The following is a 136,678-nucleotide window of genomic DNA, read 5'->3' as shown; positions in this document are numbered from 1 at the left end:
CTTGGCTTGGGACCCAACAAAGCCAGATCCTCCTAGGAATACTTAGAGATGAAACCAGAAGGACAACAATAAATATGAGCAAAAATGAAACAGGTTTTCCAACATTTCTCTGGTGACCTATTCTCATTGCTGATGACTGTGAATACCACATTTGATCTCTGACACCTCAGTACCTGGAATGATATATGAGGAAGTGGAAAAGGCATTTAAGAATGAGGCTGGTTGGGAACAGCAGAAAATATGGTAAGGAAATCAGAGGTCAAAGGGTTAGGGATTACTGAGAAGCCACTGATGACTTTTTAAAAACATTTTTTAACCCTTACCTTCTGTCTTGGAGTCAATGCTAAGTATTGGTTCCAAGGTAGAGGAGTAGTAAGGGCTAGGCAATGGGGGTTAAGTGACTTACCCAGGGTCACACAGCTAGGACATGTCTGAGGCTTAACAGGACCTCCCATCTCCCAGCCTGGCTCTCTATCCACTGAGCCACCTAGCTGCCCCCATAAATACTTTCTTAAGAAGAGTTGGATGGCCAATGAGTTGCTTTATTTTATTTGACTGTAGTTATTCATGGATCCAGAGGTGGAAGGGACCTCAGAGACCAACTTGCCCCAAACTCTCATGGTATAGATGTAGAATCTGACACCTAATAAGGTTAAATGAATTTCTCTAAGAAGTCATGGTAGTATATGTCAAGATATAAACTGACATCTTCTGAATTCAGTCAGTGCTCTATCTGCTATTACAAGGGAGGGTATTAATGAGTCAGTTAACAAGCATTTATTAATTGCCTCCTACCCTCCAGGCACTGTGCTATGAGGTGGGGGTGTGATGACAAAAATGAAACAGTCCCTCCCCTTAAGGAACTTAAATTCAATCATTTTGGGGAAATAGCAGTAATTGTTTTTATAAGTCTCAATAAAACATTTAAAAAGAATCTATAAGGGGTAACTGGGTGCTTCAGTGGATTGAGAGCCAAGCCTAGAGACAAGAGGTCCTGGATTCAAATGTGACCTGAGCAAGTCCCTTAATCTCAATTGTCTAATCCTATTGATTCCAAGAGGAAGAAGACAAGGACTTAAAAATGAAGAAAGAATCAGTAGATGCCATTCATGGGAAGCACCATTTACAAAAGATGAAATTGTCTGTGTTAACAAACATAGGATGGCAAATGTGAACTTGGGATTCACTGCCGGATTAGTTTTACCTATGTACAATCAGGCTATCAACTGGCTAAAGGTAAAAGCAATATTAAATTAGACAGCTAGGGGCAGTTAGGTGATTCAGAGGATAAAGCACCAGTTCTGGAGACAGGAGGTCCTGGGTTCAAATCTAGCCTCAGACACTTCCTAGCTGTGTGACCCTGGGATTAACTTCAATTGCCTAGCCCTTGCCACTCTTCTTAGAATTGATTCTAAGGCAGAAGGTAAAGGTTTAAAAACAAAAAGGTTAGAGTATGAAGATACTGCCTAAAATTACAAATTAATTTCTAAGCAAAGCTGCCCACAATAAAAGACCCAAGATATCCAGAGACCAAACACCTCAGCCAACAAACACAACCATACTTCCAGACAGACATAACGGGCCAGTCCAATGTTAGGTGAATCTCAATTCATTTGGAAAACATTACAGAGTAGCATGGTTGAAGAGTATATTTAACAAGAACTCACAAAATAGAAGGCAGCAGATGGGGAAACAAAATTGCAGTAAATACGGTGCTCAATCCAACTAAATAAGATCATTCCAAGAACAATTATAGGTGAAACAAGGAGGAGGATGAAGCTCCTGTAACCTTTGGTCACACTCCTCTGAATGTCCTGTTAATCAGCTGATAAAAGGCCAGATGCATCCATTTCAAGAGAGTCTTTCATTATATGGCTCCAACTTATCTCTCCAAACTGATTTCATATTATATTCCTTTAGGATTCTACATTCCACCCAAATCAGCTCATTTATCTTTCCTTACGGAGCAATCTTCTGCCTCTATTCCCTTGTATAATCTGCTCCCCTTCCTCACTTTCTCGAAATCTCTAATTGTCCTCAAGGCTCAGTTCAATGGGGGTAGAAATGGGACAGTGAGGGGCAGGAGTGGAAGGGTGAGGGAGATTCAGCTGCATCAAAATGCTACACACATCCAGAACTAAACTCAGTATCTTTCCCTGTAAATCCTCTCCACCTTCCATCTTCCCTGTTACTGCAGAAGCTGGAAATCTAGATGCCACCCTCCCCTCCTCACTATCTCTCACTTTCCATATCTAATCTGTTGCCAAGGCCTATTGATCTTACCCTTACAATATCTCTTAAATATGCTGCCTTCTCTCCTCTGACACTACTACCACTTCGGTGCAGATCTTCATGACCTCACTTCAGATCTATGTCAATAGCTTGCTGGTGAGTCTGCCTGCATCAGGTTTCTCTTCACTCCAATCTATCCTCCAGTCACCAACAAGGATTTCTTAAATTGCACATTTGAACATGTGAAACCTCTTATCACTCAACAAATTCTAATGGCTCCCTACTACCTCTAGGATCAAACAAAATACTTTGGCATCAGAGCTCTTTATAACTGCCATATTCACCCCCTTCCAGTCCTCTTACACCTTATTTCTCACCATATATTCTTTTTTATTTTAATTTATTTTAAACTCTTCTCTTCCATCTTAGAATCAATACTCTGTATTGGTTCCAAGGCAGAAGGGCAGTAAGAGCTAGGCAATGGGGGTGAAGTGACTTGTCCAGTGTCACACACATGTCTGAAGTCAGATTTGAACCCAGGAAGATGAGTCTTCCTGACTCCAGGTCCAGCATTCTATCCGCTGTGCCACCTAGCTGCTCCAAAGATCTTCCATTTAGAGTTTAAACCATTAAGATTTCAAGATGGAGGTGCAGCTAGGTGGAACTAATACACAATACTGATTCTAAAACAGAAGGTAAGAGTTTAACTTATTGCTTCCATGGCAAAAAAAGCAGGAAGGGCCAGGCAATGGGGGGTTAAGTAACTTGCCCAGGTTTATATAGCTAGAAAGTGGCTGCAGTCATATTTGAACTCAGGACCACTAGAGTTCTAGGCTTAGCTCACAATCCTCTGAGCTTTCCCTTTTAAGAGTTTAATTTTTTAAAAAAATCAAGATGAATCTGGCCTCAGCCACTTCCTAGCTGTGTGACCCTGGGCAAGTCACTTGACCCCCATTGCCTAGCCCTTACCACTCTTCTGCCTTGGAGCCAATACACAGTATTGACTCCAAGACGGAAGGTAAGGGTTTAAAAAAAAAATCAAGATGGTTTAAAAACAATAATTCTTATCATTCTTTGCCCTTCTACAACAATCACTACAAAAAATAAAGAGCCACACTGGAATAAATCTATTTTTTATTTTTGCTTAACAGGTTACTGGGGGCAAAGCATTTATCATCATGTGGGCACTAGTGATAAGCCTCCTTGTACTAAGCTAGACTGGTCTTGATTCACACAGAAGAAGCAATGAAGGATGTGGGGAAAACACCTGTATAAGTGTGTATCCGTCCACACAGATGTATACACATACATATTGTCAGCTTCAGGTTTTTTGTGTGTATACACACACCCACAACCACAAAATAGACAAATGCAAGTTGAAAAGTATTTAAATATGAACGTTTACTTGTTCTCAACAATACTCACTATCAATGGACAGACATTTATAAAGCACCTATTGTGTGGCAGACCCTATCCTACTTAATGGGAATACAAGTAGGAAAGTGACAGTTCCAACCCTTAAGAACTTGGTGGACTCAAAAGTTTGTTGAATTAAATGTTTATGTTCATATGCTTGTGTCCACATTTAGGCAGGCAGATACATTTTACAGACAGTAGATTATATTGGAATTGATCAAAATGGCAAAAAGGTTGGCATGGGAGCAAATGAACAAGTTTTATGTAAAATGAGAATAACTCATGCCCTCCGGTTTCTATTTCTTGTGTTGAATTTCTCGATATTCCGGAAAAGTACATTTTGAAAAGAAAAGATTATCCTCCCCAGTAAACCAGGACTCTATTCCAGTATCCTGGGGATCAAGCAAGTAAAAATTCTGCTTTTGCTTTCGGTTTGTTTTTAATCTTGGTAGAACCAATATAAATTCACAGGACTTTACATTTTCTCTTTGGAATTTCTTCAGTAAAAACTCATGTTCTTTGAAGTGCAAGAACCCAATTGAGAGAATTGAATCAACATTTTAAAAAAGATAGGCAAATCTATTGGCTCTGAACAATACCAAGCTTCCATTTAGGGGGGAAAAGAGGTCTCCTGAAAAGAAATCTCTAAACAATGTAGAGAAACAAGTTTGGTTTTAGACTGGCCCTCTATTGTGAAAAGCTCCAGCTGCTCATGTGGGGCCAATAATTTACTTTGGACCACACCACATAAAAGTAATTGATTTGCCTAATGCAAACAGACCAGTACAAAGGCTTCAACTAAGTAGTCTGGTCTATTAACAGACCCATGGGGAAGAGGTCTTTTTATACCAGCACACTGTCAGCTAAGAGAAGGATTTCAACATTCAATTGTTCCTAATGTGAAACCTCATCCCCAAAGCACGTGGGATAGACTTTGGAAGCTTAACCTTTTGGAATACAAAGCATGACCTAAGAGAAAGCAATGGGAAGAGCACCAATAGGGACTCTGCTGACTTCAGATGAAGCATCTCAATTTTTATTGTTTATCATTTTATCTCCTGTGATATTTTGCATGAGATAACAAATCTATAGACTTCTTAGAACATCAACAGATCTTATTTAGGAGGAGGTAAATCTGTCATTTTAAGTCTTTTGGTCTTAGAAAAGATATGAAAATTAGAACTCTGTTATTATACTACAATAATATTAATAGGAGAGAGACAAAAGTAGCAATTTGGATTGGGAATAAGAATTATACCATCTTGGGGTTTTTTTTCCTTCACAGGAATTCATTTTTTTTTTCATTTTTGAGACATTAATTTTGCCATCTACTAGTCTTCACTTTGGAAGAACAGAAGGAACTCTTCAAAAAAGCCATTTTCCATCTTGAGTTTTATAGTGTTTTTCTCTAAGACATGAAAAAGGCACAAACACAGGCAAAATCTGGCTTAGACTAATTCACTGAGCAATGGTATTTACAGAATTTAATAAAGTTAGGAGCATTGGTATATAGTGTGTATGTCTCAGCTTTTGGCCAATGTGGAAACTTATTTACAAGCAGAACTGGAAAACTCCATTGCTTGGTAAGAACTTCTCTTATTTGCCAGTCAACAGCATTTATTAAGCACCTGCTATGTGCTAGGAGGAGAGCTAAGGGCTAGGGATACCAAGAAAAGCAAAAGATAGTTCCTGTTCTCAAGGAGCCCCCAATCTAGTTAGGGAAATATCATGCAAACAACCATGTACAAACAAGATACAGGCAGGATGAACTGAAAATAATTAGTAAAGGAAAATGGGCAGCCAAATGGAGCAGTGGATAGAGCACCAGACCTGGAATCTGGAAGACTTAAGTTCAAATCTGAACTCAAACACTTCCAAGCTGTGTGACCCTGGGCAAATTACTTACCCCCAATTGCCTAGTCCTTATCTATCTTCTATGTAGAAATAGAAACTTAATAGTGATTCTAAGACAGAGTGTCTGTGTGTGACGGTGTATGAGCGACAGACAGACAGACAGACAGACAGACAGATAGAGGGACAGACTTCCTTGCTTTTGGGGAATAACCTACTCCATCTCTCAATATTGATTATTTTCACAGGCTGATTTGCCTCCTTACTTCCCTGCCTTCCTTCAAGTCCCAGCTAATATCTCACCTACTACAAGATGCCTGCCTAGTTTTCCATGATGCTTTCCTTCTTTTTGGTGGTTCAGCCATTTTTCAGTTGTATTGAACTCTTTATAATACCATTTGAGGTTTTCTTGGTAGAGATATTGGAGATATTGGAGTGGTTTGCCATCTCCTTCTCCAGCTCATTCTATAGATAAGAAATTGTAGCAAATGGGGTTAAGCCTAGGGTCACACAGCCAACAAGTATCTGAGGCTAAATTTGAACTTGGGTCTTCCTGATTTCAGGCCTGGTTCTCTCTTCATTGGAGGACTTATCTGCCCTTTATTCTCTTGAAAGGGAGGTAATGAACTCAAGATGCAGAATGAGGCATATAAGGCATATGTATGAAATTGTTTTACTTAATAATGTTTATTCTTCACAAGAACTGTGTTTTTCTTTTTTTTTTCCATTGGGAAGATGTTTTAGGGGGGAAAGAAGAGATCTAGCAAGTGTTGTTCTCCAAAAAATAGATGGTTGGTTAGATGGAAACACAGACAAGTTCAGGATGGCTTTAAAGGCAACAAACTAAATTTGTTATATACTTAAGAAAACAAAAACAAACCCTTACCTTCTGTTTTAGAATCAATACTCTATATTGGTTCCAAGACAGAAGAGGCAATGGCAATGGGGGTTTAAGTAACTTGCTCAGAGTTATCAGGTAGGAAATGTCTGAGGTCAAATTTGAACCCAGGACCTCCATCTCTAGGTCTGCTCCCCCCCCCCCATCCACTGAGTCATTTAAACGTCCCCTATTATATCTTTTTTTTTTTTTAAAGCAAGCTGTACACGAGAGATTGATGGTTAATCCTTTTAAGAAAATGTTAATTTTGAGGGGTGCTTGAGAAGTTAAAAATAGTAAAAAGGTTATTGTCCTTTTTGGTGATTTTTAAGTACCATTTAACATTTTTTCAAAATTATCTTTATGCAAGAAGTTAGTCAAAGAATCTCTCATTCCTCTGAGGATAACATTTTGTATTTCTCTTATTATACCTTATAGTTCTACCTTTTATTATCATTATTTGTCTGCTCTATGTCTTCTACTCTACACTCCAAGAAGAGGTTTTGCTTGATCTGTTTGTGTCAGAAAGCACTTGCTGCTTTACATTTGTTTGAATATTGCACTTTTAGCTCTGGAGCTCTTCTCCCTAGAAAATGGCATTTAAGGTTACTTCACTTCTCTTTGTCTCAGTTTCCTCATATATTAAAAGAGAAGAAATGGCCTTGAAGAAACCTTCCAGCAAGGGCTGTGAATGTGTAATTTGGTTTAAAGAAAAAAATCAACAAAATTGAAATATAGCATTAAAACAGGCATTCCATAAGCATTTATTAAGCAGTTACTATATTCTGGACACTATGCTAAGCACTGGAGCATCTGGGTAGTATAGCAGATAGGAGCACTGTGGATGGAGTACCCAGTGGGATCAGACATTAGGCCAAATCTGGCCTTAAACATTTACTTGCATGGTGCCATGGGCAAGTCACTTAACCCATATTGCCTCAGTTTCTTAATTTGTAAAATGAGATGGAGAAGGAAATGGCAAACCACTCTAGGATTTTTGCCAAAATAAAATCCAAATAAGGTCACAAAGAATCAGACAAGACTGAAATGATTAAATAACAGCATCATGCTAAGTGTGAGGGCCCTCACGGAGCTCTTTCTGCAGCATTTTAAATGAGTCTGTAAGATTAGATAAGACTGTCTTTTTACTAACCTTGCAGTGCCTTTATGGAAGAATTAAATGAACAATTCAGGTTTCATGCTAAAAACAAAAAGCAGAATTTTTTTTCTACTTGAAGTAGAAGTCAAACTTTTAAAAAAATTAGATGTCACGGGACAATTAAGTAGATCCATGGATAAAGTGCCAGACCTAAAGACCAGAGGTCCTGGGCTCAAATTTGACCTCAGACACTTCCAATCTGTGTGACTCTGGGCAAATCACTTAACCTCAGTTGCCTGGCCCTTATTGCTTTTCTGCCTTGGAACCAATATTTAGTATCAATTTTAAGACAGAAAGTAAGAATTAAAATATACATATTAGATGCCAATTTCTAATTCTTTTCCATGGTGACATTACTAAAATTCTAATGGAAGTAAAAAAAAAACCCAACTAAACAAAAACCTTTGGTTCAGCATACAAATATTTATGTTATACTTCTCTTTTAAGTGTTTACATCAGTGACATCAGCCCATAGTATAGAAAATTAGGTCCATGATCCAATATTTGTTGAAGATCTTCTGTATTTGGTAGGTAGTATATTATGCCTACTTTAGGTATTAAAAAATGTAGTACAGAGCAGCAAACATGGAAAGGGAGGCAGGAGGTGGGAATGAGATCCAGGCGCCAGGGATCCTTTTGAATGTCTGACATTCTCAGGAGCTTCCTTCTAATGTTTACAATTATGCCTTCTTTTTGCTTATACTTCATGAAAAGTATTTACAATATTTGCAGAGCTCTAGGTTTTCTTCTGAACCCGTAGTAGAAGAGAATACTTCAACTTTGCCTCAGTTTCCTGATCTCTACCCCTACCCTACAATATAAACTTTTCAAGCCCTCCAAATCTTTTAAAAATTATCTTTATTTTATTCCAATGACAAATGTACACATAAGTTTTCCAGAATTATATGATTCATGTTGTCTCTCTCTCCTCTTCTCTTCCCACTCCTGGAGTTGATAAGCAAATCCACTGAAGACCTCCAAATTGTGATTTGTTACAAAATTGGAAGGGTGCTATAGAAACAATCTATAGATTCTACCATTTACTATGTATAAGATCATAGGCAAGTGACAGCCTTTAGGTATCTCAGATCCTACGGTAAAATACAAGTAATATTTGTATCTGTCTAGCTTCCAGCAAATGAGAATGTGAAAGCACTATATAAACAATTATAACAAAAATGAGACAAGAATGGTAGAGAAGAAAATGGTTTCATAGCTTTTGATAGGGTAAGAATTTTTAATCAGCCTCAGGATATTATGGAAGATAAAAATTATTTTTAAGACATTATAGAAGAAAAATAGATCAACAATTCTATGAAATGATTTTACACAAATAAAATCACTGTAGTTAAAGTCAGAAGAAAATGTACATATTAGATAAAAATTATTTGCATTAAGCCTCCAAGTCCGATATCCAAAGGGGCTAATACTAAGAATTAGTCTTAAGACAAAAGTAGTCAAAAGAGAATATCCATAATATCCAAAAGGTACATGTAAATTAATATAACTGAGGCATCACAGCCATCAAATTTTCAAAGACTGGAAAAGGAAGAACTAGAAATGTTGGAGGGATTATGATTTAGTCCAACTGCTCTGTTAAGCAATTTAGTACACAAGAGAAATTGTTAAATTGTTCATTATCCTTTTCTCTAAACTCTCTCTTCTTCCTAACTTCCCTATTGCTGTAGAAGGAAACATGATCCTTTTGAAACTTAGGTGTCATCCTTGTCTCCTCTCCTCATATCTACCTTCATAACATTTCTCCTCTGACCTTGCTATCACTCTGGTGTAGGTCCTCACACCTGGAGTTTTGAAGTAGGTCTGTGAACTGGTCTCCTTGCCTCAGGTTTTGACCCACTCCATTCCATGCTCTCAAGTCTCATCATCTCACTCCCACAATAAGTTCAGTGACTCCCTATACATGTAGGATCAAATCCCAAATCCTCCGTTTAGCTTCATTTCTGTCCATTGACTCTGATCCATTGTCACTGGCCTCCTTGCTCTTCTTCATATAAGGCTCCTGATTGGGTATTTTCACTGGCTGTCCCCCCCAGGCTTGGTACTCTCTTCTTTCACATCTCTCCCTCCTGGCTTTCTTAGTCTCACCAGAGCCCACCTTCTGCCAGAAACCTGTTTCAGTACTCCTTAATTTTGGTTGCCTTCTCTCTGAGATGATCTCCAATTTATCATGCCTATGTCTTGTCTGCTCGTAGTTATTTGCACGTTGTTTCCCTCATTAGACTGTTAGCTTCTTGAGAGCAAGGACTCTCCCCCTACCCACTTCTTTTCCCAGCACTCCGCACACTGTTTGGCACACAGTAGACACTTAATAGATGCTTACTTGGCTCTCTTGCAATGATCCCATTCCTGGGATTGTATGGCAAGGCCACTACTGACAGCAAGAAGAGATACAAATGTGCAAAAACATAGACAGTAGAATTGGGATAACATAAAAGGGAAAATGCAGTATGTGCCCATTGAGGAGGGAATAGCTGAACACATGATAGATGGCATCCATGTAGAGAATCCAGAGCATGGGAAAAAGATGAAGTGAGAGAGAGTGAAGAAAGCATATCCAAAGGAACGTGTGGACAATGACCAAAACTATAGAAGACAACACCAACAGGCAACAGAAACCAGATCAAATTCCACCATGTAGAAGCCAGTCCAGCACACTTAAAGCACACACTCCTTTGGTGAAGTGTAAAGTGACAATGCAATCACATTAGCAGATCGCTTAGCTTAACTGGAAGGAATGGGGTGTGTGTGTGTGTGTGTGTGTGTGTGTGTGTGTGTGTGTGTGTGTGTGTGTGTACAACTGTGTTCAGGTGTGTGTGTTTGGGATATGGGAAGAAACCTAGGGCAAAAAATGGTTGGTATCAGAAAGCTAGTGGTCCGACTAACAACCTTGTAGATGAAAACAACACCTAAAGAAATAAGAACTCTGATCAATGCCTTGACTAATCTAGAAGGCTGATGCCTCCCCCTACTTAGTGGAGAGATAATCACCATCTGGCTGTTGACAGAGACTAAGAAATACATTTTCAGACTAATCCATGCAATTTTTTTCTTGAATGTATTTGTTACAAAAGAAATGTGACAGCAATGAAAAAAGGAAAAGAGTAGCCACAAAAATTTTTTAAATACACAGGAAAGGGAATTTCGAAATGGGACACAGATAAGCTGATCAATGTTGTTACTACCACATTAAATTTAATATACAACAAAAAACCCCAATCCAGGTTCTTTGGAATAGAGTCATAATTTCATATACAATCCTCTTTGTTTCAGGGCTTCTTGATATAAGGAAATGTTTAGGCTTGTTAATGATTCTCTAGTTATCTGGAAGGCAACACTATAACATATTAAAAAAAATTTTAAGTGACCTATAGTAACAACCATTAAAAGTTTTGATCACCACTGAAATAAATCTAATGTAAAAGAGGTAGTTATATAAACAGAGAATGAAAGAAAAACAGAATTATATAGGAACAATATAGAAAATTATATTAGTAATATAAAAAAACCCACCACCCTACAAGGTAGCGGGATGCAGATTAAATACAATGAGCAATCTTTCATTCTAAATAGTCATTTAATGTCAAGGAATAGGAAGACAAAAACCAAATAATTTCTGCCCTCAGAAAACAGATGATAAAGTATTTTTCTCTTTTCAATACAGTGATAGGAGACTATGGATGAGGACAGACTTCCATCTATGCTGTCAGAGGCAGTGACTGAATGGGATGGCTTTTATGAATGGGTTTTTTATAGGGAAGGGAAGGGATGGAAGAGGCTTGTGTTAGAAAATGACTAGAGCATAAAAAACAAAAAAGTATTTTTAAGTTCCTTAAGATAAATTTACTGCAAAAGAAAAAAAAATCAACTTCATAGAACCTTTTTGTAAAGACTTAATGATGGGTTCTTCTCTCTGTATTATATGCTCCTCAGCATCAACCTTGATTGCACAGGTTATGAATCCCAACACTCTCCTGAAACATACTGAATCACAGTATCTTAAGGATGAGAATAACAAATCTGGGAAAGTGAGAACAGCATCCCTGATAATTACAATTACAGTTTTCCTTGAACCTGCATTTCTTGGCCGGAGGATCAGAATATATAAGATGCATAGGTTCTTCTGTCTTTGTTCTGGCTGTTGTCAGTGAGCTACTACTTATGGAGAGGGGGAAGCTTTACAGCAGGAGCAACCAAAGAAATGACCCCTAGATTCCAAGAGGACAAACCCTAGAACTAGCTGCCTCACTTCCAGGAGGCAGCAGGTTCCTAAGGTAGCTACCACCACAACTTCTACTGACAATCAAAAGAAACTGAGACCTGGTCCCTTATTATCCTGGAAGCCTGGATCAAGCCCTTGGCAGATATCTCTACAGAACAGGATAACTCCTTAAAATAATGCAAGGCTACCTAAAGGACAGCTTTCACCTTTAAAGCAGTTGAAGGACTTGGTAATAAGTAAATGGGGTGGTATTAGTGTAATGCCTAGCATGTTGCTGCCCACATTGTAGGGGCTCGAATATTCACTGTATATGATGTACCTTCCCCTGAGTGCTCATTTTTCTCTCTATCACTCTCCAATTCTGCTCATCTTGATCTTTTGATGTTTTCTAGAGAGGATTAGCTCCCTTTGGAGTGAATATCAGGTGCCAACTTCAGGCTATATAGGTGTCTGTGAGAACTCAGGAACCAGTGCCAGGTGCCTCCAGCACCTGATAAAGGGCACCATAAGTTTGACTCATACTACTGATTGTCTAGACACCCAAATGGAAGAGGGCCAGACATTTGTAGAACTCTCTTGACAGTTTGGGTCTTGACTCCATCGATTCAGGCTTCAAGAAGTCTCCATCAAGAGACATCAACAAGAAAGTCAATACACCTCCCCTAACTCCCCACATTCCCCAGAAGTTTTCTCTAAGTTTTTTTCCCCCCTCCTACCTCATTCCCTTACCCCTTTACTCATTTTGGACCCAGCAAAGAGGCGAGGGGAGAGAACAACCAACATCCACACATCAATGCATCTCTAAATAAAGTCTATTTGTGGTGTTGTTAGCAAGTACTCGTTTAATACCAAGGAATTAATGTATCGTAGCCTTGACTTGGGTAATAAACATACAACTTTATGCCCTCCATGACCAAAAAGGGCATGGAAACCCTTTCAATCCTTCCTACTCTGTCTCAAATAAGAAGGGAAATGGTTTGTATTTGTACTTTCCCTTCACAAATTTAAAAGGCTCCCCTCTTCTTGAAGAACACAATTAGTTCAGACTTAGGACAGCAGAAACTTGCTTATTGCTCTGTGGCACAAAGCACATTGACTACAAAAAGGGAAAGAAAAAAAAAAGATGGCTCTGTAAAGTTCTCCTCTGAAAACTTTTCCCCATGAACACACTTAGTTCTGGTACTGGTGTTTCTAACAACCTAAAAATTCTTTCAGATAAATATATTTCTCACAGCCCTGCCCTTTGCTATATGAAAGTGTGTGCGTGGAGAAATGCACATGAAAAAGGTAAATAAAGAAATGCAATCACCCCCAAACAACTTGAAGACAAAATAGAATAGAATCCTATCTCCTGATAAAAGTTTTCCTCTGCTCTCCTTAGTTTTGTTTCTGCATTCTACTTTTGGCAAACAAAGCTCTCTGAGGCCAGTTTTTGGAGAGGGGGGGAAAACCCAAGACAAATTCGGGCTAAGTCAAACAATACTGGGAAAGTTGGAAAACCAGTGAGCTGAAAAACTGTAGTTTATTTTATTGTCTTTTGTTAAGCTGTCCCACAATAGCCACTTTTTTTTTTCCTTTTTAATCCTTCCCACACTGGCTCAAAAGCAGATCCGAAACATTTGAGTACGATTCAATTACCAGCGGGGGAAGGGGGGGGGGGGAGGAGAAGGAAAGCTACTGATCATTTCGTTCTGGAGCTAAGTTTAACAGGCGATAAGGCTTGTGCCCCACCTTGCAAGTAAATGGAAATCCACAAGAAGTGCCCATACCAAGTTTAGGGAACAAGACAGGGGTCCGAGACACGTACTAAAAACTGGGAAGGAGAGAGGGCATTTAAGGAATTCACCTGGGAGGTGAGCATCTAAACCCGAATGGCTAAATCAAAGGGGGGCAAATAATGAGACTAAAGCAACAGCATCAAGGATAGGTTGGTAAATTCCGGGATGAGGAGAGCTTATTAGTAAGAGCCACTTTCTCCTTGTTCTTGGCTCCCCCACCCAGCCTGCGTCCCCAGCTAGTTGCCACGAACCCCCGAAATCCCGAAGGACAAACAAGTTTCCTGGTTTGGAGTGGAAAATGCCACCTCAGTCCCCTTCTTCACACACTGATTCACTTCAGTTCAGCAAACATAAACTTTCCCCGATTTCGGGGGCTGGGGAGCTTGGAGGAAAGGAGTTGTCAGTCACATTCGGAACTTCGGAAAAGAAGGGAAGAAAACGAGTAGAGAAGGGAGAGCTGAAATAAGGAAGATCGAGGTGAGACAGGGAAGAGGAAAATGAAAAGGGGTTGGAGAGGGAGCAGAACAGATAGATCTTGGATCCGATTATTGGTCCATCTATTGGTGTAAAATCATTTCCCCCAACGCGACCTCCTAAATACAGTTTCTGGTAAGAGAGCCTGGGAAAGAAGTGACATGGGCCAACAACAAACACCCTCCCCCGCACCCCTCGAACCCACAGAAACAAACCACCTCCAACTCCAACCCCCCGTTAGAGGATCTACGATGCTCTCACTCACCTAGTTGTTGCCGGAGGGGCTGTGAGAAGCCCCGCTGTTGGGGGGCAGCAGGTGCCAAGCGAGGAGCGAGCCAGGAAACCTGGAGCACACTGCGCAGAGCTGTGAAGTCCTGCCGGGCGCTTGCTGAGCTCTCCCTCCTGCCTCTCGCGGACTGTCCCAGCAGCAGACACAGAGCAAGCCAACACTCACCCATGCGCATTGCATGACACTGAGAAGCGGGGCGGGCTGGCCGAGGGCTTAGCCACCACCTCCCACCTGCTGGGTTTGGGAGCGGGGAATTTAAAGGAACAGTCCCCGGAGCGCAGTACCAAGCCTCCTCCCTCCCCTGTCTGGGTTCGGTGTTTGGGGGCTTCCTGGGTCACATCTGGCTGTTCAGTGCTTTGGCCGGGCACTGGATAGTTAAAGGAAAACTGTTCTGGCCCAAGATTTGCACACGTTCCGATTGCAAACTTGGTGATTGAGAATGTAAAGCCAATAGGATGCACATGACTCTGAAACTAGTACATACGTCCAGGTGGAGAGGAACCTAGAGACGTTTTCTTTTTTCATCCAACCCACAGCCTTGAGAATGGGGAGAGGGGATGAGGAATGAAAAATGAGGAGGGAGAGGAGGAACCCAGTGGGCAGGGTGCAGAATATGGGGTCAGGAAAACAGACTCAGATCCCACCTCCAACACATACCAGCTGTATGTGTGATCACTGGGGACTATGAGGAAGTCACCTCTCTGAGACTCAGTTTATTCGCCTGTGAAAATGCAAATAATAACAGCTGTCATATAAGCAGGCTCTTTTGAGAGTCTCCAGAGATCCTATGCGTGAAATGCTATGTAAATGTTAGGTGGTGGTGTGTTTACACAATACTGGTTAACGAATAAAAATCCCTCATTGCTTAAGATCTTTCATTTTAAACCTGCCATAATGAAAAGAACCTCCCAAGAAGTTGTATAAGCAATTCATGGACTCAGATCAGCTAGAGTGAGGATGAGACTTCTTTCATATGCTGGGAGAGTAACAAGAAAGTTGGATGACTAATGGGGTGGGAGAGCATCATGTTAAATTGTCATTTCTTATTAAATTAAATTAAACGTCATGTTATAATGAACAATTGTCTAAACCAGAATTTTGTCTGTGAGTAGGTTTTTCTTATCCACATTTTACAAATGGTCAAAGGGGAGCTAGTTGGTTCTCATGAGTGGTCCCAGTCATTGACTGAGCCCTGGCCTAATTTTACTTACATTATTTATCAACTCTCCCAAGGGAAGGTGCAAATGCTTGATTAGAGGGAAGAAAAGGACAGCCTTTTGTCTTATATTTAATAACACATAGCTCTCACCTAACTCTGCAACTTTAATTAATGTTTACAAAATACTTTAATCTACCCAATAAACTAGGCACATTTATAGCTTGTCAAAGAGGCCCAGCAGTTTGGTAGTCATTTGACCTAAATCTCAGGGAAAAGTGTTCTGCCTGAGAGCCAAGATAAATCAGTCAGCCAAGAAACATCTATTAAGGGGGCAGCTAGATGGCTGAGTGGATAGAGAATCAGTCAGGAAGACAGGAAAGTCCTAGTTCAAATCTGACCTCAGACACTTCTTAGCTGTGTGACCCTGGACAAGTTACCCCAGCTGCCTAGCCCTTACTGCTCTTTTATCTTAGAAATGTTTCTAAGACAGAAGGTAATGGGTTTTTTAAAAAGCATTTATTAAGCACTTGCTGAGCTCTAGATTCTGCAAAGAACTAGAGATATGAAGAAAGGCAAAAAAAAAAGAGTGCCTATCATGAAGGAGCTTAAATTCTAATGGGAGATATGATAGGCCAAAAAATTGACTTACATGCTATGTACAAAATAAATGGAAGGTGGATCTCAGAGGGAAGGTATTAGCAGCAGGGAGGATGGGCAAGTGAACAAGAAAAGCCTGAAAAAGGTAAGACTTGAGATGATGTCTGTGAGTTTTGGAACCTAGATTTCTCAACTATTTTTTTCCTCCTCCTTTACTTATGTCCCATATTATGTTTTTCCAAGAAATTTGACAGAGCAGTGGGTTAATATATTTAATATTTATTAAAAATATTCAGTATAGCAGGCAATATATGCAACCTATACTAAAGAATAACTCCTAAAAGAGTTCATAATCTGAAGCAACAACACATGATTGTAATGATAAAAGATGCTTTGAGAAAGGCTCTCAAAATTTATTATTATTATTTCAGCTAGGAAGGACCTGCTTTCCCTCCCTCTATAACATTCCCTCTGAACGTTGGGTAGACAGTGAACCCCTTGTTGCAAACTCTGGGAGGACATGGTGGATAGACATGGATAAGTAAGTCTCTTTTGAATTTCTGAAACTAATTCTACTCAAATCAATGAGCTCCTAACCCGGTTGGAGTAGTGGGATATTGCTTCTGGTACTTTCCCTTTTTTCTCCTTTTTGGTCCTTTTCTTTTGAAGATGGATGAAGAATGAGGATGAAGTATAAGAAAACGGACTAAAAAGGGATAAGAAGAGAAATGGATATCCAGAGAAACAGTAAGAAGGTGAAAGCTTAATTTAGGTGCAATTTCTTCTTGAAAACACTATATGTAGCTTGGGAAAGAGAAAAACAAAGAAACATCTTGGATATAATCAGATAAAATATCATATAATTACTGACTTTAAATGTTTCACATTTGCACACTGATTGCTTCTTTCAATTTTTTTCAGTACAACTTGTGGGCATCCTGTCCTGAAACGTATTATTTATAAATGTCCACCTAATATAAAATGCTGCTTAGAAATTCTATTCATGAATTTATACATTTTTATTTGAGGCAAGGTAGTCTTCAACTAATACATCAATAAGTCTTTATTAAATACTCTTCTGTGTTCTAGGTGCTGGACTACAACTACAGAGAATGAAATGAGATCTTGTATTCATAGAATTATTCTTGGAGAATAGTTAGAAATAAATGCTAGTGGCCACTAGAGGGCGTATGAAAATAAACAGTGAAGTAAGAGTGCTAGCCAGTTAATTGGATGTTTCTACCACTTTGCTTGACTCCAATCTTGACTGATAAAATGTTCAGATTGGAGAGGGCCTCAGAAATCATTTGGGGAGGGGCAGCTGGGGAGCTCAGTGTATTGATAGCCAGGCCTAGAGACCAAAGGTCCTAGGTTCAAATCTGGCCTCAGACACTTACTTCCTAGCTGTGTGACCCTGGGCAAGTCACTTAGCCCCCATTGTCTAGCCCTTACAGCTCTTCTGCCTTGGAACCAATACACAGTATTGATTCCTAGATGGAAGGTAAAGTTTTTAAAAAAAGAAATCACTTAGGACAAACTGCTTGTTTTCATGGCCAATCAAAGAAATGAAAACCTTAGACCCCTCCAAATCATAACAAGGTGGTTCAGATTCTCAGGGGAAGCTGGACAATACTCATTTTTCTTAAATGAGATGCTTCTTAGTTACTTTATAGAATATTTTTAATCTTGAAAAATATTTATGGAAAAATATTAATGATTGATGAAATATATAACTTCTTGGGTTTTAAAGAGGAAACAATTCTCCTCTTGAAATTATGAATATTTATCTAGATACAGTAATTGACTTCTTTGTTAGAAGAATGCCAATGGACTCTTAGGAAAGCAAATACTAAGACTCCTGGGTTCAAGGATGTATCAAGTGATGAAGAATGAGTTATGAGAAATAATAGTTTGGTGCTTTATTATTCATGGTAATAAGTGTATTCATCAGATTTCTATGTATATATAGGAACTAAATTAGCAAATGATTAGCAATCAAAATAGGCAATAGTGACAATAAAGCCCATAGTTCACCGGAGTGCCTATGCTTATTAGGCTTTGGGTTTTGAAAAATACTCAAATGGGTCCAAATTTTCCCTTCTCTCTGGATTTAGGAATCCAGGCTTCAATCTAGGGAATTAATTTTTATGTCATTTGCCAGATTAAAAAATATGCTTTGAATGAAAAAGTATATTGAAAGAGATTTAAGAGACTTTGGGGGCTTTGTCCTAACTTACTTAAGAGAAAAATGGTTCACCTGGGAGCATAATAACCAAAGAAAATTTATAATTTCTATTTTATCATTTTTCCCAATTCTTAAAAGATATACTTTGAAAATCAGCAGTCCCCAGTTAATCAGTGATTAAGTGATAGGTTTTGATGTCAGTGTGGGTTATGAAACTAGAATCTTTTGGCGTGATTTCTAGCCCCCTTAAATTTAGGGAATTTCTATGAGAGGAGAGATAGAAGCCAATCTAGCCAGTTCTGGTAAATGGTAGATTTGGAGAAATGTCAGGTAAAAAGTTTCCTGTTGTCTCAAACTATTTCTGACTCTTCCTCTTCCATCTTAATCCCCTAAGCAGGATATTATAAAAATATAACTCCTGCATAAGAAGGTTGGGTATCATTGTTGTAAGTGATGAGCATTGGGTTTCAAAATTAAAAGCCTTTTGGGCAGCTAAATGGCTCAGTGGATAGAGAGCCGAGCCTTCAAATCTGGCCTCACACAAAAGTCCTAGCCGTGTGACCCTGGGCAAGTCAATTAACTCCAATTGCTTAACCCTTATCATCTTCTGCCTTAGAACCAATACATAGTATCAATTCTAACATGGAAGGTAAGGGTTTACAAAAATTAAAAGAATTTAGTGACTATTTCTTTTTTGTTTTTTTTTTTAATAAAAACCCTTACCTCCGGTCTTGGAGTCAATACTGTGCATTGGCTCCAAGACAGAAGAGTGGTAAGGTCTAGGCAATGGGGGTCAAGTGAGCTGCCCAGGGTCACACAGCTGAGAAGTGTCTGAGGTCAGATTTGAACCTAGGACCTCCTGTCTCTAGGCTTGGCTCTCAATCCACTGAGCCACCCAGCTGCGCCCTTTAGTGACTATTTCTTAGCAAGTGGAGATCAAATATTCCAAATCTGTGACCAGAGGTAATATAATATCTTACTTCTACTCTGGTAACTCAGTTTGATGGGGGGGGGGGGGATCCCTGTCAAACTTATCTCCTCTGATTTATTGAACTGCAAAATTGATTCTTTCATAATAAGATGTCAGCACTAAAGGAAGGTTTGTACATCCAGCTATAAATTTTTATTCTCCACTCTTAGGTTACCCCATTTTGGGTTCATTGTCTCTCATCTAAAGCTCTCTTGCTTCCTATCTTAGGCCTTTTTACAGAACTACTTTTTTCCTCCTCTAGTTCACCTTTAATTATATAGCCTATGTCTGTATCTATAATCATAATATAGAAGCATTGACTTTGAGAAGTAGAAAGGACCCTAGATATCCTTTAATTCCCTCTATTTATTTTATACACATCCCAGGACCACTTCCATTTGAGTGCTATTTGAAAGTAACCACAGGTTTTTCTTTCTTTCTTTCTTTCTTTCTTTCTTTCTTTCTTTCTTTCTTTCTTTCTTTCTTTCTTTCTCTCTTTCTCTCTTTCTCTCTTTCTCTCTTTCTCTCTTTCTCTCTTTCTCTCTTTCTCTCTTTCTCTCTTTCTCTCTTTCTCCCTTTCTCCCTTTCTCCCTTTCTCCCTTTCTCCCTTTCTCCCTTTCTCCCTTTCTCCCTTTCTTTCTCTTCTTTCTCTTCTTTCTCTTCTTTCTTCTCCTCTTTCTCTTCCTCCTCCTCCTCCTCCTCTTCCTTCCTTCTCCTCCTCCTCCTCCTCTTCCTCCTCCTCCTCCTTCTTCCTTACCTTCCATCTTAGAATCAATACTGTGTATTGGTTCCAAGGCAGAAGAGTGGTAAGGGAAAGACAGTGGGGGTTAAGTGACTTGCCCAGGGTCACACAGCTAGGAAGTGTCTGAGGCTAGATTTGAACCCAGGACCTCACATAGCTCTGGGCCTGGCTCTCAATCTATTGAGTCACCCAGCTGCCTCCTAATATTTTCTCTAACCATAATAAGTACTAAAGTACTATTTACATAGCACTTTAAAGTTTGCAAAGTATTTTTACAAATATTCATTTTATCTTCACAACAAGCAGATTCTATTATTTTTCCCAGTGTGGAGATGAGAAAACAACAGATTAAGGTTAAATGAGTTGCCCAGAGTCACACAGGTAGTAACTATCAGATCAAGAAGAGGACACATTAATTAAAAATAGAAGATATTTAATTAAACAGAATATAGCAAAAAACAACAACAACAAATGAGGAATACCTTATTTCCTCCCCATATACACACAGGATCACCATCCCAAATATTCCCTTTCCACTGGTGGAAGAGGGAACGTGTGTGTTGGGAATGAGTGGCCAATGAACTTATGCAGGAGAGGAATGCATATAGTCAGGGTACTCATCTTTTTAGATTTCCATCTTCGTTGTAAGCTCTCTCCAGTGTTGCCTCTCCTGCCCTCCTGCAGAGACAATGAAGTCATCAGTTTGTCTGGAAATGCTATCAGTCTGTGGGTTCCTGTTCTACAAGCTATTCTTGTATACTTCTGAGCTAGTCAACTGACTACAAGGCTACTTTGTGGAGTTTTCCCATCCTTTCATTGACTGGTGTCTCTGTTGGGTTGCTCTTTTGGGGGATTCTCTCTCTACTACCATCTTTGGATGAATCAGATCAGGTATGAAGGCCTGTAAGCTCTTTTAGCTATAGCTTCAGGGACTATTTCAGTTGATCAGAGCTCTCTGTTTCTTTCCTTAAAATGATAGTCATGTCTCAGTCATTACTTGAGTCTGTGCAAATCAAGGATAATAAAGCTAACATTTATGTTGTCCCTACTATGTGCCAGGCACTTTGTAAGCATTTTACAAATAATATTTCATTAATCCTTGGAGATATGTGCTATTATTATCCCTGTTTTACAAATGAGGAAACAGGCAAACAGCAGTTAAGTGACTTGTCCAGGACCATGGAACTAGCATCCAAGGCTAGATTTGAAACCAAGTTTTTCTAATTATAGCCCCTGCTCTATCCACTGTGCCATTTAACTGTGTGATATACCTAGCGATTCAAATCACTTAGCAAGAATGGAGGGAGCAGGGGGCATCATGAGACTTTCTGTTTCATATATATTCCTGCCAGTACCTAAATTTCTGCTTTCTCCCCATAATGATTAAGAAACAGAACTTCGGATAAATGAGATGCTTTATTTGAGGTAACACAATTAGTCCAGAGTGGACCAGACCTCCCTATTCTCAGTCCACTGCTATTTCCTCTAGGTCTACGTGATGTAGTAGAGAAGTAGAACTTCATAGATGAGTCTCTATGAGAAGACAACAAAAGTATTCCCTCTGAAATGATTAAAAAGGATAACAGTGCAGATTTAATAAATGGGGGAAGGGATGCGATCCTGATGAGAGTTAAAATAAGTATAGAAGAAATACTAGAAACATGAAAATCTCCTTATTCTCTTAAGTCTGGAATTGCCCTACCAACTATTCATCTGTGCATATTGAGCTGAAGAGATGTAAAACAGGAGATAATACAACATTCAAGCTTCATTTCCAAACTAAGTGTTGGGAGCAATATAAAGAGCCATTATGATTTCAGATGAAAATCATACAGCCATCTTTCTTAAATGCTTCATAAAACCTACTTGATACAATGCAAGCATTGTTAGACATTTGTTAAAATATTCAGTTCTTTCATAAATCAATTGAGCATAAACCATAATGATGCCATGAGGGAATCTGACATATATTCACAGCCATCTGTGATACTGGGAAAGATTAAGCCCTAAATGAAGACTAACTCTAAGAGGTGTCACTGTTGCAGGATTCGCTGTCTATCGATAGAATCATTCTTGCGTATTTCCATTGGCTTTTACTTCCAAGCACTTAGTCCTACCTGAACTGAAGTGAAATGCTCTGGAGCTAAAGAAATACTTCACTAACTGACTCACCCGAGGCAACGCAAGCCAGAAACAGACTTGGCAACTGAACACAGGGTTTTTCTCATTCCTAGATTGATGCTTTACTCACCAGAACAGGCTGCCTTTGTAAAAAGTGTGCTACAGTTGGTAAATATATATGTAGCAGGGGTTGAAATGGTCCACAGGGTCCATCTCAAGGAGCATGTGCTTAGGACTCCCTAGGAAACTTGTGGGGGCTCCAGGGATGTGGTGACTCAGAGCTTTAGCCTTTTGGGAATGACAGACTTCCTGGTTGCTTCTGGCCATGGCGGGGGGGGGGGGGGATCCTGAAAGGACTTATTGGCAGTGTGATGAAAAAACCCTGAGAAAAAGGAAAAGAACCTATATGTTCTAAAATATTCACAGCAGTTCTCTTTGTGGTGACAAAGACCTAGAAATTGAGGAGACGCCCATCTACTGGGGTATGGTTAAACAAGATGTGGCATATGATTTTGATGGAATACTACTATACCATAAGAAATAATGAGCAAAAATAATTTGGAGAAACATGGAAAGACATGGTGAAACTCTGGAAAGTGAAATAAGCAGAACTAAGATAACATGAAATATAGGAACAGAAATATTGTTTGAAGAATGACTTGTATTTGCCCCCTTCCAGATAAAGAGCTGATAAATGGAAATAAGTAAGCCATAATTATATATATATGTATATATATATACACACATATATATATATATATATATATGTGGGTCAAACAATGCCTTCCCTAGTGTAGGCAGGGGAAAAAAGGCCAGAGGGAGTTACCTAAAATTTTTAATGTAACAAACAGACAATTTAAAATAAAAAAAAAGTATTCTGAATAGTCCCGTGATCCTTCATTGCCACATGGTGATGCCAGGGGGTGGGATACTGCATCATTTAAAAGAAGAGACAGGTTCTGACCAATTTTCACTTTCTTTGACTCTCCAGATGGGATCATATAATATAGAGACTTAGAGTGGAGAATGTGGGGTTGGACTGGCCCTTCCCATCGCTGTATAATGGCAGAATAGGGAAATCCTACTAGAAGTGTTTGTACCTGTGCCTCTGGCTACCCCACGCTTCCTTTTCTGAGTAGTTGAACAAGAATAAACCTTAAATTGCATGCATACAGGCTTGGAGGTGACCTTATGGATTCAAGAGATTCAGACATCTTGGGTCCAATGAGTGAAATTAATTCCTGGCAAGAGGAGTTTCTTCATAGGAGGTGATCATTATTAAAAAGAGAAGCCCAAGCCATTGCTTTGGATTGCCAGGAGACATGAACTTTAAGGGGCATAATGTAAAGCAGAAGTGATGTATAAAATAGCTAATCATCAGTCCTATTGAGTACTTTCTATTGTAATGATGGGTTAGCATCAGCCTCCTAGGAGATTGTAGTAAGAGTTACACATGGTTACTAAATCCTGTTAAAGTCATTCTGTGATTGTAAGAGTGCTAAGACTAACACCATCCTTAAAAACAAAAAAACAAAAAACCTCTCTCTAGTCTCTCTCATCTCCTCAAGCTAACACACTGTATCTTCCCTTTCTTAGCTAAGCTCTTAAAAGCTGTCTACACATGCTTCAACTGAAACTATTTTCTCCAGTTACCAATATTCTTCTGATTGTCAATTATGTTGGTCATTTTCCTTATCTTCCTTAACCTGTCTAATGCTTTTGATTCTGTTGACCACCCTCTCTTCCTAGATACTCTCGCCTCTTTGGCTTTTTGTAACACTACTCTCTCCATTCTCCTCCTATTTGTCTGACTGGTTCTTCTCAATCTCCTTTGCTGACTTATCCTTATTGTGTACTTAATTATGAGTATGCCCACAAGATTCTGTCCTGGACCCTTTTCAATTCTCCATTCTATCTCTTGGTAATTCCATTAGCTTCAATAGGTTTAAATCTTATTTCTATGTGGATGACTCCCCCAAGACCTACACATCCCACCAATTCTCTCCCCTGAGCTTCAGCCTCATTCTTAATTGCCTATTAGACTTCTCAAAATGGATATCTTGGAGATAGCTTAAATTCACTATGTCTGAAACAGGACTCATTATCTTTCTGCCCTAACTTTCCCTTCTTCCAAACTTCCCCATTTTTATCAAAGGCATTGCCCTCCTCCTAGTCACCATGGCCAGATTAATTGGCATTATCCTTAATTCTTCTTTATGCCTTACTTGACAAAGCCAGTCATCAAATATTGCTGTTTCTGTATGTATACATCTTTCACATCCCACCCCTCCTCTCCACACAACACAGCTACTACCTTAATTTAATATCTCATCATCTCGTGCTTAGATTATTGCAACTGCCTCGTAGTTGGTCCTTCTGCCTTAAATCTTTTCCCCACTCTAGGGCAACCTCCATACTGCTGCCAACATCATCATTTTCCTTAAGTGCACTTACATGACTTTCCTAGGCAATCAATTCTAGTGACTTCCTATTGCCTCTAGAATAAAATATAAACTCATCTGTCAAGCTTTTAAAGCCCTTTACAACCTGGCTCCAACCTATCTCAGCTCATTGTATATTATTCTCATTCTGTAAGCTGTGTTCCAAACAAACTAGCCTTTTCTGTTTTTCAAACTGATGTTCCAGCTCTCATCGTAGTGCTTTCATTCTGGCCATCCTACGTGTTAGGAATGCACTTAGGATCCTTTTCTTCATTTAAGATACAGTTCCAGCACCATCTCCTGTATGAAGCTTTTCCTGATCCACCCCCATCTGCTACAGCCCTCCCTTCCGAACTGCCTTCTATTTACTCTATATTTATGAGATATGTATATACATATAAGCACAAATATATGCATTTGCCTCTACCATTAGAATATAAGCTTCTTGTGGAAGGGACTGTTTTATTCTTTAAAAAAATATATTTACAGTCATCAAGATCTGCCCCCCACTACCAATTGAGAACCCAAGAAAAACAAAACCTATTACAAATCTTTATAGTCAGTTAGCACAGATTTCTACATTGTTTATATAAAAAATTATCTCATTCTGTATTCTGAACTCTTCACTTCTCTCAAAAGATGGGTAGCAGGCTTCTTCATTAGTCCTCTGGAATCCTTTCTGATCAGCCATCACACTTATATACTGTAATTTGTACATTGGTTCCCCAAATTTCTCAAAATCCTCAAAATCCAATTCTTTGCTGCTATAAATATTTTTGTGCATCCTTAGAGTTTGGTTTGTTTAGGATGAACCCTTCCCTTAATCTATTCTCCCTCTAATCCCTTCTCTCCCTTCTCTCATTTTTCTTTTCTTTTTATTTTTTAAACCCTTACTTTTTTGTCTTAGAATCAATACTGTGTATTGGTTCCAAGGCAGAAGAGTGGTAAGGGCTAGACAATGGGGGATTAAGTGACTTTCCCAGGGTCACACAGCTAGGAAATATCTGAGGCTACATTTGAACCCAGGACCTTCCATCTTCAGGCCCAGCTTTCAATCCATTGAGTCACCTTCCTCTCCCTCATCTCTCTTTTATTTACCTGTTAACTGAAATATATTTCTGTGTTCATCTTCTTTTCACAAGTTCAGATGAGTGTGCAGTTCAATTATTGGATGGTCCCTTCACCCCCTCCTCGTTTGCATAGATAAACAAACTAATGCATCCTATTCAGATGAGAGAAATTTCCCAACAGTCCTTCTCCTCTTCTCCCCAGCATATTCTTCTTGCCCTATTTTCTTTCCTTTCCTTAAGATCATAAAAATACAACAACCACTCCCAGCCTTGTCTAAATGGACTCCCTCTGTGAACCCTGATGAAGATAGTGTTCATGTGTATCATTTCCCCATGAGCAATTTATGGCTTTTTAGTCCTTTATCATTCTTAATTTTTGTTAATTTTTTTATGTTGCTCTTCACTCTTGTTTCTGAACTTCAGAGTTTCTCCACAGCCCTGGTTTTCCATCATAAATGTCTAGAGAGCCTTTATTTCATTCAAATTTTATTTTTTTACCTTGAAGTATCATACTTGATTTTGTTAGTTAAATTACCCATGTCATTTGCCTTCTGAAACATCTTAGAGAGATGGCTGCTAAATCAAATGTGATCCTGACTGTGGATCTTTGGTATTTTACTTATTTTCACTTCTAGTATTTTTATTTTTTAACCCCAAGTCTCTGGATTTGGGCTAAGATGTTCCTGAGAGCTTTTATTTGAGGGGTTTCTTTCAGGAGATGATTGGCAGATGCTTCCTATTTCCAATTTACCTTTTGGTTCTAAGAGATCTAGTCAGTTCATGTATACACACACACACACACACACACACACACACACACACACACACACATACTGAACTCTTTTGTGGCTTTGGTCCAATGATTTTAAATTTTTTTCTCCTCAGTTTATTTTCCAGGATAGTTGTTTTTTCTATAAGACACCTTATGTTTTCCATATTTCAGCCTTTTTTTTTTGTCTTCTGAAGTCATTAGCTTCTATCAGGCACATTCTAATTTTCAGGCAGTTCCTTGCAACATTTTATATCTTTATGCCAAGCTATTAATTCTTTTTCCAATTTCCCCTTCTATAGTTCTTATTTCTTTTCCTAGTTTTTTTTTCATTAATAAAAGCATTTTAGAACTCTTTCCCCAAATTACTTCATCTATTCCAGGAATTCTGTTAGAGTTTATGCTCAAACTGTAGTTTCCTCTGAGATTTTTCTTCTAGATATTCTGTAATCAATCTCTTCTTCCGTCTGTATCTTAGTTGTCTGTCTGCCATAGTAGTTCATTGGGGGGGATTCTTTTTGGTTCTTTCCAATTCTTCCAGTCTACTTCCTGACTTTGGACTTGGGGGCTGGCCTCCACCACACATTGGGAGGGAGGTCTGGGAAAGTCCTGTTGCTTTCTTGAGGTATTGTTTGTTCTGTTACTCCAAAATGGAAGGGATAGGCTGAGAACCTGCAAGCTTTCTATGCTCCCAAAGTGGTCTGATCCAGGGCAAAATCTGATGCTCTTCTCCTGGTCTGAGCTCTGCAAGCTCCTTATCTGGGTCTTTTGAAAAGTAGACTGTTGCTGGACTTTGCACCTATTAGTGAGCTAGAAAGCTCTGTTGGTTCAGGGTAGCAGAATCATAGACTTGTGTTTGCTTTGGGATTCCCAACTTTGTTAATCCTCTGCAAGCTGGGCTAAGTGCTAGAAGTGAGACCCTGCTCTGAATTTGGGGTCTGAGCCAAATTGCTGCTGTTAGTGGCTTCTCAACTTCTCCCTTTTTCCATATACAGTCCAATACCTCCTTAAAAGTCTCTGCCTCAAATGCCACTCTTCTTCATAGTCTTTCTTAGTTTGCTCTGGAACTGTGACCCAAAACTGGGGAGTAGGTGACAAAGCTGCCAGTTCACACTTGTTCTGATCACAGTGCCCTGTAAGGGTTCTACAGGTGGCCCAGGTGGCCTGGTCTGAATCTGAGACCTACTGTTGGCCTAGTCTGTAGCCTCTTCTTGGGTGCTCCAGTGGTCCACATGGGTATTTGTGGCTGACCCTGGCCTCAGTGTCTGCAGACCTCCTTAACAAAGTACCCAATAGGACTTTTTCTGAAAATTTCAATCAGAATTTAGTCTGGTGCATTTTCCAAATTGGTTTGAAGGAGTTTGTGGATGAGAGCTCACCATACGACTTCCCACCACTCTGCCATCTTGGCTCTGCCTCCAGATTGTTTCAGTTTTCACACTTGTATCTCCAGCCCTTAGCTAAGTGCCTAGCACAAGCTAGGCACCTAATAAATGTTCATTGATTGAATGATTTATAAATATATAAATTTAAGTGTTCTTTAAATGATAAATTAATAACATTTTGATAGAGAGATTAGAAGCCATCAAATTCATCCTCTTCATTTTAAAGATAAGGAAGCTGAGGCCCTGAGAGTTTAAGTGGATTGTCCAAAGTCACACAGTGACAGAGTTCATGTTTCTCCCCAGATCCTTTAATCCTAAATCCAGTGTTCTTTCTACCATAGTATGCTGAATTTTCCTTGTATATTTAAAATATTCATTTTTAAACAAATTGTATTGAAAAGTACATTTGTACAAAGAAGATGCTCTTAAAGAATTTTTTATATATTCATCTGAAAATATTTTGCAGATATCAATTCATTAATCTTGTGTTATCTTCTACCCCAATTTTATTTGGTGGCTCCAAAGCCCAAGGAAAACCAGGTAAGGAAGGTTAAATCCCCTGGTCCTACCTGGTCAAAAGCTTTCGTCATTAAGTGACCTATGGATAAAAAGATATTTCAAATTCAGCAAATACTTTGTTGCTAACATAGGACTTCCATGAAAAAAAACAACAACTCCCTTTTAATAATTGCTTTTTATTTCTTTCTTTCTTTTTGGCCTAGACTTAGGATTTCATGCCCATATAGAAACTTTACTAATAATGATTCAGAACAACTGAGGAAGTAATGCTGGAATTTAGAGTCAAAGGGCTTGAGTTTAAATCCCACCGAAGTCATTTTCAACTTGTGATTTAACTTCTCTGGGCCTCAGTAAGATAATTGGCAGAAATATATTTGAAGACAGCTTGGATATAAAGTCCTAAAAAGATGGATATTTTCTCTGGGTAGGTAAATCAAGATGAACTTGATTCTCTATTCTTACCCAGCAAAGAGAGTGTTGTATGGTGGCATTAGCTTGTGATCTTTAAATAAATGAAAAAGTATCTTGTAACTGAAACAGGAGCACCAGCATGTGCCAGTATGACATTTCAGCACTAGCTTGGGGCTGACCAGTCCTTCTGAGTTCTGATCACTATCCTGGGATGGCATTGTTTGCTATCTCACTGACTTACCATTTGAGCTTGCCTCCTTGAATCAGCTTGTCCTCAGGCTAAGAAGCCTGATTGGCTGCAATTTCAAGATGACTAAGAGATGGCCCAGTTCTCTAAAAAAGTCAAACTGGGGGGCAAGTGTATAGCCAGGGAATGGAGATGGGATGGGATGGCACAGGGTCCCATGAATATGCTGTCAGCCATGCCTACATTGAGGATAGAATAGGGGAGAATATAGCAAAAGAGTACCTTACATGGTCAGGTATGGTGAAAGAGGATTGTGGGGAATCTATTTCTCCCATGGGAGGTTTATTTGTTTTGAAATTTTAAAAGGTGAAGGATGTCCTTTTAGAAAACCTCTAGTGATCAGATTTGTACCTTATTAGATTTGGTTCAAGATTCTAGCAAGACAAGATCACAGAGGCAACAATACAATGGAAAGAAGGGTTTGTCTCTATTTGGAGTTAGAGGAACTGGATTCAAATCCTGGTTCTGCCACTTAATACTTTTTTGACCTTGGAAAAGTCACTTAATTTCTCTATGTCTCAGTTTCCTCACCTTTTAAATGGGGAAGTTTTGAATGAAAGGCTTTGGGTTTCCTTCCTGTTCTAGATCTGAGTTTATTTTGCGCTAATTCTCCTCTATCCTACTTTGGTTTTATGTGCTGATTTGATAAACATAGGCAGTTAGAGTGGTGCAGTAGATAGAATGCTAGACCAGGAGTCAGGAAAGTCTGGGTTCAAATCCAGCCTCAGATACTTACTAGTTGTGTGACCCTGGGAAAATGGAATGATTCTATTTGCCTCAGTTTCTTCATCTGTAAAATGAGCTGGAGGAGGAAATGGCAAACCGGAGTCTTTGCCATGAAAATTCCACAAGGAATTGTTCATGACTGAAATGATTGAAGAACAACAAAAAGTAGTCTATTTCATTTTTTTCTAATAAGTTAGTGAACACATTTTATTTTGAAATTGTTGTAAATGTCTTTTTATGTTATCCAAGTAACCCTTGGGCCAGAGCTTAGTTTATTCCCTTCAGAGATCTTCCTTCCCTAAATAAAACATGGAGAATGCCCCCTTATTTAAAGACAGAGGGGCTGCCAGGTCCCTGATAGCTGAAGCCAGCAGTCTCAGTCTTTTGGCTACAAGGTCTGCCCTTTTTCTGATGCAGAGCACTCTACTGTATTGGTCTGGCTGGGAATGTCCCAGCTAAGCTATCTACACCACTCTGGATGTTATCAGAAAGGAGCTGGCTTCTTGTCACCTCAGGTTTACACCGAGGCCACTCATACCCCAAGTACAGAGAGTCCCAGGGAGCAGGTTTGTGGTGTGTCTTTCAAAGATGGGCAGAGCCTTATCCTTTAGATCTCAGGAGTTCTCAGCCTCTGGGGGGGTCCTAGACCCCCTTTGACAGTCTGGTGAAGCCTATGGCCCCTTCTCAGAATAATGCTTTTAAATGCCTAAAATAAAAAAACATAGGATTACGAAGGAAATGATTTCTACTGGAATACAGTTTTCACAATATTAACAAACCAGTTCCTGAATCCCACATTGAAAACTCCTGCTCTAGAATCTCTCCAGTCTGGTACTGAGGTGTGGCTGCTAACAATGGAGCAAGGAGGAGGCATTCAAGTACCCTACCAAGGCCTAATAATTGTGTAACCCGGTTACTATCTGCTGGGAACACTGAGTCCTCACTTTTACAGATGTATCAGAAACACAAATGAGCACTAACTGCCGAGGAGAACGGAGCTTTATGGCATTCAAGTTGTATGCATTTATAAAAACAAGTTGTATCTTTGTTGTTGAGCCATGCCAGTTGTGTCCTACTCTCTATAACCCCATTTGGGGTTTTCTTGGCAGAGATATTGGAGTGGTTTTTCATTTCCTCCTCTGGCTCGTTTTACAGATGAGCAAACTGAGGCAAACAGGGTTAAGTGACTCACCCAGTGTCTCAGGCCACATTTGAACTCAGGGAGATGAGTCTTCCTAACTCTAGGTATACCACTCGGTCCCCTGTACCACCTGCCTGCCCCAAATCAATGTTTAGAATTTCTGTTTTATTCCTCACTGTAGACAGGTATCTCTTCCACATCATAGGGTTAGGTACACAGGGATCCAGATATAGAAAATGGACATAAAATTTTGGATCCTTCCTTCACACCAGAGAAGAAGTCTACATTTTTTCTTTTATGGGGTGTTTAGAGCACTTTATTGTAAAATCTGGGTTAAGTATTAGGAGTATTGGTTACAGGCTGATGTAGATCAGTGTTAAAATATCTACATTTCTACCTTTTGGGTGTCATCTGAGTGCTGTTTTGTATCCTTTTCGCAAACTTTAACTTCTTCATTATTTTAACTTTTTTAGAAAGGTGCATTCTGATGGTACTAAGAGATATAGATGTTGATATTATACAATACTACACATATATCTTGTGCATTTCTGAGTTTCTAAACTTTCTGTTTTCTGCAAAACTTAAAAAATTCCCATTTTAATCATAAAGTTATGAACTTTTTAATTAAATGAACTAAGTGAATAATTAAAAACCCACGTGATTTCAAAACCATGATGGGGAAAGTTGTGAGGTGGAAGGGATGACTGTGCCATGGGTGGCTGCCTCCCTTGCTTACCCCTAGTCCTGACTGACTGACTCCATGGTTGGTTAAAGCAACCTTTGTCCTAACTCAGCTTGGTTGTCTTTTCAAAGCTACTTTGGAAGAATGTAAAGCTGTCTCCTCAGCAGACCACATTTTAGCTCTCCAGGGGCTATGGGGCCACCTTAACTTGTCCTCAGCTTACTCTTCTAGGGCATGTTATGCAAATCAAACACCTGTACAAGAAACCAAGAACCCCTAGAAACAACCATGGGTTGCCACACAAAAGGGGTCTATGCCCAACAGATTGCAAAGAGTTCTAAATCTTAGAGTAGCAACTCACTTAAGCAACTGCCTTAGAGTTAGTATGATGCAGATTCTACTGTAAAAGAGAATGGTAGGAATCAGGAGAGACCCAAGTTTCACGTCTATCTTTGGCAGTAGTTCAGCAAGGTGGGCAGCTAGGTAATGGTTGGCATAGTGTGTAGAGTGCTGGGTCTGAAGTCAGAAAGATTCACCTTCATGAGTTCAAATCTAACCCCAGGCACTTACTAGCAGTGTGACCCTGGGCTAGTCATGTAAGCCTGTTTGCCTCAGCTTCCTCGTCTGTAAAATGAGCTGGAGAAGGAGATGGGAAATCACTCCAGTATCTTTGCCAAAAGGTTTAACAAAGAGTTAGATATGCATGACTGAAAAATGTCTGTATAACAATTGAGAGTAAGCTTTGTAATTCTGGATGAATCACTTTGTCAGTTTTAGTGTCTTGATCTGAAAAGTAGGGATTATACAACTTTTATCAATATTTCAGAATGATATTGGGAGGAAATAACTTTGCAAACCCAGGAATACTATAGGAAAGTGACGTAATTATGAGTTATTAATTATAATTATATTTGTGCTCAATATTCATGAATTGTGAACATGGTTAAGCATCTTTGAGTGGGTGGGAGAGAGTAGAGGGGTCAGCTTCTTTGAGCTTTAGATAGAAATCTGAAATTATTCTAGGGACAGAGACTAAATAGGGGCAACTCCTAAAATTATGTCCCCCTTCCCGCTCTCTTTCCCCCTTTTCTTCCCCCTCTCTACCCTCTCCCTCCCCCTCTCTCTTTCTCTCTTATTTAGCACAACATAACATAACAAAACAATATAACATAATTAATGTAATATAAATACAGCTTCTCCCTTGAAATCTCAGGCGTTGAATATTTTTATTTGGTGTTAATGGTTCTGAGGAAGAAATGATTTAGATAACAAATGGAGCTTGGGGAGATCATTTCAATAGTCCAGAGGCATTGTTGGCCTTGTAGGAGAAGTTTGGCTATCTCTTGGGATCATAAATTTGGAGAGAGAGAGAGAGAGGACCCTAAAGGTTATCTAATTCAACCCAGAAGGAATAAGTGACTTGCACCAGGTTATAAATAAGAGGCAGAACTAGAATTTGAACCCAGGTCTGTAATATTTATAGGGAAAATGTGTTGGGGATTAAAGAACAGGGGATACTGAAGGTTTTGTAACAGGGAATGGAGGAGTTGGAGGGAGAGAGGGAATATGGCTGCTGATGAGGTAAAAGGAGATACCCCCTGCTGAGAGGCTATCTTTGAAAAATGGGGTTCCCAAGAAATGGGTCACTTCTGATAGCCTGAGGGGATATCTTCTCTATGGGTTGATGTTGAAGATACCCCAGAGCAGGTAAGCACGGACCCTCCTGAGGAACAAGCCTTCCTTCCCCCAGACCAAGGTCGCCTGGCAGGGGTCCAATAAGGATCATTTATAGTTGAATTGCTGTCCTTGGGTTCAGCTCCCTTTATGTTCCCTGAAATGATAGTCCTCTTATCTGACTGCAGTTATTTAAATAAAGATGAATTTAAATAACAAGTTTGGATTTAGAGGTATCAAGGAAGAGGAAATCAGGATTTCCCTAGATTGGGTTTGAGTCTCTCTCAGCTTTTGACCTGAGGACAGGCCTCTCAGGCTGGTGGAGGGTTTCTTTTATTCCTGTCTATGCTAATCTTTGCTAGTTTTCTTAAGTTCAAAGTCTTAGCAGTAGACAGCAAGAGGAAGAAAAGTTTCTGACCTTCAGGATTGGGTGGGTCTGTCCCTTTGGGCTGACGCCCCTAAAGACTGGCCTTATAGTTCAAACTGCTCCCCTTAAATCCTTTTGTTTGATGACACGATCACAGGAATACAGGTAGAGCACACAGTTGGGAAAATCAGGAATAGAGGCACTTCTATCCAGAGACAGGAAGAGAGCACTCCTTCCTGTCCAAGGGCCAGGAAGCAAGAGTCACCAGACCAACTGCCACTCCCAGTTGCCCCTACCCCTACAAACTGTCATTCTGGCATTCTTGTCAGTATCTACTCTGTAACATTCCAACTGCTGTTTGTTCCATTTGATTGGCAGAAAGTCTAAAACTTGCTTCAGTTTTCCTTTCCAAAATTGTCCCCTTTTTCTGTTGTGACCTTCCCAAGGTCACTTATTTTTATTATATTTACCAAGCTACTAAATCTAATTTCTAACTACTCCCCCCAAAATAATAAACTTCCCTCAATTACTCTATCACTATTCTATGCTAAATATATCTACTCTAAGGAATTCTATGCAGGAAAGTTTGGGTAAGTTTTAGGGTTTTACAATAAATTCAGTAAAATAAATGTTTGAACAAAACCATTACAAAGAAATTTGAATCTTAGTGCTAATATTACTTACTCTTACTAAGTTAAACTAAAACGAAGTTTTCCAATTTTATATATCTATTATTATTTGCAAACTATTTTATCTATATATTTCCATTAAACACAATTTCAGCATCAGCTTTATAATAAGCAATTAAAAGTTTACTATCTTCAAATGCAGCTTAAGTCTTTTCCTAAGTATAACCAACTGTCTGTGCTATGCTTAACTTAACTTACTCCTAATCTATTCCCTATTTATTATAACTATTCTCTAAATCCCTAGTCTAATCTATACCTAATCTTATGTACAACATATATACATGCTATGCTAAATATTTATAGACTCTATCACTGTTATTAACCTAATTATGGTATATACATTATTTATAGAGATTATTTACATATAATACAATAATATACATAGTTCCCTAATCTTGATGTCAGTCAAATAGAAATTATCTATTGATCTTTCTATTTGCCTAAAACTTTATGGAACTAACTATATACATTTTTACATTTTGCATAAATACAATTTCAGACACTTGTTTATTTAAACAAAGTCTCCCAATATGTCAGTTTATAATTTTGTGTTTTGTGTCTCATAGGGTTGTGTTGAATTAATACTTATCAAGTTTCTTCAGATTTCCACTTCTCATGTTGATTGATGGATCTCTTCTTTCTTCTAAGTTATGTAGTGTTGCATGCTATTTCCCTAATATGTGAAATTAATTTTATTTTATTCTTTTACCACACTCAGTCTTACATATAAGTTCTGTTTTCCATCTGTCCTCTTCTTGTATAAACAAATTTACAAAGTTTAAAATCTTAGCTGTCCATTTCAGCTTTTTTCCCTTTGTTTCTTCTCTCTAGTAGCTATTAAACAAATTTACAAAGTTCAAAGTCTTAGCTGTCCATTTCAGCTTTTTATCTTTGTTTCTTTTCTCTAGCAGTTTTTCTTGATGTTTTTCCTCTGGGATGCTTTAAAATCTTTTCCTCTGGGCTGGTTCAAACTCTTTTCCTCAGGGATGTTTTTCCTCTGGGCTGCTTTTCCTCTGGGCTGGGAAGTTGTCTTCTTGCTGTGGGATGCTTGACTGCTTGGATCTTGTTGTCTTGAACATTATGTGTCACTATTGTTTCTTTGTGGTATATTTTTTGATGCTAATCAGTTTTCATTTTAATTTCTCAGTACTATCTTTTGTCTAATTATCTTCTTCTATGTCTGTTACAGTGATGTTGAATTTTTATGGTTTTACATGGGAACAGTGGAACCATGAGTCTTTCCCTGCAATTTTTATAACTGTTGGGGTAGTAAGCAATACTTAATGTGGTCCAGTCCATTTTATGTCTGTAGACAATTTTCTATTGAAATTTTTTAAGTATACTTTGTCTCCTGGTTTGATGTTGTGCAAATTGTAATCCAGGGGTACTTTTTATTGTATCAAGCCCATTTCATGCAACTCTGCTATTCTTATTTGTAAAGCTTGTATATATTTTGTTAATTGACAATCTCCACCTATCATTGCGATGTAAGCTGGTTTATAAGTCCTTCCTTGCCAAATTGCATGTCCATATAGCGTCTCAAATGGAGAGATGTGCAAATCTCCACTGGGTCTTGTTCTAAGATGGAATAGAACTAATGGCAGAATGTCTATCCATTTTTGGTGTGTTTCTGCACAAAATTTTCCTATCAATGTTTTGATGTCTTTATTTAATCTCTCCACTTGCCCTGAATTTTGGGGATGATATGGTGTGTGGTATGTTGCTTGTATTCCTAGATTTTTATAAATTTCATTTAATATTGATTGAGTAAAGTGACTTCCATGGTCTGAGTCCAATTTTGAGGGAATCTCAAATCTAGGTATGATTTCTTTTAATAGGATTTTGACCACAAATGCTGCGTTGTTCTTTTTGGAAGGAAAAACTTCTGGCCATCTAGTCAGTCTGTCTATGATGACAAGGCAATACTTAAACCCTTTGTCTTTTGACATATTGATAAAATCTATCTGTATACATTCAAATGGAGTATATGCTAAGGGACGACCTCCTAACCCTTTGGTTTTATAAACTCCCTGATTGAATGGCATACAAATTTTACATTTTTGACAAACTCTTATGGATATGAGAATGTTTCTGGGGCAGTCCAAAATCGTCTCACTAAATCGATCATGGCTTGGGTTCCATAGTGTTCTTGTGCATGTATTGCATTGCACATGTGATAGAATAACATTCTAGGCAGGATGGGCTTGTCTAGTTGCGAAAACCATATACCTCTTATTTGTTTCACCCCTAAGCTCTTTATCCATGATTGAATTTCCTGTTCATTGTAGACATTAGTTAGATTGTCCTGCTCAACTATTGAGAAATTCAAGACATGTAGAGGTCCTTTTCTAGCTCAAAATTTTGCTGTAATGTCAGCTCTATGGTTTCTTAAGGACACATGATCTTTAGCCCCTGTGTGTGATCTACAGTGGATTATTGCCACTTCCTTGGGCAGTTCTACTGCCTCAAGAAGTTGCATTATTATTTTGGCATATGTGATCTCTTTGCCTGCACTTGTCAAAAATCCTCTATCTTTCCAAATTTCTGCTGTGGCATAAATTACTGAGAATGCGTACTGGGAATCTGTATAAATATTGACCCGTTTATCTTTCCTAATTTGCAAAGTATTTAATAAAGCAACTAGCTCTTCCCCTTGAGTGCTCATGTGCTTTGGTAGGGACTCATACCATAATGTCTCTGTTTGTGTTACTACTGCTGCTCTGGTGTACCTTTCTCCATTAACTATCATGCTCGAACCATCTGTATACATTTCAATGTCGGGTTGTTCTTGAGGAGTGTCTTAAATGATTTCTTGTTTTTTCTACTAATGATATTGTTTACTGGCAATTATGTATGGGTTCCCCTTCAAACAGCAGATCTGGAATCAAGGTTGCCAGATTCAATGGTTGGCAACGTTTTAAAGTGATGTTTTCATTGCTTAGTAATACAATTTCATATTGAGAAAGGCTTTGCTCTGTGCAAGCTTTTAAATGGCATTTCTTAAGTATGGATTCTAGTTGGTGTGAAGAGTAGACATTAAGTTTTGATCCTAATACCAAATCAGATGACTTTTGAATCATTTTGAAGTGGCTGTGGCTTCAATTGCTCTCAAACAGGGAATCATTTCTTTCTCAATTATATCCAGCTGTGTACTATAATATGCCATTGGCCTAAAATTGGGTCCTAAAGTTTGGAATAATACTCCAGAAGTTATGCCTCTTGCTTCATATACAAAGAGATGGAATTCTTTGTTGTAGTTTGGAATACCTAAAGCCGGAGCTGTTATGATTGCTTCTTTGATCTGTGCCAAGGCTTGGAGATGCTCTTTTGTTAGTTTCAAAGGTTCTGTGACTGTGTTTTTGGTTAAGTCTGTAAGGCATTTTATTATTTGCCTATAGCCTGGGATCCATTGTATACAGAAACCTGTCACTCCTAAAAAGGCTCTCAGTTGCTTCTTAGTCTGGCACACTGAGCTTCTGTATGTCCTCTACTTTTTCTTGGAAATCTTTCTTGTCCCCTTTTCCAAGATAAATCCTAGGTATTCCACTTTAGGCATGATCCATTGTAGTTTTGATTTGGAAACTTTGTGGCCTTTCTTATATAGATATAGGAGGAGTTTTTTACTGTCCTGGTAACAAACTTTATCAGATGGGGATGCAAGAAGAATGTCATCCACATAGTGCATGATTTTGCTTTCTTTGAATTGGATGTTCTTTAAATTTTGTTGCAAGATTTGGCAAAATACTGTTGGGCTATCACAGAATCCCACTGGTAATCTTCCCCATGTCATCTAAGTCCCATTCCAAGTGAAAGCAAAGACATGTTGGTTTTCCTTTGCAATTAGAATGCTAAAATAAGCACTACACAGATCAACAACAGTATAATATTTAGATTTACTTGGGATTTCTGAAATTATTTTAGATGGGCTTGGAATGACTGCATGGGGCTTTTTTACAAAGTTATTTACTGCCCTTAATTCTTGGAACAGTCTCCACCGAACTTTTCCTTTAGTCATATTTTGCTTTCTTTATGGGTATTATTGGTGTATTATATTCTGAAATTGTTGGGATTAAAATTTTCTGATCTAACAAGCTTTGGATAATCAAGATGATTCCATCTATGGCTTCTTTACTTAGTTTGTATTGTGGAATCTTTGGTGGTATCCCTTCTTTAACTTCTACTTTTACTGGTGTTGCTGAATTTAGAATCCCTACATCTGTAGAATACATAGCCCAAAGTCCTTCTGGTATATCACTTAGTATTTCAAATATTGTACCTTCATTCTGAAATTGTTCCTCATCTACTTGCCCCATGAACAGCAATGAATAATGTTTTAAAGAACCTTTGGGTAGATGTAGAAAGGTTTTCCCTGATTTATCATATTGAATGGTTGCTCCAATTTTACACACAAAAAATCTCTCCTTTTTATTTATTCCTCTGTAGTACCCTGTCTATCTTTCTGTGCCTTTTTTTGTATATCAAGAAATATTCTTCTCTCCAATGTGCTTATTGTTCTCAGTTTTATCTCATCTTTGCCCTGCCCCCATCAAAATCCACTTTCAAGAAAAGGATCTGAAACTCATTTACACTAAGGTGGAAATAATCAATGACTTCAAGTATTACTCCAATAAATTCCAAGAGATATTTACATTTTAACAGAAGAAAAAACTCCTGTTGGATTTCATATGAAGGAATGAAGCCAAAACGAAGAATATTTCAAAACATTGATAAACAGGGAAAAAGAGGGCCTGGCAAGAGGGAACTCTTGAAATCCTACCACACAGACAACCACCTCTTCATCAGGCCAGCCCTGGGCCAATGATCTCTAGCTATAGGACCCAAAAAACTGTTTTCTTGATTTTGCTGATTCTAGCCTGATCTCCACTATAGAATTCCTAGTTAGGCAGAGGGAAAGTGAAAGGGCTAGACATCCTATTCTCTTCTACTAGACTTTTATTTTTTGTTTCTTATCAAGCTGGCATGGATGTATATGATATGCCACACTTTTTTTCCTTATAAAAAACTGGCATATATGAAAGGCTGGGAAAGACTTTTGTTTTTTCTTTGTAGCCTATTATCCAGGACAGTAAATAGTAAATGCTTTTTGACTGCTTAATAATCTTGCTATTCAGCTTTAAGATGAGCTTTTTCTTCTAAAAATGTTTCTTATATTGATTTTTTTTAGTTAACAAGCATTTTGATCCTTCTCATTCCCTCATTTAAAAAAAAAAGAAAGGAAAAACAAAACTCTTATAACACAAATGCATAGTATAAGGAAAACAAATTGGCCATTTCCAAACATGTATGCCTCATTGTACATCTTGAGTCCATTATGTCTCTCTCAGGAGGTAGTAGCCTACTTCATCGCTAGTCCTCTGGCATCATAATTGATCACTGTACTGCTCAAGTTCTGAAGTCTTTCTAAGTTTTGTCTTTTACAATTTACTGTATATGTTCATCTTCTGGTTTTGCTCACTTTACCCTGAATCAGTTCTTACAAATCTTTCTAGGTTCCACTGAAACCATCTTCCATCATTTCTTATGGTACAATAGGATTTTCTGTATCTATCATAATTTTTTCAGCCTTTCCTCAATTGATAAGCACTCTTCTACTTTCCAGTTCTTTGTCACTATAAAAAGAGACACCATAACTATTTTTGTACATATGGAACCCTTTCCCTCTTTCTTTGATCTATTTGGAGGTATAAGACTAATAACAGTATGGCTTGTGAAGGGATCCTTTTCCATCAGTCTCTCACTGGCAGCAGAGGGCAGCCCTAATGTTCCAAACCCAATCTTGCTTATGGATCATATCTGTTTTCTTTTGAAAGCCCACATTTTCTAATAGATCTCTATCCCCTCCCACTTCCAGAGAGCCATTCCTTATAATAAAGAGTAAAAAAGATAAGAGTAAAACCAAACAACCTAGAAATTGTTTTAGAGAACAATTTATTCACAGGGTCATAAGATCATAGAATTAGACTTGTAAGCGACCTTTGAGGTTATGGAGTCAGCTCCCCCCTCATTTTTCAGATGAAGAAACTGAGGCCCAAGGAGATTAAGTGTCTTGCCTAGGATCATACAGCCAATAAACATCTCAGGCAGAATCATCTTGCCTGAATAGATATTTGGAGAATTTGGTAAGAACAAAAATGTAAATAAATTTGGAGTGCTTATTCAGAAGGATACATTAACCCTATTTTAAAAACTTTATTCTATAGCTAAATCTATATAAGAAGGAGTCAGGAGGGGAAGGGAATAAATGTTTACATGACATCATGTGCCAGTCATTGTGATAATTGCTTTGTACATTTTATTTTGTTTGCTCCTCACAACAGCCTTGGGCAGTAGATGTTGTTGTTATCCCCTTTTACAGATGAGGAAACTTAGGCCAACAGAGGTTGAGTGACTTGCCCAGGTGGGGTCATAGAGTTGGTAAATGTCTAAGGCCAGGTTTGGACTTTCCTCTTCCTTATTCCAGACTCAGGGATCTATCCATTGCACCACCTTGCTGCCTCTTAAGAGTCTTGGCTTTGGTTTTAAACGCTGTCAGGAAGTTAGTTGCCCATCCATTTTACTGTCTTTATGATCCAAAGATCTCACATATCTCTTTAATGAAAGAATAATTCTTGTTGTTTGGCATACAATGAAAAAGGAAAGAATTATTGTTTTATAAAGAACTTTGAGATGATTAAAAATAAGGGCTAAATTACAGGTTAAGCTTTAACTCTGGAAATTCCCAAGGAGTTAGCTGTGGTCCCACACCTCATTTTTTTGTGTGATTTGAAAATTTTTATTTACTTAATTAATTTAGAATACTTTTCCATGATTGCATGATTCATGTTCTTTCCTTCCCCTCCTCCTACCCCTGTCCCATAGCCAATGAGCAATTCCATTGGGTTTTACATGTGTAAAGATCAAGGTCTATATCCAGGTTATTGATAATTGCACTAGGGTGATAATTTAGAGTCTACATTCCCAGTCATACCCCCATCGACCCATGTGATCAAGCAATTGTTTTTCTTCTGTGTTTCTACTCCCACAGTTCTTTCTCTGGATGTGGATAGCGTTTTTTCTCATAAGTCCCTCAGAATTGTCCTAGATTACTGCATTGCTGCTAATAGAGAAGTCCATTACATTTGATTGTGCCACAGTGTATCAGTCTCTGTGTACAATGTTCTCCTGGATCTGCTTCTTTCGCTCTGCATCAATTCCCGGAGGTCATTCCAGTTCACATGGAATTCCTCCAGCTTATTATTCCTTTGAGCACAATAGTATTCCATCACCAATAGATACCACAATTTGTTCAGCCATTCCCCATCGCGGGGAATCCCCTCCTTTTCCAATTTTTTGCCACCACAAAGAGCGTAGCTATGAATATTCTTGTACAGGTCTTTTTCCCTATTATCTTTTTGGGATATAAACCTGGCAGTTGGTCCCACACTTCAGCTGAGATCAGGGGTATCAAGATGTTCTACCCACGTGTTCCATATTAATTTCTGTTGAGAGAGAAGCAGATAATGCAGTGACTCTCATATCTGCTTGTCTATATCCTTCACAGATACACAAGGACATAATACAATGCTTTTTCTGTCATTTCTACAGAAATGGATTGCCAATTAGGGCAAATGAATGGCTCAACAAATTAGACAGATAGCATAAGTGCTGAATTGTCATCCCATCAGTGGTCACCACTCTATTTCCACTTTTAGCTTCTCTGTTCTTCCATCAGTCTCAAGCTTGGCAAAATCTAAAAGTCAGATTTGAAAAGACCTAAAAGAACCAAAATACAAATTCCCTTGAGGATTTATTTATAGGAAAATATTGACAAGAATTGCATGGGATGATAAGATATGACAGTGTTGTGATCTGAGCAGTGTCAGAGGAGCACAGAGTTGTAATTAGGATGGGTACCCGGAGCCTTGTCCAAGAACATTGATAGCATACACACCTCTTTAATATCTAAAACAACTGAAATTGGCATCTAGTTAGCAAGAACATTTAGTTAAAACTGGAAGCCACTAGATGTTTTTTTTTTCCTTTTTCCCCTTCAACAGAGTTCCATGATGCTTCTCTTCTTATACATTGGACAGCAACCTTCCCTAGCAGCAGCCTTAAAGGGTTCTGTAGTCATTGAATCTTCCTTCCCTCCTAGAAATGTTTTCCTCTCTTTGTGTCCCAGGGTCTCTTTACCTTCATCTAAAAATATGTGTTATATGTGTTGATTTGTGGGTAAAATTGCTTATTGCTTTTCCTAGGCACTAAAATTATAGTTATGGCTTGGGAGTAAATAACAAGATCCTGGATCCATCATGATGTAGCAGTGGTGGGTGGGGTAGGGATCAGGATTACTTAGTAATTCCTATTTGTACCTTACTGACTGATTTGTGGTCCCAAAGCATTTCCTAGTATAAATGCTCTTTTCCTACTCTGGGAAATAGTATCAAAGGATTTGTAATTGTCTTTATTCTTTGTTAAGCTCCAAGCCCTCAGCCAGAGATGGCACTTCTGGCAAAACACCTCATTGCTAGATCTCCTTCATAAACTTCAGAGGCCCTCTTTCTGTGATTAAGTTTGTGAAATACCAAAACGATTAAAAAAGTATTGAAGCCCAAGGAACAATTCTCCATCTAATAAATGGTCAAGGAATAGAAACAGGTAGTTTAATTTTCTTTCATTTTTTAAACCCTTACCTTCTGACTTAGAATTAATACGCATATTAATTCCAAGACAGAAGAGTACTAAGGGCCAGGGGAATGGAAGTTAAGTGATTTGCCCAGGGTCACACAGCTAGGAAGTATCTGAGGCCAGATTTGAACCCAGGATCTCTCATCTCTAGGCCTGGCTCTCAGTCCACTGAGCTATGTAGCTGCCCCCTTTCTTTTATTTTTTAAAAATAAATTTAATCAAATTTATTTAGACAAACCATTAATTTTTCCCAATGTAGAATAAAATGATGTTCTTTCATTTATTAGCATACATGTTCCTAGAATCTATTAACAAGTAAGTGGTAACAAACTACATTTTGCCACCTATATATAATCCATTTGGAGTGAAGTTACTATCACTATTTTATGGATAACCCCCCTGCCCTGGAAAAAAAGGAAGCAGAGAGCAAAATTGTTGGTACAGGTGTATAGAACCATTACTCTCAATTCTCAAGAGCTCTTTATACAGAAAGGCCACCAAATTTGGTCACTGTTGGAGCCCATCTCTACTTTCCTGTTGGTAATAAAGGTCTTTCGGTAGTTACCAGCTATCAGAAATTATTACTTTACTAAGTCTAAGTACTTAGGAGAGAATGGAAGGGAGAGTCTGACAAAAGATGAAGGCTCCAATCAAAGTCGCTGTCCAAGTAGTCAAAAGGGGGAAAGTGGCTTACTAGAATGAAATTCCTGAGCCTTATGACATTTCGCTCAAAGGTATTCCTATCAAGTTGTCTTTAAGAGATGAAAATAAAAAAATATGAATTTGGGAGAAAATGTTACATTTCTTAAGTTAACCGGAATCAAAGATAATAGATTAGTAAAGAATAGTTTCAACAAAGTGACTGTGTGGTGCATGGAAGAAATGAGTTTTGGAACATGTCATTTGTTAAATAAGAAAAACAACTAAGTGCCAAAAAGATAGGATACCTTGAGGTTTGCTGTAGAAGAAAAAATAGGACAATGGATACTAAAAAGCTTGTTTTTCACATGCTTTCACTCAGTAGTCAGGGGAAAGGGAGCAGATTTTTAAAAAAAAAAAACCTTTACCTTCCATATTAGAATCCATACCAAGTACTGATTCCAAGGCAGAAGAGCAGTAAGGGTTAGACCAGTATTGGGAGTGGAGAAATGGGAGGAAAGTGGAGGAAAGAATTCTCTCTCAGATACTGCCATGGAGACAATGGAGTTGAACCCTAACCACCTCATTATCTGAACTGCCATTTTCTCCATGTAGCTCCATTGTCAAACTCTTCTTCATTATCCTGTTTCCTTCCATAATCCTCATTATGTTTCCTTCTTCCTGGCTCTTGTCTTGCTCCTCAGCATCTTTCTTTTAGTCTTTCCTTCTTTTGCTTTGAAGCTTCTTTTTAACCTTTCTGTTCATGGCTGTGTATTTCTAGTGCTGCACTTCTGAAACTTTTTAGCGATCGAATGCCTTTCAACTCTTAAAAATTACTGAGGATCCAGAAGGGTTCTGTTTATGTGGGTTATATCTATGAATATTTACCATATTGTGACTGATCAATTGTAGCATATTTATTAATTCATTAATTTTTTTATTAAAACTAGCCATATTTTCAAAACAAAATAAGATAATTAGAACAATGGCATTATTTTACATATTTTTGCAAATCTCTTTAATGTCTGGCTTAATAGACTATAGCTAGATTCTCATGTGCTTCTACATCTACTCTGTTGTAATATGTTGTTTTTCTTGCAGTATATGAAGAAAATCTGGTCTCCCATATCTATAGTTAGATAAGAGAGGAGTATGTTAATCAGCAAATAATGTCTCAGTATCACTGGAAAATAGTTTTGACCTTCTCATGTGTCTTGAAAGGGTCTTTCCAGGGAACAAACTTAGAATGTATCTGGTCTAGGGCAATTTTCAAAGCATAACTGAATGGCTGAAACTCCATCTCTCCCATGTCTGTTAGTTCAATAATTGCATTTGTGGTCTTCCATTTCTCTTTCACATAAAAAGTTGTTAACCTAGGACAGTGATGGTAAATATATGGCATGCATGCCAAAGATGGCATACAGGCAGAGGGACTCAGGTGAAGCTCCTCCTTCCTTTTCTCCACCATGCCTGATGAAATTTTTTTGCATCACCTACCTTTCCTGCTTTCTCCCTCCCTGTGTGGGGTAAGGGGTGGAGTGGGGTGGGTCTGGCACTCAGTGGGGGTGGGGCATGGCACATGGTCTCTAAAAGCTTCACCATCATTGACCTAACATGGTGTATACCTATAGCACTAGCCCCTACTGGTCATCTGAGAGCTGGTGCTTGAGGCTATTTTGGAGATGTTGATGCTATTGGGAAGTGACTCCTTGATGATCCTGGTATAGACAGTGTTGGGTAGTTTCACATCCTCTGGCTTTTTTGTAGGAGTATCTCTCACTCATTAATGCCCCTCCTAAGTTCTGGGACAGAGGAGGTGTCCCAAGACAATTAATTGCACCTCAGAGGTTTACCTGACTTATTTCTCTACTAAGTTGCTCAGATGTCTACCCTCCCTGCTTTTGCATGTTGTTGACAACAATCCTAAAGAATTCTCCCTCCTGGTAAAGTAATAATGAGATGATAATGATGTCAGATAGATATAGATAGATTAAAGGATTTCCCATCTCTACATTCATTTCCTTTCACTTTTGCTGGCTTTTATTTAATGTCAATTCTAAAACTTTAGCTATGTTTATAGCATGTAACTAAAGACACAACACTAGTAATATATGATGACTGAGAGAAACATTTAAGGCTATGTAATTGGAATTGCTTTATTGCTTGATCATTTGTACAATGATAAAAGATTTGCATTTTGGGAGGGTTAAGAGGTTTCAGAACATCATTTCTGAGCAACCTCATCCCTTTGATCAGTTAGTCAGTCAATAAGTACTTATTAAACTATATGCTAAGCGCAGTGTTAAATGCTAAAGAAGGAAAGGAAACAAGCACTAGCTGAGCACTTACTATGTTCTAGGCACTGTGCTAAGTAATTCACAGATGTTATCTAGGAATATTTAAAAAAAAAAAGCAAAAGGCAGCCCTTATACTTAAAAGACTTATAGTCTAACTGGGGAGAAAATATGAAAACAACTTGTACAAACAAGATGCATACAGGATAAATTGGAGATAATCAGTAGAGGGAAGAGATCAGCAATTAAGAGGATCAGGATTGGGGTAGTTAGGTAGCACAGTGGCTAGAATGTCAGGCCTAGAATCTCAAAGTCCTGGGTTCAAATTTGGTCTCAGATACTTCCCAGCTTTGTGACCCTGGACAAGTCACTTAACCCCAATTGCCTAACCCTTACTGTTCTTTTGCCTTGAAACTGATACTCATTATCAATTCTAAGGCAGAAAGTAAGGGTTAAAAAAAAAAAGATGATCAGGACAGCTTCTTGTAGAAGGTGAGATTCTAGCTGAGACTTGAAGAAAGCCAGAGAAGCCAAGAGGCAGAGATGAAGAGGGAGAGAACTCCAGGCATAAGGGACAGCTATTTCCCTTAAAAAAAAAAATCCCTGTTTTCAGATGAACTCTTGTGCTTTCTAACAGTAAAAACATCTTCAGTCAATCTTCTCTGTACCTAACATCCAGTTTCATACTGATTCTGGGTAATGTGCCTACTCTAAGTAAATTTTGGAGGGAAGAAAATATTTTGCTCTCAAGATAAAAGTGCACTTAGAAAGTCAAAACAAAGGACCAACTTTCCGCGTGCAGGTCAATCCCATATTTTCAATTGCCCACAATACATCTCAATTGGATGACCTAGTGTTATTCAACATGTCTAAAAATCAAACCAGCAACTCTGCCCTCTCCTCCATCCTTCCCAACTGGCTCCTTTCCTCACCTTCCTTCTCCAACGTCAGTGACCCACCCCATCATTGTTAAATAAAAAGAGCCCACTTGTACAATAGATAAATGGCTCATAGTCAGTGGCAGAAGCCAGGGCCAGGCCCCTCTCTGACACTTGCTAGCTGGATGATCTTAGCAAGTTCCTTTCAATCATCTCTAAAACTAAGGAGGTGGAGATGATCTCCGAGATCCCTCTCCCTTCCAGATTTATGAGCTGTGGCAGGGATTGAGGATATTACAGAAAGATGGAATTACAACAGTAGCTGCTTTAGAGAAGCTCATAGTCTATCAGTTGTAACAAGATGTATATAGATAAGTATAGACTAAATACAGTGTAATTTTTTGCGAGGAGGAGGGCACTGTTAAATCCTTTCTAGTCATGAGCTCAAACAGGGTAGGAGGCAATAACTCACACGTAATAATCCTTGAATGCATCACATTTCACTTTTAAAATGAATCCTTTCCTATGTTTTCTTGTATATTTATTTGTGTTACGCATTTACCAATTTCATTTTAATCTGGTTCAGGCTACATTGAAGAGTGCCCTGGCTAACGTGAGGCTCTCCTGCCATGTTTGAGACCTCCACTCTGGGGTACCTAACATAGTGCCTTGCTTAGTGAGTTGAGAATGTCTTCTGGGTTTCACTCCTGCCTCTGTATTTCCAGTGCTACCACCCTGGTAAAGACTTTCTGCACCTTAAATCTGGATTATTTCCATTAACTTCTGCCTAGTATTCCTGTATGTACCCTCTTCCTGATTCAATTCAACTTGTGTACTATCATAAGTGCTTATATGCATATCATAAAAAAAGTTGAGAATCATTATGTTTTATCCAGTCCCATCTTCCTCAGCCTTCTTTTTTCCTATAGAAAGTCTTTTCTGGTTTTTTATAAAATTAGGGAATCCCTTGGTTCTGAGGTTTGTTCTCTAACTCAGCCTTTCCAAATTGGAAAACTGCTTCTTAGAAGTAGAAGTGATTGGCAGAAAATCCCAAGGGAACTTCAGTTTAATTAGAACCCCTGGCTGGGACAGGGTATTTAAATCATTGAACCACTTCTCTAAATTATTTTGAGTTAATCTTTAAAAGGTTTCCTCAAGGCCATAATAAGATTTTTCCTAACAAGAACCCTTTCTAAGCAACTCCATTAGGGATTTTATCACAAAATTCCCAACTACTTTCTATTTTGTCAGTGTATTAAGGAGGGCCTGACACCCATCGACAGACTCTTTATTATGATAAAATTATCAAGCAAAAGATAGCTTTTATTCTAGGCTAAATTTTATGAATAATTGCCTCAATGGTCTATTCCTATTTGCTAGTATAGACACAGTATATAAATGTGTTAATACTAACTAATTTTTCTTTAGAGGTAGAAAGTTTTTTCCTTTCTTCAAAATATGTATTTATGTATTTGTACATACTTTATACGTTTTCTAGGCCTATTTAAGTATTCTTTTTATAAGCGCTTATAGAAAGAAATGAACATGAATTAAAATATAACAATTTTTGAAAATTAAAAAAACAACTTGTATACTATTGATAGATAGTAATAATAATAGCTAACATTATATTAGATACTAAGTGCTTTATAATTATGATCTCATTTTATCCTTACAACAACCCTGAAAGGTAGGCACTATTATTATCCACATGTTACAGATAGGAAACTGAGGCAGAGTTAAGGGACTTGCCTAGAGTCGCATATCTAGGAAGTATCTGGGGTTGAATTTGAACTCAGGTTTTCCTGACTCTTGGTCAGTGCTCTACCCCACTGTGTTACCTAGCTTCCCCTATAATAGCTAGCATTCTAGTGCTTTACAATTATCTCATTTGATCCTTATAACAATGCAATGAGGTAGGTGCTATTAGTATCCATGTTTTACAGATAAGGAAACTGAGGTATAGGAAGGTTAAAGTGATGTTGCCAGGGTAAGTGCTCAAGGGTTCCTTTTAAACCCTGCTTTCATTTTTTGGTAACTTGCCTGTGCAAGTACTTCCACTGGCTTTCTGCTGCTTACCAAGTCAATCCAAATCCCTTTGCCTGCATTTTGATCTGACCTATTCAATCATTTACTACTACTTCTGGTCTCGGCTCTGGTGAATCCAATGTAGTACTTCCTTTGGGAGTTAGACCTCTTCTTCCTTCCCCACTTACCAAGTTGGCACTTGCAAGCTGCAGATTTGGGTTCCCTAGATAAAGCTTACTTCCCCAAATTCAAAAGGTCCCCTGTGACTCTGAACTTTTAAAATTATAAGTCACAAACCCCCACCAGTGTGCTTACTTTGAATTGTCAGCCATGTGAGATTTAAATCAATATCCAACAACTCCAAGTATTATAGTTTATAAAGTTTATTAATAATGACTTGAAGTAGAAAGAAAATAAACTAAAAGTAGTACAAACCTAATCGTTTAATAAAAAGTAAACCCACATGTGTAGATTCTCCTCTCTGTCATAAAGCCAGCTTCTGCAGCTGCAGCCTGGTGAAAAAAAGAGCAAGAGGCGGGGCTACACAAAACTTATATCCTCCCTACATTAGCACATAACATCACAGGGAACATGGGAAGCTAGGATTTAGAGTTCTGGGGAGCAAATTCTAATTACACAATCCCCCCTGTGATTCCATTGGAAAACTAGCATGTAGAAATATCCCAGATTTACATGCCTAGTTTCCCCAATGAATCACTACACATAACCAACTTATATCTCTAAAAATCTTTAACTAGAGGTACATACAAGATTGCAGTTTCTTTCTTTTTTTAAGTTATTTGTTGTTTATTTAACATTTGGGTTAGTATGACACTTGAGGAATTGGTTGGATTGTTGTACTCCCCTCACTCCTAATTAAGAGTAATCTAGGCAATATTGTCAGTAAAGGTTGCCTAATTGGGTTGTTTGTTCCTTGAGGGAAAGGAGATTTAGAAACGGCTCTCCTAGCCAGGACCTTAGAGCCCTGTTGCTAAGTTAAAACAGCTGTGTTCTATCTAAATTAAGGTGAGAGGGGGGAAAAATCCAAATTTACTTACCTCTACAGTTGATCAAAATAAGTTATTAAAAGCTGACTTCAGGAAGTAATAAAGAAAGGAAAGAGATTTCACAGAAATTTGGGGGTTCTCATCACACCCTTTGTGGATTAGCCAGACTATAAGGATTTTAGGGTTGTGACCTAAACTAAATTAATTTTGGTTGCCAGAGGATATCCCAAATAAAATACCCAAGTCAGCTGGAAATTTATGGTGATTTTAATTAATATAGAGGAAAGAACTTAAGGAGAAGGGAGAGGAAAAGGTATAGGATTTCTCCTGCCTGGTCTGTGCCAGAGGGAAGATTAGTGGCTTTTTAAGAGGATAGTGTTGGAAGGTAAAGGAGAAAGGAATCAGCCTAAAACTCCAAGAGGGCTCAGCTAAGATGCCTGAACTTGAACTAGCTACTCAGCTTCTCCCAGTATAGTATCAAGGGAAACTCACCGCCAAACTGGATAATAGCTGCCACCATGCCAAGATGACAGAACACTTAGCACACTGCCAGCCAGAGCCACCTCTCCAGGGAAAGAGTCCCCAGAGAGGAAGTGATGCCAAATATATAGACGGTTTTACATCACTTTCCTGTGTCTCATTTGTACAATGGTAGCTTAAGTTTGACTTAAATGACTTAAGACAGCCCAGGGGTCTGTCAGCTGTTTCTGATTTGTCATTTTGCTAGCACATGTCTATCAAAGGCCATCCTTCTCAACACTTAATCCTTAAGTATGGGTGTAAACATTCCTGATTTTGTTAGACTAAGTATCTTCATTGTTACAATCAGGAGATAGCTAAATCCAATCTTCACAGTACCTATATAGATCCTTTTTATATAATTGAAATGTACAACTATTGATATGCATATATATATGTATATACATATATACATGTATATTAGACAGAACTGGGTCCTTAGGAAAAGTGATGCATGGGGCTATACTGTAGAACCCTAATGGGTAAGGGGGACCCAAAGGTAATCAATGCATCAGCAGAGTATTACTACTACATGGTGGTGTGAATCCAGGAACCAAAAACTGACTTTGGGATCTAAGGGAACTGGAAACTGGCAGCACCTACAAGGCAGACAGTAACACACCTGTGGGGAGCTGGCTTAGCTTGACCACAAGCACTTTGTGACTTTGGTACAAGACAAGTCATACCCAGCATCACTGTGCAAATAACAGGGTTTAACAAGTAGGAGTCACTGTACTATTCCCCATCTAACTTTAGGAGGAGACCAGAGTGTGTTCATAGGTTTTATATTTCTGCTTTTTATAGATGTTGTATCACTCATCAGAGGAAGGATTCGACTCATTTGAAATGTGCATCATACATAATCCCTTAACCACTATCATGTTCTCTAGATAGTAAAGTGGAAGCGTATTAGAAGGCTTTAAAACTGCAGTTCCTTCTGGATCCCCCAAAGAGTGTCTGCACTCTGCTTTAAACGGGCTTCTTCCTCCAGAGTCAGGGTAAGCTTCACCACATCTGAAATGCCATTCTGCCCCACAATACATGGAACACTAAGGAAGACATCTTCATTAATGCCATATAGGCCCTTAATCATGGTGGAAATCAGATGCACTCTCCTAAGATTCTTCATGATGCTTTCTGCCAGGTCTGCCACTGGCTAATGGACTAGGAAGTGTAGCTCTTCAACTTGATCACCTCATAAGCACATTCAACTACTTGTTTATGAACATCTTTCCAATGCTCTGAATCACCATCAGTTCTTAGAACAGGATGAAGACTCTTCAGAGAGACACCAGCAACATTCACACCACTCCATACAGGAATACTTGAGTCTCCATGTTCCCCAAGGATCCATCCATGACAACTTGAAGAGTGGATACTGAGTTTCTCACCCATCAGGTAACTGAAATGGGCAGAATCCAGATTGCAACCTCTTACAATAACACGGTTTTTAGGAAAGGCCACTTAGCTTCCAGGCCACATATGTTAAAATATCTACTGGATTGGAGACAACAAGCAACTTGCAATAGGGCTGTATTTAACAATATTGGGAATGATGAACTTAAAGATATTCACATTATACTGGACTAAATTAAGATGACTTTCTCCTTCCTGCTGACATGCCCCAGCAGTAATCACAACCAGCTTTGAGTTTGCAGTCACAGCATAGTCTTTGCTAGAGACAATCTTTGGTGTTTTGAGGAAAAGGCTGCCATGTTGGAGATCCATCATTTCTTTCTTTAGTTTGTCTTCTATAACATGAACTAAAGCAAGTTTATCAGCCAAATCCTTAATTAAGATGCTGATGGCACATGCCATGCCACCTGCATCAACAGTTATCGTGTTATGGGGAGTCTGGTCTTCCTTAAGGACATTCACAATCAGCTGATCCTTGATGGTTCCCATCTTCTTGGGGGAGAGAATCTAAGATTGCTGGTCAAGCTATGAAGAAGTCAGAGATGTATGTGAGACAGCTGCTCCCAGACTCATGCAATATTGTACTTTCTAAAGGGAAATTATAATAATATGGGGATAAGAGGGAAATAAAAGAGAAAGAGAACAAAACCAATGTTAGGTGCATTGACAAAAAGCCAATGTGGGGGGGGTGTCTCCTTTGGCATACGAGTGTACATTCAAAATAAATGCGTTCAACCCTCCATAGTTTGATCCACTACATCCCAAAGTTCATTTTGGATCTTTTGGTGCAGTGTGTGTGGTTTCTGCAGGCATCTCCATGGTGCCTGCTCCAAATAGTTCACTTTCTTGATTTGGGAGGTAGAAAGTTTCTTATCCTAAAATTACTCTCAAACAAGAAGAATGTTTATGACAATAATACATCTAGGAGAGACAATTAGACCAAAGCATGGGGTATTTGCCAAGATGCTTATAAAGCAGCTGAGCCTGATTCAACTTGGCCATCTGTTATTTTAGACTAGATTCAACAGTTGGAAAAAAATGAAGTTTATTTGACCATGGAACAGAAAGGGTATTCAAGAAGGAAATTGCAGTCTTTCACATGGGTAGACATGTACCACTTATCTCTATATAGAAATATATCCAGCCACCAGAAAATGATCTGGTAACTCATGTGGCTTTGGGACAGCATTGGTAGAAGAGTTACTATATAGCATTCCTCCTAATACCTGGGGCACACTGTCTCAGAAATACAAACTGAAACAGCATGGAAAGTGAACTCAAACTTACAGTATACTGGAAGTAAGTCATACATGTAGGAAATATATAGGAGGTAAAGACAAGATATGTTATAGTAGTCCAGAGAAAGTGGTCAATTCGAATGAAGGAGATAAAGCTCCACAGAGGTGACAGTACTTGAAATGCACATTGGAAAATGCATCCTATCTAGATAGGGAGAGAGACAGAAAAGAGCAGGTCGTGTTTGGGCATTAAGAACATTTTGGCTGGAATAATGAAGGCTATTAGAGGATTCTGAGACATAAAAGTCATTCTTGCTTGGCATGGCACTACTTGCTTATAATCTCTCCTACTGAGGAGGTTGAAGCTGATGGCTTGAGCTCAGGAGTTTGGAACCATATATCATTTTCTTAACATCTTATAATCCAGATAGGACTAGATCCAGGTTATCTCTACTAAGTCTAGTACCAAAATGGTCAACCTTCAGAATTATGATGGGGAAAACCACCAAACTACCTAAGAATGGATGTATTTTCTAGATCTGAAAAAGAGCAGCTCCAAGCTTCTGGGCTGATCAACAGTGAGATTGAGCTAGTGAATGACGGGCCCCTGTGCTTCCAGCCTAAGTAAGAAAAGAAGATTTGACTGGAGACACACAGAGATAGAGAGGGAGAGACAGATAAACAGAAAAACAGAATGGGAAAAAAACCAGACATAGACACAGACGTAGAGACACAGAGAGAAATAAGAGTTTGGAGTACATGACTGGGAATTTCAGAGTGAAGTTAGAATTAGAAATAGATTTGGGAGTATTTAGCATAGTTAAAGTCATTAGAGGGGATTCAGTCACTGAAGGAAATGGCAGAAAGAAGAGCAGAGGGTCAATAATTAAACCTTTTAGAACATTCTTTAGGAAATGTTTACATTTTGGACTGAGAGAGAAGAGAAATGGAGGGGGAAGAGGAACAGTGGTCAGAGAAAGACTATTAAGAGAGGTAAGAAGAGACACTATATAAATATTTCAATATCAATATTTCATAGGATCATAGATTTAGAACTGGTGAGAACCTTAAAAGTCATTAAATCCAACTCCCTTTACTTTTTGGATAAGAAACTGAGAACCCAATTGTCCCAGTGACTTGACCAGAGTTATGTTTTTGTTCAATTGTGTCCAACTCTTCATGAGCCCTTTTGAGACTGTCTTGGTAAAGATACTGGAGTAGTTTGCCATTTCCTTGTCTAACTCATTTCTACCTATATGGAAACTGAGAAAATAGGGTTAAGTGACTTGTCTAGGGTCACAAAGCTAGGAAGTATCTGAGGCCGTATTTGAACTCAGGTCTTCCTGACTCCAGGCCTGGCATTCTATCCACTGTGTTACCTAACTGTCCATAGTTATACAGATTCTAAGAGGCAGAGGAAGAATTTTAGTCTGGGTCCTGACTCCAGAGTTAATCAGTGTGCTTCCCATCACAGCAAACATAGAAGAAGTCAAGAGAGAAGAGTTTTGAGGGAGGTATGGGTGGGGTGGGAGTGGGGGTTGTATAGATTGTGCCAAATACTGCTGTCAAGGCAAAAAAAGGTCACCAGATTAAAAGGTCACTGGTGACCTTTGAGAGATCAGTCTCAGTAGGAGAGAGGAAGTCGAAGCCACATAACAGGGTGTTAAGAAAAGAGCAAGTGACAAGGAAGGGGAAACATAGAGTACATCCTTAGAAAAGGCTGGCATTGAAAGGTAGGGAAAAAACAGAGCAGTTGCTAGAGTAGGCAGGAAAGGGTTTTTTCAGGAGGGGAGAGACTTGTGCATAGTCAAAGGGAGGAAAGACGTAGATTAAAGAGGCTAATGGCAATGCTCAGCTCTGAATCAATATGGCAAGTCTGCCACCTAACAGGAAATCAAGATGCTAGGAATGTCTGACTAGCTGTACAGGAACTCCTGGAATATTTCCCATTCAGGGTTGGGGATGATAAGCTTAGAGTACCCTGAGGACAAAAAGGTGAACTCATTCTAGAAGAAGATCGCTGATCTGGTGCTAGAATGTACCTCAGAGACAATCTAATCTAACCCCTTCATTTTATAGATGAGAAAACTGGGTCTAGGGAATTTAATTTTTCCAAGTTCAAACACTGATGGGATTTGAACTCAGATCTTCTAACACTATCCAACCAACAGTTACATGTTTATTTTCAGAATATATGAATCACAAGATACTGAAGGGAGGGGAAAATGGTGAAAGCAATCCGGAACACCCACAACCAACATTTTGTGGTCACTTCTGGGAAAATCCTTATTGCAGAGATTACTGTGTAAAAGTTTAACCCCAGGAAATCAAAGGGCTGAAACTAAAACAGAGACCATCTTTCCTTCCTCCCTTCCTCCCATTTTTTTCTTAGCTTTTGAAATTTCTTTAAAAAATTTTTATTGATGTCTTTTGTTTTTAGAACATTTATTTCTAAATACATCTGTGTCTTCTCCTCAGTGAACCATCTCTTAGATTTAAAAAGAAAGAGGGAAAAAAAGCAAGTTACCAAAACTAAAAGTGCATATTGACATTAGCTTACATATAGGTAACATTCCTCTTCCACATTTCTTCACCTCTGCAATGAGGGACCTTTCTGTCTTCTGTGTGATGTGTCTGCTATATGCAAGTACTTTTCTAAGTTCTGGGGCAAAGTAAAAAAAGATAATTGTGACAAGATCTGTGCCCTCATGGAGCTTGAGGGCACCATTTAAGCCATTTCTAGTACGAAGGGATATACTATTTTAAAACAGCCAGAAAATGACTCTCTGCTTCCTTAGGTGGGAAATAAACGCAGAAAGAGACAATACATTGGATGCTGCTATTGGTCTAAGGTCTGTGTGATCAACCTGCCTTGAGATCAGCTATTTTGCAGTGCTGCTGAGTAGGAAGAAATATAGTCAAAGTTATCCCTTTTAAGCTTGAGAAACTGAGGAAATTAAAGTCAGTCTCAAAGTACCCTGTAGCAGTGTTGGTCAATGGGTGGCAGGGTATTTGCCAGAATTAGAGAGAATTTTGGCAATGAAAGCAAAGCAAAACCAACCAAAAAACAAGTATCAGACCACTCTAACCAAAAAATTGCTAAGAGGAGAGATCTCCATTCTTAGAGCAGCAATGGCTATTCCAGGATTGTCAGTCCCACTGAATTCTGGGTAATAGACCCATTTGGGAAAGTACTGAAAGAACATGTATAATTTTTCAGAGTGGGGACACTCCAAAAGTCCTTTATTCCATGAATACTTACAGTTATGTGCAAGAAAGTGGCCATTAATAATTCAGTCCAGACCTTGTGCTAAAGCAAAAGCTCTTCTTGTTTATTCTGTATAAAGATGGAGTGATAAAATATGAAATGGATCTCTCCTGGGTTTTTCCAGCTCATAGGATCTCTATTTAGAATTAGGGACAGTTTTTGATGTCTGTATTCCTTGATACTATGAAGGTATAAAGACAAATTTTAGTGATAATGAATTTCCCCCCACTTCTGATCCATGCTTTAATCTTTATAAAAACTCCATGAAAGGGGATCAGAGATTGTCAGCAAGCTCCAGAGGCCTTTAGGGACACTGGATCAGCAAACATAGTCCAAATCAGTGCAATGCTCTGTATGTCTTGTGGTCAGTTACAAACTCTAATACTGAATACACAACAGTAAGAAGAAAAGGAGGACCCATCTGGCATCTAAATTTATATTCTTGGATTTCTTAGGATCATAGGAGTTCAATCTGCATAGTTCTCTCTACAGGTGCCCAAACTAGACAGATTTCTTAAGATCATAGGAGTTTAACTGGCACAGTTTCCCCCAAGGGACCCCAAAATGTCACCTTGTAAAAATCAGATTCTCTGGAAGATGAATGAGAAGATGTGGTACAGTTGCACTGGGAACCAGAGGAGGAGAAACCACTTGGAGGAACATTTGGAAAGAAAAGGAATGTATAGGACAATTGCTGGTAGGGAGAAAAGAGGGAAATCAATGTCAACAAATTAGAAAGCATTTAAGTACCTACTGCAAAGTTTATTTTTATGTTGATCAAAGTTTTTTGATGTCTTTTGTATTGTGTACCACTATGGCCATCTTGCCATCCACTTAGATGCTGCTGAAACTTCTAAGATGGACCTCTACAGACCACACCACTCTATTTTGTAACTTTCTCTATGGGTCTGTGCTATCTTGACTGATGAGAGATCACTATATCTAGACAGCAGCAGCTCTAGCCAATGCTTCCATTCCCAACTTCTGGCCATCTGCTCTGCCACTGAAGTAACCCCTCTGTCCCAATTCTCATTCCATTTTACCACTTGCTCTGGAAACAGGAATAAACTCAACACTCCTCATTGTTTCTGGAAAAGGCCTATCAGCTGATTACCATTTTGTTCTGCTCACCATACCTGCAACTTCTTACATCAAAACCCCACTTCCCTGACCATTATTTCTCTCTATGTGTGACCTCCATCTGGGGTGTCCGGGGTGTCAAGGAAAGACTAATATCTCCAGTATGAGGGCTTGCTGAGCCCTTTTCCAGGGTTGCTTTCCTCTTTTGGTGTCTACCAACCATCCAGTTTTCCCCTGTGGATCCAAGAAGCTGTAACATGGTCAGTGGTTACACTCTGGTAAACTGTCTCAGTAAGCAGGCTAAACCAGTTGAAGGCAATCTACAGCCTTCATATCCATTGGTGAATCAGTGGGGTGTCTACTCCAGGAATGTGAAGACTTCCTAGGGGAAGCTAGGGGCACATGACAACAGTTTGTTTTGGTGGCCATGAAGGCAGCTGAAACAGGTGCTATAGAGTACCCAGAGCTTGGTTAGACACTGAAGAAGCCAAAGTCATCTACTGCATCTCTAGCCATTACCAGCTATCTTGACTTTCCCCTTGCTGATTGGACTTTGAAGACTCTGGAAGAAGGACTAAGGCTACTGTGCTGCACTTAAATCTGATTTATGTGAGAGACAAAAAGACATCCCCTGTGAGGTTATTTTGATCCTCTTCAAGTATGAAGGACAACCAATCAACCTATCTTCATCCAATAGAATGGAGGTTCCTTGAGGGCAGAGACTGTCTTAATTTGCTTTTTGTATCCTCAGCCTTGAGCACAGTGCTTGACATATCAATATTTTTCATTCATTCATTTCCCGATGTTTACCATTCCCCCATTGACTCCTCCCTTCTGAAGAGAACAATAGTTCAGCAAACAAATTGATTGACAACCAATGCAACGTTCTGTATTTTTAGTGTCCAACCTTCTACAGAAAGAAGTGTGTTTTGTTATCTAGTGTTTTGGGTTTTGGGTTTATTTGTTTTTGGTAGGGAGATGATGGTGGAGTTTGGACATTGCAATCAATCTGTTTTCATTTTGCTTGTAGTCATTTGCAGCATGTCATCTTCCCCACTGTGGCCCACTCTCATCTCTGGACCATAAGCCCCTTTAGGGCAGAGACCGATCTCACTTTGGTATCTGTATCCCCAATGCCTAACACAGTGACTGGTAAATAGAAGGCATTTAATAAAAGCTAGCTGGTTGTCTAATATTGCGAACCTCCATTGGAGCCCAAGAGGTTAGAATACTCCCCTACTCTCTCTCCTAAAAGGCTTCTCTGCTCTGGATTCAGACATATAGTTCACACCAGGCTCAGGCCTGGGCAGTCATGGATTCTAAGGAGAACTTTTCCATCTCTAACTGGAGATCCCTTGTCCAAGGGTCCAAGATTTATTTAGAGCACAGAGCAGGAACACTACTAGCAAATGACTAGTACTCTTTGGCTGCTCTGGTTTTTTTTTTTAATTTAATTAGTTAACTTAGAATATGTTCCCATGGTTACAAGATTCACGTTCTTTCCCTCCCCTCCTCTCAACCCCCCTCCCATAGCTGATGTGCAATTCCACTGGGTTTTACATGTGTCATTGATCAAGACCTATTTCCATATTATTGATATTTGCACTAGGGTGATCATTTAGAGTCTACATCCCCAGTCATATCCCCATCAACCCATGTGATCAAGCAGTTGTTTTTCTTTTTAGTTTTTTTAAACCCTTACCTTCCATCTTGGAATCAGTACTGTGTATAGGCTCCAAGGCAGAAGAGTGGTAAGGGCTAGGCAATGGGGATTAAGTGACTTGCCCAGGGTCACACAGCTGGGAAGTGTCTGAGGCCAGATTTGAACCCAGGACCTCCTGTCTCTAGGCCTGGCTTTCAATCCACTGAGCTACCCAGCTGCCCCCAAGCAATTGTTTTTCTTCTGTGTTTCTATTCCCACAGTTTTTCCTCTGAATGTGGATCTGCTCAGTCTTTTAAATGAAACTCCCTGGTTTGGTGTTAGGTATATGCAGACAGCCTCCACTTGTATTTGGTACTTTCATGACCATGTACAAAGGTTTTTAGGGATCCTTCAGTCTCTCAATTCCAAAAACCTTTCTCCTCTCCCTTACAAATTAGTGGGGATTTGGGAAGGGACCGAGACAAGGAATCTACTACAGTCCAACTCTTACTACATAAATACATGTCTGAATAATTTTTTTCATTAAAACTCCCTTTACATTTATTTCATGTTTCTTTGAAATCACAGAAATTAGGTGGGGAGACAAGTTCAGCCATAGAACACAGTCTCCCCAAATTCTTAGCTAGGGAATAGGAGGAGGATAAGACTTATACATCATTTACAAAGGAATTTAGTAAAGGGGCTTAAGCCCCCGGCCAGGCAGGAATCAAGGACAGCAATCCCATGAGTCCATGGCATCAAAAATACATCTTACCTGGTTTTGAACTCTTTGGCATTTATTCTTGCTTGATATTAGCGAAATGAATACTTGAATCCACAAGTGAGAGTGGGGTGAAAGCTGGACACAAGGTCGGAATACAAGTACTAGAAAGGGCTCTTGGCAAGCAGTGTGACCTAGTGGACAGTAAACCAGTCATAAAGCCAGGAAGCCCTAAGTCAATTCCCCCACCCCTGACAGTGTGACCCTAGGCAGGTCACTTAATCTTTCACTGACAACATAAGCCTCTACTATCAAAAATTACAGAGTACATGCTGTACAGCATTGGTAGAAGTTAATTTTCTCACTGAATATTCTCTCTCCCAATGAAATCACAGCTCTGGTTAAACAAAATTCAGCCCTGTCCTTTGTATGTATGAGTTCTGGGGACTCACCTCATATTCAAAATATTCACAATAGCTTAATTTTCTCAAATGCTGATAATTAAAAAAAAAAAAACCTTTCTCATCTGTCTTGGTAACAACTCTAAGACAGAAGGGTAAGGGCAAGGCAAACAGGGTTAAAGTGACTTGCCCAGGGTCAAACAGGTAGGAAGTGTCTGAGGTCAGATTTGAACCCAGGTCTTCCCGAGGAAGTGAGGTTCAGCTCGGGCTGCAGCCACTACCAAGAAGCTTCTTGCAATGAAACAGTGTTCCTAGATCCCCAACATTCTGTTTAACCCCCAAACAGAAGATCAACTTGACTGGGATATGATGTTAAAACTGGCATGAATGGAGAATGTAACAAATGTGAGAGAGTCCTCTCTTTTTTAGGCTGAGGAAATTGTAGCTCAGGGCACTGTATAAGTGAACTTCCCCTCCACTGTTCTAGCCATTGCTTTTCTGGTCCATGCATTGCATGGATGTGTTTATCAGTAAAATGATTTCGAATACATATGTATCTCTTCCACCTTTGTACAGCCTCTTTCCTGATTCCATGTCAGCATACTAGCTGGTGGTTCTCATTTGATGAAGCGTTACGGGTAAATTCACCGAAGGATGATGGAGCCCTCATGGATCAAGCATTATTTGGGTGGCAAAGATGACACAGACTCTGTGCCACATTGCTTTGAGAGCCCTCTACAAAGCACAGCATGAGGAACAATTAATTATGGTCTTGACTAGGCTTTCATGGAATTTAGAGTCCTTCCAAGGAATGCTGACTAGTACTTTTCATTGATCCCAAACCAATTTGGCCCAGTGGGTTCTTCTTCCTAATATGTTTTTGGAACAGCATGTATTTCTTCCTTTTTTTAAAAATATATTTCTTTTCCCGAACTGCATACAGAAACAAATTTTCACATTACCTTTCTGAAACTGTGATTCAGATTCTTCTCTCTCTCCCTCTCTCTGTGTCTCTGTCTGTCTATCTGTCTGTCTGTCTGTCTGTCTGTCTGTCTACCTCTGTCTTTCTTACTGTCTGTCCTTCCTCGAGGCAATAAGCAATGTGACATGTTATACGTGTGCTATCACAGGACGTCTTTCAATGAACTGTTTACCTTCAGCTGTGGGCCTGCCACTCCAGAAAGCGGCTCTGTGCTGCTTTTAAATGGAGAACAGAGCCCCAGGTTTCCAGGAGCTCAAATGAAAGCGCTCACTTAACCCAGGTACATTCCTTCTTTGCCCCTCTAATGAGAAGAAAGGAGGACCCAAGGAAAGCATTACTAAACTCTCTTCAAATGATCTCTGAATAAGAGGCTTGAGTCCTCTTCAGGTTAGAGAATCAAAGGTTCCCTGGAGGCAGACAGCCAAAATGCCAGCCTGGAGTTTTGCACTCAGACTCTCTTTTTTGGTTTCCTGTCCTTAGCTGTATAATTGCAATTGCAATTGCAATCTCACCATTCAATTCAGGCAAAGTCTCAGCTTTCTGGCTGTCTTCTTGGCCACTGAGTTTTCTGGGTCATTGTTGTAGGGGAGAAAAAGCAGCATTTAGGTCTAAGGTGTTGTTCTGAGGCAAAGCTTAGTCTGTTCCTTGTCCCACTTTTCTCAAGAAAACCTCTATCCATCAGAATGTTTCGTTTTGAAGCAAAGCTGTCAGTTCTTTAGCTAATTTCCCATTTAGACCCTCCCATGAGATCCTTTCAGTGACTAGAACACAATCCTAAGTATACAAATGGCTCTTTGAGAGCCCCTTTCATTGCTTCTCTTGAACTTTGGGGCTTAACAAGCTGGGGAACCACCTTCCACTGGTAAGCTGTTCATTCCTCTATTTCTCCTTTTTTAGGAGCGGGGAGAGGGACAGGCCTCATGATTTCATTGGCAAAGGGAGCTGCCTATGAGGAAACTGCCCATCAATGTACAGCAGCACTTTTCCTGTAACTTAAGGTTTTAGAGTGTTGCCTGGGTCCCTGAGAGATTATGTGCTTTGCCAAGGGTCACACAGCCAGGGGATGGCAGAGGCAGAGGCAGAACTTCATCATAGGAGCTCTTTCCTCACTAGGAGCTCCCTCGAGCCAGACTCACCATGGCACTGCCTTGTCACCCTTTGTTTTGGTAGTAGCAATAAAGACTAGCTGATTCCTTCTGTGGAGAGAAGGCCACCAGCCTGCGATTTGGAATAAAAAATGTTAAAACTGGAAGAAACTTTCGCAATCATAGGGTCTAACCTCCTTATTTTACAGATAAAGAAACTGAGCCCCAAAGTGACTTGTCCAAACTGACAGTGGGTCGATAGCAGAGCTGAAACTAGAACTCAGTCTCCTAACTCGCAATCTTCTCTGTCAGTTCTGCCTTCACTCACCAGGCAGATGAAAATGAGCACCCCGTACACATTTCCCTTGGTTTGTAGTTGTTTAACAGTGTTCGGCTCTAAATGTCCCCATGAACTGTTGCCAGAGATACTGGAGCAGTTTGTCATTTCCTTCTCCAATGCTTCCCTAGTTTACAAATGAGGAACTGAGGCAAATAGGGATTAAGCGACTTACCCAGAGTCCAATAACTTGTAATTGTCGGAATCTGGATTTGAACTCAAATCTTCCTGATTCCAAGCCCATGCCCTCTCCACTGTACCACCTTGTGTCCACTTCCCTTTGTTAGGCTGCTGACAACAACCCCGTTGTTCAGTGTTCCCTGCCTCAAAACTCTAAGAGGGTAAGATGCCTGCCTCACAACCCACATAGATCAAAAGATATATTCTAGATCAGACAAGAAGTTTCCAAGCTGTTTAGAGACCCCTTAACTGTGTTAAGGCTCTTTGGAGACTCATCCTCTGAGTCCCAGTCTCAATGAAGTCCTTTGTTACTGGAGGGACCTTCCCAGCTTGGTGACTTCCACTGGAATCTCTATAACACTTGGCATGAACTATCTTCTGATGTAATGTTCTTGGTCGTGTATGTGTCTTTTTTCTCTAATTATGTTATAAATTCCCTGAGGAGAGAGACTCATTGCTAGCATTTACACAACACTTTAAGATTGCAAGGAGCTTTGCATACACTATCTCATTTGATCCTTGCAACAACACTGTGAAGTGAGTGTTAATATTTGCCCCATTTTTACAGAGATTAAGTAACTTTCTCAGCAGCATCACACAGCTAGGAATAGAACTGGAACTCAAGGCTTCCTGACTACAAATCCAGCACTTTATCTACTGTACTGTCTGGCTGCTATAGGCTTTCCCGTGTCCCCACCAGCAGAATTCCTTGCACTATCTGACAGGGCAATGAATATCTGTTGGTAAATCAAGATTTATTCTATCTAAACACCAAGCACAACATGTATCTTATGTTTTCAACATTTATTGTTAGTTAGCCATTTCAGTCATGCATGACTCTTTGTAACTCATTGGGAATTTTCTTACTCAAGACACTGCAGAGATTTGCCATTGCCTTCTCCAGTTCATTTGACAGCTGAGGAAAATGAGGCACTTGAGATTAAGTGACTTGCCCAGGGTACACAGCTAGAGAGTGTCTGAAACCAGATTTGAATCCAGGACCTCTAGTCTCTAGTCCTGGCTCTCAATGCTACCCCCTCTATATTTGTTTTGATCCATGTTAGTTTGGATTCTATGACCTAGTCTTGGAATCTTCATCTGACTCCCTCCCTGCATACTGTATTAGCCAAAATATAATATACCCCAAATATAGATTTTGAAGGGCGACTCTAAAAGAGGAAACAAAAATTTTATTTTCTCCTTTTAAATGACATCTTTCTCTTAACTGGTGAATAGTGCAGGAACTTATATTGGAAGGTTTTGTGATGTCATTCCTCCTGGACTAACAACTATGTAGGTCCAAAGCACATTTCAGCAATTCTCTTCTTCACATTTTCAGTCAAGTGACCCTTGAATGTGTCCAGTTCAAGTATTTCTCTCTGACCTCCTCTCTGACGCAGTAACACACCTGGACACCTACCACATTCAACCAGTCTAACACAAGTTCTTCATTCATCCATGCCTTTTCCTGCAAAAGATACTCCAAAAGATCCCTCCTGGTGGTAACTTTTCCTTAGGCAATGTTTTACACCCTAAAATTATGTAAGGGGTCCATTTCTGCCTATTAGCTGTGACTGCCAGTATCACAGTCATTCTAGTTTTCTCATTTCCAGTAGTTTTAATTAACACTGATTTGGCGCCTTTAGTATTAACGGTGACATTTAATGGAATATCTAAACAAACTGGCATTTGGTTGGCATTTCCCATCTGTCCCAGGTGATAGCCAGGCTTTTTATATATGCTGAGGAGCACAATACACACCTTGTGTTTTCAAAGCTGGAAGTGCTCAAATATAGTGCGAATGTGACTTTAAAAGGTACATATTGGGGGGGGGATCACACTATACTCAGGCTAATACAGTAAGGTTCTCAATGTTTTTCTTTCTTTTTTAAAAAATTCCTTAACTTCTTAGTATCCATTCTAAGAAGAACAGTTAGGCAATTAGGGTAAAGTGACTTTCCCAGGGTCACACAGCTAGGAAGTATCTGAGGCCAAATTGGAACTCAGGAAAGTGAGTCTTTCTGACTCCAGGCTTGATACTTTATCCACTTAGCTGCCCTATAGGGTGATTTGATGGAGGAGGGAATGAATTTCCAAAGAAGAGAGGTTTCTGAGTGACGTCAGCAGAAGGAGAGCCTAGAATTGTGAGAGAATATCAGAAATCTTAATGTTTCTCTTCCTGGTTCAGTAGAGGTAAAGAGGGCCTGGGATGAGGTGGTGCTTAAGAGGTTTCCCAAGTACAGAAAGGCTGGCTAGGGATGTGGGTATCTCTCAGGGAGAGCCATGTGTCTAGAGATGTCAGAAGACTTGAAAGGATAATTTAGGATAATTTAGGGTTATGACCTTATCTAAGTTTGATTTTTATTTCCCACAATATGACAAGGAAATCACTTTAAAAGACTGATATATATTAATTTAAGGTCGCCAGGAAATTCAGCTATGTAATTCCTAAATGAAAACTCAAGTCAGCAGTCAACCTTTTATAAACAGGAGAAAGAAAGGTATGAGAGAGAGAGAGAGAGAGAGAGAGAGAGAGAGAGAGAGAGAGAGAGAGAGAGAGAGAGAGAGAGAGAGAAGGGGAGAGAAGGGAATAGGGCTTAAATACCCCCTGTTTTGGCTGGGCCAAAAGGCCAAAGCCCTTAGATAGCTGAAGCAAAGAAAAGAGATCAGTCCCTATCACTCACGTTACCAAAATGGAGAAACAGTCTCAGGGGCTTCCACCTCCAGCTTCCTTCCAAGCAAGCTTCTCAGAGCACCACCTCTCCAACCAACTACCTCTAGTCCTCAGACCCCGCTATCTTTAAGGAAACCATCCAAGTTCCCTCCCCTCAGTTCTCACATCTACCAATCACTGTCCATGTCTTCCCTGTGCCAATGGTGGATCTAGCTTAACCCAGGACCTCCCAGAGGTCTGTGGCTTTGCACATGTCTGTTGAAGGTCATATTCTCAAATAATTAAATCTTGATCCTTTGCTGCAGCCCTTCCTAAATCCTTTTACTCTGAGTAGGGTGGAGATTGTATTTTCCAAGACCTGGTTTTGTCATTCCAAGTATCTCTATTGTATTAATTCTAAAATCAATCATGACTCAAAAGAACTTCCTGTTCTATGCTTAAGCATAGGTCAAAGCCCTTTCCACTGTTTAGCAAAAGGTTTCTGTCCTAAAGTAGTCTTAGGTAGGGAGGAGAAGGACCCTCCCTACCTAATGTTGGAAATGGGGAAATTTCCAACATTCATAAGTCTAAGAAAATTTAAGGTTTACACAGGGGATATACCAAATAAAATACCCAAGTCAGTTTGGAAATATGTGGTGGTTTAATCAACATATAGGGAAGAAATCAAGGAGAGGAGAGAGGGAAAGGTATCAAGGAAAATTCACCGCTAAACTCAGACAATAGCAGCCGCCATGCCAAGATGCCAATACACTCAGCAAACTGCTGCCAGTCACCTCTCCGCCATCCAAGAGACTGGAGAGAAGAAGTGATGCAAAATATATAGAGGGTTTTACATCACTTTCTTGCGTCTCACCTGTACTAATGGTAGCTTAAGCTTGATTTAGGACAGCCCAGGGGTCTGTCAGCTGTTTCTGATTTGTCATTTGCTAGCACACGTCTTTCATAGGCCATCCTCCTAGATACTTAATCCTTAAGTATGGGTATAGACATTCCTGATTTTGTTAAGACTAAGTAGGGTGGAGTAATTTAAAGTTCACAGACTGAAGAAATGTGAGAATTCTAAGACAAATGGAATTTTGTTAAGATGAGAGTTTTTCCTTAGAGTTTTCATTTGTCTTTCTTGAAGCCCGTTTAGAGCCCTGCTTCTAGCTTTATCATTTTTTTTTAGAAAAAGAAACTCTGCCTAGTATCATTAATTTTATAAGAACACAAGATTTGGGATCAGAGGACCTGGGGTTCAAATCTCAACTTTTCTATTTATTATTGGTGTAATTGTTGGCTAGTCACCTAATTTCTCTGAGCTTCTGTATGATCATTTGTAAAACAAAGAGGTTGGATTTAGATTATCTCTAGAATTCCTTCCAGTGTTAAATTGGATGATCTCTAATGCAGGTACATCTAAACTTTGGAGAAATGCAACTTGACACAGTAAGTCCAAATTAAGAAAGTGAGAAATAGGTGGCAGCTGGGTGGCTCAGTGGATTGGGAATCAGGCCTCAGACACTTCCCAGCTGTGTGACCCTGGGCAAGTCACTTGATCCCCATTGTCTAGCCCTTACCACTCTTCTGCCTTGGAGCCAATACACAGTATTGATTCTAAGACAGAAGGTGAGGGAAGAAAGGAAGAAAGAAAGAAAGAAAGAAAGAAAGAAAGAAAGAAAGAAAGAAAGAAAGAAAGAAAGAAAGAAAGAAAGAAAGAAAGAAAGAAAGAAAGAAAGAAAGAAAGAAAGAAAGAAAGAAAGAAAGAAAGAAAGAAAGAAAGAAAGAAAGAAAGAAAGAAAGAAAGAAAGAAAGAAAGAAAGTGAGAAATACCCAAATAGTGAACACCCAAGTTCACTTATCTGCTATAAAAATCTTAGAGTAGAATGCCAAAAGAAACATCAACATAGTCTAGCTTTGAAATCAAAGTATCATTTTAAAAGCAAACAAATAAACATAATATGCTTAGGTCCACTACCCTCTCATTAAAAGCAATTTTAGGACAAGATAAAACAACCACAAGGTTGGTAGAAGCATTATTAAAGACGAAACTATACATAGACATACATACATACATACATACATACATACATTATATATATAGTAAAGTAGGAGGAGAGATAGTACTTTGAGCAGAGAACAGTCTCTGACAGAGACTAGCTAAAGAGAAAGTGGGGGAGGAGCAAGAAGAAAAAACTGAAAATTCCAGGAGAGAATCAGAAGCTGAGAGGTCCAGCTGGGAGTCTGAGGAAGGAGGTAGATCTCCTAGGCTGGGAAGAAGCTGGCTCTCTGGAGGTCAACTGTCTCTTTCTGAAATGTTTCTTACATTCCTCAGAGTACAATTTACTTTTTGGAAGTAACTCTAAGATTCTGAAGGGGACTGACAGTTGATATCCCTGGGGAAACAGAGGCATTAGAGTTTATCTTGCCTCTCAAATATGAGGAATTTAGGAAGATATAAAATGTTACAGAGCGAAATAAACAGAACCAAGAGAAAATACACATAATGATTATAATAATAACAACAAAAAGGTAAAAAGTAAATTGTACTCTGAGGAATGTAAGAAACAAACAATGAGAGCTCTAGAGAACAGATAATGAAGCATATTTTTATAATGAATAATAATGAAGATAATAAAGAGTATCTCCTCTCTCACAGAGGAAGGAAAATTACTCAACATAGAATATTTTATTCATGATCAAAATAGCCCATTAGATTCTTTTGTTACTTTGTTTTTCCTTTATCAAAAGGGAGGCTTCAATCTGGAGGGAATGGGAGTGGAAAATGAATGATGTAGAATTAAAAATCACTACTAACCTTTAAAAAAAATTATCAGCCAGCCATTCTGGAAAGCAATTTGAAACTATGCCGAAAGGGCTATAACACTGTACGTACCCTTGGATCTAGCAATACCACTACTAGGTCTGTATTTCACAGAGATAAAAAAGGGGGAGTAGGACCTATTTGTACAAAAACATGCATAGTACTGCTTTTTGTGGTGGAAAAGAATGGGAAACTAAAGGGAGCAGAATCAGGAGAACATTCTTCACAGCAATAGCAATAACATAGGATCATCAACTGTGAATGACCTAAGTATTCTCAGCAATACAATGATCCAAAACAATTCCAAAGGATTTATGAAAAATGTCACTTCCTCCAGAGAAAGAATTGATGGAATCTAAAGGCAGATCAAAGTTGACCTTCGTGTGTGTGTGTGTTCCACAACATGACAAATATGGATAAAAATTTTGTATGATTGCACATGCATGACCAATAGCAAATTGCTTACCATCTCAAGGAGATGGGGGAGGAAGAGAGAAAGGGAGAGAATATAGAACCTAAGATCTTAGAAAGCAAATGTCAAAAATCATTTTTAGGGGCAGCTAGGTGATTCAGTGGACTGAGAGCCAGACTCAGAGATGGGAAGTCTTGGGTTCAAATATGACCTCAGACACTTCCTACTGTGTGACCCTGGGCAAGTCACTTAACCCCCTTTGCCTAGCCCTTACCACTCTTCTGCCTTAGAACCAATATACAGTATTGATTCTAAGATGGAAGGTAAGAGATTAAAATTTTTAAAAATCATTTTTACACTTATGTGGGGAAAAAAATAAACCATTACTAAATGAAAATAAATAGATAATCAGCAACAAGCCTCTAGAGCTGGTATATATAGCTGGCTTCTCTCTGGTAGGCTATAAAAAGAACATCAATACATATTAGTTGTGTCAAACCATTTTCCCTGCTCTGCATGTGCCTATCTAAACAGAGATTTTGCTATATGGTTTCCCAATTGGGAATGGCTCTGATTGATGTAAAGATTTTGAGAGAACCTTCTAAAGATATTTTACATGGTAGTAATCAAGGAATCTAGAACTATGGCCTGCCATTCTCAAGGAAACCTATACCCTGCTGAACTGGATTGAGGATTTATGGCTTTAGGACCAAGCATGTGCTTCAGCGGGGTCAACATGTGTCCTTCTACCATATGCTTATGATAGCACCGGAGCAACTCCGTGGGCTTTATTCCATGCCTGTCAATGTGGTGTCAAACATTGGGCAGTGGCCAAACATGCCCTTTGAGTCGGGCTTTGGAATCTCTGAAGATGGGGAAACTGTTGAAGCTCAAAGCCAGTATAATATGTCACTCATTTGAGATGCCAGTTGATGGAGATCCATTACCTAACCACAGCCTTAACTCAGAAGATGCAGAGATGAACAAGCAACTGTAAAATGAGTTTCTGATCAAATCTTGACAATCTGAAGAAAGATAAGTTTTTAAGTCACCTAACCCAGTTTGTCTCAGTTTGCTCTTCTATAAAATGAGCTGGAGAAGGAAATGGCAAACCATTCCAGTATCTTTGTTGAGAAAACCCCAAATGGGGTCCCAGAGAAATGGCTGAACTGAGAATGGCTAAATAATAACAATCCAAGACTAATGGGGTCTCAGACTATTGGGGGGACTCCTTTCTGTCAAGGAAAGAGGGGATAACTCCAAAGGCCATTTCTTCCCTTGTTGTGCTCTAGCTATGATGCCTAAAAGAGGTCAACTAGAGAGACCCTTAGAGACTTGAGACAGCACCAGTCAGCTTGGGCTCTCTATAGGCTCAGAATTAGGGCTGAATGTCAGTCAGTGGCCCTAAGAACAAAGAATAGTACATTACTGTAGAAATGCCTATCATCTTCCATATACAGGATGAACAACAGCAATTCCTCCAATGTTCTGTCCAACTTAGATTTTCTTATTTTTCATTATCTATGTATGTGTGCATTTTGCCTCAATAAAATGTAAGCACATTGAGGGCCTTGATTTGGTCACTGCATTCCCAACTCCTTTTTTAATGTCTCCCCTTTTTAAAAAACCCTTACCTTCTGTCTTAGTATCATTTCTAAGAAAGAAGAATGGAAAATGCTAGGCAATTGGGATTAAGTGATTTGTCCAGGGTTGCACAGCTAGGAAGTGTCTGAGGCTAGATTTGAACGCAGTCCTCCCATCTCTTGACCTCATGCTCTATCCACTGTGCTACCTCGCTGCCCCTCTTTGTATATTCTTTAAAATTTTTTTCTCAAAGTTCATAAAAGTTCAATAAATTTGTTAATTTAACTTTAATTCCTGAGAAATTCTGAAATGCATTTTAAAGGGTCAGTTTCCTTAGAAAAGGAGGAAGTTATAATGAAAGGGAAACATAAAAAAACTTATGACACAGGTTTTATAGATTAATAGATCTGGGGGATTCCATGGTCATTGTATATTTACATTTTAACAAGAAATTTTAAGAAGCTTGTATATTCTTAAAAGACCCTCCCTTGACCCTATGCCTTTAAACTCCTCTCTTTATCACAGCTAGGCTCTTTAAAAAAAAGCCGGTCTACTCCTGATGCTTTATTTAACACTCTCTCCTCCCACTCACTTAAAAGAATCTTTATTATGAATTTGACAAATATCAACAAACTAAGATGTGCCTTGGTGCTGGAGTGAATGAGGCACTGGACCTGGATTAGGGAAGACTGCACTCATATTCAGCCTCAGACACTTACCTAGCTGTGTACCCTGAGTCACTTAACCTGTCTGCTTCAGTTTCCTTAACTGTGAAATGGGGATGATAATTGTTGTGAGGATCAAATGAGAAATTATTAGCAGACGGCTCTATATAAATGCTTAGTCCTTTCATTTCCCCTCCTACATGAACATTTATTTCCTTCTCCAAAAATGTTCTGTATGTTCTCCCTGCTCTGAGCTTTATAAGCTCTGATCTCTTTTCCTTCCTGGATGGTTGCTCCTTCCCAGCCTCCTTTGCTGAATCATCACCATTGGCCCCTAACTGAGGGTGCCCCCAACACTGTCCTGGATCCTCTTCCGTCCTCTAGTCCTCCTCTTGTGGTGATCTCGTTAGACTCCATGGGTTCCCTGAGCATTCGATACTAATGAGCTCCAAATCTATACCTCCTTCTGTATCAGCAACTGCCTATTAGGAATGTTTAGCCAGACATTCTGTAGGCAAACTGGATTTGTCCAAAACTGATTCATTATTCCTCCCCTCAATGTACTCCTCTTCCTCATTTCCTTGTTTCTGTCCAGGTGACTTCTAGTCCTTTAAGTTTATATAACCTGGGAGTCATCCTCACCTCTTCACACTCCATTGTCCTTCAAATCAAACCCATTGCCAAATCTTGTAGATTCTGCTTCCACAACATCTCTTCTCCATTTGCATAGCTCCCCCCCAATAAAGGCTCTTGTTACCTCCCCCCTAGACTATTGATTACACCCCAGAGAGTCTTCCTTTCTTAAATCTCCTCTGTAGGTAACCTTCTACACGACCACCAAATTGATATTTCTTTTTTTGTTTTTAAACCCTTACCTCCTATCTCAGAATCAATATTGTGTATTGATTCCAAGGAAGAAGAGCAGTAAGGGCTAGGCAATGGGGGTTAAATGACTTGTTCAGGGTCACATAGCTAGGAAGTATCTGAGACCAGATTTGAACCCAGGACCTCACATCTCTAGGCCTGGCTCTCAGTCCACTGAACCACCCAGCTGCTCCCCAACTTGCTATTTCATGAACACGGGTCTTCCCATATCATTTCCCTGCTCAAAAAGTGCACTGGTTCTCTTTCCCCCTCTAAGATAAAATTCCAAATCCCCTGATATTTAACATTTGCAATCTGACTCTGGCCCACCTTTCTAGACTAGCTACACATCGCTCCCCCTAATTTAGCTCTTTCTAACCAAACCGAGTCCCTTGCTCTTGCTCACACAAGATGCTCCATCTCCTACCTCCATCTCTTTGCACAATTATCTCCCATGGCAGGAATGCACTGCTTTTCCCCCTCAGCCTCAGAATTTCTGACTTCCTTTAAGACTCATCCTATGTACCACCTCCTTCATGAAGCCATTCTTGGTTTCCCTCCCACCTTGCAGCAGCTATTGCCTCAAGTACGCCAAATCTCCTTGGATAAAGTGTAGATATTTTCTTTTTGCTTACACATGTAATAACACTCACTAGCCATGTGATCCCAGGCAAGTCACTTAACCCTGTTTGCCTCAGTTTCCTCCACTCTAAAATGAGCTGGAGAAGGAAATGTTACACCACTCTAGTACCTTAGCCAAGAAGATCCCAAATGGGGCCACAAAATGCCAACCACAACTGAAACCACTGAACTATACTCAGTTTTTTCCCTGAAAGAGGATGCGCTCCTCAAGGGCAGAAGCTATTTCCTTTTGTTGCTATATCTCCCCCACCTCCAGACTCAGAATAAATAGGAGTGGGAGGCAGTGTGGTTTTATCAGGTCCAAAAGACTGGCTTTCTGGGACTCGTTGGAGGCAGAACTCGATGAAGATCCTTCTGTGTATAAGCATGACATCAAACTTTTTGAAGAGACACAAGAGCTTCTTCGCTCTTTTGTGACTCCCTCCACATGGAAGCCAACTTCGGACTTCGACAGGTGATGTTCTGGATCTTATCAGGAAGCAAGCTGAGTACAATGCTGTGGTCAGGACTGAAAAGCGACTGAGACTGGTTTATACCCCATTGGATAGTCCTAAGGTTAAGTGACTTGCACAAGACACATATGTACTTGAGGTTAAATATTCAACACCTCCAGTACTTAATTTTTAAATTTCAAATCACTAATTACTTAACAGAGGTGTGACTTTGTAGAGATGAGAAGTGGGTATCGACAGAAACTTGAAACTAGAGTTCCAGGGGCAGCTAGATAGTGCATTAGATAGAGCTCTAGACCTGGAGTCTGGAGGACCTGGGTTTGAATCTGACCTCAGACACTTCCTGGCCATGTGACCCTGGGTAAGTCACTTAACCTCAATTGCCTAGTCCTTGTAGTTCTATCTTATTAAGACAGAAAATAAAGGGTTTTGCTTTTTTTTTTTTAAGGTGTTTCATTGTTGAAGTATCATTGCCAAAAAGTTGCTTGGATACATAAAGTATCCCTAGAAATTTTCATGTGAGTCAATATTAAATGAAGATTTGATTTATAAAAATTATATTTAAATATTAAACACACCTGTATTTAGAAATACTTCTTTTTGTGGTATTAAGAAATGGTAAGAATGAACTGTGGTTCCTTTTAAGAGATTGAACAAGCACCTGAACTGTAAAAATAAGTCTAATCTTTGATTTCATCAATTTAGGGAATTCATAGTGAGGAAACACCCTCTTCTAAGGAATGGCAGCACCTGTTCTGGGATTCATAATCTTAGTTATCTTGAGCACTAATGGTTAAGTGACTTTCCTAGGGCCACAAGGCCAACATGAGATAGAGGCAAAGTCAAGACTGATGACTTAAACCCAGGGCTTTCTGAACCAGGGACAACTCTCCAACCTCTGGGCCATTTGAATGAGTGCTTAGCACAATGCCTGGCACATAGTAGGCACTTAATAAAAGCTTGTTAATAAATGCTTATTGCCTTACAGAGTGGTAATTATCCAGTTATTGATTCACGGAAGGAAAGAGAATGAATTAATAAAAACATCTGTCCATTATCCAACTTAATTCTATAATGACAATTTATGTAGAACAAATCAATAGAATATAGTGTTTAATAAGAGAGCTCTTGCCACAGAGGATCAAATTATAATTTAATTTCTGGGAGATGCAAAACTCCAAACACTCAAGGCTTCACTCATCCTTTATATCCTTTCTACCTTCTTTCCTTTTTCCTTCATTAAAAATCTATTTCACCCTGGGCTGGGATTCTTTTCTTCTACTCTTATTTATTTTACAGGAATTTCCATGGTCAAAAAGAAAGCCAAGAAGTGTCCACTGAACAAAAAGCTCTGTTACTATGAAATAAGGAGCTAAATGTTCCTGTGTGGCTGATGGAATTGGGTTAATTTATAGTGAGAGCTCATATTTGCATCTTCTATCTCTTGATGGCCACATGCCACTAATCCATAGGTGGATGGGTCATCTGTGGCTAATTTTAAATTCTATTCTGACTTAACCTAGAGTACTTCTTTTTTTCTTTTTTTAAACCCTTACCTTCTGCCTTAGAATTGATGCTAAGCATGGATTCTAAGGCAGAAGAGCAGTAAGGGTTAGGAAATGAGGGTTAAATGATTTGCCCAGGATCACACAGCTAGGAAGTGTCTGAGGCCAGATTTGGACCCATCCCTGGGCCTGGCTCTCGATCCCTTGAGCCACCCAGCTGTCTTTCCTCCTCCCTCCCAAGCCCTATCCCCTCAGCCTACTTCTGGGCTATATTCCTTTGTTATCAGTCCATGTGTACTCAGGAAACATATCAGGAAACATAAATTTGCTTTATTAGCAGCTCCCCCCCCCCCCTTCAAATCCCCTAATTGATAAGAAGTCTGATATTTTTAAAGAATCATACTATAGGGGCAACTGGGTGGCCCAGTGGATTGAGAGCCAGGCCTAGAGACGGGAGGTCCTAGGTTCAAATCTGGCCTCAGACACTTCCCAGCTGTGTGACCCTGGGCAAGTCACTTGAGCCCCATTGCCTAGCCCTTACCACTCGTCTGCCTTGGAGCCAATACACAGTATTGACTCCAGATGGAAGGTAAGGGTTTAAAAAAAAAAAAAGAATCATACTATATTTCAAAGTCGAACATCATGCTAGCTGCTTCTATATCATATGATAATAATAGTTAACAATTATATACGACTATAATGTTTATAAGGCATTTTATACAGGCTACCTCATTTGACCCTCACAATAATTCTGGGAGGTAGTTATTATTATCTCCATTTTACCAATGAGGAAACTGAGGCAGAGGGGAGTTAAGTGACTTGCCCAGGGTCACACAGTTAAGAAATCTGAGACCAGTCTTCCTGACTTAAACTGTAACATTCTCTCCCAGACTTGGCCACCTCTCAATCTCCCTCCCTCCATCCATGGCACTATCCTGTTTAATTGAGAAATGCCTGCAGCGATGGGGTCAATGTCCTTAGTGTAAGATTATAGGATTTATGGCTGGTGGGTCCTTTAGCAATCATCTGGTCTGACCCCCTTATTTTACAGTTGAGGAAAAGTTTGGGTTTCAGTTGGCTCTCGGGACACCTGGGTTGTTCCTGGAGTCATAGATAGCTCTCTCGATTACATGGAGGGACTTAGCCAGATGGATCTGGACGCCAAGTGGCATCGTAGGCAATGTTCACTCAAATGGCCCTTAGCCAGGAAAGGGAATATCTGGAATGTGTCACCAGAGGAAGATGTGAAATCGTTTGCCTTGGGGGGCTCTAAAATTAGAATTGATTCTTACCTTGCTAACCTGCTTTTCTAAGTGTATTCTTGCCTGAAGAAAGGGGAATGGAGTAAATTGCTCTTCAACAATCTGGGATTTCATGACCAGAAAATGAATTCTGCTTTTAAGAAGGGACGGATGCCACCTAGACAAGAGCAAGCCTATTATAATAAAGGGTGGTTTTTTTTTTGCTTTTGTTTTTATCAACCTAATCAAGAAATGGAACTAAAACATTCTGGTGAGAAAATCAAAGGGCAAGCAAAGTGGCATTTCGTGGTGCTTTCAAAACAAAACAAACGAACAAAGCAACTCTTACCTTCTGCTTTAGTATCACTTCTAGGACAGAAAAGTGGCAAGGACTGGACAGTTGGGGTGAAGCAACTTGCCCAGGGTCACAGTGAGGCCAGTCCTGGTGCTCTATCCACTGTGCTACCTCGCTGTCTCTAAAGATGCTTTGAGATGGGGATGAGAGGGAAATAGGGCAAGAGAACAATTTACCCCAATATTTACTACCTCTTTACCCCTCCTTACCCTCGTATTTTTATTTACTATTTTAGCCTTTGAGTAGGAGGGAGAAAATAAGAGGGATGAGAAGAACTTTCTGGATGAATTTACAACTCCTTGAAGTGGGAGTACTTAAGTCTAATAATTATAGCTTAGTTTACAAAGCACTTTCCCCACTATCACCCTGTGAAGCAGGTAAGGCAAGAATTATTATCCTCATTTTGCATATGAAAGATTAAGCAATTTGCTCAAGGTCACACAGTAGCAGAAGCTGAACTGTAACCCAAGTATTCTAATTCCAAAGTCCAAGGTTCCTTCCTGGCATCATAGACCTTTGGAGGTAGAAGGGACCTGGGAGATAATCTAGACATCGGATTATACCCCAAGAGCAGAAATGGACCCTGGACCTCAAAGCCCATCTAGTCCAACCCGTCTATCTTTCCCAAAAGCAAACCAAGACCCAAGGAAATCAAGTGACTTACTCAAGGTCATACAGCTAATGTGCACCAGAGGTAGAATTTGAAGTCAGATCTTCTGACAGGAGAGTCAATTTTCTTCTGATTTGCCACACTGAGGATATACTCCCTTTATTTTAGTGATAAAGAAATTGAGGCCCAAGGAAGTTAAGTAATTTATCCACAGTTGCCTTGGTAGTAAGCATCAATTTGAACCCAGGACCTCTGACTCTTGAGCTAGTGTTGTTCCTTCTGCACCACACCCTGGAAATCCCTTTATTTTATGGATGAAGAAACTGAGACCCAGTGAAATTATAATTTATCTAAGGGTGTTCAGCAGTTTTAGTTCTGTCTGACTCTTGGGAGTTTTCTTGGTAAAGATACAGGAGCAATGTGCCATTTTCTTATCCAGGAAACTAAAGCAAACAAGGTTAAGTGGGTTGCTCAGAATCACAGAGCTAGTAAGTGTCTGAGTCTGGATTTGAACTCAGGTCTTCCTGACTCCAGGCTCACCAGTAAGTAATGGAACAGAGATTCAACTCAGGTCTTTTAATTCCAAAGCTAGGATTGTCTGGTTTTTACATGTTCCACTATTCCACACTGGAAAAGAACTTAATTTCTTTCTTTTAAAAAATAATTTAAACCCTTACTTTCCATCTTAGAATCAATACTGTGCATTGGTTCCAAGGCAGAAGAACAGTAAGGGCAAGGAAATTGGGGTTAAGTGACTTGTCCAGGCTCACACGGCTAGGAAATATCTGAGGCCAGATTTGAACCCAGGACCTCCCATCTCTGAACCTGGCTCTCTCTACTTCACTACCTTGCTGCCCCCTTAATTTTTCCTCCTTGACATGAAACCTTTCTAACTAGAGAGCCCACTGAATCCTGAATTCTAAGCTTTTCTTTCAAGTTCTTTTCCCAGAAACCCACTTATCTGCTTCACTAGAAAGAGTTTTTCTATCACAAACACAGCCTAGAAGTAAACAGGTGCAGATGAGTGATAACAAATTGTTAGGCAAGGTGAGGTCATTCTTTAGATTCCATTATCACCCAAGCCATGAGTTTCCAGCCGCACCTCCTACTTCTTCCTCTTCTAGGAGAGATACACGCTTAAGAAGTGACGTGAAAGGACATCATCCAGGAAGCCTTATGATTGGGAAGGGAGGAGGCTGGCCATTTGGCAGGAGAAAAGGATAACAGATGGACAGCCTGTGTGCTGCTCTGGAAAGCCCAGATTGTTCAAATTCCCTGAGGAATGCCTCCAGCATATTAGGTGTAGCCTTTCTAGAGAATTTACAGAAGGAGACAGAAAAGAAACACGCAAGAGGATAAGGTATGGACAAGCCATTCCATCTGTGCTCATGTGCTTCTACTGGGGATATCAGAGATCTGAAGAAATTTGCATGGAGGGAAATGTTCATTCTAAATTGATTCTAATATTCTAATAATAATTCTAATAAGTCAGAAGTATGATTACTATTTAATTGTTTCTTGAACCTGAGTTCAAGTTGCACCTCTGACAGCCAGTAGGACTCTCAGTCATCACTTAACCTCAATGGGAAGCTCTAAATCTATAAGCTACAGAGAAGGTAGCAACCTGCCAAAAGAGTTTCCTCACTTGGGAGTTCTCTCCACCAGTGAAATCACAGGCACAGTCTCAATCCCCGTCTCTATCTTTGTTCAATTGTTTAATGAAGGCAGACCTTCAGAGAAAAAGATGGCACCAGTAGAACTTGGGCTATGGATTTTTTTCCCCTCTGCTAGAGCTGATGGCCTCGTCATCATATTTACCATGACCAAGGACACTGATTTATTTATTTGACTTTTTTTAAGCCCCTAGCTTCTGTCTTAGAAAAAAATACTAAGTTTTGATCCTAAGGCAGAAGAGAGGTAAAGGTAGGCAATCGGGGTTAAGTGATTAGCCCAGGGTTATCCAACTAGGAAGTGTCCAAAACCAGATTTATATAGAAAAATGAGGGGATGCCCTTTGATTGGGGAATGGCTGAACAAATTGTAGTATCTGTTGGTGATGGAGTACTATTGTGCTATAAGGAATGATGAAATGGAGGAATTCCACGTGAACTGGAACGACCTCCAGGGATTGATGTAGAGTGAAAGGAACAGAACCAGGAGAACATTGTTGTACACAGAGACTGACACACTGTGGTACAATCAAATGTAATGGACTTCTCTACTAGCAGCAATGCAATGACCCAGGACAATTCTGAGGGACTTATGAGAAAGAACACTATCCACATCCAGGGGAAGAACTGTGGGAGCAGAAAGAAGAAAAACAACTGTTTGATCACATGGGTTGATGGGGATATGGCTAAGGATGTAGACTCTAAATGATCGCCCTAGTGCAAACATCAACAACATGGAAGTTGATCAAGACACATGTAAAACCCAGTGGAATTGCTCATTGGCTATGAGGGGGAGGGGGGAGGGAAAGAACAGGAATCATGTAACCATGGGAAAATCTTCTAAATTAATTAATTAAATAAAATTTTTTATTTGAACCCAGGTTCCTCCAGACTCCAGGTCTGACTCTCTATTCACCTAGCTGCCCCTCTGATTTATTTCTAAAATGGCTAGAATATCCACCTACTGAAAGAAAGGTAATTGACTTGATATGCAGAATGAAATGCCCATCTTTGCATATGGTCAATATGGGGATTGGTTTAACTTGACTACATGTATTTGTTATAAGTTTTGTTTTTCAGGGAGTTGGGAGTGATTTGGAGAGGAGAAAAAATGCTTGAATGTTAAAAAAATTTTAATTCAAAAATAAATAAAACATTAATGGAATTAATATACAATCATATTATAAATATGTTATAATTTTATATAAATAATATATAACATAATATGTAACAAATAATTTTTTTTTAAAAGCTAAGTCTCAGTGGATAGAAACTCAGGCTTGGAGACATGAGGTCCTGGGTTCAAATTTGACTACAGACACTTCCTAGCTGGGTGACCCTGGGCAAGTGACTTAATCCTAATTGCCTAGCCTTTACCACTCTTCAGCCTTGGAAGTCTTTCTTAGTGTTGATTCTAAATGAGAACAGTAAAAATTAACTAATTAAATAAAAATTTCCAATAACTAAATAAACAAGCAAACAAATAAATAGAGAACATAAGAATTAAAAAAAATCAATTAATAGAATATTAAACTATTCTCTATTCAAGACCAACTGGCTTGTATTAGGATTAAAAGAATTCTCCTCATTAGCACCGTGCTCTACCGAAATGAGCTAACTAAACCTGTAACAGAGAGATCTTTTTAGGACACGCCTGGGAGTTCACCTATTAGAAAAAGCTCCATCATGGCCTCACTTCTCTCCGGTGACTTTAAGTGCCCTCACCCTTGTTGTGACTTTTGCTAGTTAACTCGGAAGATCGGGGGTGGGGGGTGGGGGTAGGGGGGTGGGAGATGAAGCTCCAGTATTCTCTGGAGTTAAAAAGGCGATTGGCGATCCAGAGTATTTGGAGCTGCTAGCTGGAGTCTTTGAAATGTGAACAACCAGTGCCCTCTGCTGGAATATTTTTTCATTACCTCCTTTGATAATTCCTTCGGTGAGGAAGCAAGAAAGGAACCGGAAATGCAGCAATCATTAGGCGATTCTCATTTAGCATCCCCGGGGATTAGGGACTTGTGGGCCATATGTTAGTGCCTAGACGTCAGTTTTGAATCAGTTTCTTAGCCTGAGAGGTGATAGGGAGTAACGGACAGAGTGGCCAACTTTGGATTCAGGGAGTTCTAGAGTGAAGTCCTGCTACTGACACAGCTAGATGGCTCTGCATAGAGAACGAGGCTTGGGATCAAATTTAAATTTGCTTTCACTTACTAGCTGTGTGACCCTGGGTCACTCAACCTCTGCCTTACTCCACTGGAGAAGGAAATGGCAAACCGCTCCAGTATCTTTGCCAAGAAAACCCCATGGACTTGGAAAAAACACAGAACTATTAAAATAGTCAGAAAAACCAAGTCTTTAATCAGGACAGAGATCCTGTCCACTATTCGGCCGCCACCAGTATCTCTGAGATTATCCTCCGAAGAGTGACAGAACTTGGGTGTCTTTTATACCCTCGGAGAACTTGGTACAGCAATCACACGTAGACAGATGGCAAGCAGGCTGCAAAGAGGCTGCAGCCAGCAGCTGGGGTATCAGGGAGCGTCAGCTATAACAAATACAAAGGAAAGGGTCAAACTAAGAACCGGGCTTCTTTTTTTTAAGAATTTAAAATTTTTTTTTAAATTTTATTTAATTAGATGATTTAGAATATTTTTCCATAGTTACAAGACTCATGTTCTTTTTATCCCCTCCCCCCACCCTCTTCCCATAGCCAATGGGCAATTCCACTGGGTTTTACATGTGTCATTGATCAAGACCCATTTCCATATTATTGATATTTGCACTTGGGGGATCATTTAGAGTCCAATTTCCCAGTCATAGTCCTATCAACCCATGCGATCAAACAGTTGTTTTTCTTCTGTGTTTCTTTTCCCACAGAAGAACCGACTTCTAGAGAGAGGACTTTAATACAATGGGAGAAGCTTCTAAAAAACAAAGGCACTCAACATTTGACTATTTCCATTAACACCATCCAAACTAGGGTCCCCAAACATTCTAAGGTCTACAGTTCACCCCTGGTACTAGGGTTTCTCAAAGGGCAGGGGTAAACTTGAGATGTCCAGATTTTGGGTTGACAGCAGCATTGGGGTGATATGGTCCACAGGGTCATGAAGAGTCAGGCACAACTGAGCAATTACAATACTGAGACAGTCGTGGAGCAACTCACTTAACCACTCATGACAATAATTATGATGATAAATGAGTTACATCATGGAGCAACAAAAGCAAAAAAAAAAAAAAACCCAACACCATATCCATCTTCCCCCAAATCTCCAGTCTTTCATCACACAATGCCTCTTCAGCATTGTGTGTCCCATAGGCATCTCAAACTGAACATGTCCCAAACAAAACTTATTCATTTCTCCCAAACCTACACTTCTTTGGACTTCCCCTATTTCTGTCAAAGGCAGCACTGTCCTTCCAGTTTCCAAAGTTCCCAATCTCAGATTTATGCTTGACTTCCCTCTCCCCTTCCCCCCACATATTCAACCAGTTGCCATTTCTTGTCTTTCCTTCCTCCCCAACTTCCCTCCCATTAGACTCTATAACTATTCATATGGCCACCATGTTAGTTCAGGCTCTCATCACCTCTTACCTGGACTACTGCTATAGAGTTCTATCCTGTCTCCATGATGTACCAAGTGTTCTCTCCTCACTACAGTCCCTCCTCCATAGAGCTGCCAGAGCAATTTTTCATGTGCTATCTAACCATATTGTTCCCCTCCTCAGTAACCTCAAGGGGCCCCTTATTGCTGCTAGAATAAAAGATAAACTCATCTGTTTGGCTTTCTAAGCCCATCAACAATCTGCTTTCAAACTTCTTTCCCAGTCTCATTAGATAGGCTTCCCTTTTTCACTTGATAGTCCACACTGGCCTCCTTGCTATTTTCCATAAGCACACTCTTCCCTCTTTGGTCCCCATGTCTTTGGACTGGGCTGCTCTCATGCTTGAAATATCTTCCTTCCCTCCTTAGCTCTACCTCTTAGAATCTATTGACTTAGAAATAACACAGAACTGCCAAAGTAGTCAGAAAAAACACTCTTTAATGGGGAATAGGGATAGGTTCATACTCCTGCCACCCAGAGCCAGCTCTAAAGTGCATAGTTCTACCCCAAAACAGGGGTGTTTGGCACTGAGGTTTCTCAAAAGGCAGAGGGAAACTGAGTCATCCAAATTTCAAGACAAGTCAGTCCTTCACTTCTTTCTCGGCTCAAGCCTCACTTACATGAGATATTTCCTAATCTTTTTAGAAGCTGGTACCCTTCCTTCAAACCATCTATGTGTAAATCTACACACATATTAACATGTATAGACACAACCATGTGTATGTTTATTTCCACATGTATATAACTTTTAGATACTTGAATGTGCCAGGTTATCTGATACTTGAATGTGTCAGGAATGATTTCATTTTTGCCTTTGTAGACCTAGCATTTATAATAGTGCCTGGCACACAGAAGGCATATAACTAATGCTTATTGTTGATACAAGTTACATCCTGGTCAACATCAGTGGAGAGAAGTTTTGCACTGGGAATGCTTGCCTAGGGAAATCTTAGTTCTGGATCAAAAATAAAATTCCTAGCATAGTAAGAACACTTTCTTTCTTTGATTCTTTGTTTCTTTCTTTCTTTTTCTGTTTTTCTCTTTCTCATTCTTTTTCTTTCTCTCTCATTCCTCTTTTTTATTCTTTCCTTCTTTCCTTCCTTCTTTTCTTTCTTCTTTCTTTTTTTTCTCTTTTGTTCTCTCTCACTTTTTCTTTCTCTCATTCCTTTCTTATTCTTCCTTCCTTTCTCTCTTCTTTCTTTTTCTTTCTTTCTGTTTTTTCTCTCTTTTGTTCTCTTTCTCTGTCTTTGTTCTTTTTCTTTCTGTTTTTCTCTCACACTCTCTTTTTCTTTCTCTCATTCCTTTCTCTTTCTTTTTTCTTCCTTCCTGTCTTAGAACTGATACTAATTATTGGTTCCAAGGCAGAAGAGTAGTAAGGACTAGGTAATGAGGGTTAAGTGTCCAGGGACAGCTAGGAAAAATCTGAGGTCATATTTGACCTCAAATCCCCCCATCTCTATTTCTGGTGCTCTATCCATTGAGCCACTTATCTGCCTCACTTTTCATTTGCTGGTGATTACCATAGGTTTTTCATTGTACTCTATAGAAATAGAACCAATTCACGGTTTGCTTAAATATTCAAATAGATATGTGAACCTATCAATCGGAATGTTCCTCTATCATAATAAAGAAATGAGAATTGTTTTCATGCCATTACATAAAGTAATTGGAGGATTTTGTTTGATGATGGTGTCATTCTGGTCCAGTTTCTCAGATATCAGAATCTGAGCCAAGGAAGATACCATTGCACTCACCACTAGAGATCAAATTAAGCTATTTATTAAGTGAAGGATCCAATAAGAAGAATAAGCAAGAATGGATGAATGAAACGCCAATCCTGACTCACACTCCTCATTCCAGGATTCCAGACTCTGGACTGTGTGGTTCCACAGCTGTCAGCATAGCATTTACCAATTTGGAAACTGCCTAGCAGGAATTTAGGATAGATTCTCTAAGGTATAGAGATGCAATGAGAGTGATTAGGAATGCAGACTATTTAACTACAGTTTCAAACAAAATGAGTCAGTGAAGAAATCACAAATATTGCAAGAGTCAGTTTCCAGCATTAAGAATGGTCCAACTGGGAATAAATTTACAGCATAACCAATCAAGGATAAGAAGTAAAGCTGGACCAATCTCATCAAGGGAATTGGGCAAATTGGGAAAGTGGTTCTGGGAAATCCATCTAGGACAAAACATCCAGGATGAGGTTAAATACCAAAAGCTACACAAAGGTTGAGAAAGACAAACAGTGAGAAAAGGTCATTGGATTTAGCAATTAGGGGGTCATTTGTATACATGAAGTCCTCAATTTCAGTCTAGTGGTAGGTTCACTAGCCAGATTTAAAGGTGTTGAGATATGAATAAGATATGAAATGAAGTAGATGGAATTTTTTTCCTTTCCCTTGGAGCTTAAACATGAGAGGAAAGATACAGAGAAAGTTTAAGTAGGGCACAAGAGTCAAGTGATGGTTTTTTAAAAGATTGCTAAGACCTTCGTATATCTATAGATAGAAGGATGGGGCCATTAGAGAAAGAGAGATTGAAGAATAAAAAGAGATAGGGGGTGATCAAAAAGGCAGCCTCTGAGAGAAAATGAATATAAGGGGAAAGAAACAAGAACATAAAGAGAGAAATTACTGTTTGCAAGAAGAGCACCTCATCCTCATAACTGGAGCAAAGGAGTAGACAATGGAGGATAATGTTGAAGAAATTTGAGTCATAGAATTAAGGAGAAGAAAAGGGAGCACATGATGGGTAGCATTTAAAAATTTTTTAAATTCAATTTTTAAAAAAGATATTTTTTATCAATTACATGTAATAACAATTTTCAACATAAAATTTCCAATATTATAAGACCCAAATTGTCTCCCCCACTCCTTTCCCTCTTCCCTCCTAGAGATGGTAAGCAATTTGATCTGGATTATGTATATTTTATCATGCAAAATATACTTATACATTGGGCACTGTTGTAAGAGAACACTCATATAAAATCCAAACTCCAAAATAAATCCATAAATAAACTAATGTGAAAAATATTGTGCTTTGATCTGCATTCCAGCTCCAACAGTTCTTTCTCCAGAGATGGATAGCATTCTTTGTCATAAGTCCTTCAGAATTGTCCTGGATCATTATATTGCTAAGTGTAGCAAGGTCTCTCACAGTTGATCATTGTTCTGAGAGATTGAGTTTGTTGTGGGAGAGCAAAGGCAGGTTCTGGGCAAAAAAAAAAATGCAGCTCAGAATTGTTCATCTAAAGGTATGAATGTGTTTTTTCAAGGATAATATGGTCAGCAGAATGATGGAACGGCCACTGCAGGGTTTCAGGTTTCTAGATTTACTGAGAGTCTGGGGGGATTGCCTCCTTCCCTCTTAGGGAACTGTCTTCCTCAGATTATTCCTCCCCAGGGTGTTCCAAGACCATTCCAAGCTAAAAACCCAAGAACTGGGAAGAGAAGAGGTGTGTACTTTTCAAGGGAAAGATTTTTTTTCTTTCAAGGAAAGATGTTTTGAGAGTTTACATGTTAAAAGGTGAATTTTAGGGCACAGAAAGAGAAGGGAGCATGCTAAGGGTATAGGGAATTTCCCCCAATTATAAAGCAAAGGTCCTCAGTGTTCATGTGTGATTTCCCTTCCCTTGTTTTACTTAATGTCACCTGTCAGCCATGGAGATATCGCGGGTACTCCCCCTATAGGTTTGTAAGCTCTTATTAGCTGGGAGAAGGACACAGGGAAAACACACACACACACACACACACACACACATATATCTTCATCTTCATAACTGCTTCACCCCCCCATCAATTATCATTCAAAATTGTCATTACTGTACAATGTTCTCTGGGTTCTGTTTATTTCACTTTGCATCAGTTCATGTAGGTCTCTCCAGCTTTTTCTGAAATCCTCCTCCTCTTCATTTCTTATAGCTCAATAGTATTCCACCACCACATATATTGCTTTTCATTTTGAACATTTTTCTACTGACCCTCAGTTTATCCTTTGAGAATCTTCATAAGTATGTATCACAGGAAAAGAGCTATATTTATGTGTAAATTGACTTGGCAATAAACTTTGACCCAGCAAAGAATAACTCCATTAATAGATTCTTAAAGTGTTTTAAAACTTATGGGGAAGGGAAAGGGCAAGTAGCTGGCTCAGAGGACAGAGCCAGGCTTAGAAACCAGAGGTCCTGGATTGAAATAAGACTTCAGACACTCCCTAGCTGGGTGACCCTGGTAAGTCACTTAACCCCCATTGCCTGGCCCTTACCTCTCTTCTGCCTTGGAACCAATATACAGTATTGATACTAAGACAAAAGGTAAGAGTTTAAAAAAACAAACAAACTTATGGCCCATTTATTTAAATCTTGGCCCTCTCCCTTTCAATGTATGTCTCCTTTTAAGTCCTTGATTTTTATCTTTCAGGATGGACCAGTAGGAGAAAAATCCCAACTTTGATTTTAATCTTAAAGGCCTTAAAGGTAGGAAAATCTTAATAAGTTTCCTCTCTGTGTCCTTTTTGGTCATAACTGCTTCAAGATGGTAGCTTTAGAGTAGGAAGTAAATATTCCATTCCAGAGACCTTTTACCTTCATTTCTATCTTGTCATCTCCAGTTTTCTTCATGTCAGACTTGCCATTTTTTATAGATAACCCATCCTTAAAAAGCAATCCCTAGTGATTACTTCACCAAATTCTCTATAACTGGTTTAAAAAAAAGAAAAAGAAAAAAAGAATTAAACCTCAAATCTATTTGTAAAGGGATGACAGAGATGAGATGGAGAAAGATGATCTATTCATTAAAATACGGCCATTTTTCTATGTTAGTGCTCCAAGGCAGCTGTCAGCATGTAAGGGGGAGTATTTAAGCAAGATTATTGAATCTTTATGCAGCCACAGAGATGGATTGTCTCTATGTAGACTCTCTCCTATTCACGGTGACCAAATGTGATACTGAACAAAATAATGGTCTGAGAGAACATCACCGACTTCTAATGAGAACTTGTTGACAGAAAAATTGCTCTAGCATTCATCAAAAAGCCAATAAATGTCAAGAAAGGGACAGGCTGGAGATACAGTAGCTCATAAATTCCTTCTTTCAGACTGCCCTAGGAGAATTTAATGACAATACACCTGCCATGTTCTTCCCATAAGTGATGGAGAACTTTCAGAAATTCTAGGACAACTGGACAGAAAAGGATTCATTTATTTGTTCACCAAGCATTTTTTGAGTACTTATTATGTGCAAGCCCTACATTCAAGTCCCACCTCTAACCCATACTGGCTTTGTGATTTTGAGTCAGTCCCTTAACCTGTGAGTGCTCCAGGTATTCTAGAAGACTGCAAATTGCAGAGCACATGCTCATTGGGAGAGGGAGTTTCCTTGATGGAAATTCCTTTCAAACAATGAAATCTTTGAATGAAATCATTGAATCAAATCAATGAATGAAAATAATTTTTAAAAAATTATGCTAGTTGCTGGGGATATAAAGATGAAACAAAAAATGGTCCCCATCTTCAAGGAACTTATGCTCTGTAGAAGGGTATAAGACTTAAGCAGATAAATAAAAATGCAATATAATCTGAGGAAAGAGAGAGTAATAATGAGGAAGGGGATTGGGAAAACTCTTGGGGCCCCCTTTTACCTTCCCAGGAAGTGGCACATGAATTGAGCCCTCAAGGAATCTAAAAAACAACCTGTGCAAAGACATGGAGCTTTGCTTAGAATGTAGTCTGAACTGAAGGGGGTAACATAAACTGTCTGGAAAGGGAAGCAGGAGCTAGCATGAAGGGCTTATGTCACAATGAGCTCACAAAGACAATAGGGAATGTGGATAGCCCTGATAGTAGAGCCTGTCTGGGCATTATTTCAACCTGGGCTTGTGTCAAAGGTTTCCGAGTCAGAATTCTATAACTGAGGGGCAACTAGTGGATAGAGTGCCAGGCCTGGAATTAAGGGGCCCTGGGTTCAAATGTGACCTCATATACTTTCTAGCTGTGTGACCCTGGGCAAGTCATTTAATTCCAGTTGCTTAGCTCTTAACACTCTTCTGCCTAAGAATGGATACTGAGAAAGAAGATAAGATTGTTGTTGTTGTTTTTAAAGTATTCAATAACTGACAGGCTCTATCTTTTAAAAAATGATTTGTCAAATGCCTTAGCATACAGTATCCCTTCCACATTAGGGGGCTTAGAAGTGTGGCATCCCATGATCTAGAAAATACACATAACATTTTTTGGCCCTCCCTTTGTACTAGAGAAATCTGAACTTGCCCTTTTTCTTTTATGAAGTGTTTATAGTACCTTATTGTAAAGTTTGGGATAACAATTTGGTGATAGGCTATATAGTTTCTAAACTTCTTCTGTATCATCTGCTGGCCTCTGTGTAGCTTCTGTGATTTCTACAAAACTTCCTCCAAATTCTCATTTAATTTCTTATTCTGACCCCCTGATATACTGAAACCAGGATGGGGAAAGGTCCAATGTGGAATAAATACCTGTTTATCCACATCAGACATTTACTAATTATGTGACCCTAGGCAAGTCACTTAACTCTGCCTCAGTTCTTCATCTGTAAAAATGGGCTGGAGAAGGAAATAGCAAACCACTCTAGTATCTCTGCCAAGAAAACCCAAAACTGATCAGGAAGAGTCGGACACAATTGAAATGACTGAACAATACCCACCTCATGTTCTCATTTGTCAATGAACTATAAGTTTTGAAGCTAATTAGTAATTTCTAATGAAGGAAAACAAGGGTTATATCAGTAATATTTATAAATTCAAACTAATGAAATGATTTTAAAAACTAGTCTCTCTCTCCTTTGAGCTTTAAACTCTTGTCCTAGTTTATTGTTATTTACTTGATAATTATAAATTGCTGTAGGACAACTCTCCTATTGTTGCCTGGAATTGTGACTTACATCTTGTATTATTTATTATCAAATGAGATAGTAAATGTAGAGGCAGAGCCAAGATGGTGGCATAGTAGCAAGAGCCTTCTAAATCTCCTTCCAACCGATCATTACAAAGTGTTTCAAAAGGACAGAATGAAAACCAGACGAGTAAAGGGGCTTACTCAAGGCTGAAGAGCACAGAGCTTGGGCACTGGCATGGCTGGCCACAGCTGAGACAGCAGAAGCTGAGGAAGATAGCTTCAGGACAAAACACTTTAAAGCACAAGCTATACAAAGAGCATCACAGATGTACCTGTCCTCACTCAGGCTTCTGACAGGGAAGGAAAGATAATACCAAGACGAAGTCCTGTGACACAGAAGCTAAGAAAGCAATGACCACCAACATGCAGGAATCTCAAGCCTCTAGCAGCAAAAGGAATAAGCAGCAGCAAAAAAAGCTCTTTACCCTGGAAAATTTCTATGAGGAAAAAGGAACAAAATACAGAAGCAACAGTAGAGAGTGAGAAACAAGTAAACACAACCAACCTCTCTCCCCCTCCCCAAAATGGAAATTGGTCACAAGCTCTGGGGGAACTCAAAAAGGAGTTCAAGAACCAAGTAAGAAAGATAGAAGAAAATGGGAAGAAAAGTAGGAAAAAGAAATGAAAGTAATATAAAAAAGAAATTAACAGCTTAAAAGACAAAATTGCCCATATGGAAAAAGAGGCATGGAAATCAAATTAAGTCATAATATATGTAAAATGCTTTGTACATCTTGAAGCATTATTTAAATGCTAGCTATTATTAATATAATATGGCACATATTTTTGGTTTGTTTCTCCAACTTGCTTGAAAACACTTTGAAGATATTCTCTTGCCTTATATATTGTTATTTGGTTGTGTCTGAGTCTTTGTGACTCCATGGACTGTAGTTGTCCATGGGGTTTTCTTGGAGGATAATGGAGTAGTTTGCCATTCTCTTTTCCAGTGGGTCGTTTTTGTCAGACATTCAGAGGCTAAGTGGCTTGTCCAGGGGACAGTATGCTTGTATTGGAGACAAGCCCCACAAGTGACAAGTACCATGGGATGTCAAGGTCACAAGACTTGAGAGTTGGAAAGGATTTCAGAGACCACAAAATCGGACTCTCTCATACATATAAGAAAATTAAGGTTGAGAGTTTAAGTGACTTGACCAGTGTCTTTATAGTTCAAAATGGGCATTTGAACTCAGATCTTTCTACTTCCAAGTCCAACAGTCTAGCTAGCTATTGTACTAGCCAGAGATCAAGGATATAACCCATCTTCAAACCCTTTGATTGGTTAGTCCCACTGCTTAGCCTTATGTCATGACTACCTTATACCTATCCAGTCCCATCCCCAACTTTGGAAACCATTGGTGTAGACAATAGGCATTTTTCATCTACAGTAGGACTTTTTTTACACAAGCTCAACACACTTGAATTAAGGTAAACCTGACTGCCAGTTGAAAAAAATAAAGGCGGAAAAATATGTAAAACAAAAAATTTAATTACCCACTAAATCCATGCCATTTTCCCAAGCAACACAAAAATCTCACAGTAGTTTACCCAATCATACTCATTTCACTCTGAGAAATCATTGCATTGTTTTATTCCAAATATTAGCTCCCACATCAATCTTTTTTTTTTAAACCCCTTTAGCCTACTTTCCATCTTGGAATCAATTCTATATGTTGATTTTAAGGCAGAAAAGCAGTAAGAGCTAGGCAATTGGGATTTAGTGACTTGCCCAGGGTCATACAGCTAGGAAGAATGTAAGGTTAGATTTGAATCCAGGACCATGAGGCCTGGATCTCAATCCACTGGGCCACCTACCTGCATCCCACAAATCAGTTTTCTTGCTTGTAACAAGTCATGCCCATGTCAGATCAGGGCTTCTCTTTGTTTCATTAATGCTATTTAGTTGTCAATAATGGACCCAAAGTACAAGAGTGGTAATGATGGCATCTGTAATAAACCTAAGAAAAGTCATAAAGTACATAGGTATATTCACATAAAAATACATATTAAATAATGGAGGTCACTATTATGGGTGATTTTCAACTTAATGTGAAGGATTTGGGTTGAGTAAAGGGAGGTCTTACTGTGGCAGATGGTGCCCTTTTAAGACTTTAGGAAAGCTTTAGACCATAAGGGTCAAAAACTGAGCCAATATGATATGAGTGAAGCCCTTTCGGGTATAATTAAAGAATTCTAGATCAACTGCATGTTAAAAGACCAACAGAATTGCATGGTATTACTTGTTTAATCCAGACCAAATTACTTGCTATTTTTGGCAATTTGGATCTTATAATTTTGGAAAATGAAATTGAAAATTGTTATTACCTATACCTGGAAAAATAAAATATCTTGAAAAGAATGAGACCCACCAACTTGTCCCCCAAGACAGAGACTGTCTTAAAGATACAATTATCAAATGGTCAGAATAAAAAAGAGAAAATCATTTCATTCACCTGCGGATTTGAGATTAAATTCCAAACATCATTCTTAGTTTAGACAGAAGATGCTCAACAGTAAACACATTTGACCTTTTATTTTCTTTCCAATAACTCCAAGGCTTTCCTGCGCCTCAATGGCTCTATCTAAGGTACTTTGATACTCTCAGATATGACACCAAAAATAAAGATAAAATGCTTTTAAAAACCTTTGGGCTTGATGCCACTGAAGTGGAGCAATGACTTCTGGGAACTATGGATTCTATCAATCTAGGCTTTTACACAGATCCATTTACTCACTTTGCTGGAGGAATCAGGAAAAAACCTTCACTTTATTACTTCTCCCCCACCCCCCCCCCCCCAGCTATTTCCTCTATAGGAAGAAATTATTTGGAAAAAAAAAAAGAGGCACAAAATAAAATTGTGAACTGGGAGCTTTTTTAAACTTCTTTAAAAGGTATTACTTATTTAAAGGGAATTCTACATAAGCAACAAGAAACCTTTTTTTCATCATTAATCCATTGGTGGTAGGAGCTCTGCAGGTTTAGTGCTGGAGACTAGAAAGGGGTGATAGGGACAGGGTTGCTTTCATATCCCCAGCCTTATCTCCCTTGCTCCATATCTTCTCTCATTTACTCCACAACCACCTTCTATCTTCCTATTTTTCTGTAGCTGTTCAGTTGTTTCTGACTCTTTATGATTCCACTGGAGGGTTTTCTTGGCAGACACTAGAGTGGTTTGCCATTTCTTTCTCCAGTTCAATTTGCAGATGAGGAAACTGATACAAACAAGGTTAAGTGACATGCCCAGGGTCACACATCTAGTAGGTAACCTGAGGCTGGATTTGAAGTCAGGTTTTCCTGATTTTAAGACTAGTACTCTAGCTAGCTAGCTGCCCCTTTCTTTGGATAGCCCTGTCTAATATTGTACATCCTTCGAGGCAAGTGACTCCAGGTGAACAAGGCAGGCTCTTTAAAAAGGGAAAAGGGGTATTTCTGCCCTTTGAAGGATAAAAAGCTTAGCCTGGGGAATTTGTCAGAAACTCTACCCCTAACTCTTTGTATACTGGGGGCATCTTTTCTGACCTTTTGCTGTGCTGATTCCAAGAAGGAAACATTTTTTATTCTTTTTTTATTGTTCTTTTAATATGTTTATTAGTAAAATAATTCTTTAAATTGGATTTTATTTATTTTTTATTAAATTAGATTTTAAAGCTCATGAGTGCCTGTTGCATTTTAAACCTGAAACCTGGGGGAGATGTACCGGGAGAAGAGTGAGAGATCAAAGTTCAAACATCTCAGGGGAATGATAGAAATTTTCAGTGTAGAGATTTCCAGCACCACTGGCATTTTATCTCAGGAACATCATCAATCTGTTTCATTTTATTTCATATCCAAGACAACTCCAGTCAACTCAACTTTATAGAACTACAAGAAGATCATGAATCTTTCATTTTTTTAAATTTCTTTGCACCCTTTCCTTAGATTAGTGCCTTTCTTTGCTCATCCAAATTCCTTTGAGTGAAGTTAAATTCCCCACTTTGTAGAAGAACTAGTAGGTATTCAATAACTTTTTATCATATTTTGCTCTTCCAAATAATGTTTCATTTTTATTATTCATCCATATGTCAGATCCCATGAAATTAAAATCTTTAAAATGAAATAAATTGCAGTCACACCAATTCCAACTTTGAAATTTCAACTTTTTCAACACTGTCCTCTGTCTCATAGGACAATGCGTCATTGTGCTTGGGGAACAGAGGCAGATCTGGGGTTGGGAAGAAGGGGAAGGAAGTCCACAGTGGAGCCTCTAAAGCCTCCACTGTCAAATCAAACCCAAAAGTTCACATACAAGACATTGTAGATAAGATTTTCTTTTTCCCTCTGAAAGCATCATTATGTAATCATGGAAGTTTTGGCTTTGCCAGACTGCTTTCCTTTCTTCCAGATGCCCCCAGTGGCTCTAGCCTACGAGTTTGACCATACAGGCTTGCGCTTCTGGATGAAGGCTGAGATTCCCTCCTGCCCATCCTGACTGGCCAAATTGTCCACCATGGCTTGAGAGGTGAGATAGTAGGCTGTCTTGATGTCCTGAGACAGCTGCTTGTAGAAGGTGGCTTTACCCATTGCCACCACAGACCGGCTCAATGTACAGATCTTTTTGGCTATTCTCATGGTCTCCTCCTCCAGCTTCTCTTCTGGTACCACTTTGCTGAGCAGCCCATGAAGCAATGCTTCCTGGGCTGTGATGGGTTCCCCAGTAAAGAGCATTTCTAAGGCAACCTAAGAAGGAAATTAAGTCAGGTTATTAAGGCACTTCAATTATATTCTTCAGTCATTCAAGCTTCCTCATTGTCTCTTTCTTCCTTCTCCTTTCTCTGATTCACCCACACCACTGACTGGGTCAGACCAAGTAGAGGTGGTATAGAAGCTAGGATGCCAGACTCCAGAGTCAGGGAGACATGAACTTAAATCTGGTCTTGGATACTTACTAGCTGTGTAACTTTGGACAAGTCATATACCCTCATGTTTTTATGTATAAATTAGAGATAATAATGGAATCTACCTTTGAGGCAGTCTGTGGTAGTGTGGTGATAAGAATGGTAGAGTTAGAACTAAGAAGACAAGTTCAAATTCAGCCTCAGATACTAAACTAGCTATATGACTTTGGGCAAATCATTTAACCCATGTCTTCCTCAGTTTTCCCATCTGTAAAATGGGGGAAATTTGCATCTGCCTCCTGGGTTGTTGTAACCAAATGAGATAATATTTTTAAAGAGTTTTATAAACCTTAAAGCTCTATTTAAATGTTAATGATCATTATTAATTACCTGTGTGACCACAGGCAAGCCACTTCCTTTTTCTTTGCCTCAGTTTGTTGGGAGGCAGAAACTAAATGCTGTTAAATTCTCTTTGATTACCAATCCCCTCTCAAACACAAAGGAAGGATGGAGAAAATGAAGGAGAGAAGTAAGGAGAGAAACAAGGAGAGGAGGGAGGGAGAACAGATGGAAGGAAGGATGTAAGAGATGAAGAGAAAGAAAGACAGAAGGAAGGGAGGGAAGGAGGGAAAGAGAGGCAGAAACAAGGAGGAACAAAGGAAGAGAGGGAGGGAGCAAGGAAGGAAACATTTATTAAGGATCTACTATATGATAGGCATTGAGCCAAGTGAGGGGGATATAAAGACAAAATGAAATAATGCCTTGCCCAGAAAGGGCTTGTGCTTCACCTATTTCTACCCTAAATGATAGGAAATGTCTAAAACTATCAGGAATGAAATTAAATAGAGGCAGCAGGATTAAATAAAAGTCTATTGAATAGGGTATCAAAATATATGGGTTCTAATCCTGGTTCTTCCACTATCTAGTTATGCGACCTTGGCCAATTCACATCTCCTGTGTAGACCTTAGTTTCCTCATCAGTAAAATGAAGGATTAGACTAACTGACTTAAGAACTCTTCTTGCCCTGCTATGAGACTCTGTAAAAGGAGAACCACATATCCTCTGGGAAACTAGGGATTTCATAACCAGGTTTGCTATTCTTGTGGAGTTAATGATCCTTATTGATTAATAAGAGAGAGGAAATGATATAGCATAGCAGATGACCTAGAAGGCAGGAAGACATGGCTTCCAGTCCCATTTGTGATACGTTTTTTAACCTGTCAGTATCATAGGAAAAGCTCTAAGACTTTAAATTGTAGAGAAAATACCATCCTGCTTTGGTAGAGAGCGCCCTACGCTCATGAAATCACAGGTCTACTCTCTATTCGCTCCAAGGGAGAGAAAGGCACTTCCCTAGGCAGAATGGATAGAGAACTTGTCTGCAACCTAGGCAAACTTGGATTCCAGTTCACCTCTGACAAACACTGTGGCTGGGTGACCCTAAGCAATCATGTAAGCTCTCAGTCCCTCAAAATGGCATTGAAAGTGCCCCGACTTATATTGGTAGAGAGTTTCCTCACTAGAGATTTGAATTCATTAGTCCAGAGAGTACAAACATAACAACTGAACCAGAGCAAAACTTTTAGTCAGATAGACTATATTTAATATTTAAAGACACACCCAAATCAGAAGCCAAATATCAGAAAAAATATTTTTATACTCCCATTTACCCAGGGTTGTTCTGTTAATACACATGATCCTCCAGAGAATTAGGAGGATTACACCAACATGAAATTTCCAGTTCTGAGAAATGTAATGCAAAATGAAAAATGCCAAGTGAAATATGCTCTCTCTAGGATGGTCTGGAATGATAAAAGACCCAAATATGTCATAAGGAATTGCAGAAAAGATGCCAAAGTCCTGGGAGGAGGAGGTAGCAGCACTTAAAATCCTAAACAGGGGCTCATTCCAGCTGAAAGAAGAGATTATTTATTCCCGTGTTGTAGTTGGTGGATGCAGGTCAGTCTCATGATTCTTCCATAGGTGCACTTCCCTTTTATCGAATACCTTCTTTCTGATGCACACTCAGTTTTCCGATTTTTCTTTTTATGTCTCTCTCCTCTTCCCTCGTGCCTCTTTGTCTCTGTTCTCCTTTTTTATGGTCTCCATTATAGATTTATAAAGAGCTCCCCTGCCTGTCTCTTCTAGGCATTATGGCTGCATCAAATCCCAGATGCCATACGTAGTTTTCCACAAGAGTCCATTAGATTTTAAAGCTACAGGACACTATGGTAGGCATAGCATGAAATGGGAGTTGTGTATTCTAGTCCCATCTCTGCCATTGATTCTCTGTGTTGACCCCTGAGCAGGTCATTTTGCTCTTTCAGTTTCTTCAACTCAAAAACATGGCTAAGACCAACTTCTTCCCAGCGATCCTGGGAGGGATGACTGACTCATGACCACAGAGCATTTGGTCCACATAAAGTTTGATGGAAAGGTTAGAATATGAGACAGTTTAGGAAACCATAAACCAGCAGGGATCATTTTGATTATTTTGTCTTGAGAAGTAAAGATCATGGGACCTAATAACAATCTGTGAATTTATGAAAAGTAGTGACCAACTATTCTCTCTCACCACTGAAGAGCAAATAGGAGAAATGGCCTCAAATTGCACAGGAAGGCTTCAAGTTAGACAAAAACAACATATTAACACCAAGGATTCACATCATGTCTCTCTCCTGATAAGCCTCAAGGAACTTTCTGGGATACTATATTACCAAGGGATAGGAATAGTACTGTTTCTGCTAAGGCAGAAACATAACCTTCCAGGTGTTTCTGCCTATAGGCTGGGAGATGGATCGACAACTTGATGCGGGAATGTGCTGGTAAATATTTAATAATGGGCTCTCTGAAAAGGCACAACCTATGCTGAAGTTTAACCTGAACTATTAACGTCTTCTTTATTACTTTCTTGAGTCTAGACAATTAATAAAACAATTTAGGAAGCTCTGATTTGGCACTTTTGTCGGTCTCCAAGGTATAAATGCTTTCACATAAATATTCAATAATTAGTTCTCTCAAGACCACAGGAGGTGGCTCCAGAATACCCACACCTTCGAGTGGGAACACTTCTGATCTACTAACAAGTTTTAAAGAAACAGATATTCTGGTCCAGGCAAAAGTAAATAAAAGAGAATCAGTAGGGTTTAATTGCTGTAGAGAAGCTTCAAAAAACGGCTAGGGGTAGGAGGAGGAGGAAGAGGAGTGGAGTGAGATGGGGAAGTTGATTCATTTGATTTCTTTACCTTGGGGTTTTATTTTTTTCCCCTAGCCTTTAGTTTCACTAGCCTACCAATCAAAGAGGTTCTTGAGTGTGAGGTCCACCTCAGTGCCTGTGGGTTAGGACCTATTCTTGTCATGGGCACATGATGTGCTCAACAAAAATCTCTGACTGAATTTTTTTTAAACCTCTACTTCTGTCTTAGAATTGATATAAAGTATTGGTTTCAAAGCATAAAAGCAGTAAGGGCTGGGCAACTGTTTGTGACTTGCCCAGGGTCATACATCTAGGAAGTATCTGAGGCCATATTTGAACCCAAGTCCTCCTGTCTCTAGGCCTGGCTCTATCCACATAGCCATCTAGATGCCTCTCTCTGATTGTTCACTCTATCCACCACAAAGTTTGGAGCTATAGTTCTCAAAGTGTGGTGTAAGAAAACCTAGGGGGTCCCTGGGATGCTTTCAGGGCTCTTCAAATCAAAATACTTAAAACTATTTTTATAATAATAACAATAAAAAAGATGTAATTTCTAAAATGATAAATATCCATAGATATAACCCACATAAAAAGACCTGAATAATTCTTCCCTCTTAGAATCTATACTAAGCATTTGTTCCAAAGCAGAAGAATGGTAAAAGCTACACAACTGAGGCTAAGTGACACTTGTTAAGTGTCATATAGCTAGGAAATGTCTGAGGCCAGATTTGAACCCAGAAACTCCCATATCCAAGCCTGGCTTTCTATCCACTAAACTACTTAACTAGCCTCAATAACTTTGGTCCTGAAACCGAAGTTTGGGAACTATTAATTTTAGAGGCTTAAGCTTAGCCCAGAGATTTCAGTCAAAACAGAAATTCATGACACAAATAAACTTTGACACCTTTGCCCTTTTTTCAAGGTCTGACTCCCATAGGAAGGACTGAATAATAATCTTCAAATTTATGAAAGGTAGTGAGTGACCAGGTGTTCTCTCTCATCACTGAAGAGAAAGTTGCACAGAGAAGGCTTCTAGTTAGATAATAACAACATATTAGCACAGGATTTATACAATGTCTTTCTTCTGAAAAGCCTCAAAGAACTTCTTAAGACACTATGTTACTAAGTGCCAGAATCATTTGAAGGAACTGAGGCGGACAGGTTAAGTGATTAGCCTGGGGTGATACAGTTTATAAGTGTATGAATCTGGCTTTGAACTCAAGTCTTCTTGATTTCAGGCTTAGCAGTCTATTCATGGTGCCACCTAGCTAATATTTTTTGGAGGCCCACATGTGAAGTAACACCCAAAATAATAATAGGCAAGAAAGGGATAGACAATATAAGTTCATTAGTTTAGGGAACTCCTGGATGAGGAGATTCCCTTTGCCAATCTAGGCTGGCAGCTCTGCAAATTATAGTTTTAATTGATTAGAGTCCTGAGATCTTAGTAATTTGCCCAGGTCCACAAAGCCTGAATGAGTCAGAGAAAGAACTTGAATCCTGGTAGGTTTTTCTAGTCAGCTCTTTACTGACTCTGCACAAAAGATCTCTGGATGGGAAGCACTTAAGTGACATAGGGGATAGGTTCTTGAACTTGGATTAGGGAGATCTGAGTTCAAATTCGGCCTCAAATTAATAGCCACGTGACTCAGGGAAATTCACTTAATCACTTCCTTCCTAAATGCTTTCCTAGATTTCATGATTTCTAGAAACTCATTATTCTACATGTTGAAATCAACTCTAAAACTCTCACCTCCTCAGCAACCCCTACATCTGGGGTTCCTCCCTCTAACTGAAGAGAACAGAGGGTGGATATTGAAGATCTACTCCTTGTCCACCATATAAGGAGGGCTTTCTGTCAATTCCCCTTATCATTCCCACCTCACTGCTTTCTTGGACATAAATTATTTCCAGAAGCACATAATTCTGCAAGTTGAAATCAGTTCTGAAATCTCACTTCCTCTGATCATCTCCTCTGGGTGCAAGACTTCATCATGCCCTCTTAATCCTCTCTTTGTGTTGTCTTCCCCACTTAAATGTGAGCTTCTTGAGGACAGGAAGGATCTTATGCCTTTCTTTGATTCCTTAGCTCTTAGCACAGGACCTGACACATAGTAGATGCTTAATAAACATTTATCAACTGACTTAATCTCTGTCAGCCGCAGTTTCTTCAATTGAAAAACAGGGTTCATAATAGCATCTACCTCACCAAGTTGTGAATATTGAAGGAAGTCAGACACACAGTGTCAGACACACAGGAGATGTTTAATACATATTTACTTCTTCCCTTTTTCCTTCCCTCCCTCAGAATAAGAGGCAATGGGATTAATTGTAGAGTCATGCATTTGAATTGGACAGAAGGCAACATTTCCTAATGACAAGGGCTACTCAGCAATAGCAAAGGATTATAAGATCATAGCTCTAGTGATGGAATGAACCTTAGAAACCATCTAGTCTAACCCTCTGGGTCCATTGACTGTCTTTGACAGCTACATTCACCACCCCTGTGACTCCTCAAACCAAAATGTCCTTCTTTCCTTACCACTGCTCTAATAAGTATTGTCTCCCCCATTGCAGTGCAGGTTTCTTCAGGACACAGGCTGTTTTGGCCCCATTTTTATTCTTACTTAGCCAGTGCCTGGCATATAGCAATTTCTTATTAAATATTTGTTCAGTCATTGACTGATTTATGTTTAGTTATCAGATTCTTTTGGTGCTCTTGTTGAAATCTGTCTACAAGCACCCTTAGGTATTTCAAGAATCAACATATTGAAAGGACCATCAATTTTGAAAAAACAGGAGCTAGTCAGGGAGAGAAAGATAGGAGAGAAGCTAAGACGGGAAAAAGTGAGTTGAATGGTTTCCTTATTAGCAACTAATGAGCACATTTCAATCAATAACAAGCTCAGAAAAGGTTTGCCAGGACAACTGTGGATGTGCACATGTCTCTGTGTCAGAAAGCCAGTTTATATAGGAGACTTCCCTGCCAACTTGGAAAATAAAAATGGAAAGATAGGAGAGGATATTCTCTGCTAAACCAAATGCAGTTTCTTCAATCCTGGCATATCTCCATCTTCACTTCAGGCTGGAAGACTAAGAAAAGTTCTCTAATGGGATTAATGTTAATCACTGAGAAGTAGCATTGACTAGGCTTGGACTCTGTTTATAAGATTGCCCTTGGCTGTCAATATTTCTGTCTCTAAGTTTCTGGGTCTTCACTTCATCATTTAATATCATATCTGATTAGCACAATACCACACACACACACATATGTTTGTTGTTATTCAGCCGTTTTAGTCATGTCTGATTCTTTGTGACCTCATTTGTAAGGTTTACAGATACTGACAAAGACACTGAAATGGTTTGTTATTTCTTTCTATAGTTAATTTTACAGATGAGGAAACTGAGGTAAAGAGAGCTAAGTGACTTGCTTAGGGTCACAAAGCTAATGTCCAAGATTAGATTTGAACTCAGGAAGAGGAGTCTTCCTGACTCTAGGCCCAGCACCGCTATACATCAGTGGTACCTAGATGCCCACTTTGCATATGCTATACTATAGTAAGGGCTTAATAAATCCTTCCTTCATTCATTGTGTCAACAGATTAAGCAGAGAATGGCAGCCCTGCCCAACCCAGAATACCAATATTACTTGATAATCAAAGATATCCCAAACCACTGTCTAAGTGGACAGGTGCTTGATCCTCCAAACATCAGTCCCTAAGAGAAAAAAGGGAGATCTATTTATTTCACTCTTTTCCCTAATCCTAAAGTAACAGTGTAAGCTGGGAGCTTAAAGTTGAGGTAAGATCAAGTTTGAAGCTAAATTTATACTTTGCTTCTGTTTGGCATCCAATGAGGAGTATGATATACTCATCTGAGTGCTTAGTTGATCTTGCCTTTTCAGTTCTTGATATTTTTTATTTTTGCCCCCTTTTCCTTCCCCCAACAAACAGCACCATCATGAAACTCAACAGCATAGCCATTGACTAATCAATCATGAATAGTATGAACATTGAAGAATGACTGGAATTAGATGAACTGTCATGGGCAGAACCAAGATAGCAGAGTACAGACAGAAATCCATTTTAACTCTTCCAACATTCCCCTCTAAATAGCTTTTTAAAAATGCCTTAAATAAAATTTTGGAGCTGAAGAGCCAACAATAAGGTCAGAGTAAGTCATTTTTCTAGCCTACGACAACTTAGGAGGTTGATGGGAAAGGTCTGTGACAGTAGAGTTGGGCCCAAACTTGATCATGGTATGAGCACCAATAGAGGGTCTTGGAGGTGGCTGCTGATGCTGCAGAAGAAGCTTTGGGGGCTGTCAGTCCAGAGATAGTAAGTAGGTTGGAGGACTAGTCAGAAAAAGATTACAGGGGGCCCTTTGGAGGTACTAGGTGTAGCTGGTGCTGATTGACAACTCTACTGCCCATAAACAGTTCTGTATTGCAGTTCTAGGACACAGGGGAGTGCTTATGATCATTACAAAAGAATAGGGGCCCTGGTCCAAGACCAAGAGGAAGGATAGCACTTGTTGCTGCAGGAGAAAAGATGACCTGGTCACATTTCCAGAGTCAAAAGAAGCACTAATACTTGTGACTGTAGGAGAACATGGGTCCTTCCTGGACCCTTTAGGACCAGAACTCAGACCTCCAATAACACCATGTTGGGATGGCCAAAAACTTTTAGACTCCCTCTAGCACTAGCTTTGAAAACAGAAGAATGAAAAATCCTAAAGCTTGGTACATTGCAGTTTCCTACTCCCAGGTGAATAGAGTCTAACTTTACCATGAAGTTCAAAGTGAAGGAATAGGCTGGGAAAATGAGCAGTCAACAACAACAAAAAAGAACTCGACTATAAAAAACTATGGTGGTGACAGGGAAGACCAAGATGTAAACTAAGAAACAGACAACAATGTGGAAAAAACTACAAATAAAGCCTTAAAGAAAAATGCTAATTGACTCAAGGCCAGCAAGAATTCCTAGAAGAGTTAAAGAGAGTGATAAGAGTGTAGAATAAAAAGCAGGGAACAAAATAAGAATGATACAAGAAAGTAGTGGAAAGAGAATTGGCAGTTCAGCAAAAGAGAAAAAAATTGTGAAGAAAGTTTTAAAAACAAAACTGACCTAATGGTAAAAGAGGTGCAAAAATTCACTGAAGAAAAGACCTTTCTAAAAAGTAGAAATGACCAAATGGAGAAAGTACAAAGGCTCACTGAAGAAAATAATTTTCTAAAAATTAGGACTGGGCAAATAGAAGCTAATGACACCATGAAACTTCAAGAAAAAATAAAACAAAGTCAAAAGAATGAAGAAGAAAAAAGAATGGATAAGTTGTGGGTGGGAGAGAATGAATCTGAATTAAAAATTTAATAAGAAAAGAATGTTAGAAACAAATAACTATTTAAAAAAAATAAGAATAAATAGAAAAAAATTATTTAGAACCTAGTATGTGCCAGGTATCATGCTAGACACAGAGGATAGAAATCTACAGCATTTGCCCTCAAGAACTTATATTTGAATGGGATGGCTAGATATTGAAGTAGATAAGGCTTGAATTTAAATCTGACCTTCATATTTACTAGATATGTGACTCTGGGTGAGTCACTTAATCTCCATCTCTCTCCATTTTATTTAACCAAAGGATTATTATAGTTGTAGAGATGTCCCAAAGGCCAGTTTAGGAGAAAGTAATTACAGAACAACTCTAAGCAAAGACTCAAAGGAAAAACATGAATTTTCAGCTAAGACTACATGAATACCAACTAAGACTACAATACAAAGTAATGAATTCCATGGAAATTGTAGACCAAACAGAAATGAGCAATTCTGTGAGACTGCAAGAAATAACAGAACAAAATCAAAAGATTGAAAAATAGGACAAATCAAGAAGAGATAATTTCAGAATCAATCTCCCTAAAAACCATGATATTAAAAAAAGGTAAATAAATTATATTTCAAGAACTTACCAATGAAAATTTCCTATAGATCTAGAGAGAAAAGTGAAAATCTTAAAACAATGTTCTGATCACTTCTAAAATGTAACTCAAATTGGAAAAGTCTTAGAAATGTTATTGCTAAAATTGAGAGCTTTTATTTCAAAGGAAAAAAAATAAAAGAGGAGGAGTTCAATGACCAAGTCAGAGTCACATAAAAGCTGGCAGCTATGGAATACAATATTCCAAAAGGCAAAAGTTAAAGGTTAACAACCAAGAATAAAATATCCTGGAAAGCTAAATATAATATTACATGGAAAAAGATGGATCTTCAATGGAAAAAAAGACGTTCAAGCATTTCTCATTAAAAGATCAGAGATGAATAAGAACTTTGAAATGCAAACACAAGCACCAGGGAAAACCAAAAAAAGTAAATTTATTTGAGCAAATGAAAAATGGCTGTTATAATGATTTAGGATTAACATTCTAATAGAGAAGACGTACCTTCAGAACTTTAATGGCTTCCAAAAGTACTGAGGATGTTAAAAAAAAAAGAGAGAGAGAGAACCTTCTGAGTGCATTGGTTCTGTTCTCAGGGTTTTGGGAGGAAAATGAGAAAAGAGAGTAAAAAGAATATAATAGTATGGAAAGGAGGAAGAAGGAGGTAGAACTTACTATTTTTCATACCTGGGTTGTGTAAGAAAGAGTACACAAATATAGAGGAAAGGGTGAGAGGGGCAGACATAAGATGAACCTTACTTTATTTAAACCAGATGAAGGAGAGTTGAACACACACCCACACAATACAAATAAAGAATTTGACATAGAAATATATTAAATTCAATAGGAAAGCAAGATGTGATAGGAAAATACCCAGGAGGAAAAATTTTTGTTTCAAAGGTAGCATAAACTTCTTGATTCTAAAAGAATAATTAAAAGGGGGAGGGAAGGAGAAAACCAAAGTGCTGGAATCTAAAGAGGTTACCTATTGATTATGGAATTGCCAAGTAGATTTTGGCACATGAAAGTAGTTCTTGTTCTATTCTACATTTGCTACTCTGTTTAGTATCAATTCTTTGGAACAATCTGTCCCTACTAGGTTAAGTTCATTCATTACCTCTAATCTCATCAGCATGCTAGACTTGACTAAAATCCCCTCCCTCAGTCTTTTCTTTTCTTTGACTGGAGGGCTAGAGGGTAAAGTACCAAACTCCTCCCAATGCATTCCTTTATAGGGCAGAAACTATTTTCAGCTCATTCCACTCTGTATCCACTGCTCTATTAGATTTCAACTCCATAGAACAAGGTACAACCAGTCTTTCTTCCTACCTTTTCCTGTCTCATTTTGTATGTTATTTCCCCCCTCCCCTACAGCACATTGTTAGCTCCTTAATTGTATCTCTGGCACTTAGCTCAGTTCTTGGCACATTGTTGGTGCTTAATAAAATTTTATTAGATTGGACTGAATTTATGGGATGTCATGGAATATCACTATTCTATGAGAAATGAGAAAGGGAAAACCTCAGAGAATCCTGGATAGTATGTACTGATACAGAGAGAAGTGAGTAGAAACAGGAGACAAATTTATACAAGGTGAACAACACAATAAAGAAAACCTTTGAAAGTTTTGAGAGACTTTGAACCAACCAATATAATAATGATAAACCACATCTCAAAGAAGAAGCATGTTACCTACTTTTGACAAAGAGGTGATGAATCAAATTGCAAAAAAAAAAAAGATACATTTTTTTAAATGGCCATTGTATAGATTTGTTTTGTTTGACTGTGCTTATTTTCTAAAGTTTGGAATTTGAAAAATATAAAAATAGAGTACATTTTAAGACTAGACCTGGGTATTATGTTCAGGGGACCCTTTGTTGCTTTCTGTTTTTTGGGGGGTGGGTGGGTGATGGGAAGTGTGTTTACCTTAAGGAGAAAGTTAGCTAATGCTAGTTTTAGTGGAATCTATGAGCAAGACACTTATAGTCTGGAGGCTAATATGGGATGCAGGTAGAATGATATCTGTTCCTTCTCTTGACGTCAGTCTTATTTTATTCTCATTATTCTCTTTTTTTTTCCTTTATTAACTCTGATCTTAGCCCTGATAAATCCATGGTCTGATTATACAAAGCTAGTGGATTCAGGGAAAACTACTTCATTTTTCAAACTGTTATTTGGTGCTTGTCATGTCTAGTGCCTCCCAATTCTCTTATTGATGAAAGTGCTTATGATATAAAAAGTTCAAGGCTTCTGTTTAACCTACAAGTTTATATCTACCATTTAAACAAGTCAATCAAAAATAGGAAATGGACAATAGAAATGACCCTGATACTGATTACAATAATTTTATCAAGAAGTTTAACCAATGTAAATTAATTATCATAAACAAGAATACTTTCTTTCCAGAAAGAGCCTTAGTCAATCTGACATACTTGCCAAACGGAGAGGGATGGCTGCCAAAGGCAGCACTGGGTTAGAATATAAACTTGTTTGTAAAATCTTATGAAGAAGAATGATGGATGATTATGAGCAGCATTGTCTCCCAAAGCTGAGAGAAACAGTGGACAGTAAAATAAGTTTAAAGAAAGCTTGGCAAGCAATCTAACTAAGCAAAGTCATCCCAAGGGCATTTAAGGATAAAAATGGAAGGAGGACAATAGAAGAAAAATGGAAAAGCTTTTGTAAAACTCATTATAAAAGACTTTTTTCTATCAAGAGCAAAGGAATCTCAGCTCTTGGATCCTAACATCACAGTCCCAGATGTGCTTATAGAAAGGCAGTAATTGTACTAAAGAGAATAAATAAAAGAAAAAGCAGCCACACTGGATCAAGTATATATAGAAGAGATCCTTGTGGGAGGCAGCACAATTGTGAGGGTATCAATGCACTGAAATATAAGATACTAAAAGCATAGAGGGGAGGATTCTAAAGGTGTGAGAAAAATAAAATTTTATTAATGTGCCTTCCTCAAAGGATGATAGAGAACATCAGTAATTATTGACCTATATGCCTACTCTCCCATCCATATAATATCTATATTGAGTCATTTATATGCAAATAAAAGGAATCCTCAATGAGGGTATTAATAGCAAACAAGAAGGCTTTTACAAGCAGCATCCATCACCAAGCCATGTCTTTGCAATTTAACAACTAACTGAAAAATGTAGAGAATATAAGATCCCATTGTGCTTATTGAATCATAATTACAAAAAAAAAACCACTTAATTTTGCAAAACAAAATGCTACTTCAAAGACTTTTCTACAACAAAGTGTCTCACATCCATGCATCAAAATTATTCAAGATTCCCTGAATAACATAAAAAAAGACTCATTTTGATGATTCTCTAATCATAAACTTCAGGGAAGAAGTAAAACAGGGAGATGTACATTCCATAAAGGTATTATATAGCCTTTGTGATAGAGGAGACCCAGCACAGAGTCCAATTTGAAGAGATTCCTTGTAGAGAGACAGTTCTTCAAGATGTTCCTTCTTGCAGATAAGAAGAATTAAAGCCAAATATCATACAGAGGCAGTGAAGAAGCCCAGGATAAGTAGGGTCTATTATATAACCTATGACGATCTCTAGAGAAGAGCAGGGATAGATTTTCACCAAGGAAGTTTAGGATAGGAAGAGAAGATGAGCTATGTGCATGAGGACAAAGAATGACATATGAAACAAATATTCCATTGGTACTCTATATTGGGAATAAAGAAGGCGAGCCATGACAAACTTATGTTAAGACATGGATTATATTCCCATAGATTAGGAAGTCATGGATGGATTGCAATCTGCATGCTAAAGGGAACTTCTGAAGTGATAAGAGCAGACCCATTTGAGAATGACAACTAGGACACTAACAACATAACAGACAGTGTGTCAGAGTGCACAGAGAGCTGGCCTTGGAATCAGGAAGTCTTGGGTTCAAATCTCTTCTCTGGCTATGTGACTGGCTCCTAGCCTGCAGATAATAGGAAACTACACAAGGTTTTTGAACAGAGGAGTGACATGATTACACCTGCACATTGGGGTGGCCACTGTAGCTGAAGGTTGCAAGGTAGTACAGTTTATTTAGAGTGCTGGATCTAGAATCAGGATAGACATGAATTCAAATGTGACTTCAGACACTTATTAGCTGTGTGGCACTGACCCTGAGCAAGTTGCTTCACCTCTGTTTACCTGTTTCAGCAGCTGTAAAATGGGGATAATAATAGCACCTATCTCCCAGGGTTGTTGTGAGGAGTAAATGAGATAATAAGATCAAATTGCAAATCTTAAAGCACTATACAGATGTTATTTATCATTTTTTAAAAATACTACATGATATTGAAGAAACAGACCTTATAGATAAAAAATTTAGAGAGAAAAAAAATAACTTTTATCCCTAGTCAATGACTGGCTTAGGAAAGTAGATTCTGCAATTTTCCCATTAGTTCTCTCTACTGCCAATTTGGGTCTGAAGCTGAGACTAAAAGAGCTTTCTCTAATTCCTTGAACAAAGCCTTTTTTTAATTGAGTAAATGACTCACCCCTATTTTTATGTGGATTGTAGTTGGGGCCAACCATGGTCACTTTCTCAGAAATGCTATAAAGATGAATTACTGATTAAATCATGAATAAGAGAAACACTTTACAAATGTTTAATGTCACCATGAAGGGTCAGTCTGAACTTGAACTTGAACTCCAGCTGTCCAAGCTTCCGGCATTTAAACTGCATGTATCCTGATCTCACCCTCTGCAGTGCTTTCTGCTCAGTGGGTTTGCCTTTCTGGGCAGTAGAGGGCACTGGCGACTTGTATATGTTGTGCTAACCAGCATGAAGGTGGCAGCAGCTTGCTTTCTCCTCCACTTCAGATGTACTAAGTATGGTTTAATGAATGCTGGGGGTCTGTTCCACTGAGCTATAAACACTGAGAGACTTCTCCGATCACATTTTGATTTTTTGGATCCGCTTTTCTGAAAAAGTGGACCTGACTATAACTGGAAACAGGTCTAGTGGACAGGCTGATAGCCAATTCAGAAAGATGGGAAAGATTTGGCAGTATGATATTCTTTTTTTTAAATCAATAAACATTTATTAAGTGCCTACTATGTGCCAGGCACTGTGCTAAGCTCTGGGGTACAAAAAGAGGCAAAAGACAGTCCTTGCCCTTAAGGAGCTCACAATTTAATGGCAGAGACAATATGCAAATATATATCCAGCAAGTTATAGATAAAGGATAAAAAGGAAACAATTAACAGATGGAAGGCACTGGGATTAAGAGAGGTTAAGGAAGAAGAGGTAAGGGTTTCCTTGAATCACTACCTTCATTTTGGCTCTTATGTATTAACCCATTATAGAGATTCAGGCTTTCTATACCTGGTGGAGGTGAAAGCAATACAGAATTCAATTCTATGTTCAGTGAAGGCCTTTACCTTCACTTTATTTTTATTTAAAAAAAAAAACCTCTTACCTTCTGTATTAAAATCTATACTGAGTATTAGTTGCAAGGCAGAAGAGTGCTAAGGGCTAGACAACTGGGGTCAAGTGATTTGCTCAGGGTAACATAGTTAGGGAGTGTCTGAGGTCACATTTGAACCTAGGACCTCCCATCTTTAGGTCTGGTTCTCTTTCTACTGAACCATTTAGCAGCACCTACCTTCATTTAAAAATATTGTCTAGATCAGAGGTGTCAAACTCACAGTTCAGGCTGGATACGGTCCACAACACTCCTGAATGTAGCCTCAACCAGATTAAAATGTAATTGAATGGGCAGGTAGGTGGTTAAGTGGACAGAGAGGTAGGCTAGGAGTTGGGAGGGTCTGGATTCAAATGTGGACTCAGATACTTCCGAATTGTGTGACCCTGGGCAAATCACTTTAACCCCAATTGCCTAGTCCTTACCACTCTTCTGCCTTGGGATCAATACTTAATGTTGATTCTAAGACATAAGTTAAGGGTTTAAAATGTAATTAGGAAATAGTTAACAAAATAAAACCCAACCAACAAAATATAGATGTTAATTTGAGGCTTTCCAAGCCAATGTGCAGCCCTCAAGGTTCTGTTCCTATTTTGAGTTTGATACCACTAGTCTAGATTGTTGATTGGAAAGGGCAGTTCCCTAGTTTCGAAAATATAAAAATACTGTAGCTAACCCAAGCAGAATGGGGGCCTTGAGGGAGATGGACCAGGACTGATACATATAGGACTTTGAGAAAGGCAATATAATTATTCCCCTTGTCCCACATTCCATTCTAAGCAACGGCAGCTGGACAAGCTCAGCACTTTGAATGTCAGCTACAGTGACTTCCATAGTGTCCTTTTATCCCATGGTCTCACTGGACAATAACATAGAGGATGTGGGTGGGTTTTGTTGTTGTTTTTTAAAGCCTCAGATCTTGCGGCTTCTTTGGAATGAGAGGTCTATTCTGGTTTTTTTCACACTGAGTTCAACATTTTTTTTCTCATTTCTGTTTTCTTTTCTTTTTCAAGAGACAGTTTATAAGTTAACAAACATATAGCAGCATTCAAGTGTCCAACATCTTTCATGAAAAGAAGTTCGGATTTCAAGTTTTAACATGGACAAAGAATGGAACAAAATAACGAAAACCAAGGGTGGTGTTTTAGTAAGGATTTAAAATGAATGACCTTGGTTCTGCTTTTAAATGCCAAGGAGAGAAACTTTGGGACTAAAACCCATCTCCTGAATGAATTGTACTACATCTGCCTTCTATTGCAGGTAGCTATCATATTTTGATTACTTCATTCTATATAATAATGACCAATATTTTACAATCAACTTCTAATGTATTTTAATAGATACTTTACGTCAAAATGAATGTATAAAGTATAGTATATCTAACTTCTTTTATTTTTTAAACCCTTAACTTCTGTCTTAGAATTGATTCAATTATTAGCTGCAAGGCTGAGGAGTGATACAGTCTAGGCAACTGGAGTTAAGTGATTTGCTCAGGGCCATACAGTTAGGAAATGTTTGAGATCACATTTGAACTCAGGACCTCCCACCTCTAAGCTTGGCCCTCTATTCACTCAGCCACTTATTTGCTCTCATCTAATTTATTCTTACAGATAAAATTCATTCAGTATGCATTTATTAAGTACCAATTATATATAAGATCCAGTGGAGATATGAAGACAAAGTTAAAACAGTCCCTGATCTCAAGGAACTTACATCCTACTGATCAAAAAAAAAAAAGTTTGACCCTGTTTTCAATCAAGTTGCTGAACTCTCAGTGGACCTATTCTTTCTAATTCTCAAATTCTATGAATCTTTAAAACGAATCACCATTACATCACCATTTCTGGCAAAACAGCAATATTGTCATTGTCCACTTGCAGCTACTTCTCCACAAACATATGTTCTTAAATCGAGGTTCTCCCACAAACCCACAACTCTTAACAAAGCCCAATAAGAGACAAAGAGAGGCAAGTCTTACAAAATTCCTTGGTCTGGCTGGCTTGATTTCCCTTGGGTCTCATTTTTTCTGTGCCCCAGGCACATGTGGAACTTTTAATTTTCATGGTTGAGAACAAACTTTAATATATTCTAGATAGTAAGTCGATTTTTCCTTAGAATTATTATATATGACACTTCCTCTCACTTAACAGTAGGGGTTTTTATTAGCCTTTTTTGTGTGATGGTCAGTCTGGGGGGGGTCTATAGGATCCTTCACAAAATGATGTTTTTAGATTCATAAAATAAAATACATGGGATTTCAAAAGGAACTAGTTATATTGAAATAATAGTTACCTGTCCATCTATCAATTATCTATTTGTCCATCGACACCCCACCTCTCCCCATTCATATACCTTGCCTCTTCCCCTATCCCCAAACAATTTCATGGAGGTTAAGGACTTCTATTGTTCACAAGCTTCCAGCATAAACACCTAGTAGGGAACATTCCTTAGTGAAGTGATATAGTATTTGGGTATAGCATCATACATCTAAAGGATGCTCAATAAATATGACTTGATGATGATAAAACCATAAACTCAACAGGGGGAATGCAAGGGTTCATCTCTTAGGAAGGTTTCTGGAGGCATTCGAAGCTTGAGGGACAAAGGCAACTGAAGATGAAATTTGTCACCATTCCTGATATGATGGAACCCTTTTATAACATGGCTTCTTATTTCCAAGAGTTGTCCTACCCTGAGTCAGATCAAGTCCCCAGAAATAAAACTGCACATGATAATAAGGCTGATCAAGTATGAGTGTTAATAGTGTCTCTAGACACTAGCACTGTGCAATGCTTCTACTGTACCTGATGGGAAGAGGTTAAGTTCTATGAAAGTATGACCTGTTATTTCACATAAAAGTTCCTCCCTTCCAACAGGGAAAAAAAATCCCCAAATTCACTGGAGTGCATGTGACTTTTCACAAATCTATCCTGTTACACAGCAGGACAAGAGGATGTCAAGGAGGAAGCAGCTGGACATTCTCTACTACCTTGTAACTTCCCAAAAAAGGCCATGTTCTCACATAATGACCTATTAGAATATCATAACATGTCCATCCTGTCATGCTGTGGACCAAAAAAAAAATCACTCAAATATCAGCGGTTTTCTGGGGCTTTGGTCAAGTGAATTCTGAAATAATCTACCGGCTATATTAAAGGTTAAAAAATGGAAAAAGCTCAAAGAGATTGATTTACCTTTCTAGGAACTGCTCTCCCCAGGGCAACTGCTGGAGTGGAGCAGAAGAGGCCTACGTTCACACCAGGAGTTGCAAAATGGGATTTCTCACTTGCCAGTGCAATGTCACAACTTGCAACCAGCTGACAACCCGCAGCAGTGGCCAAGCCATTCACTTTGGCAATGATGGGAACAGGGTGTTTCTGGATTAGCATCATGACCTGAAGGAGAAAAGGTATCAATTCCATTCCGACTCAGAAATTAGCTGATATTAACAACTCTAAGGATAATGACACCAACTTTGTATTTCTAGAGCAATTTATGGCTTTAAAGGTACTTTTGTAGAATAGTGAAATCTTAGAATTTAAAGTCCTTTAATCCATTAGTTAGCATTAGCAAATGATACTGGGATAGTAATTGCTGGTCATTGATATTAGGGACAATACACCAGAAAAGGTATTTGAGGTGACAGCATTAAAAAGAAACCCATTCCTCCTTAGAGGAATCCCTAGAACCCCGAGAGAAATATGTAACTAGAATATGTAACCCACTAAAGTAATGTGTTGGTTGGAAGAATATGCTAAAGGGGCAGCTAGAGTGGTTCAGTGAACAGAGAACCAGGCCTGAAGATGGGAGATTCTGGGTTCAAATGTGACCTCAGACATTTCCTAGCTGTGCCACCCTGGTCAAGTCACTTAATCCCAATTGTCTGGCTCTTACTGATCTTCTGCCTTGGAACCAATATTTAGTATTGTTTCTATGAGGGCTTAAATTTTTTAAATAAAAATAAAGAATAAGCCTAGAATCTTATTATACTGCTTGGATTACCTAATTGATCATTTCATTCCTTGAAAGTTGAAAAAACCCAAAAAGTGGGAAGTTTATTCTGGATATGACTCTTTCCAGAAGGAAGTAACTGCATGTTGAGGAAGTAACCCCTCCATCCTAGAGAGCATGATACAGAAGAGGAAATATAGCCTTAGTCTCATATACACCCTCGACTTTAAGAGAGTAGATTTCTAAGAGTTTAGAGAAAGAAGAGGCAGGAGATTATGAACTTCTATTCTACAGGGGAAGACAGTCCAGGGAGGAAAATTCTCAAGAAGGAAATTCTAAGGACATAAAGGGAAATAAATCTGATGAAAAGGAAAAACAAGAGTTGTCTAAAGTGATTGATAAGGATGCACAGAGAATTCACCAACTAACTAGGATTTTTAAAGATATGGATAGAATATGGAAATAAGGGTAGCTAATGGGATGAATTCAAAAGTATGGTGCAGTACTTAAAGAATGTCAGGAGTGCAAAAGCTCAAAATGAGCAGCTGTCAAAGAAAGTGAAGTTTGACAAAACTGAGTTTTTATTAAAGAAAAGAGTAAATTCATATAAGCACAGGGGAGCAGTTCAGGATAGACAGGATGACAATTAACATCAGCAAGGAGGGCTTAATTTTTATTTTGCTTCCATTTAATCTGTCAAGGAAAATGACCTGTAGACTGGACAGGATGGAACCAAAATGGCTAATAGGGAATTGATAGCTAAGATGATAATGAGAGAGTGAGAGATTACTTAGCTGCCCTTGATAAATTCAAGGCTCAGATGAATTACTTCTTAAGTTACTGAAAGAATTATTAGAGATGATTTCTGGGCCATGGAGAATGGAAAAAGTACTGCAGTGCTAGAGAATAGCAAATGTCCTAATTTTCAAAAAAGGAAGATAATGGAACCTGTAAATTCTAGGCTAATAAGCTTGATTTAGAGTCCAGGGAAATTTCAAGAAGATACAATTAAAGATGACTACTTGTGTGTGTTGTAATGGAGATTGGTTAGTTATTGTCCTTTATACTCAAAAAGGACCAAAATGGCATTACCATGTTGTGGCTGATCAGACCAATACGAGCCACTAATAGCCATATGAATATTTGGGATAGAAATGTCTCTAAATTTGTGCATCTCATTATTTTTTGAGCTACTGAAATTACACTTTGCTCATAGAGCACAGTGCCTTCTTTGATGTGGCCATGCCATGCTGGAAAATCCTGCACCAGTGTCTTAAAGGAGATTAGGTATGGGTTGGAATAGAGTCTCTGAGGTCTCTTCCAACTTAGGAAATCTGTGATTCTGATTCATCTGTACTTGAAGAAGACAAGACACATCTCTACAACTTATCCAGTAAGTATAGACCATCCACTCTTTGTCTGGAGATATTCAGTGAAAGAAAAGTCATTAAAGGCAGTCTATTAAACTTTTAGGGGTTCTAATTGTTATGGAATTTTTTTCTTTACATCAAATGAAATATGTCTCTCTGCAACATCCAGTCATTGCTTCTAATTCTAATCTCACTTCTACCTGACAAATCTTTAAATACTTGAAGACAGCTATTGATCTCCTTCACATTTTCTTTTCTTCAGGAAAAATATCTCCAGTTTCTTCAAGCAATCCTCATGTAGCCTAACCTTGAGCTTCATAAGCATACTGGTCTGTTCTCAAAATTTATCTTATTCCTTTCCAACATGTGTGCCTTTTTACCAAACACAGTACTTTATGGGGTGGTCAGCCTAAGGATAGAACAGATAGATAGATAGATAGATAGATAGATAGATAGATAGATAGATAGATAGATAGATAGATATACTATCACAGTAGTGTGCTAATAAATGTTTAACAACTAGATCCCCATCCACACATACATATATGTAATCACAAAAAGCTTTTAGGTTTAATCTGCATTATTAACATTTTCTCCATTACTTTCTACAGTCTAGACAATAAAACAACAAATCAAAGTCTGACTTATAGCAGCTGGCAATTAGAAATGCTCATACAGAAAAGTAAATAATTAGCACTCATGTACCAATAAGAGTTAGTTACAATATTCCTGGTGATAATACCCTTTTATTGTTTTTATTTTTCTCTTGCTGAAGTCCCAAGACAACATTTGCTTTTTTTGGCTGTTGTATCTGATTTTTTAATTTATATTGAGCTTGCAATCCACCAAAATACCTAGATATTTTTTTCATAGAAACTTATCCAACCATGTCTGCCAATCTTATGCTTGTGAAGTCAATTATTTCAATCCAAGTATAAGTAGCCTCTTGAGACTGTTTTGGATTTTGATTTTATCATTCAATGTGTTAGCTATCCCTACCAGTTTTATAGCATCTTTATGCCTTGATCCATGTAATTAATAAAAATGCTCAAAAGCAAAGATTCCTAGGGCCTTAAACTAGAGACCACCTCCCAAGTTGACACCAGAGCACTGGGTCCAGTTCTGAATCTACCTAACCATACTATCAGCCAGTCTAACAAGAATGATATGAAAGACTCTGTCAAATATTTTACTAAGATCTCTATAGACTAGATTTATGACAGATACCTGATGTAGTTTATTAACCCTGTCAAAAAAGGAAAATGAGGTTAGTTTGGCATGACCTGTTACTCATGAAGCCATTTTAGCTCTTTGAGCCCACTCTTTCCTTTTCTGGTATTTATTAGTCATACCTTGAAAGATGTGGTTGAGAATTTTGGCAGGAATTGAAGTATAACTCTAGCTTACAATGTGCCAACTCTTCCTTTAAAAAAAAAGATTGAAATATTTTCTCCAGTCTGGCAGCTCTTCTCTTTTGTCATGATCTTTCAGAGATCACTGGCACAGGCTTGGCAATTACATCTGCCAGTTGTTTCAATACTTTGGCATTTAATTTATCTGGGTCCAATGAGCTAAACTCCCCAAAGGCAATTTGATGCTATCTTATTCTCTTCCTACTTATCCAAACTGGTTTTCTTTGTGTCTTCAGAATGCCATTCTTGAGAGCTTCCCATCTCTTCTGGACAATTTTCCCATCTAGGTTTTTAGTTCCTAGGATCCTACCTTTTCTTTCTCTGAATACTCTAAAGCTTGCTTCCAAAATCTAGGGAGCATGTGACACTGTCTTACTTTTCTCCTTCCCTCTCTCTTTTTTTTAAATTGAGTATTGGTTACAAGGCTGAAGAGTGGTAAGGGCTAGGCAATGAGGTTTAAGTGACTTGCCCAGGGTCACACAGCTAGGAAGTGTCTGAGGCCAGATTTGAAACCAGGATCTCCCATCTCTAAGCTTGGCTCTCAATCCTCTGAACCCCCTAGCTATCTATTTTTATCCTTTTTTTAAAAATAAGTTTTTATTTATGTGTTTTCTTTTTCTCCATCATCATAATATCCCTAGTATCCCTCTCCCTGTCCTAGAGTCACATCATATAATAAATATTATTTTTAAAGTTAAAAAAGATAAAGAAAAATGCAGCATAACTCATTGAAAAAAAATCTTAAAACATGTTCAATATACATTTGTAGAATTCCAACCTCTACAAAGAGGCAAGGTTCTCTCCTTCTAAAATGAACAGATCACTTCCCTCTAAGATTCCCATCATTACCACTCAGGCAAACAGTTCCTCTTTTTATGGGAGAAACATATTCAGAAGAGAATTTCCCTTTGTGATACCTTCCACTTTTTAAAAGTAAATAAGTTATCACTGAAGTAATTAAGAAACTATTAGTATACTATACTAGCATTATGTACTTTAAAAAAAAACCCTTACCTTCTATCTTAAAACTGATACTAAGTATTAGCTCCAAAGAAGAGAGATGGTAAGGGCTAGACAATGGAGGTTAAATGACTTGCCCAGGGTCACATAGCTGGGAAATATCTGAGGCCATATTTGAACCAGAACCTCCTGTCTCCTGAGCCGCCCAAGTGCTCAGCATTATATACTTTTGGCAAAAAAGAGATTTATCCAACACTTGGGCAATCAAAGTCTCCTCTCATTACTCTATTACATCTAAGTTCTGGGTTTACAATCTGTTTCCTGCATGCCATGTCTATTTCCTCTTTTAGTCAGGTGGTTTATGGACACTCTGATGACAAAATCTCTCCAATGCTCTTTACCATGTTTTCCCACCTCTGGATCCTGGATTTCCTCATATGAGTATATCTATGAGGCAGGAAGGTGATGTAGTGAATAGAGCTCAGTTCAATTTGGCCTCTGACACTAGCTGCTCTGTGACCCTGATCAAATCACTTAACTTTGCTGTGCCTCAGTTCCTTCATCTGTCAAATGAGGATAATAACAGAATTTACCTCTCAAGAAGAAGGAGATTATCTTTGTTAAGTGTTTGTAAATAAGAATAATAATGTGCATTGTAAACCTTAAACTGCAACATAAATGTTGGCCATTAACATCATCTCCATTGTTACTATTATGTCTCAATATATAATGTTACTCTGTTCTTCCTCCCTTTTAACTTATTGACTCCCTTTGAATAGCTTTTGATTCTGGGGAGTGAATATAGTTTACATTTTTCTGCAACATCTTAGTTAGAATTACCTTTATTACAGGATTATTTGTTAATAAGGTACAGGATAATGTGCTCTTGCATAGACTTCAGGACTTAAAAACTCAAAACAAAATTTAGACTTTTTCCTACCATGGGATAATCTAAAAGATTATAGGTGCATATACCTAGAACCTGAAGAAATCCCACAGGCAATCAATTTAGCCTAACCTCTTTACTTTTCAGATAAGGAAATCAAGAACCAGGAAAATTAGGCACCTTGTAAAGGTCAGGTAGGTATTATTTAGAAGAGCAGGGATCTGAGCCCAGGTGTTTTGACTGTAAATCCAATTCTCTTCGCCTGTACCATAAAAGCAGTCTTCATTTAATTTCAAGGGATTGCCTCAAATAATTTATTTTTAAGGTCAATTTTCTTATTTATGGGAAATTTTACATTTGTCAGAATTCATTAAAAATGAGTACCTCATTTTCTAATAATCTAATTTAATTTCTTTCCACTAGACTCATGAGGCCATAATGTCACAATTATATCTATGGATAGAGTCACAGAACTGGGATTGGAAGGACCCAAGAGTATAACTGTTGGAATACTGGATGGGGGTAATATGGACAATTGAAATGAATATAACATAAAAGAAATGTATCCTAATACTGCTAATGACTTAGTGAAGAGATGAAAAAGCCATGTGGGATCATTTCCCTTTAGGATTAATTTCAGGAAAGCAAACTAAAGCAAGTAACAATGAGGACAAATGGCTGGTCTTAGTTGAACATCTCACCTCATCTTTAGGGAAGCCAAGGAAAAGGGAAGTAATCACACCTAAGCATCCAGAGGGAGAAGAAACAAGCAGCCTGGATAATACACAAATGCAAGGCCTTGGTAGTCCTTCCTAAATCAACTGTCCTTTTGGTCATTTCTATCTTCAGCACAAGTTTTTATCCCACATCCAGCAAAGGAGATGTTGTACAGGATCTTAAGAGCAGGATCTTAAGCCCAGATACTGTAGACATAATCACAGCCTTATCTTATTTGCTGAAGGAAAGGAGCAGGTCCGTAGTAGGACCTCTACTTCAGTCCTTAAACTTGAAAAGAAAGAAAACACAAATATACAAAAGGGTCAAATTATATAATAGGCCCATCAATGACTCTTTTTGCTTTTCAAATGACCACACTTATCATTCTTGAATTAACTCAGCTCCTCTTCCCTCCCTGTGCTATAAATAATTATCTTAACTCTCATGCAACATTTGTTGTTTGGACCAAAGTTGCTGTATTTGTTAGAGGCTGAGCAAATTCAGACACCTCCTATGTCTTCCTTTCAAAAATCAAATTTTCTCATGCATGAACTGAACAATGAAATATCTAACTCATTCTGTTCCAATCTGCCTGTTGATTACATTTGGAAATTGAAATCTTGCACAAGTTCATGGTGCACATATTCATCCAAGACAATTTGATTTCCTCAGAAATGGTATTAAAGGAATCAATATGTTCCTTCTCCCATTGTACTGCAATGGGTTCAGGTGTGTGTTTATGAACTGCATCTTTTCTGTGAGGAGAGCACTCTTTGCTAAGCTGAGTGTCAAGTTATTCACAGCCTGTCTACCCAGGGGTCAGAAGAAGTGTATTGGGACTTGGGCTTTAACCTTCTGAAGGAGAGTATTTTTCTTCCACTTCTCTGGGAGGCCTGCTTTAGACACCAGCTTATGTAGGTTGTGTGGTCAGAGATTTAGAGCTGGAGGGGACCTTAAAAGTCATTTAAGTCCAACCCCGTCATTTTGCAAAAAGGAAACTGAGACAGAGAGACTTGCCCAGCAATCAGAATTAGAATCCAAGGTGAGATTTGAACCTTGGCTCTAACTTTATCTGTTACCAGAAGTGTACATAAATATATGTACATATATACATTTCAATAAAATTAGTTTCCCTTGTAAGCCTGAATATTTTATTTGGGCATTTACAAATATTATACTGCAAAGGGGTTCATAGGTTTCATTGACTGTCAACAGGATTCATGACACAAAAAGGTTAAGAACCCCTCTGTTATATAAACCATGTTGTCTCTTCAGGAAAAGAACATTGTCTTGTAATAAAAGACAATAGAGGGGGCAATTGGGTGACTCAGTAGATGGAGAGCCAGGTTTAGACATAGGAGGTCCTGAGTTCAAATTTGGCCTCAGACACTTCCCAGCTGTGTGACCCTGGGCAAGTCACATAACCCCCATTGCCTAGCCCTTACCACTCTTCTGCCTTGGAACCAAAACAGTAGTGATTCTAAGATGGAAGGTAAGGGTTTCTTAATTAAAAAAAAAAAAGACAATAGGTCTCTTAGAGTTAGTTTCTTGGGAGGGGGGTGGATCCTAAACAACTACCCACTCCCCTTTTTAAAAAACCAGCTTACAGAAAGTAAATCAAAGAAACAAAGTTAGAATAAATACTAGGTACTTTTAGTCCACTATATCCAGGAGTAAACTGGTTGAGAGAGAGAAGTGAGGAGAAGACAGTTGTTCTAGGCAGAGGAGTCAAATTTCTGATCTGCAGCTGGCAAAACTCCTAAGTGAAGCCTGAACCAGATTAAAATGCAACTGGGAAAGGTTTAACAAAATAAATAAAAATATAATAAAACACAGATAATGTTAATTTGTGGTTTTCTATTTTAATATTCAGCCACAGAGATGTTTCTATTTGAATTGAAAACTACTGGTCCAAGGCATAGTTTTCAATGGTTGGTCCTGCTACTTCAAATCTAGGTCATAGGGAGTTGTGAATCCTCCATCCTTGTCCTCGAGCTGGGACTGTACTTCAAACAGAACAGGAAGAGGTCCCAGGGACATAAGTTCTTGGAGGTCACTGCAACAAGGACCTGCCCTTCCTTTCATACTGAAACCTTCAATGATTTTCCAAGTTAGTCACGAACACTGAGACAGCCTTAAGACTAGACAAAAGAGCAAAGTGCCAAACACTATTACCAAAGGTTGAATAAGAATAAAAAGAGCTGGGTTCTCCATCTAGCTTTACTCCTATTTTGCAATGTCATTTCAAGAAAATCACTTATTTCCTCTCAATTTCCTTCTTTCTTTTTAAACACTTCCTTTTTGTAGTAACAACTTGAAGACAGAAGGGCAAAGCCTAGGTAAATGGGGTTAAAGTGAGTTGCCCAAGGTCTTACACCTAGGAAATATCTGAGGCTAGATTTGAATCTGGGTTCTCCCAACTCCAGGCTTTGTGCTCAATCTACTCTGCCACCTACCTGCTCCTTTCGGTCACTTAAAAAGAAAGAAAGAAACTGTCTTCCCTAGTATTAATAGTCCCTGCATGAAAAAATAAATTATATATGTTGGTCAAAAAAAAAAACAAAACCCTTAGACCTCTTAGTAACCTCTATCACTCTTAGAAGAAAAGGGTCACATCCAAATATTTTCAGAGCTGAGAGGAAGCTCAGGGTCAAGTCCAACCCTTGAAATATACAGATGAGAAGACAAAGATCCAGATGGGTTAAGTAAGTTCTAGACAAGAATCTAATAATACCTACTGTGTGCCAGGCACTATGCCAGGTTCTGGAGAAACAGAGACAAAAAGAAAAACGTCCTTTGACTTCAAATAGATATGTATATGTATGAGTTTATAGAAAACATATAACTAAATTTGGCCTCAGACCCTTCTTAGATGTGTGACCCTGGACAAGTAATTTAACACCATTTGCCTGGCCCTTACCCTTTGGTCTCAGAGTCACTGAAACACATATTAAGAGTGATTACAAAAAGAAAGGAAGAAAACATATGGGGGCAGCTAGGTGGCTCAGTGGATTGAGAGTCAGGGCTAGAGACAGGAGGTTCTGGGTTCAAAAATGAAGAAAACATATGCCATGTTAATACAAGGTGATTTTACAGGAGAAGCATTAGTAGTTGGAGGAGAGGGGATCCAATTCAGACCCCTTCAATGATACCAGCCTGAATACAGAATATCTAATTCTGCTCCTCAATTTATCATCAACTTACTGTAAGACTCTGAGCAAGATGACTAATTAGTGTTAATTCTATATTTCATGGAATGGGGAAAGCACTATTGACCCCTACACCCATGGATGTCAGGATAATTACCAACATATCTGTGAAACAACATGAGCTACCAGGAAGAAAGGCAAGAGCTGGATGAAATGATTAAGCTAGAAGATAAAGGTGCCATCAGTATTTCCAGGTTTGCAATGCTGGTTACCTCACCTCAGCACATGTACGGAATACTTCAGCATGGTAATTCTGGCTTTGCTCATCAGAAAGTTCCGTTAAATCATGACCAGAGGAAAATACAGGCCCCTCAGCTAGGAAAAAAAAAAGAGTCCAAAGGAAAGGGGGAAAAAACAAGAAAAGAAGATATATAAAAGCTAGCCCTAGGATATCCAGCCCTATTTCTGCCCTTTGACATTATTCTAAAGACATTCATAGAGGCTTGGGAACCAATTCATTCTGACTTCTGCTGCTCTAAACAGGTACATTTAATGTTATGCTATGATAACTAAAAGTAGTATTTTGTACAAAATCAGAACAGGACACTGGCAAAAGTATACAATTAACAAGGGAAACTAAATTTCCTGCTCTGAGGCTGAACCAACATTTTATGGATTTGTAACCTAAGTCTTTCACAATTGGATGGCCAGGCATAGATGGGTCTGTAAGCATTTGGTTACTAAAAAGAAATTCCACTGAAAACTAGTTTAACAGGCCAGCTTTTTTGGGAACCCAGTACAAGCAAAGAAATGGTCATCAACAAAAGTGACCAGTGAAATTGAGTAGAATGAACATATGGCTCTGAGTCAGAAGATCAAAATTCAAGTTCTCACTGTCACTCATTAGCTACATGACCTTGGGCAAGTTAGCTAAATTCTGGGGGATCAGTAAAATGAGGATAAAAAAAAATCTGCCCTGATGACCTCATAAGATTGTCATGAATATCAAATGAGAAAAATATTTTGTACCTATAAAAGCACTATCTAATGTGAAATATAATAATGATGATAACAATTACAATAATAATTATTATTATTATTTGAGTTAAAGGCATAGAATGTTAAAGCTGGAAGGTACATTAATGGTCATCTAACCCAATTCTCTCATTTTTCAGGTGACATAGGTGGCTTATGCATCATACTGTTCTGGCAGGTGATCATAACTCACATTTATATAGTGCCGGAACATTTTTAACAGAGATTTCTAGTGAATTGCCCAAAGTGACAAAGTTAAGATGAGCAACTAGTTCTAATGGCAAATTCTCTTTCTATTACTAACAATGCCATGCCTCACAGATCCCCTGGTTACTTTACATTCTTCAAATAAAGATTGGTGGCTAACCATATGATACAAAAGTTAAGCTATACAGAAGGTCACCAAAAAATAAAACCATTTTTTGCAGGGGCTGGGAGAGGAATGAATGGAGTTTTCAGCATGCCCTACAAACCAACTCCTGAAATTTGAGAGGGAGATCATTATTACTGACGCTGGCAATTCACAGCATCCAGCAGTAAGAAGGAGAAGAAATATTCTTATTGATGAATGCTCATTATTAATGATGCTGTAATCTATACTTCAAGTTGTGCTTTTACCAAGGTCTCAATCACTTTACCATTTTGTATATCTAGAAATTAGCATTTCAAAATTCTCCATCTAAATATGAGAGAATTGCCAATTAACTTCCAAATTGAGATTAATCTTTCCTGACACTAGTAGAACATAGGGAGAGATAAATCTACTCTCAAAATCAGATTCTTATTATTAAGAAAATACCTGAAATGATAATGACTCTTAGATCTTTGCTTTCAGCATCATGGAGAATGTCATTTCGGAGAGATTTCAGCATATGTAATGACAGAGCATTTCTTTTCTTTGGATTATTCAAGATAATGGTCCTGTGAAGAACATTTTATAATTACTGGGTCATGTATCCTTCATAACAAGTTAGAACCCCTCCAATTTCCTTTCTGATTTGGGGATTATTTAAAAGAAACAAAAGGAGAAAAACTGATCTGATACTGTTTAATGCTTAGTTTCTGCGATTTAGAGTAGCTGTCAACTTGCTGAAACTACAAATCAAGGCAAAATAAGGAAAAGAATACTTGAAAGGTGGGGTTAGGTTTATCCTCCTCTGTTGATTTGTTTCTCTTTCTCTGGGCTTGCTGTCAAAAACATTGCTGTCACTTCTGTGAAAAGGACAAGGCACAGTATTTTCAAAATCACTGTCCTCTGCTGAGCAGTTCCAAGTTTTGCATGACAGTGGCAGGAGCCAGAAAGAATCTGACAAAATAACAGCTACTTCACCTGGTTCCTTCCAGCTGTTTTTCAGAATTAGGTTAGGAAAAGAGTCAAATATGACTGAAATTTCACCCCCTCCCCCAGCACCCCAGAGCTCCTATCACCCATTCTGGGGGAGAGCAGAAACTGGCACGTTTGTCAAGATGCCTCTGTGACAGCATTTCTCATCTGCCTTTTCATATTATTGACAGAATTCTGCTAATGTGTGATGAGAGAACAAAAGGACAAAATTTATATTGGGAGAGGGACTCGATAAAAACCATCTAACAAAATGCCTTTGTGCATGCAAAGTTGCCTGATCACTGTTTCATGATACCCCATGTGCTGACTCTAATAACCTTGATCATCATCCTGTTGGCTGCATGCAGAAATGGATTATTATTACTATTATAAGAACAGGACAGAAATCAGCAATGAGCCAAATGCAATTTTGCTGTTTTATATTTGACATCAGCCTCCTGTCACTCTCTACCTAGTTTTTTTTTTTATTACTTTTCCCTTTCTTTGATGGATTTCATATTCCTCACTGCAATGTAGGGCAATTTGGTCCCTCCATAAATAACATCCCTTGCTACAGTCCCCATTGGTGGCTGAATTAATCCCAGTGCAATCAGAATAATAATGATTCTTGGGTAGTTCCAGGATGTCATTTCAATTTTGTGGTCCTCTTCAAATGGGTGTGATGTTCATTCTCTTGTTTTCCATAAATATTATTTACTTATGTGTATAAAAGCTGCTGCATGTTTTGAGAGTGCCAAGGGAATTGCCATAGGATCACAAGCTTAGTACAGAAAATCTTATAGATTATCTAATATAATTCCCTTATTTTAAAGGTGAAGAAAGTGAGACCAGGAGAGCTGAAGTGTTTTTTTTTCAAAGTAAATGGCAGAAACAGGAGTTGACCTCCAATTTTCTGTCTCCAAATCCAGAACTTTTCCCCATTGTATCATAATGCTGTTTGTTAAGATTTCCATTAGGGGAAAATATTCTTGCCTTAGCAAATATTAAAATAAAAATATTTTGCATAGTCAGTTATAGTGCAGATAGTACCATTGCTTTTGGTTAATTACCTCTCAGTTTTCTCACACTCATATTGAAGTTAAGTTTTCTGAATCTGAAAGTGTTACCAAAGGACAGCTATTTCCATCTTAGAAAAAGAAAGGAAACTGTTTTGTCTAAAATCACATAGATAGAGCTTAGAAATCAATACTGTGTGTGTAGGTACTTAATGAATCCTTATGGAATTAGTAATGAGAAACTAGCTTTTTTAAACCAAGTTTTTAGTACCTTTAAAAAAAAAAGCAAGATATTCTAGACACAGAGATCAGATTTTAATGGTTTATAGCATCATGGAGGCTTAGAACTGGACCAGACCCCAGAATCATCTAGTCCAGTGATGCAAACCTTTTAGAGATGGAGTGCCAGGCCCTGCTCCCACCTTGTCCCTGTCACCCCACCCCCTTACCCCAGATGGGGGAGAGAGGAAGCACTCCCATTGGACTACTGGATAAAAGGTCAGATTAAGTGAAAAAATGTCCTTAGCAGAGGTGAAGAGGAAGGGGAGTGGCCAAAGAGCTCTGCCCTGCTCCAGCTCTGCCTCAGCCACTCAACTTACACTCTGTGCACTCCCATGGGGATGCTGACAGAGGGGTGGGTATTGTGAAAAAAATGTCTACAGGCATGGTGGAGGGGGGGAGGAGAGCAGTTCTGCCTGAGTACCTCTGCCTTTCTAATAAGGAACGGGGGGTGTGGGGTTGGCAGCTCTTGTGCCCACAGATTGTGCTCTGCATATCATCTTTGGCTCCTGTGCCATAGGTTCACCATCACTGATCTAGTCCAAATCCTCCTCACCTACAACCCTTTAAGTTTCACAAACTATAGTCAAAGAGATTGTGTTGTAGTGGCTGAAAGCTAATAGGTACAGTGGCTGATTTTTCTTCATTCCTTGACCAGGTTTTTTCATTCTTTCAAAAACATTAAATGAAAAAAGTGTTTATTGCTTATATTGATTTTTTTAGCTTAATGCTTATTATTAGCTGTGTGCTCAATGGTTTCCTAAAATTAAGAGGAAATGAACTTAAAGCATAATATAAAAAGGTACTAACCAATGTTTTTTTTAAAAGATAACATTTTAAATTATTTCCCAAATGACTGTGATTCTGATATACTGACTATATTTATTAGCTATCACTATTATTATAGCTGACATTGATATAATCAATCAGAAAGTATTTACACTAAGGGATGACTATGTGCCAGACCATGTGCTTTTTTTTTTTTTGCTTTTGTAAAATGCTTTCTATACATGATTCTCCTTTAATCCTCACAAAAACCTATGAAGTGTTATGGATGTTATTAGTCCCCCTCCCCCACCTTTACAAATATAGACACTGAGGACAAGAGGTTAAATGAATAATCTATGTTCATATAACTGTCAGGGGCTGGTTTGGCATCCAAGTCTCTCCTGAACTCCAAATCCAATGCTTTTTAGTCCATCATTCAATCAATCTGTCCGTAACCATTTATAAAACACTTACTATGTGCCAGGCACTGTGCTAAGCACTGGGGAGCCACAAAGTAAGGCAAAAATGCAATCCCTGGCCTAAAGGAACTTTCATTATGATACATGTATATACATACAAGATGACAGTATAAATAGGTCTCAGAAAGAAGGGGGAGCAGGAAAGATCTTCTATACTTCCTATTGCTTTCTTTTTCTAAAAAAAAAAATCCCTTACTTCTATCTTGGAATCAATACTGTATATTGGTTCCAAAGCAGAAGAATGGTAGGGGCCAGGCAGTGGGGGTTAGGTGACATGCCCAGGGTAACACTGCTAGGAAGTGTTGGAGGCCAGGTTTGAACCCAGGATCTTGTCTCTCTATCCACTGAGCTACTTAGTTGCCCTGAAACTAGATATATTTTTTTGTTTTATGATGGACAGATTGTTTAATGGAAGAGGAAAATGTTCCAGTCAGTTGTGGACCTCCATAGGTTAGAGCCATTAACTCAATCATTCTGTCATCACCCAGATGCCATGCCAGGAATCAAGTTTATGGCCTTTTGTAAGCAGAGCCAGGATCTAAGCTGTTGAATATATAGAGGGAGTAGAGATATTCTGCATGGAGGAGTAAAGATCTATTGCCTTTGTGAGTCATCTTTACATATTAAGTTTTTGTGCCTTTTAAGGGAATTGCATGCAACCCTTTGGGTTTAGATAAATGTCTTGGTTAGTGAACCACATTTTGGTGTCTCCTGCACTGGGAATATTGGGAGACTGAGTAGTTGGGAGGAAGAAGTGTATCTCTGAGGGAGGATTTCCTTTAAGACAACTAAAATCCTACCTTCTTCAAGAAGCCTTTCCTGATCCCCCTTAATGTCTGCCCCTGAAATAATCTCCAATCTACGCTCTATGTGTCTTGTTTGTACATAGTTGTTTGCCCTTTTGTCTCCCTTGTTAGACATGAGCACCTTAAGAATAAGCACTGTTCCCCCCCCTTTTTTTTTGCATCCTGAGTGCTTAGCATAGTATCTGGAAAATGGAAGGTGCTCAATAAATGCTTGTAGATTAACTGAATGGTTGATGTGTGTAAATACAATGGTTCCACTATGTACTTGTAAACTCCCTAAAGGAAGGGAGCTTGTGAAAAGGATCTAGGGACAGTGTGGGCAGGGGGGAAGGACTACTATCCTGTAATTAACCACTTTATCCTGTTAATTATCAGCACATGGGAATGTTTCCTTGGTAAGGGGGCACCAAGATCTGAGAGCTGATTTGTTGATACCACTGAACATACTGTACTAAGCCCTTTGAGGCTGGTAACATTGTTTTGAAGGACTTCCTGAAAAGTCACAGGCCTTCCTTCCTACTCATGCACTTCCATAGTTGCTTAACTTGGCCAGGAAGCACCTACTCTACTGAGGTCTGGGTTGTTTGGGATTTTTTGCGGGGACAGGAATGTTGTTTGTTTTTTTTAAACCAACAGTAGATATCAAAGGTATTGGGGACGGACTCACCCTCCCTTAAAGCCACTGGCACGTATGTAACAAAGAAAGTTCCAGGTCTACCCTGCCCACCCTGCCGCTGGAGGCAGTGAATGGGCTAAAACTGCCTTTTTAAACGCCACTTCCAGTTCTGCCAGATTCTAAGTACTTGCCAAAGCAGTTATAAACAGGAGCCAGGCAGATGCCCTGAGCGTGCAGCCTCTAGAATATACTGGTAGGGGAAGTAATAATAGTAGCTGACATTTCTAGCCTTTTTTGTTGTTGTTGTTTCGAGGTTTACAAATCGCTTTTCCTCGTATTAACCTATTTGTCCCAGCTCCGCTCCTGAAATGGAGTGAAACTGAATGAGGAACCCTGGGCCCAACACCCGGACTAACATTCGGAAAAGGCTGCCCTATTCTTAGGATTCTTCCCTCCCCCACCCTATGCCGTCCTGCTCAGTGCACCAACGCTGCAGACCGGACTTCGGTAGTGGGGGGCAATGAGCTCCTGATGGCCTGGGTGCCCCCCTCCAATACCACCACCCAAACAAAAACACACAAACTCCTGGTGCCTCGTGGCCGCTCCCCGCGACCGCCTTTGTCCCTAAGGAACAGCTGACACTAGGGACGGTTGGGGGGAGGCCCCCGCGGAGCCTGACCTGATGCCATCCAGTTGCCGGCAGCTGGTGAGCCGCTGTTCCGGCTGAGGCTGCCTGGCTTCGGCAGCTCCCCGACTGCAGACACTGGAGGAGAGCAAAGCTCGCCCGCAGCTCAGGAGGCGGCTGGGCCACAGGGCCCTAACAGCGAGCAGGCTCAGAGCCGCGGCCATCGAATTGGAGAGCACGGCTGCTGCGGGAGAGGGACGTAGACGAGCTGGGCTCGCTGCTGACGCCGAGGCAGCGGTAGGACCCGCTGTGCAGCGCTGCCAGGGGGGAAGGGCAGTTGTCTCTTAACCCTGTCCAAGGCCAGCTGGCAAACGAAACCCGGGAAGGCCAGTAAGGCCGCAGCGCTCTCCGCCCAGGGCCTCGATGGGGCGGGGAGGGGGGCGGTGCGCAGGTAACCGCCTTCCCCTGGACCCCCTGGCTCGCCAAAAGAAAGCATATTTGCCAGATGTTTTTCGATTTCCCTATTCCTAGGGCACTACTCCTCCCCCAGTCAAAGGAGAGCGACAGAAAAAAGGGGGAGGGAGGAAGCAGATCTAAGATCCTGGTAGTTTCTGCCAGATTTGTTGTGGTCGATGTTTGATTTGGCTTGGGTTGTTTGGGGTTGGGGGAGGGGTTGTGTATTGGTGGCATCTCTCTTCCGCCCCTCCCCCTCTTCTTCCTGTGTAAGAAGTGATTGCCTGAGGATTGCAATTCCAGCAAGCTAAACACTTAGAGAGAGAGGAAGGAAAAAAAATCATCAGTGTGTGGAACTGAAGTATGGACACCCCGCCCCCCACCCCCCACCCCCGGCCCTACAAATTGTTCTTTTCTCACCTCCTTCAAAATCCACTGTGCTGTAGCTCCAAGGTCGTTTACATGTGAAAATGTAGCACAAAGAGCAACATTTTATTTTTCTCACATTCACTCAGTTTATAAGTCTTGGGTGTCCACATCTCTGTCCCAGAGAAGGTTGTTTTGGTCTGGCTTAGACCAATAGACTTAGACCCGCAACAGGCAGGAGCTTGCAACAAAATTATCTTTGTAGATTTATTTTGAATGCCCTTGAAGCTCCAAGGTCACTGACCGATATAGAACATTGAGTGCCTGAGTCTTTACTCTTAAAGAGCTTAAATTCTAAAGAGGGCTTATCATTTCCAAGATGGTTTTAATATTGTTCAACTAATGAATGAATGGATGGATGGATGGATCAATAAATGAAATGTAAACTTTCAACAGTGGAACTTGAAATTTTAAAATATATTTTTAATGTTACTTTCATTCCTGAAAATTATGCCTTCTGCTCTTTTATCTGGAAAAACTATCCCTTGAAAAAAAGTAGGCAGGAGAAAGCAGTTCAGCAAAACTGACCAGCAGAGCAATCCAGTCTGACAGTATATTTAGTCTTCTAAATTCAATCCTCTTCCCCAAAGAAAAAGGGAGGGAGATAGTCTATATCATCTGTTTCCTGGCCAAGCTTTGTCATTAAGATTGCTATAGTAAAGGCTTGGAGTCAGGAAGATCTGATTTCAAATCAGACCTCAGTCAGATTACTAGATATGTGATCCTGAGCAAGTCACAAAACAACAATATAAATAATAGTTGGCATTTAAACAGCACTTTAAAGTTTACAAAGTGCTTTGCAAATACATCTCATTTAATCTTCTCAACAACCCTGGGAAATAGGTATTATCACATTCTCAATTTTTACAGATGAGGAAACTGAGTCACAGCATGATTACGTGACTTGCCCAAGATCATACCTCTAGTAAGGTTCTGAATCTAGATTTGAATTTAGGTCTACCTGACTCCTTAACCTCTCGGCTTCATCAGTTTTCTCATCTTCAAATTGTTAGGTTTGGACTAATAGCCCTAAAGGTCTCTTTCAGCTCTAAGTAGAGGATCCTATGATCTCTGAGGGATTTTGGGAGCCATTGACACTTCAATAGTTCAGAGCAATGTGGTAGGTGCCAAAAGCTCCTTGGAGTTGTTGGTATATCTGGAGAATTTCATTCTATTTGGAAAAATATCAGAAAATCACTAGGAAAGCCTACTGAAAATATTGTCCACATAGAATGTGAAGTCCTTGAAAATATGAACTATTATTTTTGCTTTTGTATGCCTAGCACTTAGCACAGCATCCAGCATTAAAATGCTGGGTGGCTCAGTGAATTGAGAGCCAGGCCTAGAGACAGGAGGCCCTAGGTTCAAATTTGACCTCAGACATTTCCTAGCTGTGTGACCATGGGCAAGTCACTTTACCCCCTAACCCTTTGATTCTAAGATGGAAGTTAAAAAAAAATGTGCTTGCTGTATTTTTAGTGAATTGAGAATTTTTTAAAACTAAGACTAACAAATAGGAAAAAGTAAGAAAGAAAGGACAAAGTTGGAATATAGCTTAAAATAACCATAATGTATTGCTTCTTCCTCATTTAAGAAAATGTTATCTTTTTTTGTTTCTGGTTATATCCTTATAGTCATTAATAATCATTTATTGTACAAAGTACAACAGAACATGAAGAATGGTGTGATTAAAACTTAGATCCAGGTATAGTCAATAGCTGTGCAGATTAAATTACTAAAGAGACAATCATGTACATTTATTTTTCAGTAATATTTTATTGTATTTATCCCAATATCATATAGAAATAATTTTAAATATTTGTTTTCTGACATTTTGTGATCCAAATCCTCTCCTTTCTTCCCTCCCTGATATATCAGTTATACATATGCTATCATATAACACATATGTCCATATTGGTCATGTTATGAAAGAAGCCACATATAAGAAAAAAATCATGAAGAATATAAAGTGAAAAATGATATCCTTTAATCTGCATTAATATTCAATCAGTTCTTTCTCTGGCAGTGGTAGCATTTTCATCATGAATCCTTTGGAGTTAATTATACATGTTTTTAACTAAACACAGCCTGGTATACTGATGTGGTTGCACTGATGCAGCTGAAAGTACCTGAGCACTGTAGGCTAGTAGATTTAGAGCTGGAGAGCAGTTAGTCTAATCCCCACATCTGACAGATGAGGAAAGTGAAGCTGGAAAGAGGTTAAGTCACCCGCCCACCTCACAGTCAGAGTAAGTGTCAAAGTCAGAATTTGCCCTACTGTTGGCTCTGGAGTCCAATTCTCTATCCAGTGTGCCACCTGGATTCCTCAATTGTCGAGAATTAATTCCAGCCAATAAGCATATTAATCCTCTACTATTCACTTTAACAAATATGTGTTTGACAAAGAACTGGAAACTGAACGGATGTCCATCAGTTGGGGGATGAAAATGGCTGAACAAATTAGTGGTAGATGTGGGATATGATGTAACAATGGAAAGATTTAAATGATTCAGAGTGAAGTGAGCAGAACTGAGAGACTGTTATACACAGTAAAAGTAAAAAAATTCAACTCTAATGACTTAACTATTATCAATAATACAAGGATCCAGGACAATTCCAAGGGACTTATGATAAAACAAACTATTCATTGCCATAGAAGGAACTGACAGAGTCTGAATGCAGATTGAAGCGTACCATTTTTCACTTTATTTCCTCCATGAAATTTCCTCTACTGTAAGTTATATGTATCTTCTTTCCCAGCATGACAAACATGGAATATGTATTATATCATAATACATGTACAACTGATATCATTATTACCTGAAGTCTTGGGGAGGGGGAGAAATGGAAGAAACATGACTTGCAAAATATAAGAAAACTATTAAAAATTGTAGCAACATGGAAATTGGGAAAAATTAAAACCCCTCAATATTTATTAAACATTTATTATTAGCAACAACAACCCATCCTCAAATTATACTGCTGTCACAGATGGACTCTGTTGGTCCTACACCGATGTGGGTGTTCACCATGGATATAGAGACAGGAAGATTTATTATAGACCATAATCACATTACAGCACCTGTAATTATCATCGTGGGACCAACAGATTGTGCTTTATCTTTCAGTATGCCACATATGGACACACAGGGCTTCTTTGAGTTCTGATTTCATTTTTTAATGGCACTATGATAATTTTTTATTCTTCAGATGTGTCCAACTCCTCATGACCCTATGGACCCTAAGCTTACCAATACTGGCCATCAGGTTTTCTTTGCAAAGATAACGGAGTGGTTTGCTGCTTTCTTTCAAGGGATTAAGGCAGAAGTTAATTAACTGGCCCAAGGTCACACAGCTATGTCTGAGGTCAGATTTGAACTTAGGTCTTCCTGACTGCTCTGTCCCCCTGCACCACCTAACTGCCTTGGTGAAAATGTTTATTACCAGTATATTTAGGGAGCATTTGCTGCTAAATGTTGGATAATGAGATACCTATCACCTTTCCAGTCCCTGAAACTGGGCCCCTGAATGTACAAAAGCTTCTCTCCCCATTTCTTTTAGGTTTTGTTTTATTCCCTAGAAAGTGATTAAGGTAGGGAAAAAAAAGGACAATACAGGTAGAAAGTATTGCATTATTCAGGCAAATGGCAATATAACTTGTTATGTTAGTCCACCCAAAGCAGTGCCTGACCCTTTTCCTACAAGGTACTTGTGGAAGCCTCTTGCACTTTCATTAATTCTTGTTGAGACTTCTTGTCATTCCTCTCACCCATCCATTTTCCTATTAATCTATTTTTTTCCCTGCACAAACCTCTTTGACACAATTTGATTTCCGGGTTGCTGGCGGGCTTCTCCTTGGCTTTGATTTATATTCTCCTCTGCACCACCTGCCTTTCTTTGCCTTACAGATGTATCTTTGCTACCTTTTCCCTTTTCCTTTAAAGACTTGCTGGTTCTTTGGCAGAACACTGCAAAAATAATCTGGAATAAAAGACAGTTCTGTGGATCCCATTGTCTTGGGCTTGATGCAAGGGAAGTCCACAGGGTACAGAAAAAGGAGGTGGAAGACAGATTTGTAGATTCACACAGTATATTGTTTGAACTTTCTTTTATTGATTTCCAGGCACCTACAAGACAAGCATATAATGAGATGATTAAGAGGTGTTATGTTAGAATAGGAAACAGTTTTAAAGGAGAGTCCTTTGGCTCTTTGCCTTTTGATTTTCTAGGCTCTGCTCCCAACAGCTACCCTACCCCTTCCAAGTAGCAGAATGGTGCCATCTCTGCTAAATTCTAGTGGGCTGATATTTACTAGCATAATGGAGTGAAAAGAAGTGTGGGGGGGAAAGACCTATAGATTCAGTCACGAGACCTGGATCCAATGAGGACTTTGCTATTTACTATAATTGTGTGACCAGAGATGAGTCACTTAACTTCTCTATGACTTAGTGTCTTCATTTTTAATTTTGTGGGAATTATAATGCCTTATTGTTAAGGTATTATTTTTCATTTTTAACTATAAATAACCATACATGTTTATCTTTTTATTAATTTCTTTTTGTAAAAGTCTTAAAACATAGTTTTCTTATTGAATATTAACTGTAAATAACCACATATGTTTATCTTTTTATTAATTTCCTTTAGTAAAAGTTTTAGAATATAATTTTATTATTTGAATTCAGCAGTCACCATCCAAATAGTCTAACTTTTTAATAGTCTTCATGCTACATAGTGGATAATAAAGAATTTAGAAACATAACCAAAGGTTTAGTAGCAAGGGTTATGCCATCTTTGCCCCTTCTTCCTCCCCAGTTCCAGGTATAGTGTTGTGCACCTAGTAACAAATGAAATACATAATTATTTTTTATTGTCTATATTGTCTACCCTGGTCATTGGCAAAGTTGGTGACTATCTACAAAAGTTTACTCTCTAGGAAGTCTATGCAAGTCACAGGTGACATAAAATATATGCCTCTTGGTTGATATATATAGAAAATCCTGGACTGGCCTAAACAGTGTCTTCCAGGTTTCTATACATAAGTATTGTGGAGCCAGCTCACTATAGATAAAGAAAAGGAGAAAGGGAGATTTTCAAATGGTCTTAGAATATAAGTTAAAGGGGAGAAGGTCTGCCCCTGTGATTCTACAAACTGATGCTTAAAGATGGCAGAAATAGGCTTTCTTTATAGACTTCTGGGAGGGGATACAGGTGGAGGTGTTGCTTTGGTCTGACAAAAGTTAATACAGTAAAACCATGGCCATTTGAAATCATATTTCAAGAATGTTTAGACTTTATAGGCAGAAGTAGCCAGGGAGAAATAACAGATGAAAACATCTCTGATAATACAGTAGCCTCTGAATAACTAGCAATAGACTAGATTTGTTATTATATGCTTGTCCTTCAGACACTTGGATATTAATAAAGAGAAGTTCTAACCATAAACTGTGGGAATTTTCAAATCTCCACTCCCCCCCCCCCCAGTCCCAACACACACAACGATTTTTTTGACACCCTGGAGATGTCCAGGTGCTACAGTCACACCAGCAAGGAAGCAGAGACCTGGAAGCTGGAGATTCCAGCCAAAGCACTCTGATTATTCACTTTGCCCACAGCACAAAAGCAATGCTCTGTCATGCAGGGAGTGCCTAGAAAAGAACATCCTCTTTGTACTAAACTTGTGAAGTGACAGAGACAGGAAAGGGAAAAATGAAGTGAAGATGGAGTGGAGATTAACAGCATTGGTTGTAGGGATTATAAATGGTGATGACAATTGCTAGCCAGGAGATATGGCAACAGAGGAGATAGATAGATAGATAGATGATAGATGATAGGAGTTCTGAAGTCTTAGTGATGTGAAACAAAGAAGGAAAGAAGCATTAATAAGTGCCTACTCTGTGCCAGGAACTGTGCTGACCACTTTACAGATATTTCATTTGATCTTTACAATAATCATGGGAGGTAGATACTCTTATTATCCATTTTCCAAATGAAGAGACTGAGGCACAGAGAGGTATAGTGATTAACCTAGTGTCACACAGCTAATAGATGTCTGAAGGCTGGTTTTGAACTCAGGTCTCTGATTCCAGGACCAGTCTTCTATCCACTGTGCCACTTAATTGAGAAGGGAGCAAAGACAGAATCATAGGTTTAGAGGTATAGGAAACCTTAAACAATAGGATATTTCTTCTTGCGTGAGTGGAAGAAGTAAATAACTGCCTGTGTGGTACCCTCTATAACCTCAAAAACACATGAATGTTGGAGGAAGAGATAGAGAAGAAAAAATTCTCTGTTTCAATAATGTGAAAAACTAAGCCATGATATAAGATGGTAAGAAACTATAGCCTTAAAGCATTTATTGTTATTTACAAAAACCAAACTCTTACCTTCTGTCTTAGAATCAATACCGGGCATTGGTTCTAAGGCAGAGGAGTGGTAAGATCTAGACAATAGGGATTGAGTGACTTGCCCAGGATCACATAGCTAGGAAATATCAAATTTGAGCCCAGGTCTCCAGTGTAGTTCTTAATTGACTGAGCCATCTAGTTGCCCCCTATTGCATTTATCATTGTTGCTCAGTCATATCCATCTTTTCATGATTCCATCTGTAGTTTTTCTTAGTAAAAATTCTAGAATGATTTTTCCATTTTCTCCTCCAGGTCATTTTACAGATGAAGAAACTGAGGAAAACAGGGCTAAGAAACTTGTCCCGGGTTGCACAGTTAGTAGATGGTTGGGGTAGGATCTGAACTCAGGTCTTCTTGACTCTGGATCTGGTTCTCAGTCCATTGCACCAATTAAATGCCTCTCTTATAGCAGTAAGCTGGTTGCTAACTTGAAGTGACATATAAATGACAGCTATTACAAAAAACCCTGTTATGATTTCTGTTGCATTGGTTTTTATGGTAATAAAGAGCTCAAAATAGATGCCCATTGGTTATGGGAATGGCTAAAGAAGTCACAGTATATATAATGGAATAATTGTTGTGTTATAAGAGATAATATGTGTGAAATTTATATCAGATTACTTACTTCTCAGAGTGGAAGAGAGAATGTGGCCTCAAGGCATCGTAGGGAAACATTTGTATCTATGTTCTTAGTACAAAGGAAATGCCTGTTGGTCAAAGCTAGTTGACCAACTGATTAAGGACAACAAGGATACTAATTCCTGGCAGGTAACAGTAGGGGAAATATACCTACAACAGGGCTTGAAATCAAAAGTATTAGATTAAAGTCATAGAATGAGAGAAAGAAGCTGCCATTGTGTCAGTTCTTAACCTGAAGACTTTGAACTTTAATTAAAAATATTTTGTTAATTATAGTACATAATTGGCTTCCTTGGATTTTATATATAAAATGTTATTCTGAGAGAGACTCCATGTTGTTCAGTCATTGTCATTCATATCTAACTTTTTGTGACCCCATTTGGGGTATTCTTGACAAAGATATTCTATCCATTGGGTCATCTAGCTTCCCTAAGCATGAGTTCTTAACTTGAGGTCCATGAACTTTAAAAAAGAATATTTTTATAATTATATTACAAATGTAATTGGCTTCCTTTGTAGTTCTATACATTTTATTTTATATATAAAATATTATTCTGAGAGGGGCTCGATAGGCTTTACCAGACTGCCTAAGGGATCCATGAACCAACTTTCAATGATATATTTTTATCTGTTGCTTAAAAACATAGACTGATAAAAGACCTGGGCAAAGAATCTTTCCCCCTATTGACCTAATCATGAGAGATCACTTCAAAATGATAGACTTCTTTCCATCAGTAATCATTTGTTAAGTACCTACTAAGTTCAAGGCACTGGGGGTACAGAGACAAAAACAAAACAGCCCCTTCCTTCAAGGAGTTTATGTTCTAGTGCAAGAACCAGTATGTACACAGACAAGTAAATATGAGTAATTTCAGGGAGTGGGAAGGTATGATCATTAGTAACCTGAGGATATGGAAAGACTTCATGCAGGAGGTGACCCCTGAGATGAACTTTAAAAGACATCAGGGATTCTAAAAATAAGAATTCTGAATTCTTAAAATAAATATTCTAAATCCTAAAATTTTTAAATGAAGAAATGAGGAAGGAACATATTAAAGGCACAGGGGACAGACAGACTGCGCATAGGGAGAGATGTTGGAGACTGGATTGTTAGGTACGAGGAACAAGTAAGTTAAATTTGGTTGGAACCTAGAGTATGTGAAAGGGAGTAATGTGGAATTAACCTGGAAAGGTAGGCTATAGCCAGATTAAGAGGGACTTTAATGCCAAACGGAGGAGATAAAAAGCTGAGGATTAAAAAAGCTATTCTACT

General features: G+C 38.9%; 1 protein-coding gene and 1 pseudogene across 4 annotated transcripts; both read right to left on the bottom strand.

Moving 5' to 3' along the window:
- Positions 1-20,464: 20,464 nt before the first annotated feature.
- On the bottom strand, positions 20,465-128,138 carry ECHDC3 (enoyl-CoA hydratase domain containing 3). Of its 4 annotated transcripts, none has more exons than XM_056799439.1 (5): positions 127,538-128,138; positions 122,370-122,491; positions 120,813-120,910; positions 111,285-111,485; positions 20,465-20,647 (listed from the first exon to the last, which is right to left on the bottom strand). In XM_056799439.1, the coding sequence occupies exons 1-5, from the start codon at positions 127,705-127,707 to the stop codon at positions 20,480-20,482; spliced, it is 759 nt and encodes a 252-aa protein (XP_056655417.1). In that variant the 5' UTR covers positions 127,708-128,138; the 3' UTR covers positions 20,465-20,479. The 4 variants fall into 4 exon arrangements, with proteins under 4 accessions (XP_056655417.1, XP_007504015.1, XP_007504012.1 ...); XM_007503953.3 differs by lacking the exon at positions 20,465-20,647 and adding an exon at positions 80,424-80,633 and having other exon boundaries at positions 127,538-128,133; XM_007503950.3 differs by lacking the exon at positions 20,465-20,647 and adding an exon at positions 90,095-93,342 and having other exon boundaries at positions 127,538-128,122.
- On the bottom strand, positions 48,374-53,959 carry LOC130454570 (L-lactate dehydrogenase A chain-like; annotated as a pseudogene).
- Positions 128,139-136,678: the final 8,540 nt, after the last annotated feature.

This window comes from Monodelphis domestica, chromosome 5 (assembly GCF_027887165.1).
Source record: "Monodelphis domestica isolate mMonDom1 chromosome 5, mMonDom1.pri, whole genome shotgun sequence".
Classification (NCBI taxonomy): Eukaryota; Metazoa; Chordata; class Mammalia; order Didelphimorphia; family Didelphidae; genus Monodelphis; species Monodelphis domestica.
This window is presented reverse-complemented; position numbering and strand designations above follow the sequence as displayed.

Coding starts and splice junctions, on each gene's coding strand:
- ECHDC3 (XM_007503950.3), bottom strand. CDS start 127,707: ATGGCCGCGGCTCTGAGCCTGCTCGCTGTTAGGGCCCTGTGGCCCAGC. Junction 111,486..120,812: donor TATTCCGTACATGTGCTGAG/GTGAGGTAACCA, acceptor TTTCTCCTTCAG/GTCATGATGCTAATCCAGAA. Junction 93,343..111,284: donor GGAGAGCAGTTCCTAGAAAG/GTAAATCAATCT, acceptor TTTCCTTCTTAG/GTTGCCTTAGAAATGCTCTT.